This window comes from Periplaneta americana, chromosome 13 (assembly GCF_040183065.1).
Source record: "Periplaneta americana isolate PAMFEO1 chromosome 13, P.americana_PAMFEO1_priV1, whole genome shotgun sequence".
Taxonomy (NCBI): Eukaryota; Metazoa; Arthropoda; class Insecta; order Blattodea; family Blattidae; genus Periplaneta; species Periplaneta americana.
Genome location: NC_091129.1, coordinates 44,531,675 through 44,675,853, shown reverse-complemented (window position 1 = coordinate 44,675,853; position 144,179 = coordinate 44,531,675). Strand labels below are relative to the sequence as shown.

The 144,179-nt window shown below is 34.5% G+C and overlaps 2 long non-coding RNA genes across 2 annotated transcripts; one reads left to right on the top strand and one right to left on the bottom strand.

The window, feature by feature from the left end:
* Nucleotides 1-28,569: 28,569 nt before the first annotated feature.
* Nucleotides 28,570-33,329, bottom strand: LOC138711837 (uncharacterized). The gene is made up of 4 exons (XR_011335491.1): nt 33,125-33,329; nt 32,595-32,696; nt 32,012-32,141; nt 28,570-30,925 (listed from the first exon to the last, which is right to left on the bottom strand). It is a non-coding gene; the product is annotated as an uncharacterized lncRNA (long non-coding RNA).
* A 1,272-nt stretch (nt 33,330-34,601) lies between these two features.
* On the top strand, nt 34,602-93,875 carry LOC138711836 (uncharacterized). The gene is made up of 3 exons (XR_011335490.1): nt 34,602-34,954; nt 44,142-44,362; nt 89,182-93,875. It is a non-coding gene; the product is annotated as an uncharacterized lncRNA (long non-coding RNA).
* The last annotated feature ends 50,304 nt before the right edge of the window (nt 93,876-144,179 follow it).

Below are 144,179 nucleotides of genomic sequence, written 5' to 3'. Positions count from 1 at the left end.
CTAGTCTTTCAGGTAAGGCTCCCTGTAAAGCAGATTTGAATAATTGTGTGCACTCGATGTGGGTCTTGGCGTTTCGTCAGCCCACGCGAGTTGTGTGGATATTATAAAGGGAAAAGTTGAGACGGTGTCGGGTGGAGTTCCCGGGTAGCTCAGTTGGCAGAGCGCTGGTACGTTCAACTAGAGGTCTCGGGATCGATACCCGGCCCCGGAACAATTTTTCCCTTGAAATTATTCAAATCTGCTTTACGGGGAGCCATACCTGAAAGATTAGATTTGCATATTATAGTAGTTATTATTCATATCTAATTTTATATTTTATCTATCTACCTGCTGTGGAGATACGTATGCAGTTAGTGGGGATGTTCCGATTGAATTTATTACAGTTGCCTTGTCAGGAATGTCCAAATCATTTGTTAATCATGGAAGAGATTGAAACTCTTACTCTTGCAGGCATTATCATATTTATGCTGTATAGAACGCTTATGGGGGACAGATATTTTCCTAATTTTTCTGCCTTTTGCTGTCACTCCAAATCCTACATTACGCCATTATAGCGAGAACACTCTTTCTTTTTCATGTCACTATCAGTTGGTTAAAGATACGAAGATTGTTTTCCTACCTTCTTATCAGCCACCAATCCCATCATACCTTGCCTTTTCTCCTTGTCCTGATTTTTCCAATGCTCTATAGCTGAAGTGACGAATAAGAAAGCAGCATTTGGGGCTATATTTATGTGTTATTAAGGTAGGTGTCCCTGATATGGCCATGCTAAGGTTTGAGAATTTTTCTAGCCTCCATTTAAAAAAAAATGTAAACCACTTTTTTCTTCCTCGTTCTCAGTCTAATGGACTTTCTTAAAACAATTTCCTTTCCCATAAAAATAGCTTTAATTGTCCAAAAAGTCCCACATTCCAAAAGTCTACCTAGTGGCCATATCAGGAACATGTGCACATGATATGGCCACTCTTGTTCCATATTCTACAAATCGTGATTGTTTTCAGTTTGATAGCGCAGTTGTGTTAAAATTAAATAATTTTGGTGTAAAATGAATAAACATGACACTTAATAATCTTTTTTATAATTCAAAAGTGTATTCATAACAGGGTTTTTCATAAAAAAAATTAAGTTGTTTTTGTTAAAATACAAAATTTTTGCGTAATCCCAGCTATAAGGCATGTAAATTTGTTAGGTGAAAAAATAAAAGTGAAATGAACTTGATATGGCCATGGTGCGTTTGGTATGGCCATATCAGGAGGAGGTAACTTTCACGAAAATCGTTTGATTATGAACAACTCGTAAAAGATAAGCCATCAACGACAACACCAATCAACACAACATTAAAAAATGAATGGAGTACTACGGTTTTCATGAAACAAGTCTTTAAAAAACATGCATGAAACAAAGGAGACTTACCAGAGAAAAATAAGAAGAGGTCACATGAAAACCGCAAAACAGGCAACTGACGCCATATTGCTCAACGTGACAGGATGGAAAACGATCAAGCGACATACCAGGTTGCCCTTTCACTGGATGCTGCTGCAATTTAGCGGATTTTTTGGTTAACTAACTCACAATAGGGGGGTGGCCATATCAGGAACATGGCCATAACAGGAGCACCCACCTTATTTTAAAATTCAGAATCACCTTCACTTAGTTATCTCTATTATTATTTATAATTACGTGATTTTTTTGTATTTTGTCTAATGTATACTATCTAATAATTTTATTGATGTTTCTAATTTATAATGTTCATTATGTCTAGGCCACATCAACATAATTTGTAAATTTATGTTATCGATACCATTAGTTTGCTTGTATTTGCTATTCGCTGTAATCCACTTTGTAAGTTGTCTCGAAAAAAAACTAGTGTAATTATTTCTGATTCTGGTGAAGGTTTTACTTATGTTGTTAAATGATTTATAAATTCAAAGACAGAAATATTAATAAATAAAATAAAGTAAATTCCTAAAATAATCAGTACAGTATTTGTTATAAGAATACAGATAATAGAATTATTAATTTGTTTACATATACGTAGACTACATTATCATGATTAACATATTAAAATACATTTACTATGTGGAAGCAGTAAAATCTGCTTTATAAATTCAATTTACAGTGAAAATGTATCTGAAATCACTGAAATTCAGAATCATATAATAAAAACCGAATAACATGCATAATCATTATTGTATAAAATAACAAATATTTCTTCCAGTTGTAAAGTGGAATATAAAGTATTACAGTTGATGAGTGCTTGCAAATATAATTATTTGAGCTCCTCAAATACAGCAAATGATTATAGATCGTGCAAATCATATATTACTGATGTAAAGATGATATGTATAGTGACATTATTGACGTGTATTGTCAATATTTGAGGCTCTCAGACTTCGTTAGATAACATGTAGAAACATTTGACACTCAGAATCTATTAGATGTTAAGTAGATAAGATCGAGTATTTGAGATCTCAATAGATGATAAGTAAAATCATTTGAGCCTTTCAAACTTAATTAGATGTTGAGTAAAAAACATTGGAGGCTCTCAGAATCGATTAGATATTAAATAGACAAATTCGTGTGTTTCAAACACCAATAGGTGTTAACTAAAGCCATTTGAGCCTTTAAGACATAATTAGATGTTGAGTAAAAACATTGGAGGCTCTCAGAATCGATTATATGTTAAATAGACAAATCCGTGTGTTTCAAACACCAATAGGTGTTAACTAAAATCATTTGAGCCTTTCAGATATAATTAGATGTTGAGTAAAACATTGGAGACTCTCAGAATCGATTATATATTAAATAGCCATTTGAGCATTTCAGACATATTAAACAGACAAATTCGTGTGTTTCAAACACCAATAGGTGTGAACTGAAACCATTTGAAACTTTGACACATAATACGATGTTGAGTTTGGGCATTTGAGACTCCCAGATTTCTTTAGATGTTAAATTGAAATATTTTCCCCCTTAGATAACGGTGGATTTTAAGTTGAAACACTTGTTTCTCGCAGGCTCTTGAAATATGTTTGGTTATAAAATATTATGACATCGTAGGTAGATATAGACTATACTGCATTATAAAAGAGAATGAAGCTTGTATCTCTGCTGGATTGCAGAGTTAAACACTGGACGCGTGCTCGCTAGTGGATGAACTTGCGTCTTTCAGGCATCGTAAGTAGATATATACTGCATTATAAAACAGGATAAAGCTTGTATCTTAAAACATTATGGCTGGATTGCAGAGTTACACAGTGGAAACGTGCTGGCTAGTAGAACTTGCATCTTCACGCATCGTAGGTAAATATACTGCATTATCAAACAGGATAAAGCTTGTATCTTAAAACACTATGGCTGGATTGCAGAGTTACACAGTGGAAACGTGCTGGCTAGTAGAACTTGCGTCTTCACGCAACGTAGGTATATATACTTCATTATAAAACAGGATAAAGCTTGTTTCTTAAAAAACTATGGCTGGATTGCAGAGTTACACAGTGGAAACGAGCTGGCTAGTAAAACTTGCATCTTCACGCATCATAGGTAGATATACTTCATTATAAAACAAGATAAAGCTTGTATCTTAAAACACTATGGCTGGATTGCAGAGTTACACAGTGGAAACGTGCTGGCTAGTAGAACTTGCGTCTTCACGCATCGTAGGTAGATACAGTATACTGCATTATAAAACAGGATAAAGCTTGTTTCTTAAAAAACTATGGCTGAATTGCAGAGCTACACAGTGGAAACGAGCTGGCTAGTAAAACTTGCATCTTCACGCATCGTAGGTAGATATACTGCATTATAAAACAGGATAAAGCTTGTATCTTCAAAAAGTATGGCTGGATTGCAGAGTTACACAATGGAAGCGTGCTGCTAGCGGAAGAACTTGCGTCTTCCAGGCATCGTAGGTAGATATACTGCTTTATAAAAGAGGATGAAGCTTATATCTTCAAAAAGTATGGCTGGATTGCAGAGTTACACAGTGGAAGCGTGCTGGCTAGTGGAAGAACTTGCGTCTTCCAGGCATCGTAGGTAGATATACTGCTTTTTAAAAGAGGATGAAGCTTATATTTTCAAAAAGTATGGCTGGATTGCAGAGTTACACAGTGGAAGCGTGCTGCTAGTGGAAGAACTTGCGTCTTCCAGGCATCGTAGGTAGATATACTGCTTTATAAAACAGGATAAAGCTTGTATATTCAAATAGTATGGCTGGATTGCAGAGTTACACAGTGGAAGCGTGCTGGCTAGTGGAAGAACTTGCGTCTTCCAGGCATCGTGGGTAGATATATAGGCCTACTGCATTATAAAAGAGGATGGAGCTTGTATCTTCAAATAGTATGGCTGGATTGCAGAGTTACACAGTGGAAGCGTGCTGGCTAGTAAAAGAACTTGCGTCTTCCAGGAATCGTGGGTACATATATAGGCGTACTGCATTATAAAAGAGGATGAATCTTGTATCTTCAAATAGTATGGCTGGATTGCAGAGTTACACAGTGGAAGCGTGCTGGCTAGTAGAAGAACTTGCGTCTTCCAGGCATCGTGGGTAGATATATAGGCTACTGCATTATAAAAGAGGATGAAGCTTGTATCTTCAAAAAGTATGGCTGGATTGCAGAGTTACACAGTGGAAGCGTGCTGGCTAGTAGAAGAACTTGCGTCTTCCAGGCATCGTGTGTAGATATATAGGCGTACTGCATTATAAAAGAGGATGAATCTTGTATCTTCAAATAGTATGGCTGGATTGCAGAGTTACACAGTGGAAGCGTGCTGGCTAGTAGAAGAACTTGCGTCTTCCAGGCATCGTGGGTAGATATATAGGCGTACTGCATTATAAAAGAGGATGAATCTTGTATCTTCAAATAGTATGGCTGGATTGCAGAGTTACACAGTGGAAGCGTGCTGGCTAGTAGAAGAACTTGCGTCTTCCAGGCATCGTGGGTAGATATATAGGCCTACTGCATTATAAAAGAGGATGAAGCTTGTATCTTCAAAAAGTATGGCTGGATTGCAGAGTTACACAGTGGAAGCGTGCTGGCTAGTAGAAGAACTTGCGTCTTCCAGGCATCGTGTGTAGATATATAGGCCTACTGCATTATAAAAGAGGATGAATCTTGTATCTTCAAAAAGTATGGCTGGATTGCAGAGTTACACAATGGAAGCGTGCTGGCTAGTAGAAGAACTTGCGTCTGCTAGATGCTGGTTTATATGCTGGACTATATGCAACGATGAGCCTCTTGTCTCGCTTCAAATCTGAAATTCAGAGTTACACAGTGGCAGGATGTTGGTATGCAGTGTGACACAGAAAATGTAATCTAATGTAATCTATTTGTAATTCTTAATTGTGTACTATTTGAATATATTAATTAAAATCACTCTTGATAGATAAATTCTTAAGTTAAATTTTAACCTCTGTTAATGTTGTATCATCAGTATGACTTTACTCAACAAACTGAGTACCATGCAAATTAAAATTGTGGCTGTATGATCATTTGATAGATTTTACTTCCGTTCGTAACACTTAACAGTCGCATACCAATGGGGGGGGGTCAGTTACTGACCCCAGAGAATATCTTTAATGATTTCTCTTTTATTACTGGGAAATTTATGCTATGCTTTTCTGACATTTTTTGTTGTTATGTGGTACACACTGTACCAGAAAATTAACTTTTGGCGGCAGTCCATTGTTGAGTTATAGCGATTGTTGTCTGTGCATGCGCATTGGATTTCTTATATCCATTTATGTTTCAGTAATAATTGCAGCCAGGAGTTTGTATTTATTTCTTTGACAGTAAATATGGCTAAGAAGAAGTACTGTATATGACAGATGCAGACATTGATCAGGCGATATTTGACAGTTCTTGTAGCGAAGCTGAAGATGTTATTCAGGAGCCTAAAGGTCAAGATATTTCAAGAGAAAGAAGTGAGTCGGAGGAAGAAGAAAGTAGGCCTAATGTTTGGTTCACTCATTTGTATAATAACACTATTTTTCTTTTTGTAAATAAACTACTGGTCAGAAAGTAATAGGTTTCTAGTTACGTACGTGACGTATGTAAATACTTATTGTTTTATAAGTTCAGCCCGTATGAAGGCATCTACGTCCGGAAGCAAAAATCGACCAACCCCCTGGAAATATGTCAGCTACATCTGATAATATATGGAAAAATGAACCAGTAGAAATGAGAGGAGTCACTCCGCTAACATCATCAGAACCCAGTGAGGACCTAAGCCGGGAGTGAAGCCTGACACTCCAAGGGAAGCATTCTTATGTATTTCGATAATGATGCTCTATATATTATTTTGATCCACACGAACCAGAGATTGGAAATACTCAGGCAATCATGTGCTGATGCATTTATTCGAAATTCGAAAGATTTTGTCCAAGAGGAAATTTTAGGTGTTACTGGAGTGTTCGAAATTCGAAAGATTTTGACCAAGAGGAAGTTTTAGGTGTTATTGGACATCTTCTAAGCTGTGGGGTGAATTTACACGTGAAGATCGGAAGAAGAGAGATAAATTTGCTCCTATCAGTGATATTTGTAATATGGTGGTGAGAAAGTTTCCTATGTTTTCCAACCCTAACAAGTCTGTCACTGTTGACAAAGAACTAATAACATTTCATGGGCGCTGTCCATTTAGGTTATATATCCCAACCAAACCAGGTAAATATGAGATAGAAGTAAAAGTGTTGTGTGATTCCAACATAAACTAATACCTCGCAGCAGACCCTTATGCAGGATAGTTTGAATTTGAGCAAAGACATCATAACAGTGGTCCTGAAGTAGTGAAAAGGTTGGTCCATATGTCTAACTTGGAACAATCAGGACGAAACATCACAATGGACAGGAAATTCATAGCCATGTTCCTTGCAACGGAATTGCTGAAGGAGAAAGTAACTACAGTTGGCACCATGCGAAATGACAGAAGAGATTTACCAACAGAGCTTCGCCCCGTTTCTTTGAAAAATGTCCAACCTGGAACAGTTAGATTTGCCTTCACTGAAGATACCACCTTGGTCAGCAATGTCCCAAAGAAAGGAAAAATTGTGACAGTCCTTTGCACGCAACATTGTGACATGAAGGTGACTGACGATAAGCCAGATATAATTCTATTCTACAATTCTACTAAAGCAGGTGTGGATGTTCTTGACAAGTGCATAAGAACATACTCTTGTTGTCGAGGAACGCGGCGACGGCCAATGGCGGTTCTATTCAACCTCATTGACATTGCAGCATATAATGCATATACATTGTTTCGTGAAACTAATGATCAATGGGCTAAACAGTACAAAAAAAGTATTCTGGAAGGGAAAATTTTTTGAAAGAACTGAGTCGACAACTTTGCATCATAAATATAAAGAAGCGCGCTGAAAATTCGGTTGGCCTATACACAAAGTATATAGATGCTTTATGTATATTTGGTTATAATTTCAACCAAGACCAAGGTGCAGTGAGCAGAAGAACTGTACGTTCAGAAACACTCAGAAAAGTAACTCGTAATGAAGTGACAAATATTCCAAACAAAGGCGGTTGTTATTTATGCCCAAGAAGTAAGGACCGCAAATACATGAAGACCTGTACTTCATGTAATAAGTACATATGTTCTGGTCATATGACGAAAGAAGAGTCCATTCCTATTAGAACCTGTCCACACCAGTGGAGTAACGGTTAGCACGTCTGGCCGTGAAACCAGGTGGCCCGGGTTCGATTCCCGGTCGGGACAAGTTACCGGGTTGAGGTTTGTTCGGAGGTTTTCCCTCAACCCAAAATGACCAAATGCTGGATAACTTTCGGTGATGGGCACGGCACAAATTTCACCGGCATTATCACCTTCATCTCATCCAGACGCTAAATAACCTAACATGTTGATAAAGCGTCCTAAAATAACCTACTAAAATAAAATAAAAAATATTAGAACCTGGTCGTAGTGTGATTCTGAATTATTGTTTTTGTTTGCATAAATCTTGAATACAGCAAGTAATATTGTATCTGAATACCTGTTTCTCTCAGAATGTTTTTTTTTTTTTTGTATCTGTTCAAAAAAAATTTTGTAAAGCAAAATACATTCAATAAAGTTGCTATAAAGTTCCTTAACCCATAAAGATTACAAAAATATATAGTTTATATAGTTTAATTACAGAAACAATATAAAATACGTGGGGTCAGTCACTGACCCCACCATTGGTATTAGTTGGTGTAATAATGGGCATTGGCATGCGACTGTTAATGTTTTTCATTGGTCTTATTTTATCATTCTCCTTTGTCCTTTGTTTTAAAGTAAATTGTTAATAAAATTTCGTTTTTGTGTTCTTATGCTGTATTAATTAGCGAAACAGAAAAAAACAGTAAATTTTTATACCCCTGTCTGCTTGAAAAAGGAACAACTTCTAGCTGAAATTACTAATCTGACAGATCAGAAGTAAGATTAACGTGAAATAGTAATACGCCATTACTAGAAACATATTTTTACAGAATCAGTCAGCACTATTTTATTATTTGTCTAGATGTCATTATGGTTTTGGAATCCGTGACTTTTTATCCGTTATATAGTGTGGGTCCATGTCTGTGATGAATTCAGAAAGTGGATACAACCACCACCACTACACGATGTGGTAAAAGTTGAATTACATATCGTCGCAAGGCGAACAAAACCTCCTAACACCAAAAATCAAAATTTTACAGGAGAAGCAAAAAACTATCTAGATAACCAGGTTTTTAGGCTTCCTTAACGAAACATTGCTATGTTGCAATAAAATCAGTCCTCTTGATGATGAGGTATCTGATTTTATATTGCTGTTTCATTTTGAGCCGTAAATGGAGTTACATGTTTTTGTTTCTCCACTTCCCAAACAAAAATGGACTTACGAGGTTTTGAAAGGCAAATTGGTGGGATAATTATTACACTACTAATAATTCTAAACACAGTTCTCATGTTTATTACACAGTATATGTATTGAAAATCATATAATAATATAAGAAATGAAAAAAAAAAAAATTCTAACATACATTTAGACAAAAAATATCTAAAGTATTAAACGAGAAAGAAACTGTAAATTAAAACATCTAATAATAAATTTGAATTGTTAAACTTTTCTACTTCAATAAATTCTAGTACCTAGGCCTATAGACCAAAGTCAAGGTAACTTCTTCCATTTTAATCTCTAAGATGCCCACCTGATTTATCTGAAAAAAAAAAAAAAAAAAAAAAACATGTGGCAAATTTTTGTAAAATGGATGGAAATCATGTGGTATTACACACTTAAGTTGTTGTAAATGTACAAATTTCTTTGTGTTAACTTTGATTGGTTTATTGTATAGACTTGACATTGAGGTATCTATTTTGTTCTGGTTGTATATCCTCTTTGGAAGTGGTTGTCAATCATCCTCATAAAGAAGTTTGTAGTCAATTACTCCACTAGGATTATACCGACGATAACTGAGGTGAATCACAGTGGGATCACCAGCTTTATTCCCAGGGAGAATAGGGCGATGAGAAGCTTTGAAGAATGCGTAATCAAGGTGGACTATCTCATAGGGTTTGGGGTTCTTCCGAACAGTGGCAATATAACCATCAGGTGTGAAAATCTGCCTATTCTTAAGTTTTATTTTTATTGTTGTGTGCATAGAGTCCCACCCCATCTGAGTGTAACCCATTTCAAGAAACATTTGGACCACTGTAATATATATATTTTTTTTTTTTTTGCGCATGGCAAGTGTCATAAGAGGATTCGCTGAAACGGAGTTTCTATTTTGATAAGTACAGCCGTCACTATACAAAATAATCTCTTTCTCAGTTGGATCTGTTTTCGTGTCTATGAAATGTACTACAATGATTACATATTCATCTACTTTAAGACCTCCACCTGACTCGTTCCACAAAAAACAGTATCCATCCTTTGAGTGCAGATCAAACATAATAAAGTCGTAACGTTCAACTTCGTCTTGTAATACAGGGCTGACGCCTTCAGGAAAGGGGACAGCAAAACGGCTTGAAGATTCATAATACATACTTTTGTAGATCCATTCTTGTCAGTCTCTTTCTCCTTGCGTGCCTGATCTTTTCGAAGAATATGTTGTGAATATTCTACGTGTGTAATGTTTCCAGCCTTGTATGCACAACAGAGATCGCATCGATCTTTTTTTTTTTTTTGTAAGATTTTCATCCTCAAATTCCATTAAACAATTCATTGATGCTTCTTGTAACTCATTTAGGGCACAGTATTTCTTAAACTTAAAGAGAGCACTTTTTGATCGCTAGTATGCCTCAAGATATAGTTTCTGTGATGTGGATCTACATTAATATGGCTCCAGTTTCTTTAAGTTTTGTAGAAACTGTTTTGCACTGTTGCGCCCTGCCTGGTTATGAGAACCACGTGGAGAAACTTCAGATAATGGACGTTTATCATAGCCTTTTTTCACCCTGTTCCTTATACTACATTCTCCAATGCAGAGTGTATTAATAAACATGGTTTCACAAACCTCAATCCTTTTACCATTTATTAATAAATGAAAATGGAACATGTAAGATCTATGGGGTGTTTCTGTTGTAGTATCTTTGCGACATTCAACATTCACATAACTCAACATTCTTGTTCGTTGTAACCATCTACTAAAATGTGGTGCCGGGCAAAACCCCACGTCAGAAATTAATGCTAATTTTAAAAATCTCTAAATTCAAGCCGTTGCACGAAGCGAGTAAGTGGCAACGTCTTGGCAGAGAGCAGCTCATCTACAGAAATTCACCGATTTCGTTGATCTCTTACATCTGTATCACAAGTAGAGTGTGTTAGCGACGATGCTGCCGGACTGCTGAAACTTCAAACTTAATTTTCTAATTAACCGTGCATTTAATCACATAACGTAATATATATTTTCTATTCATTTACGTGTGCCCTATCGTCCCTTCTAATTTGCAAGGTTATTTCACTTCCACCCTATCTGCGGTGGCTGAATGGTCAGACCTTCAGACTGTCACGCAGACGGCCAGGGTTCGATTCCCGGTCAGGTCTGGGATTTTTTCATTGAAAAAATCCATAGTGACACTTAGGATGGACAAGGTCGCAGTTGGGTTTTTTTCTGGGGTTCTCCCATTTTTCCCCAAATTAGGCATTTACATTATTCTGTCACCATTTCTCCATTTCGTTATCATTCCGTAGCATTCCCCGAACGCCCGCTGGCGACGCATGGAGGGTTCTGGCCTAGGGACGAGTGGGGTTGCCTGCTAGATCTGGGCACACAGAGAACCTTAGTGTGGTCAGCCGGTGTGAGTTTGGGAATGCGTCACCAGAGAGTCAGCGCAATAGATCTTAACAGGTCGCAGTGCTGGGCCATAATGCCTTTCCTTCAGGGTAGAAGTAATATAACAGCTTATTTCTTGGACAGAGTAAAACAAAATAATGTAGCACCATATTATTCCCAAATTAATATTTTTTGGGGGGAAAAAAATAATTTTCTTCTAAATGTTAACACTGGTTTATTCGATAAATTAAATAAAAAGATTAACAAGCAATAAGTCTCGCAATTCTACTTCAGTGTAAGGGACCATATTATTCCCAAAGTAATATTTTTTGGGAAAAAATAATTCTCTTCTAAATGTTAACACTGGTTTATTCGATAAATTAAATAAAAAGATTAACACGCAACAAGCCTCGCAATCCTACTTCAGTGTAAGGGACTTTAGGAGATATTATAACAACGAACACTAAAATAAATAAATGTTGATTGAAGCTTCAGTGTGCGAATTTCTACAGAAACCAACTTAATGCGGAACATCCCACGGCATGCAACAGTAGGTGCTGGGGGGGGGGGGGATGGAGGAAAGCTGATTGTTACTTGAGGTAGGAGAAAGAGAAAAGTAAGTGATTCATAATTTAAGGCGACCATATTCTTCAAAGTCAAAGCTGGGACCAAATGCGTAACTACCGTAAGAACCCTACCCTCACTCAAGGTAATTTTGTCCGTCACTTAAAGAGACATCAATAATTTATGAGGCATTAAGACACAAATAATCTTATGATTGTAAAACTGATTCAACAATGTCATATTATATTACTAAATGTAAGAGTGGCATATCTAACGTGGTAGGAATTTTATTATTGACTCATTTTTGTAATCGGGTTCACTTGATGCAATGCGAGACACATTGTTACGTCATGACACGAACTCTTTCTTTTTTTTTTACCCAAGACTTCTTAATGCTAATGTCGCGTCGTAACTCTGCCTACACATATAGATTTACAATTTCAAATCAGTAGCAAGAAACTGCCTACTGAAGGAGGTACTAGAAGGAATGGTGAACGGGAAAAGAGTTCGGAACTGAAGAAGATATCACATAATAGACGACATTAAGATATCTGTGGTGTTTGGGTAAAGGGAGATAATTCATAAAAATGAGTTCGGATATAAGTGAAAATTAAACTTGGAACACTTATTACAAATAATTTTCTACACAAATAAAACACATCAACTCCTAGTATTCTTTGATTTTTGCACACCCAGTTGTATAATTTAACTTGTGTGTTCATCTGGCGAACAAAATTCCATCTGCACAAAAAAAATGACTTATACCCCTTTACCCGAACACCACAGATATATGGATCATATGCGAAGACTAAGAGGAAGGTAAAAAATAGGAAAGACTGGAGAATGCTGGGTTTGCCGTGAAAGATCTGGCCTTAGGTAGATCACTATGAATGAATGACTTAGGAAAGCCGGAACATCCAAGCGTCCCGGCCGAACCTGGCGAGGACAAAGGGACATAACTCTGAAAACTGGAACTGTCTCGGCCAAATCGGGACGTCTGGTCACCTTAAATAATTATAATAATCTTTGATTTTCGACAATACTAGATATCACGTAGGTAGAGGAGAAGGGAGCATTCCGTACGTTGAGTTTTCGAAAATAAGTTCACAATAAAATAAAAATTTTAAATATGAATAAATAAGACTTATTTCACAATAAAGTGTTATGATATTACTTACTTACTCACAAATGACTTTTAAGAAACCCGGAGGTTCATTGTCGCCCTCACATAAGCCCGCCATTGGTCCATATCCTGAGCAAGATTAATCCAGTCTCTAAAATATATCGTACCTCCCTCAAATCCATTTTTGTATTATCCTCTCATCCATATTCTCTGTCTTCCCAAAGGTCTTTTCCCTCCGTCCTCCCAACTAACATTCTATATGCATTTCTGGATTCGCCCATACGTGCTACATGCTGCATGCCCTGCCCATTTCAAACATCTGCATTTAATATTCACAATAAAGTGTTATGATATTACTTAATTACTCACAAATGGCTTTTAAGAAACCCGGAGGTTCATTGCCGCCCTCACATAAGCCCGTCATTGGTCCATATCCTGAGCAAGATTAATCCAGTCTCTAAAATATATCCCACCTCCCTCAAATCCATTTTTGTATTATCCTCTCATCTACATCTCTGTCTCCTCAAAGGTCTTTATCCCTCCGTCCTCCCAACTAACATTCTATATGCATTTCTGGATTCACCCACACGTGCTACATGCGACATGCTACATGCCCTGCCCATCTCAAACGTCTGAATTTAATATTCCTAATTATGTCAGGTGAATATAATGCGTGCAGTTATGCCTTGTGTAACTTTCTCCATTCTCCTGTAACTCTTAGCACCAAATATTTTCCTAAGCACCTTATTCTCAAACGCCCTTAATCTCTGTTCCTCTCTCAAAGTGAGAGGTCAAGTTTCACAATCATACAGAACAACCGGTAATATAACTATTTTACAAATTCTAACTTTCAGATTTTAGACAGCAGACTAGATGACAAAAGCTTCTCAACCGAATAATAACAGGCATTTGCCATATTTATTCTGCGTTTAATTTCCTCCCGAATGTCATTTATACTATTGCTTCAAGATATTTGAATTTTTCCATCTCTTCGAAGAATAAATTTGCAATTTTTATAGTTCCATTTCGTACAATATTCTGGTCACGAGACATAACCATATACTTTGTTTTTTTTTTTTTTTTTTCAGAATTTACTTCCAAACCTATCGCTTTACTTGCTTCAAGTAAAATATCCGTGTTTTCCCTAATCGTTTATGGATTTTCTCCTAACATATTCACGTCATCCGCATAGACAACAAGCTGATGTAACCCGTTCAATTCCAAACCTTGTCTGTTGTCCTAAACTTTCCTAATGACATATTCTAGAACGAAGTTAAAAAGTATATTTAACATATTAATGTTAATACGAGTAGTATGTACAATTAATTCCAATGTTAAATCATTTAATTATAAAAAACACTGTACCTTCTTCATAATCTGCTATAAAATGAATGTCTTCTTAATTCATTCTCCTTTGTCCGTACAAGCCTGAAATAATTTAAAATTTCTAAATTATTACCGTGGTAGTTGATATTTCTGTTGTACGTATCTTATCGGAAAAAATATCAGTTATTCTATTAGTGTTAATGGTGTACAATTTATATCATTAATTCCAGTGTTAAATCTTTTAATTTTAAAACAATATTGTACATTCGTATTCTCCTATAAAATAAATGTCTCCTTAATTCACACTCCTTTGTCCGTACTGGCTTGAAATAATTTTATAACTTGAAATGTTATTCCGTTATAATTGCAGTTCCTGTTGCACGTATCGGAAAACTATCAGTTCTTACTATATCATTGTTAGGCCTAATAGTAGGGCTGTATGTGATTATTTCAAATACTAAACCATTTCATTTAAAAGTAGTACTATAGGCCTACCTTATTTTTTAATCTCCGATAAAAATAAATGTCTTCCTTCAGTGTGCAAATACAACCTTGAAATTTAAATTGTTTCCGTGGTAATTGGAGTTAGTGTTGTACCGCTGATATTGTTGTGCATTGTCGGAGAGCAAAATTAAATTGTAGTGTTTATGAAAGGAACGCTTGGATATTACAATATGAACAGTAACCATGGAGATATCGGTGGCCGTGATGCTTACAGTGGTTAATATATTTTAATACTGTATGGCAGAGGTTCCTAACCGGTGAGTCGCGGAGCCCCATGGGGTGTGTCGCGAAATTTTGGAATTGAAAAATAAATGTTATGCCATTCAGAAAGTCTCTTTACAACGCATTTTTTTATTTACAACGAAGTCTTTGATATGGGATATTTTATTTTGAGACAGACTTTACCAATGAAGCGTGAACACCTGCAACAATGCTTAGTAATAAATTCGTTGACTCTTCCCACTTACTGTAATAATCAGGGAAAGGATTTATATGTAAATACATATTTACTTATAAAGCTAATATAATTTATATTTTGCATTATCTTTATGTTTCACAATGTGTAGGGTTGAAAAATCCTACTTTTATTTTCCATATTTTTCCATATTTTAGAGTTTAGTACATATTTTCGTTAATTTCCATATATTTTCCATATTTCATATAAAACAGTCCATATTATATTAGGTTTAACAATAAAACAAAACAAAATTCCATTAACTTTTAAAAATACATTTCAACAATAGAGATTTAAACACATGTTCAGTAATCCCTTTAACATCAGAGTTATTTGAAAATTAGCAGTCCTATCAACAATGGGAAAGTAAGTTACAAAACTGTATTAATTTAATTTAAAATTTTTAACAGACTTCAGTTGTGCAGCTCAACAGTTAAATGCCAGTCAGAGTACACATAGGTTCAGTTTTGTAAATCATACTATAAAGACGGTAAATATGCCAAAAGTACGTCATTCAGTCAATTTAAAATCAAAACTAACAAGTTACATTTCAGAATTTAAAGAAGATGGTTTATCAACTGACAATAAAATATTATTTTGTAATTTGTGTCAGTGTGCAGTATCATCTACACAAAAGTTCCTGGTGCAACAACACATTACAACTAGTAAACATCAGGCCAACAAACAACTAAATTCCAAGCAGAGACAATTGTTTTTAACACAACCAACAACATCGAATGTAAGATCTGAGTTTAACATCGACCTGTGCCGTTCTCTCATCTCTGCTGATATTCCTCTCTACAAACTAAAGAATAAGGTCTTCAGGGAATTCCTTGAAAAATATACTCAACATACAATCCCGGATGAGTCAACACTTAGGAAGACGTATGCTCCATCCATCTACGATGAGACAATACAGAAGATAAGAGATGAAATTAAAGATAGTTCAATTTGGGTTTCCATTGATGAGACTCCCGACAAAGAAGGTAGACTTGTTGGTAATGTAGTTATCGGTTTGTTAAGTGAACAATATTCTGAACGAATTCTTTTACATTGTGATGTTCTAGAAAAGTGCAATAACAAAACTATAGTTAAACTGTTCAACGAAGCTATGGGTATCCTGTGGCCAAAGGGTATTATGTACGATAATGTGTTATTCTTTATTAGCGATGCTGCCCCTTATATGGTCAAAGCTGGACAAGCATTATCTGTTGTATATCCTAAATTGACTCATTTTACTTGTGTGGCGCATGCATTTCATCGTGTGGCAGAAGTGGTCAGAGACAATTTCCCTAAAGTAGATTTGTTGATTTCATCAGTGAAAAAAGTATTTCTCAAAGCTCCCAGTAGAGTTAACGTGTTGAAAGAAATGTACCCTGAAATTCCATTGCCACCAAAGCCAATTTTAACTAGATGGGGTACATGGCTAGAAGCAGTTGAATATTATGCCGAACATATAGACTCTATTAACAATGTTCTCCTTGCATTGGACTCTGAAGATGCAGTCTCAATTGATACTGCGAAAACAGTTACCTGTGACATAAGTGTGAAGAATGACTTAGCTCACATTCAGCATACATTTTCATGCATCATAAAAACGCTCAAAAGTCTCCAAAATAGGCACCTTTCACTATCTGAAAGTTTTGAAATTATAAATAGTACTGTGGAACAACTGAATCGTGGTAGAGGTAAAGTTGCAGATGCAGTAAGAGCTAAGGTGGACACTGTACTTTCAAAAAACCCTGGATATGAAGAACTACAAAAGGTTGTTGCTGTGATGAGTGGTGAATCAACAGTGAAGATTAACTTGGACTTATCCCCAGCAGACATTGTGAAATTGAATTATGTACCAGTTACTTCTTGTGACGTCGAACGCTCTTTTAGTCAGTATAAATCTATCCTCAGAGACAATAGAAGAAGATTCACTTTTCAGCACTTGAAAGAAATGTTTGTAACCTATTGTTATGGTAACAGACAATAAAAATTGTGTTTTGTTGAAACTACATTGGAAGATAAGGTACGTCCATTATATTTTTTGTTTAGTTTGATTAAAATGTACCAATATTTAACGTACATAGTCATTTTTTTATAATTTTAAGTCCATATTTAATTCCATATTTTGGTAAAAATCCATATTTAATTCCATATTTTGGTAAAAATAACTACATATATATTTACATATTTCATATATTTTTAGTCCATATAAATCCGTTCCCTGGTAATAATAAACAATAGAATCATCAGAACATATTGGTCATTTCAGTATATACACGTGTGAGCGATTGACAGTGTAACTATTTTACGAAAAGTGCTTTATTTAGATTTTATCATGGAAAATTTTTAATTCGAAAAATACAACTGAATCAAGTTCTGGGCTAGAATTAGATGACAGCAGTGCTAATTCAAATAATGTGCGTGAAAATTTCTTTCAGGGTTCAAGGAACGTAATGCGTTTCGTAAATATAGTGATGAATACTTGTAATATGATTTTACGTGGTGTGGAGATTAATATGAAAAAAATCCCGAGTGTATTAAACGCGAAAATGTTTCGTCAAATCAGTCGATGGTGCCGAATAAACTAAAAAAACATTTAGAACTGCCGTTTTCAACGTCACACTTGTGTGAATATTCATTTCCTACCATAAAAATAGTGAAATCGAAACAATGGAACAGACTGCTGCATCTTGAAGATGATTTACGCGTCCTGTCAACCATAAGGCCACTTATACAGAAATTCTGTGCAATCCACCAAGCGCAGACTTCACATTAATTTAAATAGGCGAGTTTTAAAAAACGATAGTAAAAATCTTGTATCGAACTTCCAACATAGATAGGTTGAGATTTTTGACACATACGTTTGTTTGTTTGTTTGTTTGTTTTTTTTTTTATAATTCCACTAAAGTTGCTGCTTGTCTTTTTAGAATTTTCGATTGCGTGTTAACATCGACCTATCTACAACACTGGATGGCCGACACTACATAGAAGTTATCAGTGCTTTTTTTCTGGAGGAACGCTCTGAAATGGCGTTTCGGCACTTTTTCTAGCATTTTTCATCATGCAAGCGAAATATGTGTGAATAAATATGTTTAATATATTTTTTCTTTGAATTCCGCTTAGACCTTTTTTAATTCCTAGTTGGACGAAAAGGAGGATAAAAACGACAAAATTCCCGTGCAGTGAACAGTAATCATCTCCCCGTCCGTTATGAAATATTTTACACAGAGTTCCACCATCTTTTTCTGCAGATGAAAATCACAGGTTGTTGTTATTACTGTACATTATTATTAGTCTAATAAAAACAAATAAGTGTCTCGCGATATCGTGAGCGTTCAGTAAAGTATGTCGTCAGTCAAAAGAGGTTGGGAACCACTGCTGTATGGAAGCAGGGTTGCCAGATTGGGCGATTTATCGCAATTTAGACTACATGAGAGGGGTAATCGGCGTGTAATAAAATTGTCAAGTCGCCGAATCGCCCTTTAGGCTATCTCAAAAATCGAAAGGGTAAAACTAGGCTACATTTATAATAAAATATATTATAATAAACACATAATAATACTTACCTCTTTATGGCTTTTAAGGAACCCAGAGATTCATTGCCGCCCTCACACAAGCCCGTCATCGATCCCTATTCTGAGGAAGATTAATCCAGTCTCTACAATCATACCCCACCTCCCTTAAATCCATTTTATATTATCCTCCCATCTACGTCTCGGCTTCCCCAAAGTCTTATTCCCTTCAGCCTCCCAACTAACACTCTATATGCACTATTGGATTCACCCATACGTGCTACATGCTCTGCCATCTCAAACGTCTGGATTTAATGTTCCTAATTACGACAGGTGAGCAATACAATTTTGCGTTATGTAACTTTCTCCATTCTCCTGTAACTTTATCCCTCTTAGCCCCAAATATGTTCCTAAGGACCTTATTCACACATACCTTAACCTCTGTTCCTCTCTCAAAGTGAGAGTCCAAGTTTCACAACATACAGATGCCAGCCTACATTATTACTCAGCCACCCCCTAACGGAGTCCTCGACTCATTGAGAAATTAACGGACGAGTACCTCTCTCCAGGACTTCTCCACACCCTTTCTCGTCTATCAGCAGACCTCATGTTAAAGCGACTCTCATCAGTGAAGAAGACAGAGTCCGCTGCTCTGGAGTCCATCCCTAGTGCTGCCTTGTGAAACGAAGGCGCGCTTACCTGTGCTGTGGCTCGAGTTGGAGTCCATATGCACGTCTTCTAGACAGATTAGCTTCTGCAATCCTCCTCCTCACAGTCTGCTCCCTCACTCTCACATGCCTGACATCTTCCAGTCGATTTCTTGCCTGTACTGCTCTGTTATGGCAATTACGCAGAACTTGCAGAGTGAGAAATCTGTCATCCCTGGCACTTGTGCTTCTCCTACGGCCTGATCCCCGTCTCCTGTCGTATGTTCCAAGTTTCCTATAGGCCAGAGTCCGTGGATATCCAGAGTACCGCAATCGTTTGAGCCGGCAAATGCCGACAAATCCGCCATTGTTAGTCCAGCGCGCGCTATGCAGTATACAGTTGCATAGGGAAAGAATGTAATTTAAATGCGAAAAAATGCAGTGCTGCTGTGTTCAGAACTGTTCACAGAGAACTGAAAAAAGCGCACATTTGTTTTCTCTGTGACAAGGTGAAAGAAATAAGGAAAAAGGAAAGAAGTGACTATAAATATAAAAAGGAACGATCCGCTACCTAAGCGAGCATACATTGTGAGATTAATGAATGACTGTATTTTGATATTTATTTTTTCAAAATTTGGTCCCCAAAATATTTTTATAAAACTAATCTAGAATTTAAGTTGATTCAGCAATGATATTTCTACATAAAACAGATGAAAGTCGCGTATCAATTAGTATCAGTGTCAAATTTTTACCATCTTCTCCCTTTCAAATCAAGCATTTCTGAATTTAATCCTATTTGCTATTTGCAAGAATGACATAATATATTTGTGAAGTTCTGAATTTATTCTTGAGACAAGATTGTATTGTTTGGCTCGATTAGAAAATACAAAGACCGTAGAAAATAGAAACCCTATTAAGGTTAGACTGATGTGAAATTTCAATTTTCTAAACTATTCTAAGTAGATCTATGAAATTTTGTACATTTAATTTGTAATTTTAAATTGTGCAAATTTAGGTTTTCAAAAATTGCTACTATTTTGGCCAGAATTTTTGTCTACATACGTGTCAGACCTTCAGAAACGAAACTTACTATATAGTTTTCCTCTTTATTTTACTAAAAAATAATTAAACATATTTAATGCACTAAAAGTGTAAAAACAGAAAAATTCAACTCGAGCGTAAAAAACTTAATATTAAAAAACACCTCTTCTGGCTGATCTGCATGGAATATATTAGCAGGCAGTACATCTCACTTGACGATATGTGTCAGAGGAAGACAATTGCTTGTAAGTTTCTGAAGTGTGATTAGTGGAATATGTAGCTAATCGGCGAAGTATGCATTGGAGGGGGAAAGAAACTTGCCACCCTACCACATTATCTCCTGGCCTAGATTTCTCATGAGTGATGCCTTATTGGTGGTACTTATGAGGTTCAAATATGTCTTCGGACAATTGACTAAACAACAAGAACAACAAAAAAAATGAGTGTTAGTTTTGTTAAGAACATATTCAAAAACCTCTACAAAAAATCATGCATGTAGTATAGAATCTGTAGAAAGAGTAGCATTTTTAGCAATGCAAAATTTACAGATAATTAAAGTGGAGAAAATTGACTTCAAAAGTTTGGGACAATAATAATTAACCAGGTCTCTGTTTTTATTTTCTAGGCATTTTGAAACATATAGAACTATCATATTATATACAGAACTTATCCTTATATACACTACCACGCTGTGCACACCTAACCTACACTAGTAAATAAAGATGACTAAAAAATTATGTAATCTTATGAAAACACTATAATAGATAAATATTATTTACAAATCACTATGGACTATAGACACTATTATAACACTAACAATAAAACTGTTAGAAACTTGCAAATATTTCTTGTATCACAAACAAAAACTAAGCATGGAAAACACGTTGTTATGGCTACTAGCAACACGTGGAATTTTCCTTTAGATAAGAGTTATGCTCTCCTTTGTAACTGAATATCTTTTAAAGGAAAACAGCCTTTGAAGTAGGTCTAACACCTGTTGGATTCTATGAAGAAATATTTCGAGAAGTCAAGACGCTACACTGGCTCAATCGGAAATCTAATATAATAAATAATGTATGAAATATAGCGGAATTTCCAAAATGGTCGCAGAATTCAGAGTGGAGATCGTGGACGGAGAATTTAAATTAACAGTCAGAGCCCGCAGCCGTTTAAAATGTGACCCTAAACAGCTGATAGACGGTCGTATGGTCATGAAAATTGGCAGAGGGCATCTTTAGATCATAAATGAATTTTTAAAGATAAAAACAAAGAAACGATTTTTTTTACCAAAAATGACAAAATCTCACATCAGTGTATCCTTGGGGACATTATAATGAAATTACTAACTCCCATACTTTTAAAGCTAAACTCACAAAATGTTTATCACTAGTATATCTGGTTGATAATAACACATGTACAAACTTTAGTCTCTCTCTATGGTAAGTGGTTTGCACTTTATTAATAACTTAATTATATAGTGTATTGCTTAATGCAAAAAGTCCCTTGCGTCACAATTTACATTATTTTCCATTGATATTCACTTATAAGATTCTTTATATACATTGGAACAAACATTACTATTGGAATTTTCTGTACAGCGAATGGGTAAATTACTAGGAATTTTTATGACTATTAATTTTTTTTATTTACTAAAAAATTCTAGCAATTTACTTATTAATTTTACAGCAAAATCTTATAGTAAGCTTTGATTCCATGTATGTAAGGAGCCATGTAATTGAAAATCACTTAAGAATAATGTCAATTGTAGTGCGACTTTTTATATAAAGCGGTTCAATATTTTAATAAAGTAATTAATAAACTACGAACCACGTGTCATAGGCAGATGCAATTTTGTACACTTGTCACTATTAAGCAGATATACGTACCAGTGATCAAAATTTGGTGAATCTTGCTTCGTAAGTATGGTAGTTATTGGTTTCACTGTTGTGAACTCTTAAAACTAATAAACTTCGAGAAATTTCAGTATAGTGTGACCTTATATGCGGAAGCCGGAGAGTTTGCACGAGGAATGCAGTTGGAAATGTTTAGATTTATTGTTATTTTATTTGCAAAATTGTTGTTTTCATTTGTTACTTGTAATTTATTAAGTTCATGCTGCTGTAATACGTACAACTGTGATGTTTATGAAGGAGTATATTGAACACTTAAATGCGTATTTATGCTGTAATAATTATTAAATGAAGTTTTTTTACATTAGTATGTTGACTGATAATAATGTTCTATAATGTGAGAAGATCCTTTAGACGTTTTTTGCCCTTCAAATTAAAAATATCAGAGTTTTACTTCAAATATTCCTATCCCTAGCGTGTTGAAAAGGACTAACAATGGCGGCCGACTCGGTGATTGCGCTACTCTGTATATCCACGGACTCTGCTATAGGCACCGTGCAAGCTCCTCTGGCGGCGACTGTTGTTACTAACTGCAGGACAGCAGCGATAGTGTTATGCTTGAAAAGTATGAATGTACTTTAACGTCTCAGGTTAAATGATTAGAAATATGGATAATCCTAAAAAGCGGAAAGGTAACACAAATTGCTGTGTTCTTTGGTGCAGTAATGCTTATATGAATATTCATTCCCGAAACAGAAAACTGAAGCGGAACAACGTTAATTGTGGATCCAAGCAGTAGTCTACGCAGACGAAAGTAAGTAGGCTACACTGCTTGTAAATAATCATAGTATTATTATATACTAATGTAAAAATAGAATCTATATGTTATATTATGTTTATAAATAACCATTAAGTCAACAATGACGGGAATTTATAATTTAAATTTCAATGCTGTATGTGCTATTATATTAAAAAAAACATAGTACATAATTACCGAGTTCTTTACATATATATTATGTATAATATTAGGAACAATAATATATATTTATTTTTAAATGTATTCATATCGATATTTAATTCTTGACTTCAAGTGCTGATGGTTCACCTTGGGAACCAACACCCACAACAAGAATTTGCAGTATTCATTTTATTGGGAACGAGATCAGGACACTTCCAAAACCAGCATATCGTTCCCAGTATTTTTCCACAAGATTACAAGAAAAAGTTGCTTCATCTCAACTAGCGTAGAAAAGATATGAAAGAGACGCAAAAAGAAGAAGAAAAGATGAACATTTAAGTATTACGGAAGGTGAATACTCAACAACTGTTATTTCGAAAAATGAAGTAATCAGCCGTAGGAAGAAGTAAATGAAACCATTCTTAGTGATTTTGGTTTTTCTTTCACAATTGAATTGTGAGAATTCTCTACTCAAGTGTCTATTCCATTACATCCCGAACTGAAGTCACATAAGAAAAATGTTATGACAAGAGTTCCGGAACAGATGATATGTTTAATGAAATGCAAGGTTTCCAAGATTATTCTTCAAAAAGAGATGAGACAGATCTACAAGACTTAATGGGAGTGACATTTGTGGTTTTGAATATAGGCCTATTGTTAAAATTGCTGCCAATTGAAACACAGTCATACAGTAAGATTAGTGAAGAAAATAGTCTACTCATAATTTCACATTAAATTGAAAACTGGATTGCCGTATTCTGCTATGACGGTGATGTTTGGAGGTCATCGTACAACTATAATTATTATGTATTTTTACCACCACTTTAATGCTGTTTGTTACTGTAGTTTTGTGTTTTGGCCTAGCAGAAAAAGTATTCAGGAAACAATGCCCGCAAATTGCAAAGAAAGTAGACTACCCAAAATGCAGAGTGACAACTGATTGTACTGAAGTTAAAGTGGAACAACCGCGTAACGTGGAACAAATGGTTGCCTTCAAATCTAAATGCTACGGTGGCAGATCGAGTGACACATTCATAACAGCTGATTGCGGATTATTTACTCTATTAGAAGGTGGTGATGAAGTCAGGTTTTCCCGGAATAAAAACAAACCTCTCCGATAAAGTGATCATTGTTGTTACTTCACCGTATCTGCATGATAACAGATTAACAGCTGAAGAAGTCGAAACTACTCGGCAGTTTCGAGCGTCGTTAAATAAAACATAACATAAAAATGACTACTTTTAGAAAACACATTATAATACGTAATTTGTAGAGATATTATACACATATAAATATTACACACGTCATGACATCATACATATATAATTGTTTTCGTAATACGACTATTCCTTCCTCATTCAATGGTCTGAAATCTAATTTAAATGCCGAACGACTACACTGATATTTCAGGAACTCTGCAGTTACATTTTTACACTCCTCTAGTAGTAGGGCCTACTGAACTTTCGACTGCGTCTATTAAATAATTAAAGACTGTAGAATTCTGGGTTCGCAGTGAAAGACCTGCCCTTGGTCAGAACACTATGAATGAACGAACCTATTCTTACTAATATTACAGCTTTTTATCGGCAGAAAGCCGCATGTAATTTCTATATCACACACAAAGACGTTGTAGTTATATATCTAGACACACAATTGGCGCTGGTGTCGTGTATAAATTTGAAACCTCTCGCGCAGGTTCGCGAGACGCCATGTTTGGGGAGCACGAATGAATGTTTCTATAAAGCATTCGGAGTTTAGAAAATACCATTGAGTATATAGGCGTTTTCTTAGTGGATTTCCTCCTTCACTGTAATATAACTGAACTTATTTACGTATTTTCTAACGTAAAATATAAAATAACAGAAGTAAATCTAAATATTGTGACTAAGCATTGTTTTAAATATAAACGCCTTATATTGCTCATAAATATACTTATTAGTTTATTTCTATTTCCTATGACAGAATACATGGAATATTTTTACTTATGTTATTTATATACGTTAGAAAATAGGTAAATAATTTATTTAAAATATATTACAAAGAGAGGAATGTCCGCTAAAAATGTCTATATACCCAATTATATTTTCCAAACACCTAACGCACTGTAATAATAATCCTCAATGTTTTGAGAATCAGAGGCGATATGACTCTTCTACTGCAGGCATTGATTGCAATTCCCTCATTCTTACATCATTCTCAATGACACAATATTATCAAGATGTGACTGTATTCATTGCTGGCTTAGTTGTTAAAATCATTAAGAAAAATATGGTGTAATAAATCTAAAGACTCAATTTATGGTACGTAGTCTACCAGCAGTAAACAAAATCTCTTTTATTTTTTTAACGAAAGAATAATGGGAATCTTGTCATACCATGATCTGAGATTATAGAAATATGCCGCTTAAGTGAAAGGGCGATTATACAGATGTTCATAGTTCAATGGCATATTACCACCCACTCTTACATATCTTGTGAAAACAGTGTGCTCTAGAAGTAGAACACTTGTACAATCTTTCTACACTTATAGGAACAGATTCCTCCCGAGAAACATATTTTAAACTTGTTAAACTGACCATAAAAGTACATAAAGATTTACTGACATAGCTCAGTGGGCTAAGGACTGTCGGTCCGGAGTCGCGTTCGTTCGCGGGTTCGATTCCCGCTGATTTCCTGGTTGTCTTTTTCTTATATCCCCAACCGTAAGGTGAATGTGAGGTAATCTATGGCTGATCCTTGGCCTCGTCTCGCTATCATCAATACCATCGGTGCTAAATAATCTAGTAGTTGATACAGCGTCATTAAATAACCGAATAAAAGAAAGTACTACATAAAGAGCAGATGTTAGCACACAGCTTAAGGTTACCAGTACAACACGACTTTACATAAAATTGTTGTAAGACAATATTTAACGGAGTCAATAATAATAATAATAATAATAATAATAATAATGATAATGAATCAATAGGCAAGATGTTCCGTACACTAGACCTGAGTTCTATTATATGACTGACTAATTCATGCATGTGACGTTTATTTCATACTACAGCTGTGATAATAAGCTATTGCACGGTAGGCCTACTTATATTTCTAAATAAAACATTAGGTAATGTTTCTATTTTACAAATGTAGGCCTATATTAGGTGATATGGAAGCGAATAAATAATAATAGTTCATTTCTCCTCCACATCAAAGCAAACGTGTTTACAATATAGGCCTAATGTAACGTCTTACACAGGCAGTGTTTTGTTAATAATAGTTAACATTAATAATTTTCTTTTCATCTGAACTATTACTACAATATGCATTTTGTATTTCTGTTCGCTCTATATGTTATCAAATAACTATACAACATCTTTTGTTACGGTATCAAATTGTTACAGTTTTCTCTCGTTTCATGTCAAACTAATGGTAACTAAGTTTGATTATGTCTTTAACGTGGTCGCTTTAAATATTAATAGGATTTTTTTTCATTTATCCATTCAGATTGACTTTTAAGAGACTCAAACATATATATTAAACATTCAGTATTGTATAGTACAGCCGTCTGCTAGCCGGTGCTTCTCCCAAAGCATGGCGGCGGACTCAAGCTTCAATTTGTCTCTACTCTAAACTTCTGCGCAGCCTCGGCTGTAGGGGCTCGATGCCAGCCATGGAGAGTATGTCTCCAACCATTGATAATATTGAATTTCCTCTTTAAGAGGATAGCATTTTCAGAAAAATTATAGGTCTTAGATAGTATTCAACAATCTTCCAGTAGGCCTAACTGTTTTTTTTCTCAGTCGAAATCACAGATGACATCCTTCGTATCTATCAATGTTTTTGTGGCTGTCAGCCATTGAAACCCAGCTTCGATGTCTGGTCCCATATCTTGACTTGTTGAACAGCTGGGTCTGGATCCCACATTATCCGAAGTAGAGGGATTGCCTCATGCGTAGCCTTAGTTGACACATTGGTATATTTTTCGTCTTCGTTGCTACCACTCCTATTTCCATCTGGCTTTTTCCTTTTCAAATTAACTGCACTTGAGTATATCGGGTTCCGCATACTATGAACTGTGACCCCATTTTCAATATATTGTAAGAGTTAAAACGAACAAATTTTAACGACCAGTACATTCCATGAGGATATATAAAAATATTATTCTTGACTAGTTTCATTAACCATGATAGCATGTTAACTTCGATTCTTAAATCTTATTATATTATATAAGGTAAAAAGGTACCGGTACGTACCAATGAATTTCCTAATGCTCATGTTCCTTCCATATTCTCAATGTCGATATGATGAAATGCAAGTAAAATATTACACAATTTTGTTAATCAAGAAAGCATTCAAAAGCATATAAGGTGAAGATCTAGTGTATTGTTTTTCCTGAAAGTGAGCAGGAAATAAAAAAAAATTGTATGTATTGCGCTGGGCAGCAGGCGTCTTCTATCTTGTTTACTATAAGCCTAGATCACATATACTAACAGATAGCTCTCTTATATACGCGTTGGGGTTTGCAGTCGAGGCCGGCTTGATGTAGTTCAGTAATCGTCAACAGATGGCACAATGACCAACACCATCACGAGACACGAACTCTGAACCGGTCTGGTCGGTCTAAATCGATTATTTCTTGCTTACGAGATAATCTCGTAAGCAACGGTATGTACCATAGACAAATAAATAGAAAGACCCCCAACTCAATGCATTACCTTCGACACGCTATTGACGCGACGTCGAGACACTTGGCGGCAAAACATCGGAACTACATCTCGTTACACATAGCGGCAGAATGCGGAACTACATCCCTTGTTACACGGCCCGATCGGTATTACAGGTATCCGTTATGCCAACTTTAGAGCACGATCGGTACTGCAGATACCTATTATACCAACACATACTGATATTTTTCATATCGCCAAAGGAGTGTGTAATGGTTTATCAGTTTAAATAACATGTTTAACCACAATATTTATATCACATTTTTGTTTTAACATGTGAATATAAATATAATGGTTGAACATGAAACTGAAAACCATTAACACACACCGTCATTTAACCCTTTTATTAAATTAATTTATCAAATTTGACTAATAAAAGTTTTTGCATCTTCTAGATCAAATATGTAATTGAGATACAGGATGCGAATAGGATAGGATACTTCTCTCCAAAACACCTTAAGCACTATTTTTAAATAATGTTATGCATCATGTATTGGAAGATAAAAAACAAAGATTGACTTTGGAATATTGATTTCGAAGTTATTATTGGTCAGTTATATAATTATAATTTGCTCTTAATTTTTTTATGTCAAACATTAGCTTGAAAATAGTCATAAGATGTTTTGCTGTGACATAGTACAACGCACGTTCATAAACATTTATAAAACACCACTTTATTTGTTTTACACCGTCAGAGCTGAACATCTATTTTTAAAAGTAACTGCCATTAGTTTAATATATGGATATTAAAAATCTAAGTAATCAATAATCACCACTGATAAAGAATACAAAGAAAACTATTTGTCTACAACAGACATAAAATTAACTTAGACTTTTAATAAAAACACCATTAAGAAATACAAGTAAAAAAATTATTTTTCATTCTCTGATGTATAGTTGATTCAAAACACTGAACATATTAGAAAAAGTGCAATACAATTTATTAGAGATAAGTCTATACTTCGCAACATTTCCTAATTTTGAGCTTTGATACTGAGTGTTTGATTTGATTGTGGCCCCATTGCTCAAAATATGTTGTTGTTGTATTCTAATGCCAGGGGTTTGACAAAGTCATTTGACCTCTTGCACTCCAATATTTTTCGAAGATATTATCATGGCCAGCCACTGAAGCACAGATTTTCAGGTGTTCCGAATCCATTTCTTGGTTTCAGTTGCACAGTGGGTAGTTAGGGGACTGATATATTCCAATTCTATGGAGGTGTTTGTTTGGCCAGACAGTCATGGCCTGTTGCCAATCTAAATGCAGCTACAGACGATTTTAGTGGTAAATCGGGAATTAACAGTGGATTATGATGCAGAGTGTTCCATTTTTTCCCTCGAGATTTGTGTTATCAAATTTTGTTTGTTGAAGTCTAAGTATGTAGATTTAATAAATATTTTCACAGAGTAATACGTAGATTTAGTAACAGGTCTGTAAGTAGCAGTGCTGCCCTTCTTTGCTAAAGCATCAGCATTCTCGTTTCCCAGGATTCCACAATGGGATGGTATCCACTGGAATACAATTCTTTTATTGAGTGATATTAATTGAGAGAGCATTTTAGTTATTTCTGCTGTTTGAGATGAAAGTATGTATTTAGAGACTATTGATAGAATAGCTGCCTTGGAGTCTGATAATATAACTGCATTATTAAATTTATTGATGTGGCATAGAAGATTCCTGAGACTTTTACTTATTACAATGATTTCTCCGTCAAAACTTGTTGTTCCACATCCAAGAGATCTATAAAGTGAGAAGAGACAAAATATTGTACCATATTTACTCTCTTCTTAGCTGATGTTATACGACAAACATTCCATTATAAAAAATTTACTTGCTTCTGTACCATTAAAGTAGTCCCGCCCAGAAATCCGATTGGGGGACTATTTTGCTGCATAGAATTGGAATATATCAGTCTCCTAACTGTCCATTGTGCTACTCAAACCAAGAAATGGATTCGGAACACCTCAAAATCTGTGCTTCAGTGGCTGACCATGACAATAATTTTGAAAAATACTGGAGTGCAAGAGGTCAAATGACTTTATTGTCAAATGGCTGGCATTAGAAAAAATCAACATATTTACTCTGGTCATGATAATATCTTTGAAAAATATTGGAGTGCAAGAGGTCAAATGACTTTATTGTCAAACGCCTGACATTAGAAAACAACAACATATTTACTCTCTAAAAATTCTAAATAATGCACCCAAATCTCACCAGTTGCATAAGCTGCAGATTTGTATCGCTGCCACTGGACTCCCTCCTATGCCCTATAGATAACACAACTGAAATGCTCATTGTACTAGTAATTATTATTTGTATTTATATTACTATGTAATGTTAACTTAGGGTCTTAAAGATCGTTAGATTTTATCATTGCCCTATATATTACAAAAATTATATTGCTCATAATGTAGAAGTCAAGTACTCTACTTTTTTTTTTTTCAGATGAATGAATGAATTCCCCTTATTTTCCTTCAATTAACTGAAGAAATCAACACATTAAACGAAATGAGATAACAATGATAATAATAATAATAATAATAATAATAATAATAATAATAATAATAATAATTCATTCTAGTACCGAGGTCATGGAAAGCATGGGGCTCTACCTCCATGCCCCCCAAATGCCTTCTTGGCATGTTACGAGGATACCTTTACCTTTTAGCTTTAATAATAATAATAATAATAATAATAATAATAATAATGAATGAATGAAGTCCATTACCATACACTTGTCAACAAAATTAAACACAATTTTGTTAAAAGATAAAGACAATGAATGAAGCAATTATGTTAGGTGGTGAAAAAGGTTAATGTAAGTAGGCTGGTGATGAAGTGGGTCGTAGTTCTTGAGTGGGATACCAAGCATCCCTTGATGGAATGGCCCCTCTTAGTAAGTTATATCTGAAGTCACCGTTATACTGATTACTGCGAAAATGGCTTGCACATATATAGGCCCTTCTGTAAGGATGAGGATTTTCTGCCACAGCTGCCCACATGTGGTACCTGTTACAATCAAAATTCTATTATTATCTTTAAAAAAATACACAAACCAGGGTTGGTATTAATTTAAATTAATGATTTAATCATGATGTAAATAAAATAATTTTCATTTTATTTACATCAAATAATTGTTACTACTTAAATCACAGATTAAAATTATAGGCACCTAACATGATTAAGATGAGAAATTAACTTCCTGAAAAAAAAATAAACGTTTTTACATATGACTGTTCTGCTGCTTCTTAAAACTATTAGCAATATATATATGAGTAGCAAACTTGCATCTCTGCAATGAACAAAATATTTTCTATGGTGAAATATATTTTTCTTCCTATGAATTCATATAAAATTTCACCACAGAAAAATCTTTGTTTATTACAGACATATAATTCTAGCATTTTCTGAAGAAATGGACAGGTTTTGAAAGTTTGCTTCTCATATGTCTTTTCCCAACTCCTAATTAAGGAGCAACAGAACACATGGTACAGGTAGTCAAGTAGAGCCTACTTTCGGAATCACCACCTAATTAAAGCACAGTATGATGCTCAGGATTGAAAAGAATAGTTGTAGCTCATAACAATATTCAAAGTAAAAGTTGCACAATGCCAAATGGTCTACGTATTTATTCTGAAAACACACAATGCTAAGCTCTTCTGATAAATTTATTTGTAAATATTAATCTCCCTAAATAGTTGAATTCTTTTCTAATGAATAACAAACTGAGCATAATATCTTGCCTAAGTCTAAGCTAATTATTATTATCATTAAGTGCAGGCTATTAGTGCTGTAACTCTTCATGTATTAATAATGAGGCCTATGTGTAAACATAGTAAATTATTTTTGAAGAGATGTTGTTAATTACTTAAAATAACACATTAACAAAATACACAATTATGTAGGAACTAATGCACAAATTAAGTTTAAATGAATTACAAAAGAAGGCAAAAACTCATTTTAATAAACAAATATGAATTTGACAAATAATTCTCACTTAAATTTAAAAATCACTATAGTTTACCAACCCTTACTATTTGCTGATGATATATAAGGATATCTTTGCATTGAGCTTATGCCAATGCCATTGCTTACCTTTTAAGCTGTGCTGCATTACTTGGCGCAGGAAACAGGAATAACCAGGTCTTCTCATTACTATCCGATTTCTGACAGTACACTGCAGCACATTCACAGTGTAAAACTCCGCCATTTGTCTTTCTATTAACTGAAACAAACCAGCAGTAGCCTAGTATCATATAGTGCATTAATAACACTACATTTCATAGAACAATTGAAGGATTGCAGTATAATCAACGTTTGTGAAATATTCCTGGAAGAATTCTATCCACGATCTATAAAAATAATAAATATCTCCGGCAATTTAACTCTTTTCATTTTATCAAAATTATTCCAGTAAAGGTACTACTGTTAACTGTAAAGTCAAATTTCTAAAAACATAGCTTTTCGGGAACAACACTTCTTTACTATTGCGTTACCAAGCTAAGGTACCCCGCCATCCTTTGGTAACGCAACTGTAAAGAATTACACCGAGAACAACATATTTAGTCATATCAGATTCTGTCCCACGAATTTTAAGATGTCTGACCAACTTAACTTAGCTATATACAAAAATAAGATGTTCGTTCATACCCAAAGTGTATATTAACTCTTAGTTTACCTTTAAAGCTCTTGGCGTAATTGTAGTTAGGCCTAATACACAGAAATCAGTTCATCATGTGGTAGTGGTAGAAGGAAGGTAATCGCGTTCTGAAGTTTATCCCTGAAAACAATTACAGATCTCAGTTTAATAAACGTTTAAGATATGATGGAAGAATTCAGTTTAAATTAGAAAACATGACGGTGCAGTTAAACTGCATCTACACGGTTCAGTTTTTCATGCTCGTACGCACGCAGTCTGGGAAGAATATTGAAAGAATCAAGTTTAAAGCGCATGTTGAATTAAGATACATTAAGATTTTCTATCTACAAGGTACGCCATATTAATACCAAAATACCATGTGATGGAGTGTAAAAACCGATTATAGTTTCACTGACCAAGTTCTGCAGCAGCGAAAGCTAAAATAATATATTATCTGTGTGCACTTCCGTTATTATTAAATACCAATCTTGCAGGCATTGCTTGAATGTGTGAAGTTGAAAGAAAAGTTGAACCGTGTAGATGTAATCTCAAACATATTTCTTTCTTACCTTTAACGTTGCGAATTATTTCTTGTTGCAGAAAAGCACCAGTAACTTCTCAATTAACTCGATCTGTTCAAATTTCTTCCTTAAGCAGCCATGTTCGTCCATTCCATAATTTATACAAGATTTAAACAGAATAGGAATGCCAACATCCAACAATTGATCAACTGAACAAATGAGGTTAATAGGTCATACACAGTAGACTAATATGGCTACTTTGTCCTCGAATGAAAATGCAAAATAACTATATAGTAATAGTAATAATAATCCGAATATTATAAAACTACACATTCTGTAAATAATGGATATTAATAATATCTATTTAAAACTGTCATATTGGCAAAACTTATAACCAAAGAACTTTCGAAACCAAAGAGTTTTGTACTGCTAATTTTACAAACTCTGTGATCGAAATACAGCCAGCGCTGTCCTGACCACATGCGGCAAACTATGGAACATCTATGAGCATCCAACATCTATCATTTGAGTTAAACCCCCCTGGTATGTACTGTCGACAACTGATTACCATGGATAAATATTATTGGCCTATATGACCTTGGAAAGTTCGGAACGAGGGAGCTATTTATAGTTGTCACGTGGGCGAAGCGGAGAGATAAGATAAAGTACGGCTTTGTATTGATCTAGGCTATAAGTTATATTTATCTTGGAAGCGTCGTGAACACAAAAAGCTATTTTCATTGGGATACTATTGTCACGTTTCATATTTGTTCGTATCCACTTTTCATCGGTTCCTTATTTTTGAACATGAACCTGCAACAAAGGAAACAGTCTTTTGTAGGGTATGCTGGGCTTTGTTACAAATTTACGCATGGAACAAAATGCTGCGCAAAACTATGTAGGCCTACCTAACTTCATAAAATTTAGCTGAAATATGATACATCCTTTTGTCTTTTTCCTTCTGCTAGTGCAGTTATATACAGCGCACACAAGAGGCATACTTTTTTTTTTTCTGGCTATCATTTCTATATGAAACACATGGAAAGCCAAGTAGATACAACCGAAGACACTTATTTAAGGCGTATTTCGTCTTGGCACCACCCAGAGCGCTGTATCAGCCTAGCTCGCCCAACAGTTTACTACTCTTCTTTGTACTCGTTCTAACTCGTTGGTAACCCCTGATCACGCACACACGCACACATTACCACGTCCGTGATATGTTTTACGCAATCAGGGCTGTAACCCTAGATCATAATATATTTTAGCTAGACTGTAACGTAGGGAAATAATTTTCTAAGTTATAGGGTATTTAATGTTGTTTATATTGGTTGCAGTGCAACGTTGCTTAAAATAATAATTTATGTACTAAAATATATATTTTTATTATGAGATCAACTAAAAAACTTTCTTAAGTAATTAATAGATGAATGCAATGCAACTCCCGCTGGAATGCAATATAATCGAAACCGATTATTTTAAACAAATTTTTTCGAACTTAGTTTGGGGTTCGAGGTTATCCGAGCGGCTTGATTTAAATTTTATGATTTGTCTGTTGAGGGCGTGAACATCATGAGATCTGATAAAAGAAGCGAATCATTTACATTTCATTCTATTAATCTGGGTTTATCAATAGAAAATGAATCTGAATCTACGCGAATAACACGACAACGACTTCAAGATCGGTTTGACAACGAATGTCCGTGTTCATTAAAATCAGTGAAGCCCAATACCAAGACAACAGAGAGAAGATGGACAAACTTGAATCTCTCGTCAGTGTCTTTACCACCTATTCATCCTCGTCGAGTTTTACGGTCAGGAGCCGATAAATTATCGCAAACATTGAACAATGTTCGTACAACGTTTGGCACACTTTCACAGGTAAGAAATAGGCCTAACTATGTCTACTATAACCTTTCTGTTTGAAAATTTATCGGGTTATGATATTGTAGCGAACAAAAGGGACAAAATAAATGTTCGAGACTTAAATCGAAAAATATACACTCCACTAGCTGTAATACACCCAGTTTACTTCTAATAAGCGTAACTGTATTTGGCAATTCAAGTACAAATGAGAAAGTTCAGATTAGACTGCTTAGTTTCAATAAATTAGGATATTTATTTGTGCGTAAATTTTACCAGTGTTTCCAGAGTTTTACTTTATTAACCCATGTTCATTTTGTTGATTCTTGGGAATTATTGGCGTTACAGTAGCATAGGTCTATAAGTTTGCATGAAGTTCAATAGCTACCTAGTGCCGGTAAATTAGATAATCATTTTCCAGTATTCTTAATCCGTTTATTACAGTGGCTGTTAATAGACTTCCCTGACATCAATAAGATACTCGTAAACTTTGGATAAATTTCAGAACACGGATAGGTACCTATCTTCCTTTCCCTCTTACTCCAAAATTCCAACCTTGAGCATACAAAATAAATGATTGGCAATGAAATGTGCCTTTTCGTAAGCTTGATGATGTGCATTCGACAAACGCATACAAATTTGCTCTTTTTAGTATTTTAAGATAATTGTTGTCACTGAGGTATCCATATAGGCTACCTACTGAAAATTTCCTCTTCACTTGCGTGATTCAGGTTCCATTGTGACTGACCCATTTTCAAGTTGCACGCTATGCATGATGTGTATCTGTGGAGAGTTATGTCATGTAGGGTGAGTGTATGTGTAAGTGTTCTAGAACTAGTGTACCCGTTAGGGAATGGGTGAGGATGATAATGAAGATGTGAAAGGGAGAAGGGAAAAACCCCTGTGCTGGCATGTAGCCTACTCCTGTTAAATACCACCAAGGGAGCTGCCAGGCTTAACGTTCCCGTCCGATGGACGAGACAGACGAATGACTATCAACAGTAACATATAATTATGTCTTCTCTTCATATGCACTGCGGAGAGATTTGGGATTTAACCCAGGCCTATTGATGCACAATCTAGTGATTAGAAGTTGTACACTGCTACCTCTTCTTGTCCCGAGGTAGAAATTTTACATGGAAATTTCTGACCCCACCAGAATCGAACCCGGGCTGGTTAATCTGGAGGCAGATGCTACTACAGAGCTAACTTGGCTTACTTGAGGCTGAGGATCTTAAATTATTGAAATCATTTCACATAATTTATTCCTCGGCTTCGTGCCACTTACATATCCCCTTGAATAGACTATTAAGTTTGGTTACACCACTGTACACCATTTCGCAACCACCAGGGCTGTAATAGCAATACACTGAGGTTTGTGTCAAGGCTAGAGAAGGTTTAATGAAGGTTCAGCTAAGTGACAGGCAGTGGTCTGTGACAGATAGCCCCAAGGTTATCCCATGATTTGGTACATGCTACAAGGTGGTGTACCCTAGCTTAACTTTCACCCCCTATCCTTCCAAAAGCTTTTTTTTCTCCTCCGTAGGTCTGTCTTGCTTTGCAAGAACAAGCCAGAAGGATTCAGTTTTTTCGGTCAATGTTACTTATGTCCCGCCCATTATAATAATAATGATTTTATTTGTATAGACATAGGCCAATTTTACACATATTTAGTATAACTTGTTGCTTCTTTGACAGGTTAGGTTTGGTTAGTTTAGGTTTTTGTTATAGCCTACCTTGCATATACGATTACAGCGCAACATTGGCAGTGATAAAAGTGAAATATTCGTTCAGTGGGCGTTGGATACTCTACATTCACCGTTTTTTCTTCTAGTTTTGTAATACAGTAAGACAAAAATGAAAAATTAGATCTGTTAATAGGCTACACAGCATCTCTAGACCTATTTTCCGTACCCACTTCTTTTTCATAGGCTATTTTGGCTGTACTCATTTGCATGATATAAGTTAAATGGAGGTTATCTTTGTGAACGTTTTCACATAGCCTGTGTTTTTATTAGAAGCTACACATTCATTCATTCATTTAGTGTTCTGCTCTTTCACTGCAAACCCAGCTTTCTCCAGACTTTCCTATGTTCTGCCTTCCTCTTTGTTTCCTCATATGAAGCTACACAATGGAATGGAAATGAATTGAATTGGAATGGAATTTACGTGAGGAGGGCACTTTGGCCTAGCATTGTGACCTGTTACGATCTATTGCACCAACCCTCTAGCTAGGCGCATTCCCAAATCCACACTCGCTGACTACACTACACAATCTAACTACACTGTCTTTCATCACTTCAGCTGAAAGCGAGGCCCTATTTCCAATAATCAGCAAAAATAGTGATTTAATCTTGGTGTCCCAGCATATCATCATTGATTATGGTGGGAGCCTAGAGAAAGTTAACAAGGATTTTTATAAATAACTCACATGTAGCCTACGTATTCCAACAAACATATTTTGGAACAACTGCACAATACCTGAGTGGTCAGATTTTCACATATATGCCAGTTACGCAATAATTCAAGCATCTTACTTGATTGTGGAAATAAAAAGATGAGGAATAAACTCTCCTCTTTTCTCTACCCCATTCTTCTCTTTTTTTTTGTTTCGGTTTCTTCTCATTTCATATTATTTTCTAGTACCTTTACTGTGTTTTTATATCAACACACATTATTTATATTTACCATATCATGCATTTCACGAGTAACTGACGTGACATTTGATAGATTATAAGTCTAAATTAATAGTGTCTTATTTATTTTAATCCTTTATTTCTATTTGATGATCACTTTTTAAGCATGAGAAAAATAAAACATGATGGCAGTTGTAAACATTTACTTTCATTTTTATCTGTAATTTACAAATGATGTGACGGATGTGACAGTGGATGAACCTCAGGTATGAGCAGTACAAGTATAGGTAATTATTTCTGGGAATTTTGGATACTTATCAAAATATAATTTATACATAGAGTTCAAGCACTGAAGATTACACTCATTTAGTTTCATGCTGAATTATTTATAAATGTAAATTTTAAAAATGTTAAGAACTGTGTGACGGATGTGACATAATGTGATGGATGTGACACGTCCAAAGAGTAGGCCTTATTAAGATTATAATTGAATTTAACACATTTGAGAAAAATGACACTAAGTAAAAACAGTATTCTAACATAATATTCAAACTTCACTGAATTAAAAATATTGTTAAAGTAGTCAATATACAGAAAAATTAGTAATACATAAAAAAGTAATTAAAAATACGAAGTCTTGTTTAAATGTAATTAAACTTGAAAACTCTCCCGCTCTTCACTACAACAGGATGAGAAATAATTTTGAGCACTTCAGATTTGTTGTAGCATAGCTGTCCCCAGACTGAGACCATTTGGACACCAGTATCAACCATCACTGAAACTTTAAATTCATTTTGAGAAATGACCCTTACCACTTCAAGACACAACAACCCACTGTCCTAGTCTAACATTTATCAACAGTTCTGCACAACTTTCCATCTAACTATACCCTGGTTCATTTGATATGGCACTTCCCAAATCATGAGATTTATTCGAAGAATGAACATCTTGGTAACTTAAACGTTTTGGCATGATGTTTTTTTTTATAGGCTATCATACACAATCATTTCTGATACACCTGTTTTTCCTTTCAACAAATTATGTGTGTTGTATGAACCTAAAAAGTAGCTAGATTGTAGGCCTATCTGTGGTACATCTGACATGGTGGACCACTGCTCAGAGAATATTTGTTGATTTTCCAATATTGATTCTTTATTGATAAAAATAACTGAGATTCGTTTAATTTCTTTCTTTTCACAGTCAAATTAGGATGATACTGACACAAACATACATTGTGAAACATGCAGCACATATTTTGGACGAAGTTGATTAAAATAAGATTTTTATTAGTTATGTTTTCCTGTTACATGATTCTTTATGGACTTAATGACTTAAAACATCTTGTTTGCCTGCTGACTGACCACTGATATTTCTGAGATAAGTCGGCCTTGGTAGCGTACTTGGAATAGCGCTGGCTTTACATGCTTGAGGTTGTGGATTCAATCCCGGCCCAGGTTGATGGCATTTAAGTGTGTTTAAATGCGACAGGTTCATGTCAGTAGATTTACTGGCATGTAAAATAACTCCTGTGGGACAAAATTCCAGCATACCAGTGATGCTGATATAACCTCTGCAGTTGCGAGCATCGTTAAATAAACCATCATTTAAATTTATTTTTCTCAGATAAAAGTCATAGGTTGCTTGTTTTATTTTTTCAGTGATCCTGGGCTTGCTGTATGTAGTGTCACGTCCATCACAAATAAACATGTCACATCTGTCACAGTTTTTCAGAATATAAACAATATCAATTAAAATACGAAATCACCATTAGATGGTCTCTGTCAGTGATACAATGAATCTGAAGTATTATTTTACTATCTTCAAAATAATGCACATAAACAAAACTAATGCATGATTTTTGGTGACTGACATGACAGCTGAGACAGCCAAACAAGAATCTAATTTAAAGTATCTAAGAAATGTGTAGCCTACGTGTTTTCAAATTTTTTAGAGATCTTATGAAGACACTGTCCTTCAATAATTGAAGCGTCGGCTGGAACAACGTTATAAGTTACATTTGGTAAAATTTACACTTATGAGGGTAGCAAATTTTGAGTGGACAAATTTCACGTACTGCATTGATGGACAGTTGCAAGCTAAGGAGTATAGCAAAGTAACATGACATGCAACATTATTACACGGAAACATGCCGAATGAAAATTTTGTAACTTACAATGTTGTTCCAGCCGACGCTTCAATTAAGGTCTCCAGTCAGGTGATTCCTTAGTAATCATGAAATAATCATGGGCAACCCAGCAATAAAAAAATTTGGTGCATACAAAGAGAAACTGCATTAAGATAATTTGACAAAAAATAGAAAAAAATACACATCTAAAAAATATATTTTTTGCTCTTTATTAAATTTTAATGCTTTATTAAAGAACTGAAGTTGTTTATAGCAGTAATTTTCCATTTTCAAAATTTTACCCACAGGCTTATTTACTCATGGAATGCATTATATTGAAATTACCTGGAATTGATCCAGAGGCCTTCTGCTTTGTAGTCTCTTGTCGTAACCATTAGGCCAGAAAATCGTTGAAAAATTCATTGTTAAAATTCTTTGCAAGACAAACTTTTGATAATGTAGGCTATTTCAATGAATTTCAATTGTCGATAAAAATTTATCGATTCATATAATATGGAAATGATTTCAATTTAAATTTTACGAACAAATAGCGTAGGTTATTAATTTTATTACTTCAAAACTTCACATTGACAATTCAACAGTATGAATGAAGACCGCGAATTGGATATAAGATGAGTACCCTTACTAAAATGATATATGGATCAGTCCATGTCAAATCAACACATTTCTGAATCATTTTCAACCTAATCCTCTTAGATTTCAATGAAATTGTCAGATATCCATAGACAGGAAAGTAAAAATGCAAAGTAGGCCTATCTAAATTGTAATGTAAATATTTTTGGAGTTGGATGAATCTCTCAAATGTTGCTAATTTGAAGTCCAACACTACTCCTGCAAAAACTAACTTTAAAAAAAAGTTGAAAAAGTCGCACGTCTTTTATGGCAGTAGGCTTATATTTCCCATCTTAAATTATTGTCTAAATATATATTTCATACAGTGGTGATAAAGAATGAAGAAAATAAGAAGGTGCTTTTGAGATTTCCAAAAATAAAAATTTTGAAAATATATAAGTTACAAGTATTAAGTTGCATATTAAATTAAAGCCAATTAATAAAGCTTAAAAATGAGGTACCTATAGCAGGCATTTTCTAGCACCAAGGGTTGAAGAGTTGCTTGCATTTGTGTAATCGATAACCACAAAAAAATTTCACGTCTTTGTAGTTTTTTAATGTTAATAAAAGAAACTACTAGGCAAAACAAAATCTAAAATGTTGGACTTTTAGTTATATTTAGAGGTTCAACTTAGAAACAAAACATCATTGAAATCTGAGATATCGAGGTTAAAAAAAATTTCACTGTGTGATTTGACATGAAATGAACCTTATTCTGATATCTCATCTGATGACAATACTGAATTTCGTTATGCTCTCCCTTATTTGCAGGAGCGAGGAAATCTATTAACTGAATTCGACAAATAATTTAAAATGAGATTTTAGTTACCAAAATTTGTCATGGAATAAATTTGAACAAGGTTATGTCCTCAGAATCACAAACAAAACGAAATCATGCTCTGAATTCAGTGTTCATGATCCTCTTCACACGTATTGAGACACTGATTCAGAAGGTGGAGATAATAAAATTATGTTTTCTCTCTTATTGGCGAAACAGTTGAAAATCAACTGACTTTACACATAAATTTAATTCATATTTTGCAGTGTTGCCACATATTTTACTACAAATATCAGTCAGTCCTAAACCTAATTTATATGTTGATAAGTTGCCTAAGTTTATACAACTTATGTAGAAAATATCCTGTAGTTATTTACTATTTTCGCTTTAAAACTAAAGTTACGTAATGACTTTTATACAACTGGGTCTTAAGAGTATCAAACATGTGTAAAAAATCAAATGAATAGGAAGTGGTAAGATAATTTACATTGGATTACTTGACATGGAATGGCCTGTACATGGTATATTCATAAGCCTTGTGATACCCTTTGTTTATGTCGGTGAACTGAGGATACATACCGAATCATTAATGAAATAGTTACAGTAGTGGCATCATAAGGAAAGATCCTTGTGACTCCATTGTTATCGATGATGGACTTCGAGTTCGCAAATATGAATGCTGCAAGATTGCTTTTGCAAGGACACATGTGAAGGGACGTTTGTTGCATTTTTCCCAGAGTAAGCTTATGTGGTGGAAAATTGCATCACTGCTTCTAATATGTGTACACTACAATTTGAAATAACACTAGGGAACAGTTATTGGTGCTTTTTGATCTCCCATTTATATCTATTCCCTATCTTCTGGATATCAGATACTTAATTGCATTAAAATCTCAAAATTATATTAAAATTAGTATATTGTTATAAATTATAATGAAGTTTTTTTAATAGGCTACCAAATTTTAATACGGAAAACATATAATACTAATATATAAAAGGTAAAGGTATCCCCGTCACATGCTATGAAGGCAGTTAGGGGGGGGGGGATGGAGGTAGAGCCCCATGCTTTCCATGACCTCGGCACTAGAATGAGGTGGTGTGGTCGGCATCACGCTCTGACTGCCTTTTACCCCCGAGAAGAACCCGGTACTCAATTTTATAGGAGGCTGAGTGACCTTCGGGGCCATTCTGAAAGTTTGGCAACGAGAAAAATCCCGTCACCACTCGGGATCGAACCCCGGACCTTTCAGTCTGTAGCCAGCTGCTCTACCAACTGAGCTACCTGTCCACCCAATACTAATATATAGTAATTATTATTTTAATATGGCGCAAACAAACTACGAAAAATAGCTATGTGAGATGGTAGACCTCAATGAAAGGTAAAATGCAAGGGATTCTGGGATATGCAAGAAACTTCGCTCTCCTAGGCAGCATAAAAATCCTCCAGTATAGCACTGTGCAAGCTATGCCAGTGCTGTGATCCTGGAACTAAACCTAGGAGAGGCATCGCACTGACAATGTGTTTGTGGTCTAACTCCAGCCCTTGTACTTAATGAAGAGTAAAAAACGTGGAAAAAGCAATTTTAATATTGCGTAGTTGATTGTTCTAATACATATAATAATATGGATGATGTAGTAGCTTATGCACTTCCTACAAAAAGCACATAAGTAGGACAAAGTAAACTATAGGCATAATCTGTAAATCACATACAGTATTATTGCCAACTCTTGATTTTTCTAAGCAATTATTGTTTAAAACTACTGTGTTAAATTACAAAAATGTTAATCTCCTATTCTTATAAAGCTTAATATCATTATTCATTAATTATGATGTAAAATTTATTTTATTGGTTCTAGTCTTGTTGGATCACACTGGGAGCCAACTAAAAGTTTAAGGATATGCAATGTTCACTTTGTTGGAAACAGAAGGTCTGGTCATCCCCATAACCTTGCCTTTGAGCCCTCCATATTTTCAGTAATTTACAGGCAAGAAGTATTTCATTATGAGAGTATTCAAATGGATTCAAGAACCTTATGGAAAGAAAGAAACTTAACATTTTGACAAATTAATTAATTTCGAAATAATAAAATAAATGCGTTCACAGGTATGTGATGTTTATGGCAGTGAATTAATTTTCTGCTGCAACTTGAATGGAAATGATGTGTGTAGGCCTACACAAGCAAACATACAGCCGTGAATGTTGGTCCAATTAAATATGTTTAGAGTTGTGAAACTAATGATGATGTTAATATAAGAGTAGGATTTCAGGGATATTCTTCTATTAGAGTTGCATGACTTCACTCAGTAACGACAGTAACACCTGAGGTAGGCCTATTTAACTTCTTCAGCTGTTACCAGAATGGAAGTGTTATGCAATGTCTAATGAAAATCGATTACTACTGTTTTTAATAATATGAAAACGAATCTCTCCTACCCAGCCTTGAGACTGGTCAATACTACAGTCGCTACACCCATGACGAAATGAGATGATGATGGAAATTTATTGGGATGCCATAGGAGAACCGGAGCTTCTGGAGAAAACCCTTGTGTTACCTGGACCACTGGCTTGCCTAACATAAGCTATAAATCGGGAGTATGCCGGGGACCGAACAGAGGTCCACAGGATTATAAGTCCAATGCTCTACCATGGCCACTGCTAATAAAATATATACCTAAAATGTTTCTTTTAGTCTTTCAGGAAGAAATAAGCATTTGTCTGAAATCTGAGATCTAGTAGCTACCTAGTGGAAGTTTTTCCAACTTTACTTATTGTTAAATCAATATTCAAAATCATAGCATGGTGATTTTTTTTCAATGAGTTCTAAGCAGTTAAGAATAAGTGTTGGGATTTATTCATTCTTAAAAATATTTTCATATTTATATAGGTCTAATTGTTATTGTAAAATTTTTCATGTGTGCAATATAATTATTAATGTAGATTACATAAAATGAGTAACCATGATAAGTATTTCTGTTTCGAATATTTACATATTACACAATTGTATATACAGTAACATACATTAATATTTCAGAAATTTCGCAGTTCTACAAGACGGCGTTATCGTTTGAAGAATGAATCCCCTAACTCTCCAGTAACTCCACAGACTCGAACTCGGCACCTTTTAGGACGTACTCCAACAAAACTGTACAGTCCCTTTGGAATAGAATCTCCATACCAAAGGAATGTAAGAAATGGTTCTGGCAAGGACAAAGAAAATGAAATAAATAATGGAAGATATACACCCCGACGAAGGTAATGAGTTTTTGTGTACATTATACTAACTTATGTTCTACAAATGTATAGATGTAGTTTTAATATAAAGAAAATGTAGGTAACTGCATTGAAAAGTTTGTGAGATATTTTATACCAGGAACTACAGAGTGTCTCAGTCTAATGTGATGTACCTGTGTAGCAGCTTTTATATGTGTAGAAATGGTATATCTATCAACCAAATGTTGTGCTAAGTTGACACTGGTAATATGTTATGTACTCACCCAGTTGAACCAGAAACATGCTGAAACAGCCTGCTGTCCTTTCGTATACATTTCCTGCGCTTGCTTAACATGTTCATCACTTACTCAAGTTCCCTTCAATAAATAGAGGCAATCTCCTGACGAATATTGTTCTTGAGATCTTTTAAGTTGCGTTGGTTTGTTCTATACACTTTATTTTTCAATGAACCCAAAGATAAGAATTACAGGAGATCAGATGGAGGGCTCAAATCAGTTGCATATTAATTTTAAAGACTCTGTTCTGGAACAACACTTATGAATTTCTTACAGGGAAATGTTTACTGTATGGTGGCAGAATTCTGTTGAATGAATGCGTAATTTCATTCCATCTCGCTCAGTGCTTGAATGAATGGGGTTTGAAATCAGATTGATAGATATATATATATACAGAGATACTACAAAAGCTTTACCCGATTCCATAGCCTTGTATTATGAAAAGTATGAGACATACATTATTGAAAGTTATACCAATAAAAAGATAAACTCATCAAGGTTTTGGTCCATCAACTGCTACAAGTGCTCGATGTGACCTCGCGTCACGCAGCAAACATACACTCGGTAGTCTAACTCCTGCCACACCCGCTGGAGCATATCACGATCAACTCTAGCCACTGCCGCACGGATCCGGTTATTAAGTTCTTCAAGATCAACTGGCAAAGGAGGTACATACACGTGATCTTTGACAAACCCGCATAGAAAAAAATCATAGGGAGTCAGATCTGGCGACCGAGGAGGCCAACGGAGAACACACCGATCGTTGTTAGAAGCCCGTTGATGTGGTTGATGCCTCAGTTACATGAAGATAAACCAGATGGGGCTCCACCGTATTTCCATCTGGAAGTGCGTGAGTATCTTAAAGAGCATCTACCACAACGTTGGTGTGGACGGGCTTCTAACAACGATCGGTGTGTTCTCCGTTGGCCTCCTCGGTCGCCAGATCTGACTCCCTGTGATTTTTTTCTATGGGGGTTTGTCAAAGATCAAGTGTATGTACCTTCTTTGCCAGTTAATGTTGAAGAACTTAATAACAGGATCCGTGCGGCAGTGGCTAGAGTTGATTGTGATATGCTCCAGGCGGGTGTGGCAGGAGTTAGACTACCGAGTGAATGTTTGTCGCGTGACGCAAGGAGGTCACATCGAGCACTTGTAGCAGTTGATGGACCAAAAACTTGATGAGTTTCTCTTTTTATTGGTATAACTTTCAATAATGTATGTCTCATACTTTTCATAGTACAAGGCTATGGAATCGGGTAAAGCCTTTGTAGTAGCCCTGCGTATATATCGACATTATTTTATATATATTTTTTACTGATCTAGCAATTCTCTCCCTACTCATGGCACATCATATACCAACTTTTTCGTTATGTAGAGGAATCTCGTGAATAATGTATGGGTTTTCAGTGGATTTCTAGCAATAATTTTTTGAATTTATGTAGCCATAGATGGAGATGGAACTAAGCTTTGTATATAAGTATATTTTTCCATCATCTACATTATTCACAGTCTATTGTCATTGCCCAGTAAGACTAGTCGTAGAGGGGTCTGACCACCTCAGCAGAGACAGAGAAAGGAAGTTTAGGTAGTAGCTTGTCTAGTGAGCGACCCCACCCTTCGCATTGTATACCTGTCACTGTTCCTTCCACAAACAAAGTTATTAGACAATAACAGTATTCACAAAAATATAAATTTTTCCAAAATTGTCCAGATGTAGTTCATGATAGACATGTTATGTAGTTTGATTCTGAGCAACTTTATAGCTCTATGTGTGGAAGAACGGGAAATTCCGCCTGAACTCATATACTGTGTGTGTATATATATATATATATATATATATATATATATATAGTTTTAACAAACTCAAACTGATAGTTATTGTAATTTTTATATCTGTAGTGCTTGGGAAAAGTGACATAAGTCAGTTTCCACAAACCTTTTTTGATAACTTATTGACAACTTACACTGGTTTATGTCTATTTGATTTTTTTCTGTATGAATTATTGTAATGGGAGAAATACTTATGTATTTTTTTCCAAGCAAGCAGATGTTCCGTAAGTTGTCAATAAATTATCAAAAAAGGTTTGTGAAAACTGACTTATGTCTCTTTTCCCAAGCACTGCAGATATTTCAACAACAATGTGGTTTTTACTTCTATCTTTAATCACACCTGTCAACAATGGGTATTCCACTCAACACTGCAACACAGTAGTCGTTATTGCACTCCACAGAACAACAATGTACTCCTAATTTCAACTGATGTTCACAAAGCACTATTTACAAAACAAAACTGTCAGCTCTCACTTCACAGTTCGTTTGCCTTAGCTAGTTCTTCTAGCTCACTCACTTAAATTCACTGTACTTCGAACCCAAGACTTCCGGACGTGTTGCCCTCGCCTGGACGCTGCCACAGTACTCACTTAAGTTCACTGTACTTCACAAACTGACTGGCTGTTCTAAACTGGCTAGACTGACACAAAAAGGCTGCTCGCGTGCCCCTTTTATTTACTAAATCACACTTTCTCAAATGTACTACTTCGCATCGCTTCTACAAAAATCAGTCTGTGTGTCTTGCGAACTTTCTGGGGCTCCCCAACACTTGGAATCCAGACGTTTCCCTTACGTCTGTCCCATCCACTCTGTGTGGGCCGCAGTCTTCTGTCCCTTTGCCACGCTGCATCTTCCATCGCACTAGATGCGCGCGCAACTTCCCCGACGCGACTAGGTCTTTCAACATGGCGCCACATTATTATAAAACCAATACTAATTAAAAATAATTAAAAACTATAAAAATATAATTATTAATAAAATAAATATATCTATATATATATATATATATATATATATATATATATATATATATATATATAATATAGTGCACACGTGCTCACACACACACACACACACACACACAAGCATCTTCTGTGCCTATTATTAACAGTTTTTTTTGTCCTTTTGTTTGTGTCCTCTCAATTCCTTGTAGACCTGTTGCTCTCATGCTTTTCACAATTTCTTCCATCCATGTCTTCCTAGGTCTCCCTCTTCCTCCTTTCTTTCCTCTTGGTACCCATTTTGGAAGCCTATATTCAGTCATTTTTTATTATTTTTAATTAGTATTGGTTTTATAATAGTGCCTCCCCAACACTCGGAATTGTAGGATCTGGCTACTATGTTAACATCATCGGTGTAGGCCAATAACTGAACTGATTTTGTAAGAATGGTTTTAGTTCTCTGTAATTCAGAATTTGTTATCACTTTCTCCAAAGCAATATTAAAGAGTAGACAGGAGAGGTTATTTCCTTGTATTAGACCAGTTTTGCATTCAAAATAATTACTTAGGTCTGTCTGAATTTTCATCTTACATTGTACTTTTACCATGGTCATCTTAACTAGTCGAATTAATTTTTGTGGTAGGCTGTGTTGAGTTCCATTGCTAAGTAAAGTTTCTCTCTATTTACACTATCATAGACAGCTTTAAAACCTATAAATAAACGAGTTTTAATATTAAATTCCTTTGCTTTCTCTAATGTCTGTCTTAAGGTAAATGTCTGAGCTATTGTAGATTTTCCTTTCCTGAAAGCAGTTTGGTAAGGGCCAATTTATTTCTCAACATATGGGCGTAATTTCATGTACATTATACTGGAAATAATTTTATAGGTAATATTTAATAGGATGAGGAAATAATTTTATAGGTAATATTTAATAGGATGATACCACTATAATTATTACAATCTAGAGAATCTCTCTTTTTATGGATTGGAACAATGATGCCAAAGTTCCATTCCTCAGGCATTATTTCAGTCCAAATCATAGTGATTAGCGAGTGCAAAAATTTTAATGTGTTTGTACTTCCATATTTAAATAATTCTGCCTGCAGACCATCATTAGTAGGGAGCGGATTTTTATGTACTAAAAATTTAAATATATTTATTTTTTATGTGCTAAAAAGTACGAAAATATTTGCTAAAAATAAAAAAAAAAAAATATGTTTTTAAATATGACAAAAATACCTTACTTAGCTTGAAAAAAAAATGTTACTAGGTACTCACCAATCACACTTGAGTATCAGTTGCTAGTAGTTGTTCGAGAATTGCAGTGAACAACAAAGGTCATTTCCAAATTCTCCATCACAAATGCATGCCCATTATCTCTGAACAATGACTTATACTGTGAAAACGATCTTTCCACATCACAGGACGTCAGACGTGCATATTTAAAGAGAGGAATGTCACAAACACCTACACCGTCAATTTCACCTACAGGCACACCCTCCAATACTTGAGCAACTTTACACATTTTTTTATATCCACTGTTTTGCCGTGAATGCACACGTGAAGCAGCGGCAGTGTGCTTGTTTGCGGACAAATGTTGGGTTACCTGAGAGCTCTGATCTGCACTTTCTGATTTATGTTGCAAAATCTCTCCTTCTTGTCCATGTTAATTTATTCTCATATAATAACACTGATATGCTGCCTAGCAGTTCTCAGAACTTCAGGCAGTACTATTACAAAAATGGATCACGGATACACCACACAGCCCATAGAAACACTAAGCAACCAAGAATTCTTAAAAAGATAACGTATTTCTGAGAGATATAATTGATTTAGTTTTAAAATATTTAAAAGTTCTTGTAAAAAAATTATTTAAGTAAAAAAACTCCAAGATTTATGTGTTTATAATAGATTTCCTGAAAATATGTATTTACATAAATTTTTGTGAAAATATGTGTTTTTATGTGAAATAAAATTCGGGTTTTAAACTTGAAACTTGATATTCGGAATTTTTAACTTTGTTAATTGTGTTCTATCACACGCAAGAAAAATATTTAATTACATAGGAATCCGCTCCTTAATCATTAGCAGGTGACTTACTATTCTTCATTTTATCCATTGCTACGCTTACATCTATTTCATCTGGTGGTTCTGTTTTGCTATGGTTTTCATTTAATGTCAATCTTATTTCTGTTTCCTCTTGAGTCTGATTATCAACAATAGTTTGATTTAATAACAAGTGAAAATGATCCACCTTTCTATCTAAAATTTGACTTTTCCCTGAGATTAGCTTCCCATCTGCTGATTTGCAAGTGATTGTTCTTGGCTTAAAAGGTTTTCTCGTATAATTAACTTTCTTATAAAATTTCCTTATTTCATTGTTTCCTTTATAGTTCTCTATATTTTGAAGTTCGTTATTCTCTCAATTCCTGTTGTTTTTATTTAAGTGTTTCTTTTCTTCCCTCCTTTTGATTCTGTATTCTTCTGCTGCACTCCCGAGTGCCCTTCTTTTGTATCAGTTTCTGATAAGCTTAATTTTTTGTATGGTTGCTTCCCTAAATTCGTCATTAAACCATTCATTTCTTGGACAATTTTCTTGGGTGCCTAATTCTTCCTCATCTGTCTCTACAAAGGCTTGTTTGCACGTTTCCCAAATTTCGTTGATGTTTTGGTTATTTATCTTCCATATCCCTTCAGACAGAGTTTCCTGGTAATTTCAGCTTTTCAATATTATATTTATTTTGCCTTGTTCTGTTAGGATTTTTAGTATTTGATAATCTGAAACGAATGTTAGTAATCATCAGGTAATGATCTGAATCTATATTTGCACCTTGGAAAGTTTTTACATTTATTAGGTTGGACTTATGTCTGGATCATGATCACTCTGGCTTACCGTCTTTCCTTCAGATGATTTCCATATATGTTTGTGGATTTCTTTAGATTCAAACATAGTACTGCCAATTACAAAATCACGTGAAGATGCAAAACTAATTAGTCTAATGCCGTTGTCATTGGAGGTTTGATGTGAACTATGTCGACCTATTGTAGGTAAAAAAGCCTTTTCTTTCCCAATTTGTGCATTCAAGTCACCTAGAATGATTTTTATGTAATTCTGGAGACATTTTTTACCTACTGCATTTTCTAATTGACTATAAAACTGATTTTTATCCTCATCTTTTGAGACTTCTGTGTGTACATATACACTAAAAAGACTTACATTTAAAAAAATCTTCCTTTAATTCTAAGATAACAAATACGATGATTAGTTGCTTTAAAATCTATTACTAATTGCCTTGTTTTCTGGCTAACAATGAAACCTGTGCCTGATACTGTATATGTTTATTTCAATGACAGCTATAATATATTGTGAATGTTTTCTTGTTCATAATTTCAGTCCATCTCACATCTTGAATAGCAGTCATATCAATACAGTGAAACCTCTTTAAGCCGATCACCAGAAATTGCACATAAAAAGTGGTCATCTAGAGGGGTGGTCTTCTTAAGGAGGTATCAACAATTTAGATTTGTACAGTACTTAGATTTTGCATATAGCCTAATGAAGGATTTAAAACTCAACCTTTTCAGATATCTTAGGATTCATAAGAGACTAAAATTCAAGTGTAACTTATCATACACAATGAATCATACATTTAATAGTGACATTCTCAATACTGTACAATGAAACAAAAAGTAGGCTGCAGTACAGTAGGCCTACTACAGTAAAATTAGAAATAAAAATTACTTTGCATACCAAGTTAATCATTTTTCGTAGTGTATTTCAAAATGGATGTTTGTACTAAATTTTTCAAACGTTTATCGATGATAATGTTTTCATGTTCTTTTTCCAGTTCACTGATTAAATCATAAAGCTTCTTATTTCAAGAGTTAAAGACCTACTACCAAGAGCATCTTTAAATTGCCCTTTTAAATCCAGTTTGTCAGGTAGGCCAACAATTTGTTAGAGTAGTGTATTGTCAAAACTCATACAAACCCATCTTTCCTAAATCTTTTATCAGAGTGATATTTTAAATGGTCAGGCATACTTACTGTATCTTTTGACATGCAATTAGGAAAATAACTTAGCAGTAATCTTTAACAGTAAACCTGGCTTTATTGTTCCTCGCTGATGCTGAAATGCCATTATTCTTAAAATGCTAAAGATGACACAATACGACTACCTGAGACGACTGATAGAATGATTGGAAGCAGCCTGCTGGCAGGGTGAGAGTGAAGCATCTGTTTTTTTTTTTTCTTTAATTCTAAGAATATTGTATAGGAATAATACTACAGCATTTTCAATTTTATTTTAAATTCTGGTTGGCTTAAAGGGGGAAAACTATTTGTTTCGCGGTCAAAATCCACGGTCGTTGGTCGGGGAAAGGGTTGGTCGTCTTAAAGAGGGACAAAATACATTGGTCTTATGAGAATAACATTTCGTGACAGATAATAATGGTCGGGAATAGGGGTGGTTGTCTTAAAGGAGTAGTCATCTGGAGAAGTTTCACTATTATATTTAAAAATTTCTTCTTAGAGCATTTTTAAGGCTCTGGGTCGATACATTGATAGGACAGTCCACATTGCGATCTTAAATTCTCTTAACCTTTGTCCTTGCCAGGTTGTTCTGTTAATAACAGGCTGTTTCCTTCTTTAACTTCTTGAGATTTCGTTGTCAAGAGTTTTATCAAGATGGGGAGCTGGCCCATAGTGGAACCTTCATCCTGAAGGGACTGGAATTCGTTTAAAGTTTACTCCTTTAGGTGGGTTGCCTTCATTATGGCTATGAGGCCCTCCTCCCCTTTCACAGTAGGTAATTTAATTCAACTTTGAACACTGCCATAGACCTACTTGAGATTCATCTGCCACTATGTGGGGCCTGCTGCCGATCCACATTATCTTGATAGACCTAATCTAGAATTACCTCCTAGTAGCTCTGCCAAGACCTCCATCTCTCGTTAGTTTGCCAACCCATGTTGCTGAAGGGATTAATTACCACAATCTTGACATGTGTTACTCGACGTAATGGGGTCCACCACGAGAAGGTGAGATCAGAGTTGGGATGGAGAGGCTAGTAGAGACATCACTTGTTAGAGTCTCTTATGATCTCATCATATCCCCTTGGTTGGTGTAAATGTGGAAAATCTAATATGTCATCTGATTGCGAGTCTCTGTATTGTGTGTTGCGTTGTACAAAATCCGGTGTTTTCTAAATTAATTTTAGATATAGATGTGTTAAATATTACCAAACATAATTTAGCAGTAAAAACAAACAATGTAGGCCTGTCCAAGAAACAGAGCCTTCAATATAAAGAATCAAGCAACAGATTATGGCAGTATATTGCATGCAAACAATTCATTTCTTAAATCAACCCTTGGATTGCTTTTGGAAAAAACAATAGATTTGTGATTCCTTCCTGTGTTGTCTCTAAAATACGACAAATATATCCTGAGCCTGATGGTAATTATGTATGGTTTCGTCCTCTTTCGCAGTGGCCACAGTCAAGGGCCTCCCTATTTATTACCATTGATAACCTTCAGACTACCAAGTGGAGTCAGAAATTGCTTTATAAAGAACAATGAAAACAATATATATCAAAATACTTACAGAAAACTATAAATATAGTGCATTTTGAAAATACAACATATTTAATCAGTGAGTTCTGAAACAATAAAAGTTCAATTTTATCCTAACCTAACTGAAATTTCCTTCTCTAGTATACTTTTTCATATTTCGAATACATGTATTCAAGTTTTCCACAATTTTTTCCGTGAGTTCAAATTGAAAATTCAAACTATTTTAGGCCAGATATGCTTTTGACCATAAGAAAAATAGGCAAAAACGTAGTACGGCGAACGCCAGTAGGGGAAGTTATCCCCACCCGCGCCACTCGGCACCTCGCTCGCATGCTGTCTCTCTCTCTACTGTCTCTCTCTACTATCTGTCCCACTTCGATGGATCACTGCCTACCACATTGTAATACGCATTAGACAATACGGATTAGACAACTGTCCACAACATGTACTGACACAACACAACACAATGTAATGTGGTTTGCCTACCATATTGTAATATGCATTAGACAATACGCATTAGACAACTGTCCACAACCTCAATGGAATATGCATTAGACAACTGGCCACAACATGTACTGACATAACACAACACAACACAATGTAATGTGGTTTTCATTAAACAACACTCACCTGTTAACTTTGCACATCCTCGAAGTAACACAATAGTCTTTTTTTTCCCACAGGTTGGACACTTAATGACTAGCAAGTAGTCCATGCTCCTCACAGTACCTTACCGTATCCGCCTTCAAATTCTCCCTGGACATTTTCAGGAAGAAGTACACGTCTTCGGTACGGATCATCACTACACATGGTTACGTCTGTACACAAAGTTGGACACGGACACAATGAAGCTCCGCGCGTTAACACTTATGCCATCCCCGTAGTCAACCCCTACCAAGCAACATTCACAAGCCCACCAGTTTCTACCCACGCTATTCGGTCATTGTCCCCTTCTACAATACGTTATGGCAGTTCCCTTAAACATAAATAGATTCATTTTCCCTTCTACCCCCAACTCGTCTCGGTAGCCGAGAGGTCTAAAGCGTGAACAAAAAGCGTGCGTTTAGGTTTAGTTACGAACTTTCTCGGATCGAATCTCCCCTCCTGCGAAGTCATAAGAAAAAAAAAGAGAGAGAGACATGAAGCAAGGAACAGAGAAGGAGAGGCTAGAGAGAGAGAGAGAGAGAGAGAGAGAGAAACTGCACATCTGCCATGAGAGACATTTGAATGATCACCTATTCAAGGTCTAAGAGAGGAACTTTGGTAATGCGAAGAAACAAAATATCTATATAATAGGATCAAAAACACACATATTTCAATGTCGTGACTATATTGCTGTATTTCCCTCTGCTTAAAATAATTACACTATCTGAACAACAAACTTTTTCTACTGGGCTGATAGTGTTGCACAGCTATTCAATCTTCAAAGTGCAGGTGTGGGATTTCAATGAAGTGGTGAAAGCAGAGTGGAACAGAACAATATGCACATCTGACTAAAGCCACTTTTTCACATTCAACATCACTTCCGCATTCAAGCAGTCCTATATCAAATGCCACACTAATTACATTTTTAAACGAAGATAATGGTATGTCAGTGTCATAACCTGCCTTTTGCCAAGCATATTGTAATATAGGCTTACTTCAGTGCAGAAAGTTGATTGTACAGCGCAGGGTGAAGTCTGGTGATGAAATGACGATCATGTAACTTTACTTGTGGTTTTTCACATTGTAGTCTTACAAAATCAACGAACCTTCTCATGTAGGTCTTATATTGCCTAAAAAAGTACACATCAAGAGGTTGGCAATATTTTGTTGTCTTCGGTGGCAATATCTTGAGCATAACATCTTGTTCGGAAAACTTTTATCTAGCAGAATACGATCTTTATGGCCTGACCAGGAATCACACAGCAATAGGCTCTTCTCATTGTCATTTATATGTTCACCAAGGATTGTAGTTAGAAAATTTTTCATATGCTCTTTCGTCCTTTTTGCACTTTTGCTTACCTCCACATGGATGTTTCGTGGACATGTTGCTTCAAGTTTCTGTGAAACATTTGGGCCAAAAGTGCCTTGTGTCTCTTGAAAACAGATATAGAGCTTATTAGCTAATCTGCTACTCATTGATAAAGCCACAGCAATTGTATAGCTGTGTGTAGAGCTATGCACAGACTGCAACACACCAGCTGTAGTTTTCTCTCCTCTGTGAGATAGTGTTGACAATGAAGACATTTCATACTGGAATTGGCTCTGGTCACTGTTTCAAACATTTTCTTTATCTACACTCCCGTCTGTTACATATTTGTTCACTTCTTCCACAAACCCTTGTGCCTTTTGACTAATACTGTGATCTTTTTGTATGTCCTACATATGACGAACTTAGTAATATGTCTGGAAGAAATGCCATATTCAGCCTTAAGTTTGTTGATAAAAGTAATCGAAGCTGTGAAATTGTCCAAGCCAACCACTTTAGACGCTTCTAGTGCCCACATTTGCAGATGCCAAGAGTGAACTACAGATCCATACGCTCTTGACCTATCAAATTGTGACATTACATACTCTTTTAAAGTTTTTAATTTTGACAGCCTGTTTCCCTTGAAGTGATCTCGACCTCGCCTTTTGTTAGTCACATAATCTAATATTAACTTGCAATTTGATTTACTTCGAATGCACTTATAGCGCCTCATAAGTTTGCTTTAGGAGTTGAAGCCACAATTGTAATAGTCTTCATAAATTTTCTCCAGTATGTTGTCGTCAATATCTTGTAATACACTGGGCCTCGACATTTTGGGTGGAGATGGTTCGTACTCACTTTGACTTGAAGGTCCCTGTTGCTCTGGAGATGAAAGTCTTGTACTGCTGGAAGAGCCAACTTCAGGTATGGGCTCTTCTATTCTTAAAAATCACAATATCTATCCAGCATATCTTCATGCATTTCTGTGTCCCCATTGTATTTATGCATTATTATGCTTTATAACATATTTGCGAACTCCATATCCTCGACTTCGATTACGTTTCCTTATTCAGCATGCCGCAACTTTGCCTCTAACATTTTGACAACATTCATGGAATTAATTCGCCTCATGATACTGATGTACACTGTTTACACTCTAACCCACAACCGAACACTCCAAAAGATGGCCTCCTACTGCAGCTATACTACTCACACAACTGGAGTAAGTACTTGTTAGTGCAGGTACAACATGCTACTGTCGAATGGCGTTAGCAGACAACAGCTGAGTTGTACATGGGAATGACTCATACTACTGGTTTTGGGATGAGCGATTTATATTCTCAGCACATTTTCGTGCGGTTCTGAGCATTTGAGGTCACACGCGGCCGGGTAGCTCAGTTGGTAGAGCAGCTGGCTAAGGACTGGAAGGTCCGGGGTTCGATCCCAGGTGGTGACAGGATTTTTTCTCGTTGCCAAACTTTCAGAACGGCCCCGAGGTTCACTCAGCCTCCTATAAATTTGAGTACTGGGTCTTTCCCGGGGGTAAAAGGCGGTCAGAGCATGGTGCCGACCACACCACCTCATTCTAGTGCCGAGGTCACGGAAAGCATGGAGCTCTACCTCCATGCCCCCCAAGTGCCTCCATGGCATGTTACTGGGATACCTTTACCTTTTTACACATCCTTGTAAGGTTAATTCATTATGAAACGCAAAGACATATATTTGTTTCCTTTTAGGGCTAGGCAATGATACCTTGGGTATTCCTTGCCTTTTCTTTCTTATTGTTTCACATAGTGTCAAATTTTTCTTGTAAAGTTCACTTGCAAGTGGAATAGATGTAAAAAAATTATCTGTCGTAATGCTATATCCTCCTTGTAGGCAGCTGGTTGGATCCAACACTATTCTTTGACCTTGATTTTTTTCAGGAGCAGCTCCTTCTTTTCCAGTGTACACCTGTAAGTTTATTGCGTAATTTGATTCCATATCAACCAGGGCCCAAATTTTCATTCCATACTTAGCAGGTTTTGACTTCATGTAAACAATGAAAGGGCAGCATCTTCAGAAAGAAACAAGTTGTTCATCTACTGTAAGGTGTGAATTAGGATTGTAGTTAGACTTGACAAACAAACTGAAGACATCTCTGATAGCAGCCAGTCCATCATTTCGTCTCGTTTCATCTCTTGTACTAGTGTCATCAAATCTGATGAATGTGGATAACTGCTGAAATCGAATCGAGTTCGAGACATTGCAGCAAGAAATATGTCTCTTTTGTATATGGGATCTGTAGTCCATAAGAACTCTATGGACTTCTGTTTATTTTTCAAAGCACCCATGGTTATCAAAACTCCTAAAACTGCATACATTTTTATCGACATCTGTTAGCAGTCATAGTCTGTTTTTCTGGATTCTTTGTATTCCATTCTTCTTGAAAAGCCTGTGGCTTTTTATTAGTACAGTCTACGATAATTTTTAACATACTATCGTCACAAAATATCTTGAAAGGGTCATTCATTGTCTGAATTCTCTTAGATGCATATGTAAGCTCTGGAGCACACCAACAATATTGTGAACTGTTCATCGCGTCACTTTCGGTGGATTTTTAGACCAAGACATTCCATTTTTACTTGTATAATTTTCATCAATCTGCATATCATCATTTTCATCTTCATCATCAATATCACTATTTTCTATTTCATCTGCTACTTCTTCAGTCTATTCTATTAAAGTCTCTTCTTCCTCTTCTAATTCTGACAGATCAGCTACTTTTTCATTTTCGCACTCACTCTGTGTCATATGAATCACTTCACCAACAGGTAAAGGTAAAGGTATCCCTGTAACATGCCATGAAGGCACTTGGGGGGCATGGAGGTAGAGTCCCATGCTTTGCATGACCTCGGCATTAGAATGAGGTGGTGTGGTCGGCACCATGCTCTGACTGCCTTTCATCCCCATGAAAGACCCGGTACTCATTTTTATAGGAGGCTGAGTGAACCTCGGGGCTGTTCTGAAAGTTTGGCAACGAGAAAAAATCCTGTCACCACCTGGGATCGAACCCCGAACCTTCCAGTCCTAGCCAGCTGCTCTACCAACTGAGCTACCCAGCCACCACTTCACCAACATGTTCCTGATTATGCATGTCATAATATATTTTCCTTTCTGATATTGTTATGTATCAAGAAGAGTAATCGTGTTCAACTCAATATAAACCAATAATCTGCTGAACTAAAAGTGAAGACAAATTCCCAACAACAATGGACAAACATTTGAGATGTCTGAAACAACAATGGGCAAAGAAAATAAACTGGTGACTAAAGTTTTGTATAACACAAACTACCAGGAGGGGTCAACAGAGACCCAACTGAATAAAAATAAATATTATTCTCTTAATGATGGAACACTTATGTAACCAACATGACAGACATGACGTGATAAACAAATCTGGCAAATAACAAGAGGTATCAATATGCACAGATACCGTTTTCACATGAAAATAATAAAAAAAATTTGCTTTGGGGTCTCTTCTGAAGGTAGTATGAAGGTAACAACTTATTCACAATACCATTAAAATAATTTCCTTAATTATATCAGTAGTCTAAACTTTACATGCAAACATAATTTTGTTGTAATAATATCAAGTGTAATTTTTCTTAAATAAAGACTAATTTTTTCTCTAAACTAATATAAATAAAATTCACGAACTTCTGATCTGCGCCTGACATTAAATTATTTTAAAATGTATAAACAGGTCTATCTCTTATCAGTATTGTGTTGGAAACAAGAGGACTATATATATGAGAGGGGTTCATAAGCCAGATTAAGTGTAATCTGTCAAGAAGCTTCTCACAACTACCAGAGGAGCACCACAAGCAAGCAAAAAATTGCGGGAATTTCAAAAGACTTCTCTTCACCTCCCCTCTGTAGTATTATTGTTTACAAATTCAAGACTTCCACCGATAATTTCTTACAAATTCTCTGCACCTCCACGTGAATTATTTACAAATTCTCTTCGTTATAGCCTATAACTATTTATATCAATGTTTGAAATGTAACCATCCCTATTAAAATTATTATTATTATTTTTTTTTTTTTGTTGGAATAAAGATCTTGAGCCAACACCATCAGCATTTTCAGAACGTGATATGCCAGGAAGTGAAGGTAGGAAAGGTGCTGTGAAATATGAAATGAATTAGATATGACCAACCAAATCTGTTGTGGTTAGAATGCATTAAATTTATTTAGGTAACAATATTTTTTTTTCATAAACATACAAGATATTTTGTTACAATTAACTTCTACTGTTTCATTGCAATACAGAAAAGATTTCATGACCATAAGTTCACTATTGGTACAATAATATAATTAACATCACAGGAAAGTGTACAAAAAAAAATCATACCTGTACTTAAATCTGTTGGAAATCAGAGATTATTTCATAAAAAATATTTAAAGTCAGTTTATTTCATTTTCTTAAATGTCTAGATTTATCATTAGAGTTATTATTGCGTTATGAAGAAAATAATTTCAAATCAGAATAACTCTTCTCAGGTTCTCAGCCAGGTGAGTTGGAGATTTGCTTCCAAGCTTTCGATGGCTAGCTCTTCCATCTTCTTCAGGGAATGAAGTGGGACCATGTCTAGCTGGTATATATGCAATAGTAGGGCTTCCCGCTGCGGACCAATCAGGAGCTAGTTCCTAGTCCCAACCGCCAGGCACATTCTGGTTGGTGGAAGCGGTAGCCAATCAGGAGCTACTTGCTGGTCCCGTCTGTCTACCATGTGCTAGTGGTCTAAGCATATTGATGGCAGGTTTCCATGCTGTACTCAGGTGTAGACCCCCGTCTCTGTTGAAATTATTGCCATCTAGCTGGATTTCGATGGCTTTCTTAATAACCAAGTCCCAGTAACCTGATGTCTTGTCCAAGATGGTGGTGGCGCCGAAATCTATCTTGTGACTAGTTTCTAGGCTGTGTTGGGCTACTGCAGACTTGTTGGGGTAATATAGTCTTATGCTGCGTTGATGTTCCTTGCAGCTTTCCATAATGGTGCATCCTGTCTGCCTGATGTAGCATTTCCCACACTCACAAGGTATTTTGTAGACACCAGGTGTCCTGAGAACAAAGGTCGTCCTTAACTGGTCTCAGCAAGTTCTGGATCTTTGTGGGCGGCTTATGGATGGTCTTAATCCCATGTTTTCTTAGCAGTCTGCCAATCTTGCCTGAGATGGGCATAGAATGGGATGTATGCCATGCCCTTCGTCTTCTCTTGTTCCTCGGCGGGTGGTTTGTCTGAAAAGGCCCTTCTGAGGGCCAAGCCGATTTCTCTGTTGCCGGAGTTGTTCTGTTGGAACATCTTACGTAGGTGACGGATCTCAGAAGGGAGACTCTCTTTGTCCGAAATCCCTCTCGCCCTGACAGTGGAGCTGACAGGACAGTTCGTTTCTGTGCCGGGTGGTGGTGGCTGCGTCCATTCAGATATAGATCGGTATGTGCAGGTTTCCTGTATACGCTTGATCCAGTGTGCCATCTGGCTTCCTGGAGATGAGAATGTCTAAGAAGGGGAGACATCCGTCTTTTTCCACTTCTTTCGTAAACTGGATGTTCGGGTGGATATTGTTCAGATATTCTTGGAATTCCTGAAGTTTCGCTTCTCCATGAGGCCAGATGACCGAAGTGTCATCTACATAGCAGTAGAAGTGAGCTGGTTTCAGGGGCGCGTTCTCCAGGGGTCTGTGCTCGAAGTCTTCCATGTACAAATTGGCTATGGCTGATGACAGAGGTGAGCCCATGGCTACATCGTCGGATTGCTCGTAATACTGCCCTTTGTACATGAAGTAAGTGGAGCTGAGTGTATGGTTAAAAAGTCCAATAACCTCAGGCGGGAAGTGAGGTCTCAATAACTCCAACGTTTCCTTGAGTGGGACTCTAGTGAAGAGGGACAGATCAAAACTCACCAGAATATCAGACGGATTTGTTCTGATGCTCTGTAGAGTCTCCAACTCATCTGGCTGAGAACCCGAGAAGAGTTATTCTACATCAAACACCAGGAAAGCCTCAAATCATACAATTTCAAATCATCGTCAGTAGAAATCGGAGTCTGCAATGTTGTATTCTCATCGTCTAGTACAAATAAATATTGATGTTTCAAATAAGTGGTTACAATGTGTTAACCCATGTGATACCATTGAAGGCACATACATTTTTTAAGATTAACACTTAATAGCATTATGCCAGTTTGTTCGTAATTTTCTACATTAAATTCTAGACTGTGTATGGGAATCTTGAAGAGCAAGAGAGTTGATGGGTTTATTGAAAAAACTCAGCATTAGTTAACAACATTAAATTTTATATGTTATTGAAAGCTGCACGGATTAAAGAATTCATCCCAACCCATATATAGCATCTACAACTGAATTTACTTCCTTTATGGTATGATTTATCATTTAGTTTTGAAATATTCTGCGCTCTAGTGTAACCATCATTGTGTTTAAATTATATGAAATGTTAACTAGGATATATAATATCTTCCACAGGCTTTGTTTAATGTGTCGAGAAGATGGCTCCTGTGTTTGACACACAACCTTGGCCACAATCAGTATCACACAAAGGCATATTGCCAGGATCACTTTTCTGCATCCAGTTTCACAAGCACATGTAAAAGTCCAAAGGCACACAGCTCTTCAAATCTTAATGTGAAAATTTTATTCTGATACACCATCAGTGCTAAGAGTAACACCTACTAAGATGAAGTTTGACATTGCCCCAGAAGTTTCTCCACTTAGAATGCAGACAGAAGTAGTTGAACAACATTCACCACTGTTCTCTTCTGAAAAGACAGTAACACCAAAAAGGAGGAAAATTCGAAGTCTTCGCATCCAACTGTATTGCTAGAGTATGGAAAGAGAAAACAAGGTACCGATACAAGAAGAACTGAAGACAGAACAAGCCCTGTGCACAATGAGACAAGTAGTGCCTGAGCAATTATATGAATCAATAAAGAAATTGTACCAGCTCATTTTCACGATTTGCACAGGGATGTCACTGATCATCAGAATTGAAATGTAAAACCCTTAATAGCCTATTTACTTACAAAGTCCAAGTACAACAGAATTTTCAGAAAGTCATTGAAATTTCCTTCTAAAGCCATTCTTCTACCTAAGTTTGCTAAATATACAAATGATGCTGATTTTGTGAGAAAATATTAGATGAGCTAAACTATGCTTGTAACAAAATGACTGCCAGGGAGCTGTGCTGTCACATATGCAATGAAATACCACTAAATATCAGTTTAACTTGTAACAGTAATAATGAGGATACTGTTGATGAGTTTGGAAAGCACTCATTATCAGTTAAAACTGCAAATCAGTTGGTCTTTGTCATAATTACAAGCAGGTACAGAATTACTTTGTAACAAATTCCAGTACTCCTGATACATATCTAGTAGACTTTATTTTCAATGCAATTCAGACATTACAGAATGTTGGACTTAAAGTAGTAGCAACTGTATATGAGCATAGGGTTAATAATCAAAAAGCTTACATCTTGCTTGGGGTAAAGTCCTATCAACCAATTTATTCAGCAAATAGTCAGATAATTGTGGGTTTTTTTTACACAAACCATTTCTTAAAATGTACTCGAAATATGTTGAAAAAGTATAATGTAATATTTCAAGACTAAAACAGCAAAATGGAAACATATAGGTATATAGTATACAAATTTGATAAAGATAACCAGTTTCAGTTTAATAAGAATTAATGATAAACACGTGTATGCAAGTGTATTGAGACTGATGACAGTAAGGACTGCAGCACGGACTTAAGCCATGCAGGAGATGCAGCACATAGAGCAGAATTTGTAGGAAACATGGACAAGACATTTGATTCACTGAATGGAAGTACAATTTTCGAGAATAGGAAGACAGTATGTGTGGCTGTGAAAGAAAAGTCTATACATGTATCCACCTGGAATGAAATGTTGAATTTTTAGTACTGTCAAATTTATAAATAGTGATAAACTATGCATTATGCCATCCACATCTGGTTGGATTTATGACTTAAATGGAGCAAAATTACTGTAGGAAGTCGTTAAAAATGTACACTGATATGCATTTGCTCTTAATTTGTAGTATTAATCAAGATTATTTAGAGATTTACTTTTGCATAATTAGAAATAAGGATGGTAGAACGAGCCAGATAACTCTTCCTGCAATGATATTCAGTACAGTAATCGGGCATTGCTGCTCAAAATAATGTTATGTTCTAGTAACAAATGAAATTGTGAAAGATGTTAATAGCTGATGAGGGAATCTTTTAATGTCTCTGATGTTATTTTTGTTGTTTTCTAATGCCAGGCGTTTGACAATAAAGTCATTTGACCTCTTGCACTCCAATATTTTTCAAAGATATTATCATGACCAGCCAATGAAGCACAGATTTTGAGGTGTTCCGAATCCATTTCTTGGTTTGAGTTGCACAATGGGCAGTTAGGGGACTGATATATTCCAATTCTATGCAGGTGTTTAGCCAAACAATCATGGCCTGTTGCCAGTCTAAATGCAGCTACAGACGATTTTCGTGGTAAATCGGGAATTAACTGTGGATTTTGATGCAGAGAGTTCCATTTTTTCCCTTGAGATTGTGTTATCAAATTTTGTTTGTTAAAGTCTAAGTATGTAGATTTAATAAATCTCTTCACAGAGTAATACGTAGATTTAGTAACAGGTCTGTAAGTAGCAGTGCTGCCCTTCTTTGCTAAAGCATCCGCATTCTCGTTTCCCAGGATTCCATTGGAATACAATTCTTTTATTGAGTGATATTAATTGAGAGAGCATTTTAGTTATTTCTGCTGTTTGAGATGAAGGTGTGTGTTTAGAGACGATTGATAGAATAGCTGCTTTGGAGTCTGACAATATAACTGCATTCCTAAATTTATTGATGTGGCATAGAAGATTCCTGAGACATTCACTTATTGCAATGATTTCACCATCAAATGTCTCTGATGTTGATAATGAGATCGTGAATGCAAATGCATTATAATATATTGCTGGTTATAGTGCTAAGAAGGCATGTGATGCTAAACAGTGTGTTATGTTATGTAGCCCTTGCAGACAATGAAAAATACAAGAGGGCATAACATTTATGTTCAAGGAATATGAAAAAGTAACTGAAAATCCTCAGTTGTCATCAACGCATTTATTAGAATGTGTAACATTGATGACCAAAATGTTTCATAATGGCTTATAAAATCTGCTGTCACAGAATGATGTAATAAAGCAATTTAATGAACTTGATTCATAATAATGTTAATTTTGATTTCCTTTCATTCTGTAACTATGACTGCAAAAATTATTTTTTTCTCACTATAATGTTAAATCAATACAAGACTCAGAAAACTGAATGAAGATATGTCTTCTGATGTAAGAAAAAGAAAATAAGAAAACAAAAATCATCTGCATCAATAAACTGCTAACTTAAAATAGCATAAATATAATATAAAATTATATTATATAAGACTCCAGTTTATTGATGCAGAACTTTTTCATTTTCTTTTCTTTCTTTTTGTTATCACTTTAATAATAATAATAATAATAATAATAATAGTTTTATTTTCCCTGGCAGGATCAAATCACATACAGAAAATACATACCGGTATACAAATATTAACTTAACTTGACAGTTTTTCATTCATTCTCCGTAACTTAATCTTGCATGAATCAGCACTCTTGTGAACAAATATCTTTTACAATCAGAATTACAAGTAGGTGCAAGAAAATCGAAACAAATTTCATCCTGAATGAGGCTAGTAAATCTCTGTACTACATCAGACTTAGAAATCAGGTTTCCAAAGTTATTATCAAACTTATGTCATATCTTCAACACATTTAAGTAAATTCACAGAATACTTTTTAAACATGTTTCGTGTACTTTTAGTCAAGTGTGGAATGTCAAAAAATGCCACAATTTTCCTGTCATTTACTGTAAAGGAGGGCTGATTTGTAGTAACTCCCAATAAATGATACACTTTTCGATTGTTAGAGCCCTGATCACAAACAGTAGATACTATTTTTAAATCAATGCTACTCAGCTTCTCTATTGCTTTGCCAATGAATTCAACTAATGTATTACCAGGGGTGCTTGAATGTGCTGAGAAATAGCCCAGAACTTGTTTGTAATTACTGCAAATACCTCTAACCATAAACACGAGACCTTGGTTGGCAATTTTATCTGATGAATAATTGCTAGAATACCTCTCAAAGCCATTTACGATGTTTTCATTACTATTGTAGCACAAGTTTGCTTTTAAAGACATTTCATCCCACATAAGGCAACACAGTTGGTCAGTCTCAGTCATCTTACTACAGGCATTCCTTAGTATGTCAAATAGTTTATCACTAAAACCAACATCATGGATATACTTTTGCAATACTCTAAGCAATGTAGGCTTTGAAGAGAAATTTAATAACTTCCTAATCATCCTATAGGAACTTGGGCTCTGTAAATAACCACCGATTTCCTCTGTACACACCGTGGATCTGAAGAGATGCAGTTTCTTACCAGTTCATATAATGGTCTAGGAACCTTACTCTTTATACATGCAAGGGCAGTGTGTATCTTCAGTTCTTTCTGCGTAGTCTTGAGAACTCTTCTTCTCAGACGATGCAATTGTACTCTAAGACTGAGAATCTTTCTCCTCTTCGGTGTTACTATCAATCTCCCCGTGGTCTCTGGAGCTCTTGGAGTGGTCTTAGAAAGCATGATGAAAGATATTCAGATAATCAATACAATATGATATAATATAATATTGTTTTATTTGATGTTCAGTCTAATTGACGTATCACAATTTAAAAAAATTAATGACATTTACATATGTAAATGATCATTGGTATTATGAAGCTTAAGCAAACATTTTCGCCCTTCGGGCATCATCAGGCATTTTTTTATACAATATCTTGTGCATTTTATGTCTTGTTGTGGAATCTGTATAAACTAATTAAAACACAACCTATAATATAATGTTGAACCAACTATTTGAGATAAACTTGTGATGATTAACGATCTAAAATATAAAATACAGGTATAAAATTTAATATATAAATAAAATTGTAGCTGACCTGTCTGTCTTGTATTTAAATTATGACATATGAAATTGCAAACATGATAAAACTATTTGGTTCCTCTTTAAACTTCATAATAGCTTCCATTAGTTGAATATTTGTTGCGAGTCTTGGTCTCTGGTACATCACTCGTTTTTTAGTGAAGTATTATTTAAGAACGCGTGTGCAGCACTGGGTTATCATGACGACAATTTCACTGAATCAATATATAATATTCTATAATATTCTCATAGCTAGCAGTGCATAATAACTGCGGATTCCCGACCAACAAGTCACTCAGCTGAGTGCACTCCTAGTATAATGGCAGTTGACATTGGTTACACGTCAACATATATTATATGCGTAACATGGAGTCAGGCCACAAAGGGAAACATCGAAGGAGGAGCTGTGGATTGAATTGGGCGTAACTCAGTGGTCAGAGCGCTTGATATGTAGAACCAAGGATCCGGGTTTGATCCCCGGCACTGGAGCGAATTTTTCTCCTAAAATATTAAGTGTCAATATTACAGATAAATTCTGTAGGACAAATTAATATATCTATAATAATGTTTCGGAGTATGTTGAAGTGAAGCTGAAACTGTTGAAAATGTGTGTCAAGTGGTTTGTGTTTTGGTAACCTCTCAATGTACGCCTGAGTTTTGATACATATGATGTTTTTGTTCGTAGAAGTCGTGACTTTTTTGCTATGGTGACTTTTAATTTTTTCTTTCTAGGTGTATCACTACTTGGTGACATGACTAACTTTTCTCTTTACTTGTTTACCAGGCATTTCTATGTTCTCCTTTATATTGATAGGGGAGGATGTGGACTTATCGTAATCATGTGATGTTACTGGTAGTTCCCTTTCTCTTACCATGGGATGAGTTGAAGTTGTACCGTAGGTTGTTTGGGGTACTACAGCACTACTAAAAGTGAATGAGGATATACGTGAAGCCACAGTTGAACGTAAATTAACATTACTGACATTACTTGACTTCAGTAAGGCATTTGATACAGTTGACACGGACCTTCTATTATGTAAATTAAGACTTCTGCATCTTTCTGAAAGTTCTGTTACTTGGTTTGAATCCTACCTTCGCGAACGTCAACAATGTGTCATTGCATGCGATTATTCTTCAAGATGGTGTGTCGTGAAATCTGGAATTCAACAAGGATCAGTTCTCGGACCTTTACTCTTCATGATTTATATTAATGACGTGACTAAAATGATAAAACACTGCAAATACCATATGTATGCTGACGACTTGCAAATTTATTTGCATTTCCACCCTGATGAGACTAGTGACGCAGTAAATAAAATAAACGAAGACTTAAATTCGATTTCACTGTGGTCACACAAATTTGGATTAAGGTTAAATCCAGAGAAATCGCAAGCAATCGTAATGGGACATAATCGTCTACGAAGTACTCTTGATAGTGGTACTATACCACATATAACATTGAATGGGATTATTGTTAAATACAGTGAAACAGTTAAAAATCTTGGCATTTTTATGGATAGCGATCTAAATTGGAACACCCAAGTAACACACACTTGCAAAAAAATATTTTCTCAACTTCACTCTTTGTTTTATATGAAAGAATTTCTACCACTTAGTCTAAAAAAGAATCTTATTCAGACGCTTGTAATGCCCCATTTTGATTATTGCGATTCCTTACTAACTAATGTAAGTTCACTCTTAGCTGAGAGACTACAACGTGTTCATAATGTGTGCATACGATTCATCTGCAATACTCGTAAATTTGACCATATAACACCTTCCCTCCAGTTACTTTCATGGGTGCGTCTGAAGGAACGAAGAACAATACATTCACTGTCTCTTCTATTTAGAATCATGCATACTTCTACTCCGAATTATCTCTTATCGCGCTTTCAATTTCTTACAACTCTTCGAAACCGACATCAAGCACTTCTTTCTATCCCTCATCATAGAACGTCTCTATACTCATCCTCGTACACTGTAGAAATACCTCGTCTCTGGAATTCGCTACCTAATGATGTCAGGGACTGCCGGACTTTATCACAATTCAAAATTAAATTGGAAAATTTTGTCTTGTTTAATGCTTTTTAGATATTGCTAGAAGTGTCGATTTGTGTTTTTTTTTTACTCCAGATTAAAATCGCAAGTTTCTTGTTTATGTTAGTTAATTAGGATACAATTAATTATACTTAATCACTCATTTAAAGTTTGTGTGACTGCAACCTGTGTATATTTTTGTGTGACTTTACTTCGTTTATAGTGTTTTTTTTTTCCTTTTTATTTCTGTTATTGTATTTGTATTCCTGGTGTTGTGGAAGAGAAGGCCTGATGGCCTTAACTACACCAGAATAAATAAATAAATAAATAAATAAATAAATAAATAAATGACGGTGGTCTTGGATTTTCATCAGTTTCGGTAGTTGCTGTGGATGTTGATGCAGAAGGAATGGAGTCTACAGTTCTATGATGTAGAAGTACTGCTGTGTGAATCAGACGATGTTTAGTTTCATTCATGAAGGAACTCTCATCAAAATGTACACCACACAAGAATCTGTTGCGAAGTTTTTGGACATCCATGTTCAATAGCATGATGTTACCTGTAATAAAAAACAAAAGGTATGAAAGAAGAAAAGAAAAAATACCCAACACATTAAGGCTGTGAATTCCACTAAGTGATACATTTATTGTCCCTCGAAAGTTGTAGTTCTCTATTAAAGTGTAAAAGAAACACTCAGAAATAATGTTAGAAACAAAGAAAGGCATCCCCAAATATGTGGGATAATTTAATGATAATATTACCAGGACTTGAAAAAAAAAAAACAGTTGTATGTGATGGGATGGGGGGGGGGGAATACTTTTTAATTGCACTTCTATAGTTAGACAATGCTGACTATTCAGATGTTTGCCTGACAGGCGAACCACCATAAAATCTTTAAAGCCCTAGTTACTACAGAAGCCAATGTGTCTGCTATCAAGAGTCTATTTTATTTATATTGTAGCTACTTGTTAAGACTCCATTATAGCCTAGTTACCTCTTTCAATTTCGATACTACATCCAGTGGAATTAGTTTATTAATATTCGTTCTCTTTGTACATTTATATTATATGATTCGGTCTACCTTCATAACAAATATCAACAGTGTTCGATACAGAGTTACATTAGTTACATGGGTACATTATGTTTTTGTGTTTAGATTTCAGATTAATTAAGCTTCCATGCTGTGTTATACTTCTTTTGTGGCGTTTCTATAGCAGGAATATTAAAGCGGAGTTTCTTAAAACAGATTTATATTCATTCCTATGCCTCTGTATAGAATACATGTATTTATTCAGATCTGGTTACTTTATAAACAGTATGCTAGTGCAAGAACTCTCATATTTAATAATTCTGGCATGTGTCAAATGTACTGAGGTTTCTGTCTCTCTAAATTACCCTTTTTAAAATTGACTGAAAAACATATTCAAAATTTATATAAGAGCAATTAAATAATATTAAGATATCCTCAGAATTGAAAGCATAAAAATAATCATCTTACATAATATTATTAAGATAAAAATGATTCAGTCACTTTTAACAATACATTCAGGTACAGACAGTACATATACAGAGGAACTATCTACACTATTAAACGTAATGTTAAAAAAAAAACTAATGACAGTGCACAGTGGTCAGAGATAGCCAGAACGATGACTTCACTTTTGTAATAACAAATCATTAATATTTATGTCTAAGGAAGTTCTTAAGACATGCGTTTTGTGTCCTTGTTTAAAATATTGTAAATTTTGTACTGAACAACAATGTAATTTTATTATCTCAACAATAACTCTTCACTCTCTACAATTTAATTTCACTCCCGTCAACAATGGGATTTGCTCTCCACACAGTAACACAGCGTTCGTTATTGCACTCCACAAATGACGCTGACAATTTACTTGGACTATTACGAACAACAATGAACTGTTAATCTTAACTAATATTCACAAAGCACTATTTACAACACAGAACTGTCAGTTCTGAGTTCATAGCTCGTTTGTCTTGGCTAGTTCTTCTAGCTCAGTCACTCGCGTTCACAGAATCTCGAACCCCAGACCTTCAGAGATGAACCGCTGCACTTCGAACTCAGGTCCCCCAACTGCGGTCCAGTGCACTCGAACTCCAGGCTTCAGGCTCCACAGTTACGGACACAACTCAAGTCGCGCACTGGTCTCGAAGCTGGCTTCACTGCTACACAAGACTAACTCGCTTACTGTCCAAATCTGCCTGTAACAACACTGGCTTACTGACTGACTCCCTGTCGTTCACTCGCGTGCGTAATTTATAACCACAGTGACGTAGCCAAGAAGGTTCGCGGTCAGAATGAATAATCTGGATATTTCCACTTCGACGGACTTCTGGACGATTCGGGAGGGTCCGTCCCCCCCTTCACTCCGCACGTAACAGTTTGCTTCCTTCCTCACTCGGCAAGTAGCAGATGCACACGCAACCTCCCCTCGCCGCGTTGCCGTAATACACCCCCTCTGCCCTCTCAGCATGCAGATGCTCCATGTACCAGCGTTTCGTCTGCCGTGCGCCCTGTCGGACACGTGTTCGAACCCCGGTGCAGCTGTCACATTGCTCCCTCCTTAGGGCTGCTCGTCCCGGGCAGTCCCTTGGTAGGCTGCTAATCGGTCCAGATGCACCATGAATCTAATAAACTGAGAAATAATTTACATTCAACAGATTTATTTTAAAATTACCTGCCGTTACCATCCTGAATTTAGATTTATTAAGGTAAAATAAAATGTCATGTTTCGAAAAGAATAATTCCATCTTTACAACAGGGGGTTTCAGCAATTAATATTAAACTCGGAATACTTATCGATACAACTACAAGTTCATATTCTGCACGAAGATTTTCATATTTTACACTCTATTTTGATAAAAAAAATATTAGGTATAGCTCAGTCATAGAGGTCCTGTCTATCTTTATCAGTGTTTAAGTTAGATTTGATTTCTTATCGTAATTGTTAATTGTTAAAGAAATGTTGCATACGTACGATACATTTTCTTGCCATTTTCCATGACCCATATGGGCATATACCTTTGGCGTATAAGGTATAAGAAAAATTTTTATAGTTATTCAACAACTGAAGTTAAAGAAATGAACTTCGTCTTACCTTACAGTTTAAGAAATGACCTTTGGTTTTATATAAGACCAACCATGTTATGACCTTGAATGCTGTTCAAGATCATAGCATATAATATTTAGCCTTGAGATATTAAAAAGTGAATAATTTTAAAATTTTGAATATATATATATATTTATTGTTGGTCTATATAAACTTTAAATATCCTGTAAGTTTCATTTTGGAACTGTGGAAACTTGTGGAGTTAGTGACTGAGACATTTTCACATTCACAAGTCTGTTGTATTGCTAAGGTTCATAAATGTTCATCAGGAATAATTTTTGTTTTAATTTTAGTCAATTTTAATCTCACTGTACCCGCAAAGACTATTTACATGTTGATATATATTTTCTGTTGAGTTTGATGCTCTCCTCATGTGGGAGGGTGTAAGTTCTTCCTGTTAAAGTTTGCAGATCAAGTGACATTATCAAAATTGATTGCGTAGATATGACTCTTATGTCTGGTCTTGTAGGATAAGCATATGATGGAATGGTCTACTAGGATCCAGAAGCATAATCTTCACTCTATCTGTTTCTTCTACACTTAGTACACACCCAGTCCACCATTTATTGTCATCATTACAAATGACAAATCCTGCAATATCCTTAATACATTTCAGAGTTGAATACACCTTTGTTATCAATTTTTGGGTATTTATGGAAATGAAAGCATGTAGGCCAAGCAGAAGCATAATCTTCACTCTATCTGTTTCTTCTACACTTAGCACACACTCAATCCACCATTTATTGTCATCATTACAAATGACAAATCCTGCAATATTGGTATAGTCGAGTTCATCATTTAACGAAATGTTTTCTTCTTTATACATTTTAGAGCTGGAATATACCTTTATTATCAATTTTTGGGTGTCTATGGGAATGAAAGCATGTAATTTTTGTGTTCCAGAAATTGTGCGTGCATTTTTTAATTGCTCTTGCAGAAGTTGCTCTTCTTCAGAATGTTGAAAAATGGCTATGTATCCAAAGTCACAAACCCACCACTTATAAAGCTGATGAGGAGTCATTATATGGTTACTGTATAGCCTTTGTAAACTTGCCCGTGCTGCTAGACGCTTCTCTGTTCCACCTACACCATCACATCGGTCTTTTCCATGTGATGTAGCATAGAAATGAAATTCAGCAGACACCGAAAAATCTATTTCATGAAAGCAAACAATAATGAAATTGTTTTTTTTAATTGTGCTGCAAGGCCATCAGAGAAATAATAAATGTACTTTGATTTAATTTGAAATTTTCTATTCATATATTGCATTACATGTCTCTGATAAAGATCAGTAGTAGTGTGTGAGATAAACAGTCCGAAATGATGTAACTAATGTGATTTAATGTATCATCAGCATTTTAAAAATAAATCACAAAAGGATGTATTGTCGCTTGATCATTATTGCAGTGAAAAGACTGGACTTCATCTTTTAGAATGAAGGCATATTTCTCTGCAAAATAGCACATTGCAATATATTCATTTGCATTAACTCTAAATTCAACTCATTTTGGAAATTTGTTCATTGTATTGCTATGAAAAAATGGCATAGTAAGAGCTTAAATTTATCAAAGAGAATTTTCAGAAACTCATCAGTTGAATGAGTAATTGTTTCTATTGTTGACCTGTCAGTTATTATTCATTGTTTGTATATAATTTCATCCACTGCATTTGATTCAAATTATATCTGTCAGAAATTTTCTTAAATTATGTTCACGAGGACAGTTATAACAGGATCCTAAATGACACTCTCGTAGTGAAGGATTGCAAATCAGTTGTGAAAGACAGTATTTATAAGAGTTATTTATCTCACATTCTATCCAGTTGTTAGCTCTTTGATTCTGCTTCCTACTAGCATTAATTTTATATTTTGACAGGTGCTGCATACACAAACAGAATGAGTGCCAGATGATGATACAATGACAATGTGTTTTGGTCTTAACTCACAGAATTTCGAAATTTAAATTTTCACATCAGAATAGTGTTCTTTAAACAAATTGTAGGCTTCATTCAAATTACATAAAAGCAGTCGTTTTTGCTTGTGGAGTTTCATTCCATGTTCCTTTACAGATATATTTTGGGGGGAGGGGGAGAGAATTAGGAGTAGATAGAATTCCTCTGGGTTTTACAAGTCCTTTACCTTTCTTACCATGTACTGTTAATTTGTAGCTCCAAATAATTCTATTTTTCTTATATTCCAGCTCTGAGGCAATATTGTTAAAATTTGTGCTTTTCACTCTTCCTACTACTACTACTATAGCTCGACCAGCTACAAAAAGACCTTCGACTTTTCCAATACTCATGTACCCATGGAGGAGGAGATGTCATCACTATACGAGCAGCTCGCTAGGCCGGGTTACACTAGTCGGACTCCAACTGTGGTAGACAATGACACTGCCCCTTCCTTCAAAACGTTTTTTATCAAGCTGGCTGAAACTCCCATAGCTTCCTTGTTGATGTGACAACATTATATTTCTCCTTAAATTCTTTTTTTTTTCTCTTGTAAGGGGTTAGGTACATTTTACAGCAGTAAAATTTTGGAAATATTCAACATTTTTTTTCCTCCATTACTGTATCTTATACAATAATGAAAATTGGTATGTGTAAAATACTGTCCTTCTGCTATATGAAAAAAAAATATTTTTACGATTAAAAATTATTTACTTTTTCTTTTTCTTTTTTTTCCCCCTTTTTTTTTTCTTTTTTTTTTTTTTTTTCTTTTTTTCTTTTTTTTCATTTCACTGTGCAGTGATGAAGCATTTTCCACATAACTCAAAAACTATCCAACATTCTGTGATGAAATTTTTTATGTGTATTTATGCGTGTTGTATCTACAATATGATGCAAGATCACTTCTCTACCTTTGTTAGATTCTCTGATAAAAAATTAATTAATTTAAAAAAATGGTCAAGTATCAGTACTTTCTTCTAAAACAAAATAAAAAAATATATTATTTATTAAGGAATATATTTGAAAGAGCATGATATTGTAAACATGAATTTCAGTAATAAAATAAAAGAGAGAGAACATGAAGAAGTTATCAAGTGTATGAATTATGAGGGAAACGCTTCATCACTGCACAGTGAACTGCCACCATTTTGAATTTGTAAAAAAAAATATATATATATATAATTTTTTTATAAATCGTAAAAATATTTTTTTAATATAGCAGAAGGACAGTGTTTCACACATACCAATTTTCATTATTGTACAAAATCAGTAATGGAGGTAAGAAATGTTGCATATTTCCAAAAATTTTACTGCTGTAAGCTGTACTTAAACCCATAAATACTTCACAATGTTATAAATAATTTTACATGTGTCACTTTTCAAAAACCTGCGCACATTTGGTTTCCCTTCCATTATTATAAATTACAATCTGTTTTAACTATACACAATACTTCGAAATGGAATATTAATAACTGAATGAAAAGTGAAAGATTGGATGCGGACACGAGTGCTGTTTCAAATAGTTTAGGACGTACTCGCTGAGAGACGTCGATCAGGGAGCGCATCTACAACACAACAGATCCCCTACTATGACAACCTGCACACAAACGAACACTGGTTTGTGGTGCAGGTTTTAATGTCAGTGGTCGGGCTATACTACTACTGCTGAATTTATCTTTTTAACTGTGTAATTATTTTTTGATTCAGAAATGTTTCAATAGGATTTTCTTTACTTTCACTTGATGGTATATGAACTTTTTCTTTGCACTACTTTCATCACATTCTTAATTTTTTTCTTAGGATATTTCTTCTCTTTCAGACGTTTTTTCTTAATGGGTGATACTTATGCAAACTGAAGACTGCTATTCAACAATTCAATAGTAGGGATCCCAGATTCTGAAAACAAAAATCCGGGACACTTTGAAATTATGTTATTGGAAAACCAACAGGTCTGTTACATACACAAAGAAATAATGAAGTCATTTGATACATTCATATAGATTTTAACACATTAGCATTTTTTAAACATAATGAAGCTCTTTACCTTATTTCTGTTGCCCATTTGTATCTCTCTTCCCTCCTACGCATTACTATTGGCACTGTGTAGTTGATGAAGACTGCATCAGCTCACTACTCTTGTATTTGTTGTTTGAATGTATCTTATGTAAAAGTTTTTTGTTCTTCAACACCATTTCATAGAACTCAGCTTTATGCTTCTCTGAGTTAACATGATCCATGATATTAACTTTTCCTCCAGAATAGTCTTTCTCTCATATTAGATATTATTAGGGAGCGGATTTTTATGTGCTAAAAAATTTAAATATATTTATTTTTTATGTGCTAAAAAGTACGAAAATATTTGCTAAAAACAAAAAAATATTTGTTTTAAATATGACAAAAATACCTTACTTAGCTTGGGAAAAAAAAATGTTACTAGGTACTCACCAACCACACTTGAGTGCTAGTAGTTGGCCGAGAATTGCAGTGAACAACAAAGGTCATCTCCAAATTCTCCATCACAAATGCATGCCGATTATCTCTGAACAACGACTTATATTGTGAAAACGATCTTTCCGCATCACAGGATGTCAGACGTGCATATTTAAAGAGAGGAATGTCGCAAACACATACACCGTCAATTTCACCTACAGGCACATCCTCCAATACTTGAGCAACTTTACAAATTTTTTTATATCCACTGTTTTTCCCAAACACATTCTGGAATTTGTCCCTTAGTAATTGTGCTTCTGAACCTGGTAGCGAGCCTAGTTTAATTTCCACTGCACGCACCTCCCTGTTTCAGACAACAGGTTTTTGGATGTTTCGAATTTTTTTATGGTGTCACACAAAAAGCTTAAATTTGCTAATAGGAAAGCCATATCGTTTTTAAATAACCATCTTTCAGTATATCTTGAAGGATATTGATTGACGAAGCCCGATAACAGGGAATCACAACAAGTCATAGGTCTACTTACTTCATGGAGATGAGCGAGAGGCGAGAGATTTGTTTAAATTAAAATTCATACCCGAGCTCTTATCTGTTGTTTTTTGACTATAATTATATGTATATTTACCGCCTTTGCTTATCATACAAAATGAATGAGTTAATTAGTCATATTTTCCTCATTAACGTTTTCGGTACGTAACTTGTACCATCTTCAGATGTTTGTATATTATTTTAATTGTAAACCAAGCCTGTGGGTGCATGTATCTGGACTGAAATGGTCAGTGTTTTTGTGTATGCTGTGCGGTGTCGGTGAAGTGTTGTCATGATTACACAAATGATCACCTTAACTCTTATATGCTATTTGGTACCACACTTTATCAAACTTGAATTGCAATGTTTCTGTCGTTGTTTAAAACACTATGTAAGACACTGTTTAAAAACTGTTTAAAACGATTTAAAATATTTAAAAGCACTTAGTTTTTACATCACTTTGACTATGTGAAGTATGTGATCACTGCTGGTTGGAAGTTAGATGAGGCACTTGTGGTGATCTTGTTTAGCGTTGAGTTGGACGCAAGGTCGTGACATGACTATGTTTCTAAAAGTGATGTTGAGACACTTCTATTAGATTGATGGCTTATGTAATATTATAACAGGATGAAGATTGTCAGGTCCGTGGCTATAGTATCGCCTGGCGTGTCTGTAACAATATGGTTAAATTAATTTATAAAGTTGGGGATGTTTGTAATTGTATTGGAAATTCCTTTGGTATGGTTAACTGCAGTGCCTATTATGTATGAAAAGTAACTTACAGTTATGGATGTATTGGTCTGCTCGTGCTTGATGCCAGGCTGATACTAGAGCGAAGGACTTGTTCACAGTATTTTAGTTAGTTATAATATCTGTTTCCGGAAGTAGAGGGGGTGTCGGTGTAATCTGTGTGTGTGATTGTTTGGGCGGGAGTAGTTTGAATAAATTGAAGAGTGGGTTATTTATGTTGGCTATTTGTTCATTTAGTAGAGGTTTTCCTGAGTTGTGTTCTTTTATAATATGAAATTGTTCCGCCGTTTCTATTGTAGGGTCGTTTGTGATTTTTAGTATTTTCAGGGTGTCATTAATGTTTGCGAGTTCATGGTTTTCTTCTATAAGGTGTTGTGCAAATTTAGATCTATTTCTATTATAAACGAAATCAGAGGTATGTTCCTTAAATCTTATTTTAAAGTTGCGCCGGGTCTGTCCTATATATGTTTTGGTGCAATTTTTGCAGTTTAACTGGTATATGCCGCTGTTTAGGAGGGGTTCATTATGGTTGGTATTATTGGGAATTATATTGTTTAGTTTGTTGTTGGTACGAGGGGCTATGTTAATATTTTGTTTTTTGAAAAAGTTGCTAAGTTTGTTTGTAATTTTGCCGTAATATGTTAAACTATGCCATTGTTTTTTGTTTTGTGTTTTCTCAGGCTGTAATGTTGTGAATTCTTTTTTATGTAGTTTTGTTTTTCTCTTTTGTATTAAGTTGTTGATTAGTTGGTTTTCGTATCCATTTTCAAAGGCTATTTGCTTTATATAATTAAGTTCTTTATTGTAATTATCTCTATTTAGCGGTGTTGTGAGTAATCTATCAATGAGGAACCGAAATTTGCTAATTTTATGTGTGATTGGATGTATTGAATGTTTTTTTATGGCATGTGTAGTTGTTTCTTTCCTGTATATATTGAATGTAATTGTTGGGGTTGCTATTGTTATATTTAAATCTAGAAAATTAAGGCTATTGTTATTGCTTTGTTCAAGGGTGAATTTTATATTTTGATGCCATTTGTTAAATTCTTCTAGTATTTGACTATCTTTGTTTTGGGTGTTTTCGTATATTATTATTGTATCGTCAACGTATCTTGCGTATGTGCTGAAATTGAACTTATTATTTAAATTATTTATGTGTTTGTTTTCAAGTTCTTGTAGAAATATGTTAGCTAAATATCCTGATAAGGGGTCGCCCATGGCTAATCCAGTTGATTGAATGTATATTTTATTATCAAATTTGAAATAATTCTGTTTTAGGGCTGTTTTTAGTAAATGGGTTATTTGTTGAATTCTATTATTATCTAATTGGGCTTCGTTCAGTTTTTGAATAATTATGTTAATGGTTTCATCTATTGGTATGTTGGTATATAAATTTGTAACATCCAGTGAAAGTATTTTGGTGTTGCTCGTAGTTTTGAGTTTTTGAAGTTTTTTTATTATTTGTTTTGTGTTGGTGATGGTATATTGGTTGTCTAGAATGATGTTATTACTTAAGAATTTATGTAAATATTTATTGACTTTGTAATTTGGGGCTTCTCTGCAATTTACTATTGGTCTCATTGTCATTTCTTAATCAACAACTTAATACAAAAGAGAAAAACAAAACTACATAAAAAAGAATTCACAACATTACAGCCTGAGAAAACACAAAACAAAAAACAATGGCATAGTTTAACATATTACGGCAAAATTACAAACAAACTTAGCAACTTTTTCAAAAAACAAAATATTAACATAGCCCCTCGTACCAACAACAAACTAAACAATATAATTCCCAATAATACCAACCATAATGAACCCCTCCTAAACAGCGGCATATACCAGTTAAACTGCAAAAATTGCACCAAAACATATATAGGACAGACCCGGCGCAACTTTAAAATAAGATTTAAGGAACATACCTCTGATTTCGTTTATAATAGAAATAGATCTAAATTTGCACAACACCTTATAGAAGAAAACCATGAACTCGCAAACATTAATGACACCCTGAAAATACTAAAAATCACAAACGACCCTACAATAGAAACGGCGGAACAATTTCATATTATAAAAGAACACAACTCAGGAAAACCTCTACTAAATGAACAAATAGCCAACATAAATAACCCACTCTTCAATTTATTCAAACTACTCCCGCCCAAACAATCACACACACAGATTACACCGACACCCCCTCTACTTCCGGAAACAGATATTATAACTAACTAAAATACTGTGAACAAGTCCTTCGCTCTAGTATCAGCCTGGCATCAAGCACGAGCAGACCAATACATCCATAACTGTAAGTTACTTTTCATACATAATAGGCACTGCAGTTAACCATACCAAAGGAATTTCCAATACAATTACAAACATCCCCAACTTTATAAATTAATTTAACCATATTGTTACAGACACGCCAGGCGATACTATAGCCACGGACCTGACAATCTTCATCCTGTTATAATATTACATAAGCCATCAATCTAATAGAAGTGTCTCAACATCACTTTTAGAAACATAGTCATGTCACGACCTTGCGTCCAACTCAACGCTAAACAAGATCACCACAAGTGCCTCATCTAACTTCCAACCAGCAGTGATCACATACTTCACATAGTCAAAGTGATGTAAAAACTAAGTGCTTTTAAATATTTTAAATCGTTTTAAACAGTTTTTAAACAGTGTCTTACATAGTGTTTTAAACAACGACAGAAACATTGCAATTCAAGTTTGATAAAGTGTGGTACCAAATAGCATATAAGAGTTAAGGTGATCATTTGTGTAATCATGACAACACTTCACCGACACCGCACAGCATACACAAAAACACTGACCATTTCAGTCCAGATACATGCACCCACAGGCTTGGTTTACAATTAAAATAATATACAAACATCTGAAGATGGTACAAGTTACGTACCGAAAACGTTAATGAGGAAAATATGACTAATTAACTCATTCATTTTGTATGATAAGCAAAGGCGGTAAATATACATATAATTATAGTCAAATTGTGACAGCTTATCGGTATATCTTCAACATGAAAATCTTATCTGTTGTGTTTCACAAACAAAGCGTGGAATGAAATCATCTTCAGCAACAATAAACATTCCTAATTATGTGTTGCAAGATCTCTCCTCCTTGTTCACGTTAATTTATTCTCTAATAATAACACTGATATGCTGCCTAGCAGTTCTCAGAACTTGAGGTGATACTATTACAAAAATGGATCACGGATACACCACACAGTGCTTAGAAACTCGAAGCAACCAAGAATTCTTAAAAAGATAATGTACTTCTGAGTGACATAATTGATTTAGTTTTAAAATGTTTAAAAGTTCTTGTAAAAAAATTATTTAAGTAAAAAAACTCAAGATTTATGTGTTTATAATAGATTTCCTGAAAATATTTACATAATTTTTTTGTGAAAATATGTGTTTTTATGTGAAATAAAATTCGAGTTTTAAACTTGAAACATGTTCGGAATTTTTAACTTTGTTAATTGTGTTTTATCACACGCAAAAATAATATTTAATTACATAGAAATCCGCTCCTTAGATATTATATTAACTGGTGCTTATTACTAGCTTCACATAGGCTACACAAAATGTAGATAACACCCACTTTGTAGGTAATACAGACCAACTCCAAAAAAGTACTTTCACAACAATGGCTTCACACATCGTGCTACCACAAGAGAACTTTTTCTTCAAAACATCTTTTCAGAAATTTCGCTGCACAGTAATTTGAGCAAAAACTGTTATATTGTTTGACCATGTGTTATGCCCAAGCTCGTTCAACTGCAGCCAATTGTAGATCTCTGTTGCTGAACTTGGTTGGAAAAATTATGTTACACTTTGAGATGATGCGGCAGTAACATCTGCTCACTTATGTTTAGTTGATCGTGAGTGTAGTTCAGTGTTGCTTTTCCCACCATGGGTTACAGAAACTCATTGTTACATTTGTTGCAACAAATGTCTAAATCAGTCCTGGTTTTTTTATGCAGGGGTAGCTAACATATAAATTTAGTATTTGTATATAAACCATTACTGACAATTGGTGATTGGATATGTGGGAAAAGTGTGTTAACTCCATAAAAGTTTTTTCGAGAAAGATGATTTTTAAAGTTTAAATAGTTTCCCAAAAATTCTCATTTGTGTATTTTTATTTCATGATTCTCTGATAGTGTTTGCTATAATATTGTTAACCTTTTTTAAAAAATATCTGAAAGTCAATTTTAATTTAAGAATCTAAATGAGTTTAAATGTAAGAGGATGCTGTGAAAAATATGGAGTTAACACACTTTTCCCACCCATCTGCCAATTTTCTTAAATTCATTGTTATGTTATAAGATACATACCTTTCCTTTCAGCACAAATGTAAACACACACTATACTAGAGACAGAAGAAATAGGCGGGTTTGATGAACCCTTTCTTCACTACCCCGACTTCTACACCCCTCAGAACCTGTATGGTCCTGTCTCAAATAACTTCCTCATCCGTTCACACATTTTGCACAACAGGAAAATTAAAAATAAATAAATAGATAATAACGTGATTTCTAATAATCACAAATATCCGATTTACTGAATGTTATCACAATATTTCGCAAGTTAAGCTATTTCACAAATATAATGTAATGTAAATCTAATATGAAATCAAATATTTAGCATTACACACAAATATTTTGTCTTTATATATTTTCAGAATGTTGTATTGAAATAGCAAACACTAAATAATGTTTATACATTTATCAACTTGATGAATCATGAGAAAATTAAAGATTAAAGTACATGAATTATCGGATGAAGACCTAGAACAGCACATTGCAACATGTCAGTCATCCTTTGTTAGCACAATTCCGAAATGCAATGTCCCACACAAAGATGCTGTTTCCTGATAAATATGCGATTTATAGTAGTTAATGCGCCAGAAATGTCTTCTCAGCTAAAGAGAATCCTCATTACAAGTGTGATTTAGAAAGTAAGTGCCACATACAATGATATGAACTGAGATGAAATCTCGACATTTGAACCATCAGAAAACATGAATGGCGATACTTATTTACCTTGATACTGATCTATACGACACATGATTTGTAATTTGTAAGTAAATGTAATAATGTTACCAAAAATTATTAAATAAATATAGAGTACAGGTACTTCCTAAGAGATCAGTGAAGTGCTTTGTATGAAGTGTGGCATTGTATGGGGCAGAAACATGGATATTATGACAAAGTGAAGAGAAGCGACTAGAAGCATTTGAAATGTGGTTATGGAGAAGAAAGGAGCATGTGAAATTGACAGACAGAATAAAAAATGAAGCTGTGTTGGAAAGAGTGGGTGAAAAAAGAACGATGCTGAAACTGATCAGGAAGAGAAAAAGGAATTGCTGGGTCACTAGGTGAGAAGAAACTGTGTACTGAAGGATACACTGGAAGGAATGGTGAACGGGAGAAGAGTTCGAGGCAGAAGAAGATATCGGATGAAGTCTCCGCGTATGATCCATACATCGTAATATCATGAAAGAGGAAGGCAGAAAATAGGAAAGATTGGAGAATTGAAGGTTTGCAGTGAAAAACTTGCCCTTGGGCAGAAAACAATGAATGAATGATGAATGGACTTCTTGGCCAATCTGTAGCAATCAATTTTTCTATATGATCCCAGATTTTTGACAACACAGGCTAAAACTACAACCATTTCTATTAGAAAAATGTGTATATAGTAAAAATATATTTCACTTAGGTTTTAATCCATAGATTCCAGATCAAATATTCCTTCTGCTCTGGAATGAACATTTAATCATGCAAGTTGTCTTCTAGTATAGGTCATTCGTTATCTCATGAAACTTACTTGCATATGAGAGCAGTGGCGGCTCGTACCTGAAAATAATAGCGTGCTAAAAATATTTTTAGACTCTCCTAATTTTTGAAGGTGAAATCCACCGACATTTTGAATCGACTTAGAATTTCCTTTAAACACTTTGCTATTTTCACTGTATTCTCTCACTACACTGTCCACGCTGCTTATCAGATTAGTAAGACCTATGAACGCACCGAGATTATCTGACGTTTCCGTCTCATTGTGGCCACGTAGCGCTAGTTCAAATTTCCCACAAAATTTAATACAATCAATTATTTTCGATAAAATATATAGATTTTTTCGACTTTCTCATTATGTCCTTGTGCTGATTCTTGATAAGCTCTATTAGCTACGCTGCAATATTTGCGGTGTCAATTGTACAAAGTTCAAACGAGTTTATGATTCTTGCTGTGTGAATGTTCCTTTATATAGTCATTCAGAGACCAAGATCTTTGACACCTGTTGTAGACATGAATCACCGCTACTAAATAGGAGGCAAGGGAAGCAGAACAGAGCATTTCGTATTTCGCATCCACATATCCCGTCACTGTTGTCATAAACTGTTCTGTTACATTTCCTAGTGTACACATAGTTTTTACCATCCTTTACTTTCTGCACAATAATGGTGTTGACTGCCCTAGATTTTTAATTCTAATTTAATCTTCTATGGCTGCTTGGAGAAAGCAGTTTTGAATAATGAATCGATGGAGTTCAACATGATATAACTACAGTATATTTTTGAAACTGTTTATAATTCCAATATTAAAACCTGTCTCTGGATTAACATACACATTAAACTTATATTATATTTTTGAATTACACTAGGCACAAAATATAGACAGACACACAGTAAAATATACATTTAAAATGACCACAGTATAAAAGATAATGAATCCCACAAACCTGCACACACTGTTTTGAAAGTGGAAAATAATCCCTATTTTAATGGACTCCCGCAAAAAGGTATGCCAACATAGACCCCGTAACACGTAGATAATAAACTCAAAAGTATCTGCTGAGATTATATAAAAGTAAACCTGTTTACACAAACGTTCAAAAATGTATTTCAATATGATTATATTTATGAAAAACACAAAAAGCAAAAATAAGCTACATATATAAAACGTATTTTTTTTATTTCAAAGTTATATCTCTAGCGGTGTCTAGGCAGCACTGTTCTGTCAACTGCTATGAACCAAAGAATATAGAAGGGAAGAGAGAAAGTTTCACCAAAACAAAGTGAAGAAGAGCGTACCGCGCTGCACAATATTGAGCTCGGTGTTGTGAAAAAACCCAGGACAAAATATCAAGGAGGGGCGAGGTGAAGTGCTGTTCTGCGCATGAGCAGACACTGTTAGTCGGGCTAAATTGGGAATTAGCACGTACAGTAAGGATGGATTCCATTGAGTCTGTAGCACAAAATTATCGAAAATAGTGAACTATTGTAAGTAGAATTTGTATTATGTGCGTTTTTTTTAACAAAATTATTTCTACGATAATTTTATGGCGTGCTACAACACGTTAGCACGTAGGGAGCAGCCGCCACTGCATGAGAGGAAGAATACAGTGGTCTAGGGTTCCCTCCCTCACTATGCTTCCACTTGTAACTAGCTAGCTCACTTACCCCCACCATAAGGTTGTTACTGTGTGCTATAGCACATGCATGCATTTGGTTTCACAAGATACGAATGGCCTATACAGACTGGTCGGGGCTATTTCTAAACTTCTGTAACAGGGTAATGCATGTCTGGACTATTAAAGACCAACTCTGGGACTAGTCGATCGTATATTTAAGATGTCACTATATTTTGGTAACTCCAGCTCATATGTAGGGATGGCAATTGGTGCAGACCACATAACTCCATTGGCTGAGACTCCTAATTTTATATGTCACACGTATGTTTACATTCTCTATAATCACATAAAGAGATGGCAAGATTATTTGAGTTTTTAGGCTTTCATGGTGACTGTGATCAGAATTAGCACATTTTCAATGTTTCAGAACTACATACACTTTCGGTGCTGGACCCCGGATTCATTTCACCGGCATTATCACCTTCATCTCATTCAGACGCTAAATAACCTTAGATGTTGATAAAGCGTCGTAAAATAACCTACTAAAATAAAAAAAAAAAAGGACTACATACAGGCACCATCAGGGCAGATAGGTAAGACTAGAAGGATTGCCTACTCTGATGAACTCGTTTGGCCATGTACATCAATGTCTGTTAGAAATGTAGTAACCATGAGATACGAAACCACGGTTAAAATGTAATTTTTGTTCATTCATAATCATCGGTTACTTAAACATGGTTAGCTGACACCTCATTTAATGAGGATAAAGTCTGTGACGGTACACCATTTCTACAAAATGACGAAAGGAAAGCATCCATGCCCCTGCAAAGATGATAGTCAGTGTCTAAAAATGACTGTGCTTACTCCATTCTACATCATAACAAACGTATCCTACATTTTCGTGTTGCGTTTGTTTGCCTTTGGGTACTGTTACGTTTACAGGTTACATTTCTTCATTCTTCAGTGCTGTTTTGTTAGAATCATACAAAATGAAAAATTAAAAGTGAAAATGATTATATTCCAATGTGAGTCTGAAAGATTGTTAGATTTCAATGCTATATTTAAAATGAGGAATTCTTAATATGTAACATTAAAAAAAATGATGGAATATCCATAAAGGAAATGGGTGATGAAAATTAGTTGGAGTGCGTGTACAATTCAGGGCCAGGAAGTTTGCAATATCCTAAGATCCATACATAACCTCTCTTCATACAGCTGAGACGTAGGAAAAGAGATACTCGAGTTATCCCCATTAAATACTGAAAATATCAGTTGCATAGAATCGCAATGTAAACAGTCGATTCATGAGAGAAATAAGACTATTTGTGAGTTATTGCAAGTGATCCATTTGTTGCAGCAGAAATGACATGATAGATTTTTATAAACTAAATCCCTTCTGAAATTTTCTGTCACCTAATTTCTCATAAGAATTCACTTTCCACTAATAAAACTTCACTCTCAATATGATCCCTATCCAAGTACAATACTAATAATCTTCGAAATAATCAGCTGTAGATCTGGCAGTATTTTGTTTTATTAGGCCTGCTAATCACTGATCATCTCCTTCAACCACTCGAATATGGACGGTTTAGAGATTACCATGGTTTAAGTCCTAACCATGATCGATGCACCTTAAAAATGCTTAACCAGATGTTAGGAAGCAATTTTAACTGGTGGTTACAATAAAGGTACGGCCACACATCGCTACTTTTGCAGCGCTGCAGTGCAAAAAAACTGCGCAACTCTCGTACTGCGACGTGTGAACAACGGTGCAATCCGAAAAGTAGCGGCTGCTGAACCTGCTGTCCGCTACTTTTTCATGCTTTGCGCAGCTTAGAAGTAGCGACGTGTGAACAGGGTTCTCAGGATTGCAGCCGCAGCATTTTTGATATCGATTTTGTTGAAACTTTTGCTGCGGTTGCGAAAGTGTTACCATCCAAATGTACCAATGATACTTTTATTGTTTGGATATATTTTAATGTTAGATGTGATGAAAATAAGTTATTTGTAACAGTTACTAAATGCACAACACAGTCTGAGTACATTTGTTGACGATATATATATATATATATATATATATATATATATATATATATATATATATATATATATATATAAAAATTTTTTTCTGTAGCGCAGTTTCAAACAGGAGGGTTGCCAACATTTATTTATTTATTTATTTATTATTTTGCTGATAATTGTAACATAAAATATAAAATATACAGAGAAACTTTAGCTCGCCCCTGAAAGAGTAGAATTCGTGCTCAGGGGCGGATTCCTGAATTGAAATTAATAATTATACAATACAATTTGCAATTATAGTACATCAATTTAAATTTACAATTTTTCAATTTTTATAAAATCCATACATAACTTTTTAAATTTAATACTAGAACTATTAGAATTGACAAGATTTAAATATAAATTTGTTATATATTCTTGGGCCTAAATTACTACTATGATTAAATACTGTAACAGTGTTGCATTTTGGGTCAAACAGTCTTAAAGTATTCATACCTTTTGTTTCATAACTATGAGAATACAATTAAAAATTATTTCGATTTTTATGTATGAATTTTATTAATACAATATAATAAATTTGTCTTACGTTAAGTACATTAAAGTCTAGAAACAAATTTTGAGATGGAAAATCAATAGGTTTATGAAGACATATTTTAATTATTTTCTTCTGTAATAAATAAAGTGGATTAAAATTGGATTTAAATGAGCTACCCCATCCTATAATTCCATACATAATTACCAATTGAAATAAAGTTAAATATATTGTACATAATAAACTTATTGACAAGTAATTCCTCAATAAAACAAAATAATATACTATTTTACGTAATTTATTACAAAGGTAATTAATGTGTTGGTTCCATTTCCACATTGATTACGTGAATATGCTGTTGGTTATTGTTTAAGTATATAGGCGTTTTTAAAAGCTTTATAGTAAAAATAATGCCAATTTCTGAATACTAGTTAGGACAGAAAAGCAAATAATAGATAAGTAAGCTTTTGCATGAGTTTATTAATAATGCGAACATAACCACAATGTGTGTATTGAGAAGTCAACATGGAGAGGGAAACCTGCAGCAAGCCTGCGGCTGCAAAATTAGCGCCTTGTGTGTGAACAGACTCGCAACCTCCAATTGCAACTTTTGCAGCACTCGGGTTGCGCAGCACGAAAAGAAGCAGGTTGCGCAGCACAGAAAGTAGCATGCAGCACGCTGCTTGGCTTACGTGTGAACACAACACGCAACTTTTGCAGCTGCAGTACAAAAGTTGCGCAGCAAAAGTAGCAACGTGTGACCGTACCTTAACTGATGTTGATGCACGTGGCATATATGAGTTTTTAGGCTTTCGTGGTGACCGTGATCAGAATTAGCATATTTGCAGGCTCCATCAGGGCATACAGGTAAGGCTAGAAGGATTACCTACTCTGTTGAGCTTGTTATGTCAGGGTAATCCCGAGTATGCGACCCCTTTAGTCATACCTATCTGCCATGATGCTGGAACCTATATGTTGTTCCAAAATGTTGGAAATGTCAAGTTTCAGGACATGGTGGAATTCTCATAAGATGACAGAAAGCCTAATTCTGTTGAGATGACAGAAAGCCTAGTTCTGATGAGGTGGCAGATTACTCATTGGCATTAGGACCAGCTCATTGATATGAAAAGCTGCTTGTTGTGTAGTTTTCAGCTAATGATGTAACACAGTGCTTCTTAATTTCAATGGCATATTGGTCCGTTAAGTACAATATCAATTAATAGAAGAATTTAATTCAGTCAATATTTAACAGTGAGAAATACATTAAAATTTATGTTATACCAAAAAGTAACATTACATATATTTTATTTTAATGACAAACGTTTTCGCCAATTATATTGGCATCTTCAGATCGAATAAAACATGTTAACAAAATGAACACTTGGTCTTAACTAGTTAAAACAACGTTAAAAGTAGGATATAAATTAAAACTGTTAATAAAATTGAGTGATGTAGCCACCAGGATGTGTGTAGAAAATGATGTATAGTAGAAAGCATGTATGACGAGGGGGACGGCAAGACCTCTTCTAGTATTGCAGTAACAGTTTCAAAATCAGATTAAAGATGCTACAAATAGGGCGGTCATGTTGCCGAGTAATGGTGACAGGATAAAGCCCTGTAATTAGCAAAGGATGGTATGAACAAAATTGTTTGAAAATATTATTTAAGATCATATAGAACGTTACTTACAAGAAGTTGAAAGAGTTGGCTGGAGTTCATGAGAGCGGCGGCACATTAAGAAGTAGCTTACAAAGAAAACTGCATACCCGACAAGACTAGTAGATGATCCGAAGTTACTTCTGTATAATCTTAAACAGCGGGTTATTTGAATTTGGATATTGTTCATTAAGCAGGTGGCTATTGTTACTATTAGAGTGAGTGATAATGTATAATTCTTCAGCAGCATTCATGTAATTGTGATTATTGATATTATTTTTTTTTTGTTTTGTTTTGTTGATAATTTTTCTACATACAACCTGGTGGCTGCATCACTCAATTTTATTAACTGTTTTAATTTATATCCTACTTTTAACGTTGTTTTAACTAGTTAAGACCAAGTGTTCATTTTGTTAAGATGTTTTATTCGACCTGAAGATACCAATATAATTGGCGAAAACATTTATCGTTAAAATAAAATATATGTAATGTTACTTTTTGGTATAACATAAATTTTAATGTATTTCTCACTGTTAAGTATTGACTGAATTAAATTCTTCTATTAATTGACAGTGCTTCTTATTGTACATCATATTGCCTTTTGTTTAATAGCAAATAAAACAAGTATTTGTGTTGAAATTATATAGCTTTGTAACATTACTTGATTTTCTTGTAAACAATTTTACAGAATCAACACTCGTTCAAGCTGTTACAGTTCATCAGGTGCTTCAGGGTCCTGCTCCCATACTACTGTACATAATGGTAAACATCCCTTTTCTATGTACAGCCCACATCAGAAATTTGATTCAGATTTGGAAGAAGCTAGAATCGGTATCTGGGAGTTCGACCAAACTGCTAACAACATTGTCAGACGCAGTTTAAGGCATTGAAATGTCATGTGGGTTACATCTGAATAAGCATAGATGGAAATCTGCTTCTTTGCTTCTGTCATGTTAACATAGACATGATCTTTACAACTAAGGCTATTGATGTCAGTGTTGGTGTTTTGCTCATATTGTGAATGAATTTAAATGTTATAGAAATGTTTAAAATAAGAAGATATGTTAGAAATTTCTGTATTTGAATAGATACTAATTTGTAAAGTGTTGATACAAATTTTTAGCATTTCATTGCTATGTTTTGAACATTTCATTAATGAAATAATTCTGATGTTTAAATGCTGTTGATGTAGCATTACTAATAATTTTTTTTATGAAATTTTAATAATTTTGTTTATCTTGACTTCATATTAATTCTTTTATTGTAGTGAATATAAATTTCTGCTGTGCAGAAATGATTTTGATTGACATTATCATTATAGATATTGTATCGATAAATAATCAGTGTTGATAATAATTAGCCATATGACTAACTTAAATTGACGTCATGTTTCACAATTTTTTAATAATTAATTAATGTTATTTTTACTGATATTTCAGTCATACATTTTCAATTATTATAGTCAAAAGACTGCTAGAGTTTTTTTTTTTCTGTAACTTACATCAGAATAATTTAGTTTTTTCTGTCTTTCTGTGTCCCATAATTTGCTTTCTTCCTCAGTCTGTCTGTCTCACTTGTAAGTTATGGAAATTATGTATTCGTACAGGGAATATGAAGGTATTACTGAGAAAACTGCTTAATTCAATCTGATGGTTTCAGATTAATATTTCATTTGGCAAAGGCTTTTATCAATTTTTTTTCTCCTCTCATTATTGTGAAATGTTATTTATCTTTATTTTTTAGCTCCAAAAATATAATTTATTAGTTTTAACATTAAATTATATGTTTTGATATTCTGATTAATACTGGATAGTGAAAATGTTATAGTCTAATTATAATTAATATTTTGCAATTGATTGATGGACATAGAAGATAAAACTATGCTCTGTAGCACACAGTCTTATTATTATTATATCCTGTAATTTTTTAAACAAAATACTTTTAGTTGTTGTTTAGTCAACTGTCCGAAGACAGATCTGAACCTCACAAGTGATACCAGGAAGGCACCACTTATGAGATAACTGGGCCAGGAGATAATGGAGTAGGGTGTCCAGTTTCTTTCCCCCTCCATTGAATATATTGCCGACTAGCTACATATTAGGCCTACATAGTCTGACTTCAGATGCATACAAACAAATTATTCTTCCTTTAACACATATTACTTTTAGTTAATGTTCTATAATTGATTAGTGGTTGCAGAAGATAAAACTATAAAGAGTCTAATTTGTTCTATAGCACACACAATCGGATTAAGTTACTCCTAAGTGATCATAAATTTTTTTTATTAATGTATATGTATGCAGTAATACAGTGCTATCAATTATGCTTTCCTCCATGGCTCAGGGTTTTTCCTATGAATGAAACGCCACTGGAGAGAATAGCAAGTCTGCTTGCTTACTTGTTGACCTTGCTGAACGCTGGCAGCTGTTCCTGGGTGTTTGTTTCTTAATTCGATAGTATACATAATGTGTATTATGCCTCGTGAGTTTACAACGGCACAGCCACAGCATGTCTATTTACAATTCATATGTGTTAACTCAGCCAGCTCGTGAAGTTGAAAGACGGTTTCAAGAAATATTCCCAGGTGTAGATGCTCCAGATCGTAAAACAGTCCATAATCTTTATCATAAATTTCAGGAAACTGGAAGTATTCAGCCTAAGAAACCAAAAAAGTGGTGTAGAGTTCTCATCGAAGAAAGATTACATGACATTTGTAATCATTTAGAAAATTATCCTAGAAAATCTCTTTGCCGTCTTGCACAACAAGTGGGACTTCCATATGGGTCTGTGCAAAAAGCTACTAAATTGTTGCACTTCAAGCCGTGTAAAATAACTGTGGCACATGCTCTTCAGCAAGGTGACCCCGTATGTAGGCGCACATTTTGTGAGTGGTTTCTGGAAAATGTGATGAATAATTTCCTAAAGAGATGCGAAAAATGTGTGGAGAATGATAATTTGGGAAGTAGTGAGTCTCAAAATTTGTTAGTGTATTGTTGTACGGTCGGTTTGTTGTATTGCTTTACCCTCCGGCTAATGAGTGGCACACTCGCCCATAGGCAAAACACTCCGGCGGAAAGCAAAATTGATCGCACTGTATGATCTGCACTTGAGACTGAAAGAATATTTACGAAGTTGAATTTCAAGAGGAGGAATGCAAGGAAAACTGAGCCCTGTTTTAAGAAATACAAATATTATACATTTTCTTAATTAAATTCCTTCAGGAAATGATTTAGGATATTAATATCATGGCTGCTAATATTTTAAATTATTGTATTTTTTTATTCTTATTTATTTATTTTAACAATTTTGTAGCTTTCCTACTTATTATGTATATTCCCGTAATAGTTTCAATTGTGTGTGTGTGCGTGCGTGTGCGTGCATGACGCAACTAAAACTATTCAGCTTACCTTACTGGAGTCTGCACCATACAATGACTCGGCACAATATGTAAAGCAGGCAGCACATCATTAATAAAATTTGTACATTCATCATCTTAAAACAGTATTATTTGATCAGCTGCATTCTGTGCATTGTTATAGCAGAATAAAGCACATAACAGTTGATCAACATGTATTTGTTTGGAAAATGTATTTCAGATATGATTCCATTTGATTTACTCAAAGCAAGTTTATTGTGAGACATCCTGCAATTAGGCCCCCCCTCAAGATATGAGACTTGAATCATCAATTAAAATGTTGTTGTTGTTTTCTAATGCCAGGAGTTTGACAATAAAGTCATTTGACCTCTTGCACTCCAAAATTTTTCAAAGATATTGTCATGGTCAGCCACTGAAGCATAGATTTTGAGGTATTCCGAATCCATTTCTTGATTTGAAAATGTTATGATCAAAATGTTTGAAACAACATAATAGATTTTAGAAAAAAAGCACTCACTGATGGACAGTAATGACAGAAGGTATATTAGACGAAATGAGAGTTTGAAATTGATCAGGATTTGTTACAAATACAGTTCACTTGGTAATGTAGGTTGAAATTAAGAGGACAAGAGTTGCTTTGTCGAACTTCAGACTTGAATTAAATTTTAAAGTATAAGTAGATCATACAAATAATGAAGACTATATTGATACTAGATAGAAAAATTAAACGAAATATACGAAATTTCCTATGATACCGATACAAATCTTGTAAATTAACATGATCTATATTTCAGATTCTGCTGTAATGGTTGATCAGGAAAACAGTGTAGTATTTATGTATTAAAGGCAGGGTTCAATCATAGGAACTGACAATGTGGCATGGAAATGTGTCCCTAATAATTGCTACATCATGTAATTAGCTTAGTTAATTATTTTAATTGAAGCAGAATACATAAGTATTCATTCATACTGAGTCTTGGAGTAATGTTTACTATTTTTATACAATTTTTATCTTAATGATGCAGCTATAGTTCATTTCAGCATTCTTGTAAAGAGAAGGAGATATAAGAAGAAACAGATATACGATATATGTGTACTAAAATCAATTGCTCAATCCAAGTGTAGTAGGATATGTTAAGTATTAAGTAGTTTGTTATTATTTAGAAGTTAAAATTTATTTTTGAATTATAAAGATACTTCATCTTTCGTTTGATTTTAGGTACCTAACTGAAGAGAAGGTTTTGAGTGATATCTAATTTTGTTATTTGAAACATGAGACTGAATCAGTAATAATTATAATTTTTTATTATTATTTGTAACCTAAATTTCAGTAACATGTTCTTTATGTTAAAATAATGCAAAGATGCGAAGTGAATAACGTTTTTTCATTAATCAGATTTGAAAACAAATTTCTCAGTAATTCCTTCAATTTTAAATTTAGACTTCATACACCCAATATATGTATATGTGACAATTATAATTATGTATGCTTGGTTGGTAGAGCAACAGACTGTGGACGGATTATCCCAGGTTCAATCTCAGGTGATTTTGGAATTTTTCTCATTGCCAAACTATAAATGCTCCAAAGTCTAATCATCCTGTCAAATTGAGTACTAGGTCTTTCCTGGCGATAAAAGACAGTTGCAGCTTGGTGCTGACCACACCATGTCATTTTCAAGTCATGAAAGCATGGAGCTCTATCTCCATGCCCCTGTACATTGAGAGAAGCACGAAATTTGATAGTAAAATATCTATCTGCATATTAAATACTGTGTTGAGTTTATGATTAATAAGACTGGTAATTTTAGATTCAGGCCTTATGCAGTTCTACATTCTTCATAATCTGGTGGACAAAATGTGACTATTCGTTAGAACTGAAAGTGACCTTGTTTTGTGATTAGAACCTAAAAATTTTAGTTGACTGTTTTCTCTTTTTTATTTTCTATTATTTATTTATGTATTTTTCGAGGAAGAGTGTTTTGAAATATATTTGAATTCACAGCAAAGTGTTTTCATTGTCATTTGAGAGTCATTTTTATTACATTATAACATTTGTAAACTTATTTGTCTGAAGATGTGGACACCAATGCAGTCAGTGCTTTAAATGTGAGCTATACTGCATTCTTTCATTTCTTCCTAAGAAACGTATTAAGCCCAAAGTTGCATTTTAAAATCCATAAAGTTCGTGTGCTCTTCAGGCTAACCTACTTGAAGTTCTTTTAGATCCTGAAAGTCCGGGACTTAGCTATTAGATTCATTATCTGTTTACTATTTACTACACATCATTGAATATACTATTAATCTGCCACGTAATAGCACTAACATTTATAGTATTGAAAATTGTAATGTTAATTGTGTTTGACACTAATCTGACAGTAATTATTTTCGTGCTTCTGTGACCCCAAAATGCAACTTTTATAGTATTAACATTTCCCCCCCCCCCTTGCTAGTATTTCTTTCTTTGTTTATGTGTGTTATTTTGAATTAAGGATTTTTTTTTGTTAGTTCCAATAATATATTGCTCAAGAAAATTAGTGGAACAAGATTTGAAATTAATTTTTTATTCAACAGTGAAAAGTAGAATGTTGTCCTTAGTACAGCATGAACTTCAGATACTATATTTTATAAAAAATTACTTTCCATGGCCATTTACAACCAAATTGTGGTCAACAATGGTCATCTTACTCAATACTGCACAAAACAAAGTGAAAACTCTGTTTCTTTATTCTAACAATCGTGAGTCCTCACGATCTCTACATGGATTTAGTACCTTGTGTTGCCTCCATGAGCTTGAATTACTGCTTGGAATCTATGAGACTTGCTTCTTACAAGCTGCCGAATGTTGACTTGGGGTATATTCATCTACTTTTCATTAAGTGCCATTGCAAGATCTTAGAGGTTCTGTGGACTTCGATGACGCCTATGGATGCGTCTTTCAAGCATTTCCCATACATGTTTAGTAGGATTTAAATCTGAACTAATCACTGGATAATTCATTACAGGAATTACATGCTCGTTCAGAAATTTTATGGAGACAGCGGCAACATGGGCTCTTGCATTGTCATGCATCAACACAAATCTAGCACCCATACATTCCATTATAGGCAGAACATGTCGCAATATATTTTCAACATATCCAATAGCATTTAACTGGCCAGGAACGATGCTCAGGGCAGAGTTTTTGTTTCTAAGCTAATGCCGGCCCAGACCATAATTGAGCCCCCACCAAATCTGTCAATTTCAAGAATGTTAGGTTCATTGAGATGCTCTCCATGACGTCTCCAGACATGTAATCTTCCATCACAGGAAGTCAGGGAGAACCTTGATTCGTCTGTAAACAGACTTGCCTCCAATGTCAAAGTTGCCAATTTACATGTTCCAGAGCGAATCTTAACCTTGCTCGCTTGTGATGAACCTCCAAACGAGGGGCACATAGAGGTCTCCAAGCTCGCAAATTAACTTCCCACAATCTATTCCTGACCGTCTGGTCACTTACTGCTATTCCATTTACTAACCTGGGGTCGTTTTGCATGTCACGAGCACTGGATATACGCCGACGCAGAGCAGAAAGAACTAAAAATCTGTCTTGATTTTAGTTGTCTATCGTTTGCATCCTTATTCACATCTCCTTTCGTACTGCCCTGACTCCCTATAACGTTTCGCAGCTCTATACACAACTGACACAGAGTAACGGAGGTCATTCGCAATTTGACGATAAGTCCATCCCTGTTGAATGAGGGTGACTGCTCTGATATCAACCATTTTGTAGTTCTTTTGCAATAGCATCTGAATTAGACCACAACAATGACCATAATTCCCGATATGTTCTAAAATGGCCATAGTCAAACGGAGAAGATCAAGCTAAATCATATTGTTAATAAGTATTTAATGAATTTCAATCTTAAGGCATATAAACTTGCAAATGTTTATTTGCTATTTAATCACAATATATATATATATATATATATTATAATCACAATATATATTGTGATTAAATAGCAAATAAACATTTGCAAGTTTATATGCCTTAAGATTGAAATTCATTAAATACTTATTAATAATTTACCAGGCATATTGATATATTAAAATGAATTGTAAATTAAATCATATTGGTTTTCAGCATGGATGGATTACTATTCGTTTTCCATGGAATGCCATGAAGATGAAAACCAAATGTCGTGTTTCCTGAATAGAAAAGATTTAACACATATGGTGATATACAGCACAACTATTGCCTTATATCAAGAATTTACAACAGATAAAAAATCTGTTCCGCTGATTTTTTTCAACAGTATATAAACGTCATTCTGCAGTAAAACCCCACTTATCTGAACTAAAGGGAGCAGAGCTGTTTTGGATAATATGTTTTTTCGGATAATTCATGGGTGGTATTTTCTGTATTGAATGGAAGATGCAGCAATATTAATTAATACGTATAACAGCAAAAGCATGCTTTTTTATTATACCTGTAATACATACACTCCCTCCATTTATATTTAGCTGACGTATGTTATATTTATTTTTAAATCTAACTAACCAGCCAGAACTAGCACTGAAATCTTTTTTGTCTTCCTCTAACATCTTAGTTAATCTTGAAGGGCATTCACCTTTATTTGTACCTTGCTTTGTGGTGAGAAGAATGTGGCATCTATCTCATTGGCATGCATTGTGTCATTGGAACATTAGACATTTATATTTTAGATAGTATAATTATTTTAAGAAAGATGTGCGTGTTATGCTTAATATGGTATTTATTTTTACTCCACCATTTCAGTTAAGCGGAGCTTTACTGTATTTGACTTTGGAATATTCTTGTTAATAGTGTATGTCGATAGTATGTTTCAAATGTTTATAGTTTGAATTAAGGGAAGAAAATAGACCTAATTTTTGGTTAATAATGCTTCGAACCCATATTGATTATTGAATTGATATCATTTAATCTTCTTATGGCAGTATATAATTTTACTTCTTGGTAGCTGTATGAGATTTAAATGTATTTACTTCCAGGAAGTTTCTGTGAATACCGTAATAATAAAATGCTGTAAGGTTTCATGTCTTACTTGTATTATATTATAATAAATAAAGCAGTATTTACATTTAGACTTTAGCATTATTACTTAAGATATTCATAGACCATTGAAGTGACAGTTTTGGTCAGAACTATGTAGCTTTTGAAATTCTGGTATTTTTTGATTACTTGTTCTATTTTCCAAAAATATATAATTCATAAGCAATACTTCACACTACAAATTTTTTTTATCATATTAATTCACTATGTTCTGTACCAAAGAAACCTAGAGTAACTATGTAACTAAGGATACTGTATAAAAAGTAAAAATATAATTTTTGGAATTATAAAATATATCTGAAGTTACCGGTATGTGTTTGGTCAATTTTTTTTTTCTTTTTGTAGAGTTGGTTCAGTAAAATTTTGAAATAAATTGGCCAATAATTTTATTTTTTTCATTTCAAGAATACATGAATATCTTAAGCAATACCGATATTTTAAAATGTTGTTATATGTTGAGCTTACTTTTGCTACATTATTTTAGGTGAAGTACCTTGCAAAAATACAGTTCTGAATCCAAAATGTGAACACTGTTTCATTTGACAGTAGCAAAAGATTACCTAAAATAAGAATTGCAAACTTACAGTAGGTAATGCCAAATTTGAGTATAGAGAATATTAAACACTTGTTAAATCATTGCTGGAAAAATACAGCATAGGCCAATCTGAAAAGGGAAGCACAACTGCTTACTTCCACATTTTCATTGTGTTTTAATTAATTATCTGTAGACTTGATTTCGTATAATAAGGAGAAGTAATGAAGAAAGAGGGACAAGTTGATGAAAATTATTGCAATAGAAATAATTTTATTATTCTTGTGGAATTGAATATTTCATTCATTATATAAAAATAATAGCTCCAGATTCAACAAGTCTTAGTTGAACCAATTACATTACATTGATCAGTATGGTCATCCGTTTTTATACTTCCCTCGCACTGTTAAAAATTGGATAGCCAATTTCTGTATAGCTTGTGTTATTGTAGAGATGGTACAGTAGTTGATGACTTCTGACATTCATTTAAATTTTATTTTGTTCAAGCCTTTTATTTTATTAATTTGTTAGAATGCTTATTTTGTTGTTGAAAATATCTTAATACATATATGAGTAGAATTTTTTTCTATGTTGGCAACTCTGGGCATTGTATGGACTATGAAGCTAAGAAGTTAAGCTGTTTATTGAAGCAGAGATTACACACATCATTGACAAAGAGTAACATGGTCTAATTTTTAATGACTTATCTTATGGCAGAGCTTCACATTACGTTTGTCAGAACAATTAAATTATTATTATAATCATTCGGGGAACTGGAATCTGGATTCTATATTTTATAGTTGATATCAAGGGACATTATGAACCAATTTGAGATTTTGCATCATGTGTAAATTTTTATACGACTTTTTTTTATAGTCTTTGGTTCTGTGCATTAAATTAAGTAAATTAAGGATTGTAAAATTTTTGGATGTTTACTTGATCAACATAAGTTCATTCCATCATGTATATGATACCAGAAGCAGTAATATGCTTTACTAAGATTGTATGATCCGGTTTTCTTGGTATAGATGTTTCATTGTATCTCTGCTGGTCAGTGACCATTAAATTTCCAAGTGGCTTATCTTAGTTGTGGGCGTCAGAGTATTAAAAGCATTACAACCTTTTGCCATCTCTTCCTCTCACCTCAAACTATGATGCACAGAGACAGAGAGAAAATAAAAGAACTGTACCATACTGTAGCCATCATGATGTATATACTTCATAGAATTACAGTTTGGACATTTAAATCTCGTAACCGAAAATTTTGTTATACAGTACATTTAATTACATAAATTATTCGTAGTATTTATTTTAAACAGCACCTCTTCAAATCAAGATATTAGTAATGTGTATTATAATGTTCAGTATCTCCGAGATTTATTTCTTTATTTTTATATTTACTGTGTTTTTTTTTTTTTATTTTCTTGTGCTTTTTTTTACTGAATGTGTTGGTAAATAAGAAATAAAAATGAAAATGTCATAGAAAGAGACTTTGTAATAATTGTTTTAATTGTAATAATACATACTTTTGTAACTCGTGGCATCATTAATGCTATATCATGTAACTTGAAGTTTTGTAAGCATTGTACTGTATATTTGGGTTAAGTACTAGTAATATTTGAGGAACTTCTTTCATACAACAGCCCCATGATTTAAAACTTACCTCGTCTTTTTCCATGTTAACCTGATAAGATGATGTATAGTGTAATTAAAACAGTTTATAGAGATTGTTTTTTTAAGACTTGTAAATAAATTTTACAATTGCATTACTTGGCACAAAGGGTTGAATTTTTACCTGTCTGTTTGTGGACGAAGGTATATTGGTTGATAAGAATATGGAAGTACATTTTCTCACATATATAGTTTAAACTTGTTCATCTACATCTTTCATGATGCAGTATTTAACATAGTACTGTATATTGGACGATTTTAATCAAACATAGGTACATAGTAGTACAAAATACAATTGAGTGCCTTCAACTGTTAATTTTATTGACGGTTTAACTGAAATTAACATTTTACTGTCATTCTCTCACTTGGACTGTTTCATAAGTTATGCTTTGGGACGTGATTTGTGTCTTCAATTATGCTAGTAGTACATTTACGAGGTGCTACCCAAAAGTTCCTGAACTGCCTCAATAAATGGAATTACATCATATCTGGACCTTATGCTCCACCATCACGTTCGAAGTAGCTTTTTCAAGTATTGAATGCCATCTGGAAGTCTTTCTTGAAAGCTTGTTCAGCACCTTCGATTTTGCTTGAATTTCCTCAACTGTCTGAAATCTTCGACCTTTCAAATTGATTTCCATCTTGGGGAACAAAAAGAAGTCGCATGGAGCTAAATCTGGCGAATATGGTGGATGAGGAACAGTTGTCATTTTGTTTTTCCCCAGGAAGTCTTGCATGATGAAAACTGTATGCGGCCTTGCATAGTCATAATGGAGAAACCAATTGCCTGTGCACCACATTTTCGAACGTTTTCTCTTCATGTTCTCCCTCAACTGCCTCAAGATGTCACGATAGAACATTGCATTCACTGTCAGAGGAGGAGGGACAAACTCCTTGTGGATAATCCCTTCAATGTTGAAAAAACACACGAGTATGAACTTCACATTGCTCTTCACTTGACGGGCTTTTTTGGGGCGGGAAGAAGATGGACTTTTCTATTGAGACAAATGCTGTTTGGTTTTGGGACCATAGCCATAAACCCAACTTTCATCACCTGTGACAACCTTGGAAAGGAAGTCTGGGTTATCATGAAGCTGATTCTGAAAATCCCTGCAGACTTTCAGGCGATGCTGTCTCTGCTCAGCACTCGGTAGTCGCAGAACGAACTTTGCTGCAGTACTTCTCATGTTAAGTTTATTGGACAAAATTCTCTGACATGTGCCATACAATAGTCCAACAATGTCGCAGACGTCATGGATGGTCTGCCTGCAATCTTGCACGATCACAGCCTGAATAGCAGCGACATTTTCGAGTGTAATGTCAGTTGATGGCCATCCAGAATGATTCTCACCAACTGATGTTCACCCATTTTTAAAATGCTTGAACCACACGTAGGTTTGGATCTGGCCTAGAGCGTCTCCAAATGCTTGCTTTAACATTTGATGTGTTTCTGCAGAAGTTTTCCTGAGTTTGAAACAAAACTTTACAGAGACGTGCTGCTCCCTCAAATCTGTCATTGTGAAATCGCAATGTAAGCAACATGTAACAATGGAAAGACGCTCACAAATACTAAATGCATCCACTCAGAACGAAGCTGCTTGGTACACTGACTCACAAGAGATATATGAAGTATCACTTGGTGCCATTTTGTCGTACTAGCACTCAGTCGCACGCCACTTATGAATTTCGGGAACTTTTGGGTAGCACTTTGTATTTTATGATGATTCGTGGTGTTAGGTTTATAACTAGGCATCTCATGAGACATGTTTTGTAAGTAGAAGAGTGTTTTGCTGAAGATAAGTTTCATATTAAACAAATATTGTTACGGTTCATGTTTTCACTCATTCACCCGAAACAGAAAAATTGAATGAAAATACAAATTTCAAACATAAAATTTTCATTATACATCTTGATACATCATGTTATAGGAATATTTTCTGTTCTAAGTTTTGCCGAATTTTCAATTTGAGTTGACATAATGGACGTTATTTTACCAGACCAAATCTGCTTTGGAAGTCTCAATTCAGGTCATCAAAGTAAATGTAAATAGATAATTCGTGATGATCCATTGTTAGACTGTAACTAGGTTTTAATTCTTAAATTATAATAATAAAGAAGAAAATTTATATAATTTGTTAAATTACAAGAAAATAGACTTGTAGGAGAAGTACCATTATTCTTCTGTAATAGAGAAAACACCATTATTGTCGTATTTATCTTATTACTCAATATATGACAATATTGCTTATTAGACAGCATGAGGTTTAATCGGCGGGAAAGGGCACATAAGTTAAAAAAGTAGATTTTTCTGTTGTACCTAATCACATGTCTAGTATTTTTTCTAATTTTTGAAATAATAAAATTTCTTGTATTTTAAATTGAAAAGGGTCTTACTTTAACCAACATACATGAATTTCATTATTATACTTATATTCAGTTAAGAGTAAATTAAAAAAAAAAAGTCTCTCCTGAAAAATTCATTTTTTTTTATGTGCCTTTTCCCGCTGACCAAAGATTTAGACAGTGGACATTGCACTCCTGAGTTTTGTTTCCGTATGTATTAATTTCGAAAAGCCTCTTACACACAGATTATAGAAGTTAACTACAAAAAACTTAAGTACCTTGTACATTGTCTGGAACTTCCCATTCATTGTCATACACCTATCAATTCCATCATTTTCAAACTCACAAAAAAATAACAATCTTATGCATTAGATAGTGTCTGGACATGCTTGATAGCACTAGTACACATTTTAGTGTGCACAAAGTTGTAAGTTTCTTTTAGGTTAGTGTACTTGCTGATAGAAAGAGTGCTGCATTGTGGTAGTGCGAAGTTTTCTTCATACTTTCAAGGAGTAAAATGTGTTCCATAACCCTGGTTGTAAAATTTTGTTTAGGATTATACATAAATTTGTACACATCTTAGTTTTTAGTTTATTGGTCTGGAACACCCTAAATTGAAGGACCAAGATTCACTATCAGAAATATTGTACTAATGTCTGACTGAGAGCTCAACTGTAGCTCGACCTTCTGATGGTTGCTGACTAAATGGATGGGTTTGATCCTCAGCAAAGCCTATGAGATTGCGAGATTGCTAGTGAACAATGAGAATAGGACAAAATTTTCTTTATTATTTCATATTATTCTTTTATCACATATACAGTAAAACTTAATTTATACTTTTTATGGAGATTTGAAGAAAAAACGCATTAGTGAGAAGAACATGTGACTGAAATCTGAAATAACATTTTAAGATTGTGTGGAGAACGAATTAAGTCAATTTAGTAAAATTTTCACAAGATAAATTTATATAACTTCACAATTAAGCCATCTTGTTTATAATACAGTACTCAAATTTATAATACATTGTTAAAGATGTAGGGAATCTTAGCTGTTTAGAGCCAAAGCTGGCTAAAATGTTGCATTTCAAACTCCAGTCCAAAAAATTTTTGCGAAATTCACTTACTTTTTTCCCATGTGATCTTCATTTTATAACACGTGATTATTTTACAAAAAGTCAATTATTTTGGACTGCTTGCTCCTAAGGAATAAAACATGCCCACAAATTGTGATAACTATTCCGTAATTTCTTCAGTTATTTCATGATGTGTTATAAAATGTTCACTGTTTCTAAAGCAATAATAGCATTATTAATGGACACAAGAATGTCGGAGGCAAGCTTAGGTAGCGTCGAATTTCCACGAATTTCTAAGTAGGCTGTATCTTAACATTGAACACATGCTGTATTTTTGCGTTCTTACATTTTTACGGCAAACCTTATTTCGAGCAACATACATATAATCGACAAGATAGAAAAGAACCCTGCCTGTTGCATATACTTGCGTCACCAAAGAGGGGAGAAAATGCATCACACGCAATTAGTCTGTTTGTTAGGTTACTTTACTAGATTAGTTGGACTCGGATAAGTTTTGTTTGTGGACACTGTTTTCACCAATTGTTAAAGATCTGCCTTCCTGCATATTTTCATCACATTTCATATTATTGTGCCTTAACCACTGAATGGTATCTTTTTTTTAGAGTCGTCGTTGTAGGCTTTTTATTTATCTGCATTCTGTGATAGCTCACATTGTCCATTAACAGCTGACTTACAAGTTATATTAGACATCACTTGTGTTTCTAGCCATTTCATAAAATTAGAGCTGTTCATGTCGTCATAATAGTCTCCTGTCTTCTGCTTTGATCAGAACATTAGCAGAGCATGTCATTTTGTCCTGCATGAGCTATAATAATCAGTCTTGGTTCTTTACCAATAGATGTTGTGGCCCTTGCTTCATCATGAGATTGTCAACATGAACCAACCGTATGGTGAACTTTTACACAAGTCTTATCTTAATATATAATATCCATGGTTATTGGAGGAGAAAAATTTGCTCCAGTGCCAGGAATCAAACCCAGGTCCTTGGTTCTATGTACCAAGTGCTCTAACCACTGAGCTACACCGAAGTTCAATCCACAGCACCAGATCGAATCCCTCTCCTCTAGTGTTTTTCCCTTTGTGCCTTACTCCATGTTCAACATATATGTTGACATATATTAAGTCAACTGCCATTATACAAGGAGCACACTCAATTGAGTGACATGGTTGCCTGGGTTCCACAGTATATGTACTGTTAGGCGAAGAATCTACATAAAGATTAATTTTTGGTCCTACAAAATTTATCTGTTATGGTAACAATGGTTATTAACGAATTTTTCTCCTCTAATAATCATTGTTATCATAACAGATAAATTCTGTAGGACCAAAAATTAATCTTTACATATATAATATCCCTTTTCTGTTGACGGTATTTTCGAATTGGTCGGAGGTAATTAGCAAGGCGTGAAACAATCTTGGATTCTTCATTAAGATGTTTTTTCTTGACATACATTTCTTCCATTTGAAGTCCAGTTAGAGAATGACTTTTCTCAGATAGGGTAGACCAGGGTAATTGTAAACAGTTTTCACTGATTTCATATATATTTCAACATTACACAACCCTCAGTAACAGTAAGCATGACAAAGAAAAATTGTATTATTTTCAGATCTTTCCTTTCCCTGAAAGTGGGTTTAAAATGAGGTTTACTTTTTTCATCTTTTAATTGCTAATTTACATTTACCCCTTTCAGTGGGGGGTAATTGTAAACATTAATTTTTTCACGGGCTATCAGACACTGAACATTTTTTGTTCTGTTTCAGAAGAAAGAGCTGTACTCCTTTCAGCTCCAGTTTTGGTCACTGGTACATTTCGTCCCTTTAACCCGTTATATATGGCGGATATAGAATCTCAGTACCTCTCCTGAGCTTCACGATAACTGTAGTTACCATTTTTCACATGTGACAACCCTCTCTAAATCCTCTACAGTGTAGTTGGATGGGGGGTCTCTTTCTAATACAATTTCTTGGCATTTTGATTACTGAAATGTACGAAATATAACCATAGTAAAACATGTTTACAATTAGAGGAACCGCAAAGAAAGCTTGCCCATTTGACTGTTGTGCAGAGAACGATATTCGGTCCTCGTGCTGTCATGCTCGTTACAGGGCTGCTATGAATCATGTAATGCTGATTACAGGGCGCATTCGAAAGCGCGGTCTTTAGCTGTTCATATCGTGAAATGTATTGTGCAGAGCTGGTAGAAGCCAATGTATGCGTTACATATTCTGCGTTTTATCCCTGATATCAGTAGTTTTATAGAGTTCAAAGTGTGTTTGTTAAATAACAGAGTTCTGTATAACATTCTGTGTACTTAACAATGCCCCTGTTTCGCTCTAAATTAGAAAGTGCTAATAAAACGTTACACAGTCAAACTAGGGAATTATTTATAACGTTCATAAATTTATGAAAAACGAAACAGGCTCCGCTCTAACATAAGGAGTATATACAGATTAAAATAAACCGATCATAGTACTCTAGTTATTGTAACATTTTAATAAAATCACACAGTATTAGTGTTTTATTACAATGTCAAATATCAATTATTATACAATTACATATTTCTTTTAACATCTTTGTCATTTCATTCAGTGATTTTATTTGTAAAAAAAATTCGTGCTTCTGTATCTTCAACAATGTTATGTTACTAGTTACTCTGCAACAAGGTTTACGTTACGTTACACGCGCAGTAATAAATCTCACTCGAAACATCAAGCCAGCAGACGACTGAGAACTGCCAATCGAATCGAAGCGAGGTTGAGTGCACCCGAACATTTCCGAAAGTTCGCGCAGCTTTCCGTGGCAAGCTCTTCTTGCGTCACCTCTACACCAAATTCATGTTTACAATTACCTCCGAGCAATTAAAACTGTGGGGCAAATGTAAACACATCATAATTTAATGAACTGAGGTTATGAGAGATCTCAAAAGCATTGTAATAATTGTTAACTAATATACATTACTCATAAAAACAACATATTCTTTAAAAAAACTAGCAGTGTATGTTTACTTACAAAGCCAAAAATGAAGGTGAAGCAAAATTCTTAACTTTTTTTGTAGACTCTTACAAAATATTCATTCACAAGTAAACATTGAAGTGATGATCCACTATATTACTAATTCACTGGAATCTTTAATAAATTCAGAATATGAAATTTGTATCAAGTTTATTTTTCCCTTCTTTTTTTAAAGCAGTCACAGCCTTAAAATAAAAAAAAAATCCCTTTAAACTTAATAAACTTTAGTTAAACAACCTCATAATATTTGAAACAATTAAACAACCAAAGTATACCAAATTACATCTGATTGAACAATTTTAAAAATTGACAACAATATCTTTAGATTTAAACAATAACTGTAAAATTAAAATTCAGTCTTTCAGGATTTTCTTTATCTCATATCTCAACACAATTAGCACATGATCCTTAATATTCTATCAATCAAATCATAATCTATACTAACCATTACAGCATACAGACATCTAATGTAGCTTCATTCCAGCCTAGCAAAATCCTGTATACCATCACCAATCTCCAACCATTGGTTGAATGTCAAGTTACCAAGCAATATCAAAGTCCCTTTCTAAATAAGCTGATTGCTCCGACTGTCCTCAACTCCCCACTCGCCCCTCCTCCACCATCCAGGTGGGGGTGAAAGGCGATCAACACATGTGCATAGAAACGAGAAAACATCAGAATTTACTACATCGAAAGTCCTTCTTTTCTGAACACACATATTCAAAGATCATAAAGAAACACCAGTGATACATATGATTACATTCTGCCTGATTACTAGAGATGAGAATTTCATGCACTATAGAATCCCAAAATATGCATGCATTCATGCACTATCAAACTATGAAACATGCACAGTCAAGCGAAAAATACATTAAAATATGCATTTTCAATCTCCCCCCCCCCCCCCCCACAGTTAACAACTAACAACATTTCTAAATTGGTTTCTGTGGAGTTACTGCTCTTGTCAGTCAATATGTTTTTGTAGGCAGAGAATGACCTCTCTATATCGTGAGAAGTTGTGGGTGCAGACTTGAATGAACCTTTCTCTGTTATTTATTATTTTTTTCTTTTTCTTCTTCAATCCTAATTCCGAAGCTAAAGTAAGTGACATAAAAATCTAGAAACTGAGGTGTCCACTCAAAACCATTAAAACATGCATTTAAACAGAATATAATGTAAATTATATGCATGATTAAGCTAAGAATTGCTTAACTGGAAAGTAATGAAATGGTTAAGTACTAAGTTTGAGGTATGTCCTATGTTCCTATAAAAACATGCATTTGCATGGAATTCTCGTCTCTACTGATTACAAAAGAAACCACTCAAACATACCGTTACAACACTTACTCCTATTTGGCGCCAAACTGCTTTGTAGGTTAGCCAACATGTTAATTTAAATATTCCCCAAATTAAAATTTTTATATTATTATATTGACAGTTTTGTATTTCTCACAGCATTTGTTCATGATTACCCCCTGTTTACAATAACCCTGGTCTACCCTACTCCCTGCTACATTTTAAAGTTCTACTGTTCTCTAAATCAGCACTCATTATTGTCAAAGTTGGCACAATTTTCTTTATATAGTATAATATTCGTATATTTTCCTTCTAATAATCTCTTCAGCAAAGTAATCGATCTCCACTTGTCTCTCTTCAAACTTCCCCTTTGGGGTTAAAAGTTTGACCTGACCAGTGGTTCTTTTAATATTCTCTTCATCCAACTGATACAAGCTCCTGAAGCTTACTTGTCGATTGAATAATGTACAGTGAAACATGTCTAAAGCAGCCATTTGAAGTTGCCCTGTAAAATGACCGTTTTATCAGGTGGCTGCTTGATTAAGGTTGTGGTTTTTTTATGAATCAGCATGAAAATACTAAATTTCATTGACTTTTTAGTACTGTGTGCGTACAACAATCGTGCATATTAATGTCAGTCTCTTCCATTCTTGCTACTAGCCTTTTCAAAACTCGCCGCTTGCGGTACCTCAGTTTAAATGATCAAGGGGATGGGTGATGTCGTACATGGGGGAAGAAACACCAATTTCACGGATCACATTGCGATTTTGTCGTTTAATCTTGGAATTAAAATCGCATGGCTAATTTTCAAACAATGATGATGTCATCCAAGCTTTAATGTTGGCAGTCCACTTCACCCCCAATAAGCCCATGTCAACATTTTTCAAACATCTCGGTTTCAATGATTTCCCTACCATTAAGAGTAATTCTTTTTCTCCTGCAGCATTACAACAAAAGAGCAGGGTTATTCTATCTTTTGCCAACTTCTCCCCTTTACACTCTTTTTTTTTTTTTTCTTGAAACTTAAAGTTTTGTTAGGGAGGGTCCTGAAAAAAGAACCTGTTTCGTCAACATTGTAAATGTCTCTGAGTTCATATTCCACAAGAATTGAAGGCAGTCTTTTTTTCCATTCTTCAGTAACATTGGTCGCAATGTCACCTCCTTCACCAGACAGAGAACGAAATGCAATGTTATGCCGTTTTCTAAAGCACTCTAATCACCCATTACTAGCAACAAAATTGCTTACATTGAGTTCTTTGGCAATTTCAAGAGCTTTCTCTTGAATCATAGGCCCACTTACAGGCAATTTCTTCGTCCTCGCATGCATGAACCATTCGCAAACAAAATCATTCACATTACTAAACATAGATTCTCTCTTCCTTTTGTTTTTTTTTTTTTTTTAATACCGTTTATTTGTGTCCTTCCACATTTGAATATTTCTGCAATTTTTCTCGCAGATGTTCTCTTCTCACTTTCTTCAATCATTTTTCGTCTCACTTCTAAACTTAACACCACTCTAGATTTATTGTTAGACATGATTTCTCTCGCTAACTACACAGTTCCTCTGAATCAACTGAATGAAAAGAAGAAAAATTCGTAAAAGCTGGTCCAAATAGAGAAAGATAGAAAGAGGAGAAAAAAGTAAAAAAAAATTCGAATGGTTAACTACTGACCTAAAACATACTGTGACATTTTCTATAAAAAAAAGTCTGTGTTTCAGTCCTTTAAAAAGGAGTAAGAATTTATAGCTTTGCAGGGTCGGAGTGGAAAGTGACAAAAGAGTTATAAAACAGTAACCAACTAACCCCAAGATATGGAGAGTGTGCTGTTGTACACTTAGCTATTGCTTCTTGTCCTCTAACCATCGAAAAAATAGATCAGACAGTATCCGTGAAAAGATTTTTTGTTGGACAGTGACTGTTATAGTCAGGTTCCAATCCAAATAGACCCCGGCCGCTGGCCGGTGCATGAGGTGGCTGCTAAATAAAGAGAGAATTTGTATTAATCTTATGGAAAATCCAATTGGTTCCAGAGAAAATTGGCCTTTTGGCCAGGTGGCCGTTTAAATGAAGTGACCAATAGTCAGGTTTCATTGTATTTCGAATTGAACCCTTTTAATCTTGCAAATAAATCGGAACATTGTAAATAATTGTCCTACCTTCTCTTTTCAATGAAATGCCTTCAACACTAGGCTTATTATTAATTTTTACACCTTAATTGAGATTTAATTACAAAAAAAGGAATAATACATTTTAAGAACTTAGGTTTCATAAGGAGTAAATTAAATAAAAATTGAAGGAAACTAATTATTCCAAAAAAGAATGTTTTAAGGTCAAGACATTCAAGGAAAATAGGCAATTGAAAATACCAAACAGATACGAATATGGATAAAGAGTAGATTAATAGGATATGAAAAACTCAGCTTAAACCTGTAATTTATAAATACTGCACTCAGAATCACAAAATACAGTACTGTGTAAAACATACTTAATGCAAGACTATCAGTCACATAACTGCTCTAGAACACAACTGATCCCCACCACTACGTTCTGCACATTACTGATAAGTGGTCTGTGACACAGATTCTTTTCTATCTTGTACACCTATAAATGACGTTTCGTATCTCCTGGAGTTACAGTACTATCCTATAAGTGTAACCAAAATAAATTAACATGAAAAGTATAGGAATTTTGCTGGAACTTCAGAAGAAAGATAAAAACACATAAGTGCGAAACATATAAAATAAGTTTTACTGTGATTACATCATGTCTGAATAATTCCAGTAGTTGTAAAGAAATGGTTAAGTAAAGTATTCATTCCAATGGACTAATTTCTAGGTATGAAGAAGAAGGGAAAACAGAGCTTAGTGATATTAAAAAAAATATATGAAATCTATTGGTGATGTAATATTCCATGCATAAATTTATTCAGTGCTATTACTTATCAGTAAATATAAATTGTTAATCTCTTAATATTTCCACAAGAACACCCTCACTTGCAGTATCAGAACTTCCAGTCAACATCTCTGAGTTTATCAGAACATTGATTGACAATGACTAACGTCATTACCACTCTTTCATCAATAATTTTATTAATAATTGATTAAATGGTGATCTTACTCGTGTTAATTACGTAAGCATGTGCGGCTTACAGCTGTTTCGGTGCTACTTAACACCATCCTCAGAGCCTACTAGATCTCGGCGCTATCTCAACTTTGTTGCCTGTTGTGTGGGTGCATTCGTGTGATGAAGAGTTGTGTCAAATTGTGTGTGTGTTCTGAAATTGATCTGTGTGTTGAGAATTTGATTAAGGTGTGTATTAATGTAATCAAATTCTCAACACACAGATCAATTTCAGAACACACACACTATTTGACACAACTCTTCATCACACAAACACACCCACACAACAGGCAGCGAAGTTGAGATAGCTCCGAGATCTAGTAGGCTCTGAGGATGGTGTTAAGTAGCACTGAAACAGCTATAAGCCGCACATGCTTACGTAATTAACACAAGTAAGATCGCCATTTAATCAATTATTTATATTCAAGTGTTAAAAGTAGTGTACAACAATTTCAACATGGAGTAATTTTATTGTTAGTAAATTGTTTGGTTTATTTAAAGATGCGCGTTTGTTAAAAGTTGTATACATAAAATCTTAGAATAAAAGAAAAAAAGTGTCATGAAGCCATTACCATAGTTAAAAATAATGTTCGTATTAATAATGGTTACAGTAAAAAAATGGACAAATTATGAATGAAAAGTTCACAAAAGAAGAGAAAACAAGAATCTACAATGGGCGTTTCCATTAGTGGTTTCCCACTATATATCGTACCTAGCATAAATCAATTAACTTAAGTTTGTTGTTGTTTGGATGCAAATATAATACACATCTCAGTTTTGAAGACTACATTTTGTGAAAAAAGGCGTGTATTGTATAATCACGTAATTATGGTAAAATGTATACACACATTAATACAGCGATAGCATCCTATTTTTATCTATTTCAATTAGCAAAGGAAATGAAGAATACAATCATTACAATAAATTATTCAGGAAACTTTAACCCTTTGTTCCGAGAAAATGAAATAATTTGATATGGTACTTTTACTATACAGTGTGCCTCTGTCAAGAAGTTCTTATACATAACTTATACATGAAACTCAGGCTAGCAAAATGGAGAAATGAAGTTTATGCAACATCACTTTCAGCCCAGCTGGAGTAATGTTGCTCCTGAAGTGGAATTTATCATGGGACAAGTGGATATAATATTACTCCATAATATAATTGACACTTAAATTCCTCGAATACCGTATTTGCTCGCGTAATTTGCGCCCCCGCGTATTTTGCGCACCCTAATTTTTAAGGGATTATTTTGAACTTTATTTTTGCTCCGTGTATTTTGCGCACACATTTTACATACATATTTTTTTCAGTGTAGTAGGGATTTTCCTTCCCTACAGTCCATTGTAGGTCATTCACCAGCAACTGAAGTACCTGCTTCAGAAAGGAACCCCAAAGTCCCGCTACTTTAACAATGCTTGTCCTTGGTAGAGACAAGTTACCGGTATAGAAAATTAGCCCTACAGTAAATACTTTATTTATACAGTATTTCAAGATGGGAAAGAAAACTAACAATTATGGTACACCGCGTCATATAAATTGAAAGTGATAAGTTTCGCGGAACAGTTCGGCAATCGTGCAGCTCAGAACTCAGAACAGGATCTCTTATTTGAAAAATCCGCATATTTTACGCACCCCAATTTTTCAGTGGCCAAAGTTAATTAAAAAGTGCGCAAATTATGCGAGCAAATACGGTATACATGAATTCACGAACTGGGGGCATTTAAATGACTTTGGACCGAGAGTATTAAGGTCAGTAAAATAAACGTAATTGAGACACAACCTGATGCTTTGTTCTTACAAAAATAGACATATTGCATATTTGTGACATTTTAATATTTCTTATACATTTACAGTAAAGTTTGTGTCTTCAGCATTTCCAAGTGTTCAAAATAATTGTACCTGGTTTATATATAAGTGTATACACTTTGTTAACGTGTCATGTTTATTTTCAGTCAAGAACTTTTTATTGACAGTTGTTTTACCGAAAATGCATTTTATTACTGTAAAACAATTCAAAACACTTTTAACCAGCCAGATTAGATTTACTCTTGAAGTCGAATTAGCTGTGCTGCCTGTGACATTAATTAAAATCAATAATTTCGTGGACTGTGGCTACTGTAATGAGTGATCATGTAGTGCAACATGATGTAGGTATTTTGACAAGCATTGATACAGTTGCTGGAAACAGTTCTAAAAAACGTTTTTTGGATTTGTCTGAAAGACTTGCAGGGCAGCTGTGATATTTTATATGAGGTGTGTTCACACAACCACATGCTAAACTAATTGCTTGTCATCAGTAAACAGTACTGGAGTAGTGTTATTTGTATGCACAATGTATTCTGGGACACAATGCACAACTTCACTGCACAGCTGCAGTTCATAAAATGATTGATTCGTAACATGTACCAATATTACACGGGCATAACTCTTAAATGAAAAATTGAAACATTTAGTACTGTAGTAGAATCTAGATAAATACAAAAACTTTATTGCCTGTTTCAATTGAGGCGGTATACGGAAAAAGGGCACATAATCCAACATGGCATTCTGAGAAAAATGCTTTTAAAGTTTTCAATATGTTATATTTATTGTTCTGATTTGTCTATCACTGTCTCTTTTACAAAAAAATACTGTTTTATTTATCCTCATTCAAAATATTGCGTATGTTTATATTGTTAATATCAGAATATTAATTTAAAATTAAATATGTGTCCTTTTTCCAAAGAACATACTTATTATCATTTAAAATGCAGTTTTTTCAAGAACATTAATAATTTATTAAGCTCAGTAAAACTGGTACTATCCAATTTTTGTCTTCTGTTAGGAAAGACTTTTGATGCTTTGTATGGTTGGTCACTTTCATACTACTGGTACAAGGGAATTTAACCTTCATTCAACATATTTTCTATTTAAGTCTTGTTTTGTTCTTTTAGGAATATGTAATGAGATCTATCTTCATTCATTTTGGATGCATTAAGTTCATGGATTAGCACTGTTGAAATATGTAGACTTTTGATTCTTTGTGGGATTGGCCCTCACATATAGTGAAACTGGTCATACCGACCCCAATATAAAAAATTGCACCATGAAATTAGCAGACTAATCTCTGAAAAATAATGGTTTTAATGAAATGATCTGTGGAAAACGAACACATAGTTCTGTATGTCTCTCTTCCATATACCGCCTCAATTCATCTATTTAAGGTGACACGTTAATGAGTTTTTGTCATTTCTACAATTTGCATTGTATCTTCATGAAAAATTTACATTAGTTAGATAGTGATAAAATACATGTGCACAATTTTTCTGAAATTTTTCTTCAAAAGTGTGCTCAAAAAAAAAATAAATAAAATATGTCTAATAAACATTTGTCTGGGCCTCAAATAAAGATAATCTATTTCCTAAAAGTTTAAAATGAAATTCAGTCTCCCCATAATGAAATATAATTTTTTTCCTGGTCAGTAGGCCTATACTTCATTGGTAAAATAAATTAACTTTGAAATTTTTTTTTCAACTTCACTGCCCAACATAAAAATCACAGCTTTCTTAATCATATGTGTACATTAATGCAAAATTTCATGCACAGACCTGTTGTGAATATGTGTGCAAAGTAGCCATAGAAGAGAGATCTTATTTTTATTAAGTTAAAATGTGAAAAACTCTGATTTGCAGTAAAGCACTTTAAAGTTTATAATATGCATTCTTAATATAATAACTACTTATGCTGGATAAACTAAATTTCTAACATTAGTATAAAGTTATGGCGTTTAAATATTTACTGCAGTATTCCTTAAGGAACTGAAGATTTTTTGGCACCATATTAAAAAAAATGAAGAAAATGACGAAAACTCTGTAGCGTGTACTCTTGGAAAAGGGGAAGGGGGATTAGTTTGATGTTGCAGACTGAAATAAATTATGTATTTTAAGAAAATTATTTGTAAAACACATTTTAATTTTTAATAAAAATTTTTATCTGTAATGTTATTAATTGTATGGGCACCTGAAGTATTCATAAAATAACATTCTAGCATTTATTCCTTAATTTATAGATGTAGTTAAGTTCATTCTTGTAAAGAATTTTAGATTTAAATATTCTCATTAAAGAAAAAATTTTATATGAATGGGCCCTAATTAAGAGTTCCTTTTTTTTTTTTTTTTTTTTTTTTTTTTCACGTGGATGTCATCAGTTCACTTATGTTAGTACAGACTCGGAAAAAAAAAAAATTGGGTCACCTAGATTTTGTTTCTGGGTCTGTACATTCTATTTTGTACCTCAGTATCTATGCATGACTATGTCTTCATTTGCATGCTGTTAAGACTGTAATGATAAGTACCAAAGTATACCAATTTGATATATATGTATTCTGTAGCAATAGATAATAAAGATATACACTGCCTAATTAGTTTAATTTCATCATTTAGCTTACCAGAATCTTATTAACATACATCCAAGGCTGGACAAGGATTTCAATTATAAAAACATTTGAGAATGTCTAAGAGTGACTTATTGAACTTCTTCCATTGCTGATGAAATACAGAGCACAAAACAATATTATAGGACCCTAGTTTTGAAGTGAAAGAGAGGAAAGAAGCAAGGTTATCCTATGTATTAGGGCTTATATCAGTTTGACTAAACGACTTGAATATGATGGCAGATTGGAGATTCGATGTCATTTTATATGTATTAAATTCAAGTCCCTTTTTAATGTTCTACTATTGTTTTCTTGTTCTTTAAGAATATTGCTTCATTTGTTTGGAAATGCGAGTTCTTAAAAATCTTTTTATACTTGTTAAACACATCCCTGATACTTTTATTCTTTTTGGAACAAAAACCTATTCACTGCTGTCTGAAATATAATATGTAAAAAATGCACTAATATGATGCTGTTATAATGAACATTATAGAAAAATTCTTTGTGTGTAATGCTTTTCTCCTTCCATACCATATTCATATTTCCTGATTGTGGCTGTTCATTCCTCTATTTACCGTACTTCATTCAAAGTCATATTGCTGAAGATTCCTAAATAAACCTTTGGATCAAACGATGTATTTTTCGTCTTCAGTAGGATAATTACAATTTGAAGCTCTTGAAAAATATTAAGTTTTCTCTTGAGAATTCCGTCTGTTAAATCATGATATCCCATAGCTTTACATTTCAAAGATGTGGTCTCAAAAAGTAAGATCAATAAAATAACAAAGAAAAAACAGATACGGTACCAAATTATTATTAGAAAATAATACGCACGAAATCAAGAACACTTGATACCACTGTTATGAATTATCAGAAAGTTTCTGCTCTGTCAAAATTGAATATCACAACTATTGATGCTATCAACTAGTCAGGTCGTAAAATTTGTAAACACTTACGAAATGACGCATTCCAAACTTGGACAAACCATACCTTGCGTGGTAAAGGAGTTATTGTTTATAGTGATCTCCCCAAGGCTAACTCATGGGTAAGCAATCGAAAGGGCCTATCTTCCTCAAAAGGACCAACGCTTTAAAAATGTCAAGCAATATTTCGGCGGTTCACGCAATACCGGGCAGAACTCTAAGCACAACCCGCTGCCGTCATCCAGACTGTAGTGAGCTTGAAACACTTGGACACGTGCTTGAACAATGCCCTAAAGGCGAGCTGCTGATCAATGCTAGATATCATCATGTACGACATGCTTTGGCGACATCGTTAAAAACTTTAAATTGGGAGATTCATGAGGAAATACATTGTATATCATCAGATGATTCTTTTAGACGGGCAGACATTGTTACTATTAACGGACACTTAAAATGGGCTCTTGTTCTTGACCCTACTATCCATTTCGAAAGAAACCTAAATCAGGCCACCGAAGTTGATATTGAGAAGAAGTCTATATATGAACCTTGTCTGCCTTATCTTTCTTAAAAGTACGACGTCCCTCTTAAACAATGGTCTGTCATTGGTTTGCTGTTTGGCAGTAGAGGTTCAATTACAAAATTCACATGGAATAAAATTATCTTAAGGAACTTCACATTCCTTTTGATTATGTAATGTCTGTCCTTATAAATATTATCAAGGATTCTCTTCAATTGTTACATCATCATCTCTATTTCAATTAATCCACTTATATTTGCCTTCAACAATTAACTTTCTTTTTTCTTTAATGTATCACATCACGTTGTATTGTACATGTTTATTGTATTCAGGACCCTTGTGGTCACTCTAATTCTTTAAGCTGATGTCTATAATTTAGAAATATATATGGGTTCAGTTCTAATTTTTTTTTTTTTGTGTGGCAGAGAATAGAAGTTCAGAACTTCAAACATAAATTTTATCATGTCATACAAAATTTTGCTTCTGAAGTATATTGTGGTATAAAGTTATTATTATTATTATTATTATTATTATTATTATTGTTATTAAATTGCATAAGTTAGGTCAGATGCAACAGTGTTCATGAGTAGGATAGTTATATACAATAAAAGTGATTCAATACAGTTATATGAAAACTATTAAATAGTGGTCATATAACTGTATTAAATCACTTTTATTGTATATAACTATTATTATTATTATTATTATTATTATTATTATTATTATTATTATTATTATTATTATTATTATTATTTTGCAGCTTTTGAAATGAAGTTATGATCTCAAGCTTCTTCCATGAACAAGGGTAACACTGGTCAATAACCATTTTGGTGCCAGTCATATCTGAGTGATTTTAGGTTGACTTTAGGATGCTGAATCAGAATATGGCAACGGTTTTGCTAGATTGGCTCTAGTTTTTTAAATATTGTAAGTCCTACCGAAAAAAAACATAAAAACAGGAAAATAAACATGAAAATTACAATCTACTAACAAACAGTATGAAATACATAGTGACAGTGGATTCAGTTCATAACAGAAAGCATCATAGTCTTCACAATTATTGCGTGAAAAGCTCAGTTTGTATGATTGTCTCCTATGTGAGTGATCAGGACAGTCACGTTGGAGATTCCAGCAGTAGTCTGCCATCATGTGACTGTCCCATCTTCCTTGATAACTTTCCTCCATGATTTGGATATCTTGATGGAACCTCTGCCCTTGTTCCTCACTGAAATCATCAAGATTGAAATGGCTATGGAGGAAGTGTACTTTTATTCTCATATTAACCCCCAAATTATGAAAGTTTGTGAGCATGTTGTGGACCAATAATTATTGTTCGTAGTTCTCTGCTTTACTGTTGCCCAAGAAGTTCCTTACAACAGAGACAAGAATACATCAGGCAGATGCTTCAATGTCAGTCATGACTAAGCTCCGGATTTATGCCTGTATGCGTATTTTAATCCTTAACCTGAAGGCGGAAGATTTTAGGTTACATATCCATTTTAAGATATTGTGAGTATTATATGCGAATTCTATAGTGCCTATAATTGCCTATTTCACTAGTAAATGCCTATTTGCTTATAAATGCCTAAAAGTTGCCTAAATATCCATATTATATATTATACTTGAATTTACTGACCATTCTATCGATATTTTTTGAATCTGTAATTTGGGTTTTTTTTTTTTTTTTTTTTTTTATCTAGCAGAGGGAAGTGATATAGAACTATCGATAATTCTGTGTGTTAAGTTTCACTGCCAGCAGAGCATGGAGAAATCGAATAATTTAAAATCAACCAATAAGAAAAATGTATTTCGAAAGCCACATGAATCATTGTGGTAGTTGACTAGGGTAGTTGTTTTAAACTGTGTTTCTGTTTTGTGAGTTTGTGAATTGAGTATGGAGTTGAGTTTTCTGCTGTAATACGTGAAGTATGCCGTGGAGATATGCCAAAGCAAAAGTCATCAGAAGCACTGATTGGAAAATACATTGACATTACTGCGTTCCCACTGGTTTGGTCCCCACCTGAGACTGGATCCCTGAAGTATTGCCCCATCATTTCATGTGAAGTGGAAGGGAGTTTCTCCCAATTTAAAAACATTCTTACAGACAATAGACATCAGTTCTCATTACAACATTTGGACGAATATTTAATTATTCACTACCATAGTGACATTACTATAGAAAGTAGTGTATAATGCTACGCTATGGTTGTGTTAGCTGTTGAGAATTAGGAATTTGTGAGTGCCTTTTTAAGTGCCTATTTTAGAATTTTGAATGCCTATTTTGGCTGCCTATTTCAACTGTTTTTAGTGCCTAAAAATCCGCAGCTTGGTCATGACTTTACTGAAATCTGAATCGTTAATGAGCTTGTGAATTTGAGGACTATCGAAGATTCCTGCTTTAAGTGTTTCACAACTGAGTCCAGGGAAGGATCTGCAAATGTACTTGAAGCAATTAGAATTTCTGTCCAAAGACTTAACAAATTGCTTCATGAGGTCTAGCTTTTTATGGAGCGGAGAGAGAATGATTTGGTCCCTGTCAAAGACCCATGTATGATGGTCGCTGCATCAACTGGCACATGTTTTCTTGAAGACCATGCTTAGCTCTACTATCCCACATGCAGATGAAACATGGGAGTTTTGTGTAGCCACTTTGCTGCTCAAGCAAGATGTTGACCATCTTCAAATCAACACAAATAAGCCACTTGTGTTGATAACGAAGTTCTTGCAGAACCGTATTCATGCTGTTGTAATCTTCATGACTTTTTGTGGAGTGGGCAAGTGGAATAGATGCATAGCGATTCCCATTGTGTAACAGCATGCATTTCAAGCTTTTCCCAGATTTGCCGATAAACAGTCGCTAGTCTTCTGGTTCAAATCAGGATATTCCCACTTCTGTTTCTATCAGTAGCAGCCGGTGAGAGAAATCCTCGGTGAGGTCTGATGTAACTAGTTTACATAGGTCTATGCACAATGTTTATTATTGATGGTATTATTATTATTATTATTATTATTATTATTATTATTATTATTATTATTATTATTATTAATGAAAAATAATAAAATGTCACTCACAATAAGTTGCTATTTATACAAGAGTTGACTCTGCACTCCTTGGCATACCACATGATCATTTATGTTGCCTGTGCCAGGTTGCCAGCGTTTTAAAATAATTATCTTTCTGAAAAATTGTCAGTATTGTATTGTATTGTATTGTATTGTATAGTGACGACATAGGTCTGTCTCTCTTTAAAACTTCCCTTCTTTAAATATCATTTTTTTTCGAAAAAGGATATTCTTAACAATCAATTAATTATGTCATCACTATTGCTTGTATCTATTTCACTTTCCATTTTTCCAGAATACATAGTAACACTGGACCACACTCACTACTGTACTAGTTGTGAGGTACAACAGTATAACACCCTCACGCAAGTCATGAACTGAGACACAAGAGAACAGTGTGGGCTCGTGTCTACTAGACAGTGAGAATGTTTATGTTATTTGCGTCTTATTTAGGGAGATAAGCCAACACTGCTTCTCCAACTTCCTTATCCACATCTCTTCCCAACCTCAGACGACCATTGATAAGAGATCAATCAATGGGATAAAGAAAATGGTGAGTGGGTGGGTGGACACTGATCAGGTCAGAAGAACTGGGTGTCAGTTGCAGCATTTCAAGTGCAACCTCAAAACCCGCGAAAACATACGAAATGTAGAAGCCAGACTCAGCCAGAAGATTTCTGGCTTCAAGAACAAATTTTACTACAAGACAGGTCTTTATAGTCTACAAAGTTTTTCAAATAGTTCTAAAATGCTACATGCTTCATTCAAATACATAATATGTTGTTGTTGTCGAGTGCCTTGCATCTGGCAATGAAGCCATTAGCAGTCGTGCTTTCCAATACTTTTGAACTGTAGTTTCTTCTGATCTTAATGCTTCACAGGTCTTCAAGTGATCTTCATTCATTTCTGCTGGATCGTTACACAGGACACATATGGGTGAAGCTGAGGTACCTATTCTGTAGAGATGACGTGCTAGACAGTCATGATTTGTCAATAGTCTGAAGGCTGCAACTGCTGTTTTCCTTGGTCTCTGGGGGATTATATCTGGGTTGGAAAGTAGTGAGGGAAAGGTCGGTGGATCTAAATAACATCTATTTAGTCCTCCCGGCTAGGTCCGAAGGACCCGTTGCCCAACGACAGGTGCGGTCTCCCTTGCATAATGGGGGTTTAAGTCGGGTGATGTAACTGCCACATTGTAAAACTGGTGCCCGTTAAGAAAACAGTTACATGAAAGCCACAACATACTTGAGTATGAGTCCTAAAGATAAATATTCCAGAGTTAAAACTGTCCCCCAATCGGATCTCCAGGTGGGGACATCTTTAGGCAAATCTCACCATACCAATTCCAATACATAATATGTTATGTATATAAAAACACAAAATTTGAGTTCATATAAACCAGTGACTGAGCCTCGGCCTCACTTGCCTGTGATTTCTATATGCATACTCAGATCAAAATGATTCAGGAATTTGGTATCAAAACATGCACTATATTAAACATTTGACTTTAGCCCGGGTTACCGGTTAAGTCATGGTGCGGTATGCTGTACTTACACATTGGACTACCCAATCATTCACAGAATAGGAGTGGTAAGCACAATAAGCCTCAGACTGCAGTGTAAGCCTTCGAGTCCCTCCTCCATACAACAGGAAAAAAAAAAAATTGTCTTTATTTTAATTGTTTGAAATTGAACGATTTTGCCTCATTGCGAGAATATGTATTTGTTATTTTGGGGTTGGAAGGGTCTGATTGGTATGGTGCCCTCATTTTTACATTAAGATTTGATACAGTAACCCTCCCTAACGACGTATGATAATACATCTTAAACATTCTATTTATATGGACTACATTTTAAAAATGGGTTTACTTTTGGAGTTGATTAGCTTCGTCTCTAATATATGAGTATGCTTACATTAATGAAAATTTTAGTGAAGATTACTTTTTTATTCAATACCAGAATCTCAATATGAAAATCATTCTTAATAATTTGGTATGGATGTGACATAATTTTGCGCATTGATTACATTTTTCTTATAAAAATAGCGAAATATAAATAATAACATATAATATCTTGTCCCCCCTTTTTTAATACACTTTCAGTAATCATTTATTATATTTTTAAATGGTAACCCCTACTATTCATGACAAGTATGAATAAAACATTATCTAAAAATACTTTCCAAAATTCAAAATTTAGACGTCTTGACATTACATTGTGAGTAAATTCTCTGTCTGAAGATGTTTTATGTTAAAAATAAAGATACTTACAGTACTAATTAGATCACACATAAAACATACAAATCAAATCTTCATCTATCGTCTGTTAGTCTCAGCTGTTCTAAAAAAGCAGTTCACTATTCATTTATTGCAATTCCTGCCTAATTATATTAAAGCAGCAGTTCTTAAACTCCATGAATTTGAGGACCCCTTTCATAAGATTAGCATTTTTCCGGACCCATTAACACATTAAAACTTTATACTTTTACTTAGTAAGGGATAAGATAATGTTTTCATCTACATAATCTATATACTTTTCAATTTACAAATTATTAAAAATTCTAGGTTACTGTACAAACTTTGCAAAAATTAGCTTTGTTTATTAGAAAAACTTATAATAACAACAACTTTATGAAAATTAAGATATATTAATTTATTGTTAAGATTGCTGAGTATTTTTGTTATTTGTACATTCACTTTCTAAACTCAGTTGCTGATCCCTAACTATTATATCTTGGTCCCTCAGGAGTCTGCCGACCAGTTTAAGAATTACTGTCTTAAAACTTGGGTGGACTACAAGTAAACGGTTAGAATAGAATTAACAACGAACATTTTTCTGTAGGTATTCATATCTTCTACAATTATTATTTAAGTTCGGAAATTGAATTAATCTCATACTATGTAAGGTATCTGTATTATAATATAGTTTTGTACTTCTTCACTTGTTCCACATCTCAAAGCTACAATGCTGATGTAAGGTTTATGGAATGCAATAAGTAAAATCTCATTATTCTGGTTTGTAATAAAAGTAGAGTTATATAATGTAGCAACTATAATTATTGTACAGACATGGAGTTTTAAACATTATTTTCATGAATTTGTACCCACTGTATTTACCGATATTTGCTTCACTTTTTATACCAGATCCATAGAAAATGAAATATATAAATTTATGAACTGTTCAGTTTCATATATATTATAGAAGATACTCTAGCGAAATTAACTTCCGAAGATGTCAAGAGTACAACAGAATCTATACTATATCATTCCTTTTTGTGGAGTTTCTCGTAATGTCTTTCTAATACATTTATTGGTCTAATGTAATCTATGGCTTTAATAATATCACGTATGATTTTTCCAATTTTATCAGTAATCTCTTTAGCAAATTGTTCCATTTTAACTCGTACAGACCTTAACTGTTCTACGACAGTATCTTGTTGTTTCTTTTGGTTTTTTTCTTTTGATTTCAATATTGTCAGAGCTTTCTCCACAGATCTTAGAAATATAAATTTTGGACTGTAGTAATTAATAGTCTCGGCGAGGTTGTCTAAACTTTTGCCTATTGTTTGGATTGCTGTTATAATGTTTTGTAATCTTCTATATCTTTTGTTAGCTATTATACGTCTGATTCCATGTCGTCTCTCCCTTCTGAACTTCTGTATATCTAAGAATATTGTAATGAAATTTTCAATATTCCTCTTTATTCTGTTTCTTGGAAGGTTATCATTGAACTGCTTCCATATGTAATGCAAGACGTTACTAGTTGCATTAACAATATTTATGGCTTTACGTATTCTTATAGTTCTAACTTTGCTTCTGAATGCCCTGTAATCGTCAAACAACTTTCTCCTTACATTATTATTTGTCACGACTGTCACATTAATTCTGTCTTTAATATTAGTTAGCAAGTTGTGTTCGAAATTAAAAATGCTGGTTACAATTTGACGATTTGATTTATGTATAAACACTATTAACTGCAGAGTGCCATCAGCTATGTTTTTCGCGAACTCTACAGAAGTATTTACCCCATGAGTTACTGCATGTATTACTTCCTTCTTGTAATCATTAACCTTATTTCTAATGCCATCAAATTGTTTATCAATACTTTTCAACACATATCTAAACGAATTCCATCTTTGCCTTCTTGCATATATAATATTTATGGAACTTTTAATATATTCATCAATGCTGTCTCTCAATGTCTCAGGCTCCCTTTTCTTCCCAGGATTGTAATTGTCACTGCGTTTCTTAAAATCCAGAATAATGTCAGTAATTTTCTTAAAAAGAGCTAGTTGTTGCACTAATCCAGGCAGTATAATGCTGGTGGATGAGCTTGAATTATTAATTGATGCTGATTTTGTAGATGTAGTATCCACTCTTCCAGGAAGTGATGCATTTGTAGCAATATAATTAGCGTTTGTTGATCCCACTGGTATATTAACTGCTGTGCAGCCTGCAACATAAGAATATTTTTAACATCACTGCATGGAATGCATGAAAAAAAAAAATTTGATTAACGAAATTTTAATAAAATGCAATGCTGATAAAGAAAGATAAAGCTTACTACAGATCATTTTGAAGCTGGTCAAATGAACTCATAAAAGTTCTGCTATTACATTGAAGTTCAGTATTGAAACTCGTGTAATTAATACAAGTGCCAATTTATAAAATGTTCTGTATTCCGGATAAATCAGTGCTTATTGTTAAGAGTAGTCTAAGGCGAGCAGGCTGAGACCTGATCAACTTCAGAAAAAGTAACAAAGTGGAATGAAGAACATGGTAGCTACTCTTTGCTGAAAATGGAATGGAATATTTAAAATTTCCTCCGAGAAAATGATAGTCTATGTGCAATTCTAGACATTGATCGAAATATCTCCACATCTTCCTAGAAGTAATGTTCAGTGAAGAGTTTTGGCATTTTTCTGAGTTCTACGATGCGAGAATCTGTGACAGGTTAGGATAGGTGAGTTTAGGCTTTTGGTATGCCTTGCATATACTGAATGAAGTGAAATGTGCATTTCACGTTCATTTTGAAGTGGTCTATCTCATTATCTCGCGTGTTAAATAATAACTTTTAGGTTACCTACACAGATCAATTCTTTCCAATTTGTAAGTATTTGTTAATATGTTTTCAAGTCAACTAATGTCCTATATGAATTCTTCACATTCCAAACTATCTTCCCTCTGAAAATTAGACTATTTTTCCACTTTTTTCATCAAAAAAACTTCAGTGTTACCGTGCTATAGAAAACCCGATTTTTTTCTTTTATGAAAATGTAGAGGTCCAAAAAATCCAGAATGAGTTTAGAAACTGTTTGAGCAATGCTTGTTATCTTACCCAACTTCAACATGACTTGCTAGGAATTTGCTGTAAAATTGAGATCCAGAGAAGACTTGCTTAAAAGAATGCACTTTTCTGAAAATACCAGCAATTTAAGTAGTAGTTAAATAGAATTAATATTTATAATGTGTAAATAGAATGAGTATTTTAATTCTTTAAGGTGCGTAAAACAATAAGTGAATGGTAAACTAACAGAAAAGTTAAAGGTAGTTTTTTTCATATATTGTTATCTGTACCTGGAAATTGTGAAAAAAATCTGGTAACCTTATTTTAGGTTCGTCATTAGTTACTCACGCAAGCACACACAAATAAGATTTCTAATATGAATTTAATTTAATTTTAACATAATTAAGTTCTTAAAAGAAATAGTAAAACTATCAAAAGATAAATAATAAATTTCAGCTTACAAATACATCTAAAGAAATAGAATAAATAACATAAATTAAATAAAAAAACAAGCTACATAACGAGATTAAATGAACAGAGTTGGTTATCATCTGAGGTGATTTCTTAGGAGAGGGGTTGATCCTTTAAGAGCCAAAAGACTTTATCTTAGTTATACTATATATTTGTTATTAATATTGTTAGGGTAAAGAATTAAAGGCCTACTCATCATATACATGGCTATGTTGCACGCCACGGTGTCTGTTTCTGTATGTACCCTAGATAGATAGGTAGGTAGGTAGGTAGGTAGATAGATAGATAGATAGATGGATGGATGGATGGATGGATGGATGGATGGATGGATGGATGGATGGATGGATGGATGGATGGATGGATGGATGGATGGATGGATGGATGGATGGATGGATGGATGGATGGATAGATAGATAGATAGATAGATAGATAGATAGATAGATAGATAGATAGATAGATAGATAGATAGATAGATAGATAGATAGATAGATAGATATTAGCCTTAGGAAATACAATGATTTCATGGCATCGTCAGAGTGAATACATAATAAATATGCGGTTACATACATGTTATTCTGTCATACAAGATGTCTACAATAATATACAAATAATATACAATCAACACATTCAGTAATGAAGTCAATTCTCCACAGTTTTCTTCAGACCATTACTTGTACAAGGTTCTTGGTTTCCTTATCTTCTTGGGCAGTCTCACCCCAGACATGAATCAGATAGAAAAGAAGAGCAGTAAACACAAAAGGAGATACTAACTACTGTAAGCTAAATTTGGAGTGCTAAACTAAGATACTCATTGACAGTAAAAGGCATGTGGAAAAGTAAAATATGTTTCACTGACTTTTTAAATCTAGCATAGTTAAGGGCTTTAGTTTCAACAGGGAGTTTGTTGTAAAGTCTTATCCCTGTATGTGATAAGCTATTGAGACTTTTGGATAACCTGTGATGATTAAAATGTAAATTATTGCATGTTCTTGTGCTGTAGTTGTGATAATCAGAGTTTATTTTAAAACTATCATAATTTTGGTGGATGAAACAGACTGTTTCAAGAATGTAAATACAAGGTAGGGGCAAAATATCAAACTCTTTGAATATTTTTTTACTATCCGAGCGAATAGGTACTTTCTTTATAATTTTCAATATTCTCTTTTGCAGTCTAAACACTTGTGCAAGTTTTGATGACGACCCCCAGATAATTATCCCATATGATAATACAGAGTGAACATAGCCAAAGTAAACCGCTCTAAGTAGTTCCTTGGGAGTTATATTGGTTAGGACACGGAAAGCATAACACAGACGACTTAGTTTATCAGTTAAGAATTGAATATGACTTTCCCATGTGAGGTTGGAATCAATCCATATCCCTAAAAATTTTGTACAATCGACGTCCTTTATTCCAGTATTATTAAGTAGTATTTCAATGGAGTCATGTAGTTGTTTCTGACTGAAATACATACAAACGGTTTTACTGACATTCAGTTTTAGTCTATTGCTAGCTAACCACTGTTCTAGTTGTCTTGAGGTTTCATTTATTTTCTCCTGTAAATTATTTTTATCAAGAGCATTGAAAACAATATTGGTGTCATCTGCAAAGAGAACGGTTTTAGCTTGTGTTATCCTTGAGGGAAGGTCGTTTATATACAGGAGAAATAGAATTGGGCCAAGTATGGAACCCTGGGGCACCCCGCTTTTCATGATAGTGGGATATGATTTCATTGAGCCTATTTCAACAAATTGTTGCCTTGCACTTAGGTAAGAAACAAACCAACTTTTAGCTAACCCCCTTATGCCAAACCATTGTAGTTTCTGGATCAGTATCATGTGGTCAACTGTGTCAAATGCTTTGCTCAGGTCCAGGAATAGCCCAACTGTTTGATTCTTGTTGTCTTTTGAATTTAGAATAAATTCCGTGAAAGTGAATATGGCGTTATTAATTCCTTTGCCTTTTTGAAATCCAAATTGAGCATTAGATAGTGCACCATTGCAATCTAAAAACCGAACTAATCTATTATACATAACTTTTTCAAGGATTTTGGAGAATGTAGATAATAGAGATATCGGCCTGTAGTTGTTAATATTTTGTTTATCTCCCTTCTTAAATATAGGACATACTTTTGCGAGTTTGAATTGTTCGGGAAATTTACCACTAATTAAAGATGAATTGCAGATGTTTACTAGTGGAGCTACTAGTAGTACAGCACATTTCTTTCTCAATACCATCCGGAATGTCATCAGGTCCACAGGAAAGATTATTTTTTAGTTTTTTTATTATATCGAGAATTTCATCTGCAGTCACGGGAGATAGAAATATGGTGTTTACATTTCCTGTTCCATGTAAGGTTGTTTCCTGACTACCTGTTACCTGGTTATTAGGATTGTCTGCTACATTTGCAAAAAATTTATTAAAAATTTCAGCTATTTCGAAGGAATTTTGAATTGTTCGACCATTATGTATTATTGAAAAGTCTTGATTTGAGACTTTGGTATTTTTACAAGTTTCTTTTTTTACAACTTCCCATATAGCTTTACCTCTGTTCTGGGCTTTCATAATGAATTCTCCATTGAATTTCAGTTTAGCTGCATGTATAACTTTCTTTAATATGCTGGTATATCGTTTATAATGTAATTTAAGATCTAGGCTATTTGTAATTTGGCACAATTTATATAACTCCTTTTTCCTCCTACAAGAAGTTACAATCCCCTTCGTTATCCAATTTTTTGAATTGTTGAACTGCTTATTTGTAAGTGTACATTTTTTTAGTGGAAAAGCAACATCAAAATAATGAGTTATTGAGTTTATAAATTCGTTTGTTTTCGCATCCACATCTGTTAAGTTGGTTACTTCAATCCAATTTTCTTTGCTTAGCAAACGTTTAAAATATTCAACGTTTTCATCATTAAAAGATCTTTTATACTTAATTGGCTTAATGCTATTTGGTTTAGGGTTTTCAAATGCATAAATATTTAAGAATACAGCATTGTGGTCTGCGATACCCATATCAATATTTCCTACTGAGAATGGATAAGAATCATACTCAATAATTATTTGGTCTAGGCATGTTTTAGAATTAGAGGCTATTCTAGTTGGAGTGTCTATTGTTTCTATCAGATTATATGATCGAATTAGCGATCTGAATTCTGTTATGGTAGCATCACTATTTAAAAAATCTATGTTGAAGTCACCGCACAAAATTAATTGTTTCTTTTTGCTTTTTAGGTGATTTAAAAGAAGTTCAAACTTTTCTAAAAAGGTTTTTATACAGCCATCTGGGGACCTATAGACACATACTACAGTTAAATTATAATCCTGACCGCTAATTTCAGTCACAGCATGTTCGAATACTTTGTCTTGGTTTAGATAATACGTATTCTTTTTTTCTATATGTGATAAATGTTGTCTCACAAAAATAGCTGTTCCTCCATTTTTGTAAGTGTCCCGACTGAAGTAACTTGAAAGGTTGAAATCTGGAATATGACAGTATGTTATTTCCTTTGTGTTTAGCCAGTGCTCTGTACAGCATAAGATATCTAACTTCTTTAAATCATGGTTTATGATTATTTCTAATTGATACAGCTTATTTCTAATGCACTGAAAATTTTGATGCATTAATGTGACAGAGGCCATTTTGTTAGCATTATAAGAAGTCTTTTTATCAGCAAATGAGAAAGATCAAAATGAAAGCAACCACGTTGCTAAGTGTGAATCGGGTACTTCCGTGATCGTCCGGGAGACCAAGCTAAAAAATATGTACACTAGGCTGTGTAATTGTAGTTGTAATGAACGATTGCAATTTATAATTATAACAGTCATGTAAAAAATGTTTCATAAATGAGAAATAGAACAGAGAGATGCCTCAAAGCGTTTTAAACAATGATTATTATGACATGAACACTTGATCATTTAGGCCCTACTGTGCTGGTATGAAAGAGCCTACACTAGTGCTCGTTACAAGCCAACTTTTTCCTGCAGTACTCTTATCTTAGTAACAAAGAGTCAGTTTTACATTTTTGAAGTTGCACGTTCAAATAACCTTGACATTATCCAGAGGCCTTTTTTTGTATTAATATATTATGCTTTTTTATTAGATTAATAAAAATAAAGTTTGCTCTATTATTTCGCCTTTTATTATTAAATTCGGCTCCTATCTTTGGCCGTCAAAAGAAAAAGGAAAATTTATTTAATATGATTTGTTACTAAAACATTGTGGCATAAAACAGAACTTTCAACTACTTAAATGTGATGTTTCACAGAAAAAGGGATCCTAAGGCGAAGAAAATCGAAATCTCGTTTTGCAATATTCTCAAAGAGAATTTTATCCGAACTATCTTAAACTAAAAGAATGTTACTAGACTTGGAATATTCAGTAGTTATAAAATAATTCATTTTGAATAAACAGAGGTTAAAGTTAACTAATATCCAACTTCCTTACCTTCATCCAATTTTAATTAAAATTAAGTGAAAAGAAAACGTAAGAATTTAATGCTGAATTTATTTATGATTAAAACACTGTATACAGAAATCTAAACACAATACTTTGTGGAAAAAATAGCAAGATCGAAAATAGAGAGAAATCATACAGAAATCTTAATTTATTAGCTTAATTTTGTACGTTGTTAATAATAATAATAATAATAATTAGCTTACAATTCTTTGCTGAGAAGAAACTGCCTACTAAAGGATGCACTGGAAGGAATGGTGAACGGGAGAAGAGTTCGGGGCAGAAGAAAATATCAGATGATAGACGACATTAAGATTTGTGGATCATATACGGAGACTAAGAGCAAGTCAGAACATAGAAAAGTGTGGAGAATTCTGGGTTTGCAGTGAAAGTCCTGCCCTTATGTATGTATGTATGTATGTATGTATGTATGTATGTATGTAATGTATGTATGTAATGTATGTATGTATGTATGTATGTAATTTCTTTGCATAACGAACACCACTATGCCAACTACAACCCTCATTGCCGGAAAGAACAGCTGCAGACTAATCTGCATTTGTTGAGGGACAGTTCAATAATCTGTTAGAGAATTTTCCGAGACATACTGTTTCAAGAAGATAGTCATTCCGCTCACATGGCCTACAAGAACTCCGGATTTAACTCCCATGAACTATTTTCTATTTGGTTACCCTTGTAAATTGCTCTTCATTCCTACCCATCTTCCGGGGTAATGTCTAGTAAAGACAGACCATTAATGCCATGTCAATCTCTTATTAATTCATTCATTTATCCATCCATCTGTCCTTCCATCCATCCATCCATCCATCTACACACCACTCTCTCTTTCGCATCTTCAAAGACCTCAGGGGGCCTCAACATGGAGGTGGGGAGAGTGGATTTGATTAATTAGGCCCTCCGGACTTCACCGAAATTCATCACAAGAATTAAATGTCAGTTCTATCAGGGATTTTGACCCGAATAGAGGCCGAGAAATTCCAATTAGCCTAGCCCCTCTCCAGTCTCTTATATTAGTTTATTTTCTTTCGGCTCTCCAGCGTTTTTTCTAGTCACGTTTGTCGTTGGTGGGTTTTATCAAGCCATTTTCTCTTCTTACAGTTCCGATAATATATCTTAGTACATAAGCTATCCACAATTCCTCAAATTAATTTATTTGTTTTGTTTCTTTCGGGATTAACAACGGATATAATGACAAGGTATCTTCAAAAAACATACAGCACAGAGTTAAAACACGATTTATTAATTTATCTGAGGATATTTTGAATATTTCATTCCTAGTATGTAACACTACCATGAGAACGTTACAACCTAGAAAAACGTTGGATTTAACTATGACAAACCAATTATGGTCTAAGAAATACGAGATCAATGGCAACCAGCATGGAGTTGGACCATGTCGACCTATTCTGCTTTCTGGAACATCTTATCCTATTCAATTCTTCTGTCGCGAGCGTTCACTTTTGCTGTTACAAGTTTCAGAGATTCGAACCGTGAATGATTACCGATGACAGAGTTTGAGCTTTCATAGCTACTGCTGTGTAACATTTTGGTTCATATGATGTGATTGGAGTTCAAAATTAAAAAGTAGGGAAGGAAGAATGGGGATCGAACCTTCACAATCGGTGAAAACATTAATACGAAGTGCGAATCCATCACTATAGCTAAGAACCATGAACTAGCTCGAGAGATTCGCATATTAAAAATTACTATTTATTTATTTAATCTAGTGGAGTTAAGGTAATCAGGCCTCCTCCATCACAAAAAAGAAAAGCAGAGAGAGGATGGAACCTCGTAAGTAACACCAATAAGACATCACTCATGAGATAAATAAGCTAGAACATAGTGGAGTAGGGTGTTTACTTCCTTCCCCCCTCCATTGCATACACCGCTGAAAACATTTTAATATGTGACATAAAACGGGGTGAATGTGATCATATACTCGTAGTGTAAATCCGATCATTTGCATATTTTCAACAATGACGAGTTTGCACATTTCACTATAACAATAATCGTGCAGATGATTTTTGTTTTTTGTTCTTGAGTGAACGGCTGTATGAACAAACGAACAAACAAACAAACAAGCGAAAAGAAAAAACAAAGAAATATAGAATAAATAACTTCCGTTGAATAAATAAGTATATTTACGTAGAATTTCATCATAATTTGCTCAGCGTATGAAAAATGTAAGAAGCAAGTATTCCAAAGGTAGCATGGAACTATAAAATGTCAGGGAAATCCGTGACAGAATTATCAGTCTTGAAGATGAAACAGAAATGAATAATCACAGAGAGACAAAGAAGAAGTGAAAGTCTTATTAAGAAGTTTATAAATAAGTTCCGTGATTTTCCTCATATTGTTAACATTCTGCTGTTCATTTGCATAGACCACTTAACTAAATAGCCGTGGAAAGGCCGCTTTGAAACAATAATTATGACTACAAAATGCTTAACTCTGCACATAAATTATGTGATATAATTTTTTTTCTGTCAACGAGATAAGAGTTTTCAGTTATTTTGGAATGCAGGAACGTAAAATCCTGGATAAGACTTGTTGATATATTTTAGTTGTGTATTTTTAAGGGCACTTAAACCTGTTCCTTTATCAATTTCACTATGTTTTTAGTACTTATGTGAATACTGTAATAAACATGTCAAAGAGTTAGGTAAATATATTGTTCCTTAAGAGCGTTTAATAAAGTTTAATTTGATTTAATGAAACATTTGAAGATTCCAACGTGGAACCTGAATAAATTTATAAATTTCAAGAAATACTCCCGAAATAAGTTTCAGAGAACTGGATATTTATAATTTTATTGTGTAGTAATGGAAATTACTGAAGTTCTTCATTTTAAAAAAAGAAATGACTGGAACGGCTTAAACGTTAAATTTATTTTGCTGGATGTATAACATTGAAGACCTTCCCAGCAAAACTATAATTCACGTTTCAGGAGAAAGAAAAATAATTTCAGGTGCATACCTATTTCATTACGCCTATATTTACTACCGGAACCATTTGACTAATCAAGAATACAAGTTTATTCAGCTGTTGGATGCAATAATTTATTGTTATGAGTGGTTGAAAATTTTGCTCTTTCCAGCAAGTCACATATTTCAATAATGTGATGTTACATCGTTTTTCTGGGGAGGTCTTCAATTCTGATTTTGGAGGATATATTACAATTGAGTCATTCCACGTCAAATCGCACAGCAACAAAACACGACCTTCTCGGAAATGGTCGAATTTTTTTTCACGAATTCCAGACATCAAATAAGGAGACCCATATTTTTTTTATTTTCACAATTATTAATTATTTGTGTAGTTATGGATATTTGAAGTTACGCAAATTATGCGCGCACTGTTACATAAACTCGCTTGGAACTTTGTGTCTACATATAATTGAGATTTGCGGTTTGGCGCATTTGAAAGACGAAATACAACACTTTTTATTACTTTAGGCCTATCACAAATAAATTAAAAATTTGGCCTAATTTTTTAATAATTTCTTTTTCAAAGCAAAATTACTATATTAAATAGCCAAGTTAAAAATCTGAAAAAAAAAAAATATAGACTTGTTCGCTGATGTATTATCTGTAAACTACTGCATTTATAAATGTGGGATCGGCACCCATACATTTGTAACAATTTATTTTCCGGAGGCATGCACGCGCTCGCGATGCCCAGCAAATGAACTGCTTGCAGCCATAGGCTAGAAGGCTGCCCGTGGAAATTTCCCGTTGCATCTGATGTCACCATACTAATCATCAAATGATTAATACCTTAAGGAACAGTAAATATCTTATCTAAAATTATTTTATTATTGTCAGCTCAGCTAAGAGGGGAAGCCCTTCACAGTTTATACTGTAATATAGCCAAGTGTTTGATGATAGCAAGACTGGGTAAGGCAGTAAACTTTATGGCAGTAAAGAGATGGCATGGGAGAAAAATAATCAGTTTGGGTTTGAATTTCGCGCAGTGACGTGACTTCTATACAAAATGAGTGATGGTAAAGATCGCGTAATATATAACAAGTGTTTAAATCCATTTACCTTCCTAATCACGCTTTTAAAAAGAAAAGTACACTAAGACGCGTAAGTCGCGACTTATTGATAAAGCTCAATTTAAAGGAGTCTTTGAGTGTGCAAATATGTGATTTGTTCCGTAAAAATCAACCAATTTCCGCATAGGTCAGGTGAAATTATATGTGAAGCTGGTAGTTCTTGTGATATTAATAAACATGAATCAAATGAAAGTGCGGACAGAGAAAGTGATTATCCCAGTATTTCTTCTAGCAGTTCTATGGATACAGTGCTAGAAATCAGTAATATTGAGGAATTAAACAAGAGTTTGATGTCAATAGAATTCCCTATCAAGAAAAGAAAGATACAACAAAACGATACCCCCGTGAAAAGTTTCAAAAGTAAAAGGCTCCCTAGCATGTTAAGTTTTTCATGTAGAAGATGCATCATCATCCATTCAAAAGTCAGCCATATTTTATTTTTGACGGAATGTAAAGAAAGTACAACCTAAAAATTACATAGTTATTGCAGACTTTTCTGAAAATTATTCATTTGTAATACAACATTCAATACAAGGTGTGCATTGGAACATATGCCAAGCCACAATACAGTACAATTTTAATTTTACTTCCTACTTTATTTTATTTTATATTCTCATATGTCGACCTGGTTGGCAAGTTGGTATAGCGCTGGCCTTCTATGCCCAAGGTTGCGGGTTCGATCCCGGGCCAGGTCGATGGCATTTAAGTGTGCTTAAATGCGACAGGCTCATGTCAGTAGATTTACTGGCATGTAAAAGAACTCCTGCGGGACAAAATTCCGGCACATCCGGCGACTCTGATATAACCTCTGCAGTTGCGAGCGTCGTTAAATAAAACATAACTTTTATTCTCATATAGGCCTATTAATATTATATCTGAACTGTGACCGAACACGAGTGCTGCTCATTCGGTCTCAAATTTTGTTAATACTACTGCATCTCCTTTTTTATATTGATTGTACTATTTTATTTCTATTTCTCTTATTTGTAATTATATTCTTTATTCTGTATATTTAAATTTAAATAAATAAATAAATAAATAAATAAATAAATAAATAAATAAATAAATAAATAAATAAATAAATAAATAAATAAATAAATCCTTTCGTAGTATATTTCAAAGGAGATACAGAAATTCGTTACAAAAGTAATGTCATCTCAGAAACCATGAAACATGACACCGATCCCTTTCACTTTTTTCAATCCGAAGCAATCAATTTCTTAAAGCAAGAATTCAACGATATGAAAAAAATCATCTACTTTTCCAATGGATCAAGTTCACAAAAAAAAAAAAAATTAAAATAATTGCTTACATGAAGACGATTATGGAATTAGTGCTGAATGATACTTCTTTGTAATGTCGAATGGTAAAGGTCCATGTGTCGGCATTGGAGATACTGTTAAAAGACTTGCCACGAGAGTTAGCCTATACAAGATCCTATAACAACACAAAAAAAAAAACTGTTTGATTAGTCACAAAAAACATTTCTAACATGTCATTTATATTTTGTCCATTCAATAAGCACAAAAACCACACTGAAAATTTGCAGGCCAGATACCGTAATCTAAAACCAATAACTAGTACATTAAAATTATATTCTTTCATTCCGTTGTCAAAAACTGAAGATATAGTAAAACAATTTTCTTTCAAGAAAGAAGGTAGGCGAATGAAAATTTAAAATGTGAATGAAAAGAAACATTTGAAAAGCATAATGTACAATTATTTGAAGATATCATAATAAGTAAATTAGCAGTGTTTCCTCGAGTAACTTGATTCTTACTGGGTGTAATGTTGCAACGTTCAGTCAATTATCCAGCGTCGATAAACCTCTTAGCGTGCTTTAACGCTTCCCGTCCACTGCTGCTGCGCCGAACCGCTACACATTCTGTCATAAGTAACTAAATTTCCATTAAACTATTGGAGATCCCATTCTGATTTTTTCTGGAATTATTTAGAATACTTCAGTGCACCTAGTAGGCATTTTTTTTTAGATTTTTAATAGGGCTATTTCACATTGATGTATATGTTTTAAAAATTGAATTATAAAAAAATATTTGAAATAATTATATTAAAATTAGTTAGTAAATATTTAATAAAAGACAGTACTTTAAGCTTGTAAATGCATTTTTCAAAAAAATTTTAACATCAATATCGTCAGAAATATGACGCTTTAAATGTTGCATTGTGCGACATTTTTAACGAATTTTAACATGTAATATTTTAAAAACATGTGGACTTAGGAGGAAATAAAAATACACTTGTTGGTTTATGAGACCCATAGAGTTGGTAAAAAAAATAAAAACGCAATCAGAAATATGAAGTTCAAAATTTGTATAATTTTGTGCGATTTGACGTGGAATGACTCAATTTAGAAAATAGTGTGTACTTATATTAATCAAATTTCGGTTTGCAACTGTTAGATTGTAACCAACAGATTTTACTGGAATCTTGAGCGCCAATTAAATCATGTAGGCTACTAATCTTTCGGTAACATTTTCACAAAAAATTTCTCTGAACTTTTCTGGAGAATTTTTTAAATATTGTTCTGTTTTTTTATATTCAATAAAATCAGTTTGTTATTACTACCGAGCCATATCACACAGGTTTTGTATTTTTTCGTGAATTGCTTTTTGAAGTGATTCATTCAACATTTTTAATCATTTAGATCTTCTTTTCTGTTGTTTTCCCAGTAGGCCTACAAGTAAAATATATTTTTTTTTTATGAAATGAGAATTGGAGCAGATTTTGTGGGAAGCACAATCAATTTCATCTCCTTTTCACCGACTTTCCATTAATGTTTGACTTCGATCATGTGCGTAGGCCTATAAGTCCTCTGTCTTTCCAAGCTATACTATAGTCATATAGTGTATCGCAGATGTCTGGTATGTATAATACTTCATAACTGACAAGTCACTTAGTTAAAAAGTTATTATGAATAGCATTCACAAACAAAAATTAAAGTGTATAGAGACAAAAATACTTGCAAGACAGAAAGAAAATGCCTGATAAGCTTATAACAAGCACTTTGTATCTGCAAAGTACCATGAAAAGGTATATGAACGAAGGAGGGAACAATCTTAAGCAAAGAATAACATTTAATTAATAATTTTGTGCATTCATGGTTCGTAGTTTCACGTTTATGACTTATAATTTTAATTGTTAATTCTGAAATTGAATGTTATCAACAAGGAATAGAATTACTTGTAACCGAATCACAACACTCCTGATCTGTGACAACTACAACAAAGGCGAATTATAGGTGTAGTGAAAATGTACTCTTTGCTTATTTACCTAATGATGTAGTTTTAGATTAAGGGTGACAGATATAGGCCTACATTTATGCACATCAGATTATTAGTTTTTTTAACTCTATACACGATACCTAACACTGTTACTGAGATTTAACACCTCTGTAAGTTCAAACAACTTTGTACAGTCTTCGGAACCTTCCTTGCTGTGCTAAGAATATTATTTATACTTTTCTTATATTAACATCAGAGACAACTGTAGCATTATGGGCCTGTAGAGACATGCAATAGCGCCAAGTAGGAAACTTGAGTACAAATGTCATTCAGTATAATTTATTTATGTACAAAGTTCTTTTACGTGCCGAAAATCTACGACACGGATTTTTAGCTTTACTTCCCTTCCGAAGGAAGCCATGCTGATGTCTTTTATTCTCCATTGCTATCGTCCGGGTTTATGGCAAGCATGACAGACAAGAGATCATTGCAGTGGACCGGTGGAATTTCATCATCGTCATCATTATCATTATTATTTCAATAATAAGCTTAACAGTCTGTTTTCTGACAGGTATACCGACATTATTTCTCCCTCTTGGTTTATATAAAAACATTCCTTCAGACAATCTACCTTCCTCGACGTGTTGTTCCATTTTGGTCAGTGGAAGCCGGTCTGAAATTTCATAATATACGAGTATTGTTGCGAAAAAATGTCTCCGTTAAAGAAGTGTGGTGAAATAAGCGGTATCTACAGCAACAAATATCCTGCAAAAACTAGTCTCGTCATATCAGTCCATACGTCAAAGATAGTATTATCGTAGTTTTTCATTAATACTAAACTAGAAGCAGTTATAATTTGCAGTATGGTTATCGAAGAAGCTCACAACTCACCGAAGATAATGCATGGACATCAACGTCACCTGACGTCACAAACACATGATTAGCATTTCCAGCTTCTTTACCGATTTTTGGTTAAAATGAATGACGGAAAAGAGTATTGAATAATTCCTGAGGTATTTTTCTTTTTCTAATGTATTTCTGTCTATCTGTTTGTCTGATTGTCTTCTCTATCCTTCCCTCCCCCTCCACCTCTCAGTTTTACTGAAAAAGTTGAGTTTTGTTTTCAATTTGTGTCTGGATTTATCTGCTTGACACCAGACGAACATAAAGGAAGAAGCTCGTGATATGGAATCGGGATGAAACTAAGTCTCCAAGCTAACGCAACGCACATGAAGGATATGCAACTGAAAGATATTTATACTTTAGATGGGATTGAAATCCATTACCGTGGTATCCATCTAGTGTTAAAGATGACTGGATTTAAAATATTTATAACAGTCTTTGTTACACAATGGAAGGAAGCTTTTTATTAGTAATCACACGATAATAAGAACGAAAAAAGAGAAATAAATTTCATTATTACTGTTTGTTAAATATCTGTCATTCAGTACATTCCCGAAATTAAAAAAAAAATTTTATTCTTCTAAGAAATAGCACCATAATACAATACCTGTTATTATTATTCTTTCTGCTTCAGATTAATTAAATGTTTAAGCATTTTTATAACATTGACGTTAGATTAAAACAATTCTGGTTCACAGCTGTAGAGTAACGGTTAGCGCGTCTAGCCGCGAAACCAGGTGCCCCGGGTTCGATTCCCGGTCGGGGCATGTTACCTGGTGGAGGTTTTTTCCGGGGTTTTCCCTCAACCCAATATGAGCAAAAGCTGGGTAACTTTCGGTGTTGGACCCCGGACTCATTTCACCGGCATTATCACTTTCATCTCATTCAGACGCTAAATAACCTAAGCTGTTGATAAAGCGTCGTAAACTAACATACTAAAATAAAAAAAAAAATAATTCTGACCTGTTTCCTACTAACTGTAAATACTTATCTATTTTAATTACTGATCAAAAATGACTCGGTATAATGAAGCCGATTTTTTAACTTTATATCTAGAAGCGTATGTATAATAATAATAATAATAATAATAATAATAATAATAATAATAATAATAATAATAATAATAATTCCAAATGTGAACGAAAGTAAGACATAAAAATATTGAAATGTCCTGTATCTCTGATTAACTTAAGGTTCTGGTTGATACATACGTTTGTTTTTTAGTTGGTTGTTTAACGACGATGTATCAACTACTAGGTTATTTAGCGTCGATGAGATTGGTGATAGCGAGATGATATTTGGCGAGATGAGGCCGAGGATTCGCCATAGATTACCTGGCATTCACCTCGGAAGAAACTCAACCAGGTAATCAGCCCAAGCGGGGATCGAACCCGCGCCCGAGTGCAACTTCAGACCGGCAGGCAAGCGCCTTAACCGACTGAGCCACGCCGGTGGCTGATACATATATTACCAGACAGTGCATTTTACTTGACTATATGTCAGAGGAAGAACAATAAGTTGCATACTTCTCAAGTCTGATTAGTGAACTACAGCTTGTCCAAGTCAAGTCTGCGAGTGGGGATATCGGGATGGAATGTAGAGGCAAAACACAATTGCTACATAGATCACTTGGCACTCAGATTTCAACGTGTGCACATCGTTTAAAATACACTACGGAGCGCACGCATTTTTTGTCCTTGTCTTCAGATAAAGGCAACAGTTACGCTGTCTCCCAGCCTCCCCCCTCATGCAACTTTCTCTCCTACGCCCATGCTTGCCAATCAGAACGCCAAACCTCACTGTCAAGCAGAAGTAGAAGTACAGTCTATTTCAAAGCGTCTTAAATTGTTACCGCTCTGTGAACTGAAGCGCAGGAGGAAAACTTTGCTGTCATATGAGACTGTACAGGTCTCCTCTCGTTACCGCCTCCTTTCACTACAGAACTGCCTCCAACTTCCCCTCTCGGCTCGCAGACTTAACTTGATCGAGCTGTATGTTATCAGTCAGCGATGTATGCAATAATAATAATAATAATAATAATAATAATAATAATAATAATAATAATAATAATAATAATGTTTTATTTTCGCTGGCAGAGTTAAGGCCATAAGGCCTTCTCTTCCACTCAACCAGCCTTAATCAACACAATACATATTTAAATTACAAATATTTACACTACACTTAAAAGGTTCTCCAGCTATATTCTTCAGTTAAGCTTTAAAGTTTTAAAGACTAGTAGACTAGCCTATATATTTATTTAAATTTAGATAAACCTATAAGGTAAAATAGTAACTTAATTTATGAGCTAATTCAATTCAATTATAATTAATTTAAGATTTGAGTTAGCTAGTAAAATGATGAAAATTAATTTATTATAAGCTTACTAGGACTATGTTACAGGGAGAAAAAAAATATATATATATATATAAATCTAAAATATATTTCTATAATGAGAATATTAATGTAATTGCCATTCAAGGTTTTGTAAATCTATTCAGAGAAAGTAATGATAATAATAAGAATGGACAAATGTTAGTTTCATTATAGGTAACAAATATTAATCAGCAATTAATTTGTTAAGTAAGAATTTATGTAATTTTGACCTAAATGAAGTTATTGTCCAACAACCCCTTATATCACTCGGAAGCGAGTTCCAATTTCTAGCAACTGAAACTGTATAAGATGAAGAATATAAAGATGTCTTGTGGTAGGGTATAATGAGTAAATTGTTATGATGAGATCTTGTACTTAGCTGATGATATGCAGATACATTTTGAAAACGTGAAGCCAAATAGATTGGGGTAGCGGTGCGCAGAATTTGAAATAAGAGAACAAGAGAATGCAGGGCTCGTCGATCGCTTAGCCTTAGCCAAGACAGAGTTTGGAAAGACGGGGAAACATGATCATACTTACGAATATTACAGATATAACGGACGCACGCATTATGCACACGTTGTAGTCTGCAGCTCAAATTTGCATTTAGGTTACTTAATATAATATCGCAGTAGTCAAAGTGTGGCATCACGAGTGTTTGTACAAGGATTAATTTTAATTTATCAGGAAGAAAGTTCTTCAGTCGCTTTAATGAGTGAATAATAGAAAATATTTTTTTGGAAGTGTGATTCACTTGTTCATTCCATTCCAGGTGACAATCCATATAAGTACCAAGGTTCTTCACAGTCAAGCTGTATGGAATAGTAGTATTATTTACAATTATCGGTGGCAAATTTTGTTTGTCACACTTTGATCTTTGATGTTCTATTAAGATTGCCTGCGATTTACTTGCATTTACATTAAGTCCGTGCGTTTTCGACCATATGGATATTGAATTCAAGTCATCATTAACTTTCGTTATAGCGTCATTTATGTATTTAGGTCGGGTATGAAGTTAGATTTGTATGTCGTCAGCATAAATATGGTGTCGGTAGTATGTTAGATTAGAATAAATATCATTAATATAAATAGAAAATAGCAAAGGTCCTAGGACAGAGCCTTATGGTACGCCAGTCTTCGTGGTATGCCAAGTGGAATAACGATTATTAATAGACACGCACTGTTGGCGTTCACGAAGATAGGAATCTATCCACGCTAAGGCATTATCAGAAAAATGCAGTGCTCTTAATTTTGCAATAACTAAGTCAACGTCTACAGTGTCGAAGGCTTTGGAGTAGTCTAAAAGTGTTAGTATTGTGATCTGTCCTTTGTCTAAAGCTTCACGTATATCCTCAGTCACTTTAAGCGGTGCAGTCGATGTGCTGTGTCCCATTCTGAAGCCTCATTGGTAGGGGTCAAGAATATTGTGAGTATTGAGGTAATCTGTCAGTTGTTTGTGCACAAATCGTTCCAAAGCTTCTGAGAGAACAGGAAGAATACTAATTGGTCTATAGTCATTAGGTGTTACAGGTAACTTAATTTTAGGAAGGGGACGAACAATAGTCTTTTTTCATATGTCTGGATAATGTGAAGTCATTATGGATGCATTGAATATATGGGTTAGTGTCGGAAGAATTATGTCCATTATTTTGTTCAGAAGTTCTATATGTATATTGTCTACTCCTTATGATTTTGACTTGATGCGCTTTAGTGCTGATTTTACGTCAGAAGGTGTTATGTAGGAAAAGAAGAACTTGTCTCGTGCTGGGGCTGGTATAGAGATTAATTCATTAATAGTCTGTTGTTTCGTTGCGGCGTCAGTTGCGTGGGTAGCGGTGGATGTGAAGTAATTGTTTAAATCATCTAGACAAGTAGTATTGTCAATTTGTGACTTAGATTGTCCCAGTCCCATTGACCTAACATTTCTCCACATATCGGATGCTCTAATATCAGGTTCAATGAGGCTGTAAGCATGTCTAAGCTTAGCATTTCTAATCGTCTGTGTGGTCATATTTCTTAGTCGCTTGTACCGCAAGAAATCTGTGTCACTTTTTAGTCTCTTGAATTTCCGAAAAGCTTAGTCTCTCTCTCTCTCTCTCTCTCTCTCTCTCTCATCAGTGATCGGATTTCTGCAGTCATCCAGGGAGCTGGAGGTATCGTAATGCTTCTAGTTCTTATTGGGGCATGTTTGTCATATAATGTAATAACAAGTTTGTTAAAAGCTTGTACTTTTTCGTCTACTGTACGGAGAGTCCAAATATCACGCCATGGCAGTAATAACGCATCAGAAATTAAAGAGGCGTTGTTGATATGTCGCAGATCTCTATACTGAATGCGTTTTGGTGTTGCCTTAGGACAGTGCAAAGCATACTCTACAAATATAATATCATGTGCAGAAATTCCAGGCGCCGGTAGTTGTCCGTGCATTATTATTTTGTGGGGATTTGTAGTTGTTATGATGTCTAGTAGTGTTTCTGCAGTCTTTGTGTGATTAGTAGCTTGGAGCGGTAGAATTGTCATATTGTAGGCCGCAAACATGGTTGAGAGCCGTACACTGGAAGAGGACGTTACTAGAAGATTGTTGTTAAAGTCACCCATTACTACAACGTGTTCATAAAGCGGCAAAATGTCTAAAAGTGAATTTTCTACGTCAGTTAAATGATTTACCTTCGGTGGTATATAGACAGCGCACAGAAGACACTTTTGTAGACTTGCATAAATTTCAATAAATAAATATTCAGGCCGTGCACTGTACTCGGAGGGAGAATGAAGAATAACTTTAGGTCGAAGATCAGATCTAATGTAAGCTGCTACACCGCCGCCCCCTTTGCCTGTTCTGTCATTTCGACACAGTATATAACCATTAATATCTACAAAAGAAGAGGACAGGGTAGGTTTCAACCAGCTTTCGGAAATTAGAATTGCATGGATATCATTTGGAGCGAATATGGAATAGAATTCATTGAAATGACAAATAACGCTTTGAGTGTTGACGTGTGCTACCTTAAGGTTAGTGGGGTGGGAAGTGAAAGATTCTTTAAGGAGGTCAGCAATGGAGGGGAAAGTAACTGGCCACTCTACTCCATTATTTCATGGCTTAGTTGCCTCTTGAGTGATGCCTTATTGATGTCACTTATTAGGTTTCAACCAGTCTTTTGATGGTTGACAAACATATACAGGGTGTTTCCGAGTGTTACAAACTTTCAGGGATGATGGCGAAGAGTACATGTATCAATTTGAGATAAGGAACCCTGGTTCGGAAATGACCGAGTCGAAAGTTACAAGCAAAAATAGTTCTGTGGAAATGAAATAATTTCATTCCTCTGTACACCTTATTTATGTATATTTATCTGTACATCTTACACATACTGTATTCATCTGACGTTGTTTACGTTGTCTACTTCAGTGTTCCATTCAGTGCGCTGTCTGAGGGATGGGGACAGGAAACTACACTAAAGCAATCCAGATAGCGTAATGTGTAACGGACATGGTCGGCCTTGATATGCACGTCTGTAGACAGCAGTGTATGTGTACAAGTTGCAGTGTCCAGTCGATCAGTCCTAGTGAAATAGAGGAGTAAACGAGAGCGGAATAAGCAGACCTGATTTTCGAATACGGATGAGCCAATGGGAACAATAGACAAGCTCACAGATTGTATTGTACAAGTACCCACGTAGGAGACATCCGGCCCATACCATTTTTCCACGACTGTTCCAAAAGTTAAGGGAAGGAGGGCATTTCCACACAACTATTTTTCTTATAACTTTGGACTCAGTCATTTCCGGACCATGGTCCCTGATCTCAAATTGATATATGTGCCCTTCGCCATCATTCCTGAAAGTTTGTAACACCACCTCGGAAACACCCTGTATACAGTATATACAATATATTTTGCATGGAAACCAGATAGCCCGGGTTCGATTTCCGGTTGGGGCAAGTTACCTGGTTGAGGTTTTTCCGGGGTTTTCCCTCAAATCAATATGAGCAAATGCTGCGTAACTTTCGGTGCTGGACCCCGGACTCATTTCACCGACATTATCACCATCTTATTCAGACGCTAAATAACCTAAGACGTTGATAAACCAGCGTAAAATAACCTACTAAAATAAAAATATATACTGCATGGTAATTAGATTACGTCAATTTTAAGCTTACAATTTCAAAATTCTGTAATGTTCCTTATTATGGAACGGCAAAATTCGGAGCGAGATGAGTGGGCAACAGGCTTGGGCCTCACATAGACACCTCCTCTGAGCCTCAATTTCCCTTTCAAGGCTGCGTTTTTGTGTACCTTTTAAATGTGTATCGTCCCATTTCCCACTTTCATTCAACCACTTACCCACTCATCCACTGAGCCGCTCGCCTGCTCGCTCACTCGCATATCACTCACTTATCAACCCACCCACTCACCCGCCCACCCAAGGGAATAAGGGATCTGTAGCTCTATAT